This window comes from Polypterus senegalus, chromosome 9 (assembly GCF_016835505.1).
Source record: "Polypterus senegalus isolate Bchr_013 chromosome 9, ASM1683550v1, whole genome shotgun sequence".
Taxonomy (NCBI): Eukaryota; Metazoa; Chordata; class Cladistia; order Polypteriformes; family Polypteridae; genus Polypterus; species Polypterus senegalus.
The window spans coordinates 137,480,773-137,596,003 of record NC_053162.1 but is presented as its reverse complement, the minus strand read 5'-3'; the positions used below and the strand labels follow the sequence as shown (position 1 = coordinate 137,596,003).

At 36.6% G+C, this 115,231-nt stretch overlaps 1 protein-coding gene across 1 annotated transcript; it reads left to right on the top strand.

The window, feature by feature from the left end:
• The first annotated feature begins 14,100 nt into the window (after nt 1-14,100).
• Nucleotides 14,101-106,794, top strand: LOC120535857 (alpha-2-macroglobulin-like protein 1). The gene is made up of 36 exons (XM_039763975.1): nt 14,101-14,250; nt 14,592-14,775; nt 18,065-18,218; nt 23,846-23,898; nt 24,133-24,153; nt 26,874-27,042; nt 30,328-30,412; nt 30,657-30,774; nt 34,157-34,271; nt 35,409-35,518; nt 38,188-38,355; nt 40,141-40,368; nt 41,385-41,448; nt 42,285-42,424; nt 44,518-44,667; nt 45,878-46,039; nt 46,923-47,034; nt 47,546-47,639; nt 55,838-56,063; nt 57,298-57,424; nt 57,732-57,853; nt 62,252-62,303; nt 62,853-62,939; nt 66,649-66,825; nt 70,696-70,777; nt 75,048-75,204; nt 77,320-77,394; nt 77,845-78,007; nt 79,219-79,412; nt 88,106-88,321; nt 90,687-90,808; nt 92,952-93,042; nt 93,238-93,306; nt 104,502-104,607; nt 104,928-104,969; nt 105,979-106,794. The coding sequence occupies exons 1-36, from the start codon at nt 14,174-14,176 to the stop codon at nt 106,005-106,007; spliced, it is 4,341 nt and encodes a 1,446-aa protein (XP_039619909.1). The 5' UTR covers nt 14,101-14,173; the 3' UTR covers nt 106,008-106,794.
• The last annotated feature ends 8,437 nt before the right edge of the window (nt 106,795-115,231 follow it).

Below are 115,231 nucleotides of genomic sequence, written 5' to 3'. Positions count from 1 at the left end.
TGCTCAACACTGAATTTGCTAAAGTTCATCAAGTTCAGGAACCTGAGGAGGCTTCTGATATATTTGTCACTGAGGACAAATTATGTGGTGAGCTCACAAACTTAAAGTTATGTAGTAGGGCATTTGTCTGTAATGTTTCATGTATAACTTTTTGTCATCAAAACTGTTAACTGATTGAAGAGTTTCAGCGTTTTTGATTTATCTGAATGTGTGCCCAGTACAGGACTGGACTTTGCTTACCCTTACTGTTTGAAATATGGAAGTACTGTATGTTTAATTCTAACCTGAGCTTGTTCCTAAATGAGTTGAGTGCTCACTGAAAGAGTATGTGTATATCCGTTTTAGGTTGCTGCATTGAGGAAGTTGGTAAAGAAGTGTGATCTGTCTCTAAAAGGATCCAAAATGGACCTAATACTAAGATTAAGAAATCAAATGCAAAATCGAGCCACCTATGATAAAATTTTCCAGAAGGTTTGGGGAGCATCAGGTCAGTTATGTACTACATTCAATATCTGTTAAAACCTTGTTTTAATCAATTGTTCAATGACTTTTCATGATAAATGTTGCATATAATCTTTGCTATAAAACATAGAAGTTAAATGTATTGTTTTAAAATGCACACCAGCAGAAAAAGTAACCACATCAAAATGTAAAATTTTTCAATTTCTTTGAATTGATCATTTAAAGTAGTACCAACCAAATTCACATTTTTTTAAAGTTTGAATACTGATCTAAGTATTAAACAGTCTGTGTTGGTAGAAGATTGTCATTTTCAGTTATTTTAGTGAAGAAGACAACAGCGTAATTCCTTACGTTTTTTTGAGAATACACCTGAAGATTTGGACTACATGTGTTTTCCACCTACATGTTTAAAAATTGTAATGTCCAAACATACACATAATCACATTTAAGAATTGTACGAATTCTACTGATGAAGTTCAGTCTTTTCAATTCTTATCTAAAAGATGTGACATTTTCTGAATAAATACACCATGGTTTGTCAGACTGAAGCTGTCAGCACAATCACATGACCTTTCACTGACTTACTAGACAACACACAGCAGAGACCTCATTTAACAGTAGTTTGTCATTGGATCACTCTGATAATCATATGCTCTTGAATGACCATTATTATTTATACTGCTTTTAATTTGCATAAACAGGTGGCTGGGCTGTTGTGATGTGTCCCTGTGCTCTTGTATACTCAATCAAATTTAACATTCGCGCAGAGAGTCCAAGGAACTGTGCAGACAATTTACTGTCTTAGAAGCACTTTCCAAATATCTGCATTTATAATTTTGCAAGAGGATTAGCCACACATACCAATCTGAGGGAGCCACAGGTTCGGCCTTTCAGTCCAAATAAGGGAAGACTTGCCAAATCAACACCCGAAAATATTGTGCTTGCCAAAAAGGGAGAAATGAGGATTAACCTGCCATGGCTTTTAAAAAAGAGAGAGGATACTGATTCTGGTCCTGATGTGAATCTTGTCAGTGGCTCATCTGAGCATTATGCTCTTTATAAAATATTTCATGAGCATAATACTAAGGATACGAAAGTTATGTTACACAGAATTGAGCTTGTGCCTAAGTTGGCTGTTTGGCTTAACAGTCAATCTGCAGAACAACTTTTCACATCTTTGAAAAAAAAAAACAATTACTTCATGAACTTGCTTTCACCTTCTGCTCACAGTTTTTTGATGAGGTAATTATACACTTTAGGAATGAGTACAAAAACAAAAAAACAATTCAAGAATTTCTAAAAATCTTGGTCGTGACCCCAAAATCGAACTTGATTGTCATGGAAGAGTAAAATTAGGTAAGAACAGTGGTTATTTCATTTCTGTTTTCACTTCCTGCATCATATTGATGTGGTATTAAGTTTGCAAATTGTCCAAAATGTTTCCAGGGCAAGATCCAACCTGTGAACGCTGCAATCAAGCTCCAGACTCACAGGGTCACATGTTTTGAGCCTGCACCAAATTAACATTATTCTGGACAAACATGTTTAAGTACCTTTCAGACCGCCTTGGTGTCACAATCCCTCCTAACCCGTTAACAGCTGTGTTTGGTGTTCTTCCAGATGGGCTTAAAGTGGAGAAGGACAAACAAACTGTGATTGCCTTCACTACACTATTGGCACACAGACATATTTTGCTAAACTGGATAAATCCTAACTGTCCTCTTTTAAGTCAGTGGGTAACTGATGTTTTATATTATTTGTAACTGGAAAAAAACAAATTCTCACTTAGAGGATCTGTGCAGAACTTTTTCAAAACTTGGCAGGATCTAATCAATAATATTTTAGAATAAGCTCTTAAAGCACTGAGGATGTAGATTCTCTCCCAATTTCTTTTTCTTCTCCATTTATCATTATCTGCCTATTAAACTCATCAATTTATTAATTTTTACTATTTTTAAGTTTTAGTCCATTGGCCATACTCTCTCCAGGGTGGGGGTTGATTTGTTTTCAATCCTATTTTTTTATAAAAATGTATCTATTTGTATAAAATCAATGCAATTAAAAAAAAAAAAGTTTGCCAATTGTTTTTCTTAGGCTTGGATATGACAAGTACACAAAAGCTCTTGAAAAGAGGTCATCCTTTTGAAAGCAAGCATGAGTCTACAAGTAGAAAATGATACATATGTGCAATTTGCCACATTAATATATTATTATCCAATCCACTATATCCTAACTACAGGGTCACGGGGGTCTGCTGGAGCCAATCCCAGCCAACAAAGGGCACAAGTCAGGAAACAAACCCCAGGCAGGGCGCCAGCCCACCACAGGGCACACACACACACCAAGCACATACTAGGGACAATTTAGGATGCCAATGAACTTAACCTGCATGTCTTTGGACTGTGGGAGGAAACCGGAGTGATCGGAGGAAACCCATACAGACACGGGGAGAACATGCAAACTCCACGCAGGGAGGAACCAGGAAGCAAACCCGGGTCTCCTAACTGTGAGGCAGCGGCACTACCCACTGTGCCACCGTGTCACCCTATATTATTATTATTTAATCTGAGCTCTTTTAATCTGTTTTTCTTCCAAACAGCAGATTTTTTTAATCAGTTATGAAGAATCTAGTGAAATAAACAACAGTGAGTCAGAGGATATAATGGCAAAAGCATTGTTTTGCAATCAGGAGCCTAATCTTGAGCAAAAGCAATTGGTATATGCAACATTTACAAGTACATTATAGGGGCTCATGGCACACCCTCCTTTACTTACTAGAATCGTTGGCTGTGTATATCTTCAGCTTGTATACGTTCTTGGAATTCCTACTGAAGAAATAGCCAGAATTGATAACACTGTCTTAAAAAGAGCTGACTTCCTTTCCCTTGGCCTGTCTACAGAATTGGAAGCAACTATGAGTACAGCATAAAATGCACTAAGTATCTTGTGATGTGAATGTAAAATCAATTGCAGTTAATTCTGCTTGTAGATTATGGTTGTTAAAATCATCAGTGTCTTTAAGTGTCTAAGATGTATACTTGATATCATTTTCATGATGAAATGAATTAAAGCATGTATTAAACATGGGGACATGGTGGTGCAGCATGTGCGAAGAGCTGGCGCCCTGTCCAGGGATTATACCTGTCTCTCACAAGATGCTTGCTGGGATATGCACAAGCCTCGAAAGTAAAAAGTAGAGTAAGAAATTTATAGTCATAAATTATATAAATAAGGCACTTTAAAATAAGAAATTTAAAAGCGGGTAAATATTTAGGTTACAATTTCATGGCCCTAAAAACTATTTTTTATCATCAAGGCCCAAATAATTTTTTAAGATTAGAGCTGGTTAATATTAACTTTAAGATTAGGATTAGTGGTACAGCAGGAACACATAAAAAACATTAAGATTGCATGTGGTACACAGACCTAAAGAAGTCTTGGTTAATGTCTTGTTATATATGTGACTAAGAGAAGCATTAAAGGTAGTACCTAATCTAAAGTATTACCAAAAGAATAACTCATTTTTTGAAAGTACTTACTCTGTTACTTTTCTTTCTTTTACTTTTTACAGCTGCCATATGTCCTGATTCTCTTCATAAATTCTTTCCGGAGACATGGATTTGGAGTCTTGTTTCAGTTGGGCTGGTAAAGCTAAATGGGACCCTGAATATTGACTGTGCAAGGCATTGTAGTGCGGCCAGGACTGTAAGGGGTGATTGGTGCTGTGGCACTGGGTTTGTGCACTTTTGTAAATATAGACTTTGTAAATAAACACGTGTGTTGCGAAACAACATGTCTGCCTGTCTGTGTCCGGGCTGTACCCCACAGTCTACTTAACAACAGGAAACACATCAGCAATCTTTGCATCTTTCCAAAGAAAATGTAACCTGAAAATTTCTGGATGTGCTGATTTTTTAAAATTTTTTTACAAAATCAAGTTGGAGGTCAGGTTTACATCACAACTACACAAAATCAGGCAACAGCGCTTCCTATAAATTCTACTACTAGAATGACATTAATGTGAAATTTCCTACTCTGAATCTTCTGTTCCCCATGCCTCCTGTAACATGTGAACAGAGCTCTGATGCTAAAATATGTAATTGTATTTAGTGATATTGTAACCTATAAGTTTGGGTTCAGGTAGACTTTATTATCCCAGAGGGAAATTTGATTGCAACATGAAAGTGAGAAAACAGAAGACATTGTTACAGAGATCCAATAAATAAACAAAGACACAACATTTGACAACCAATTTTATTGCATAAATACACACTCAGAATCAATACAAAGAAGTTTATTTACTTTCTACACAAACAGTACAGAAAATATAATGCAGAATTTAACATTTAGCAGCATAGCTTTGGTAATTTGAGTTGTGCACAATCTGGACACTGAGGAGTAAACCAGACCCCCCACCAATACTTTGGAATTTATATAGACTTTGACCACCACTGCCTCCCAGGCCTTTACATAGAAGAGCACACCTCCAAAGCAGCAAAGTCAGAGGACCCTGCCCCTTGGGCTCAACAGACAAGGTATATCTTTAACAGAATTGATATAAGAAAACAAAGAAGAAACAAGAAAAAATAAAGAAAATACAAAATAAAAAAATAAAAGACTAAGAGTAGGACAGCTGTTATACAGGCTTTTAAATGTATGAAGCACCGCGTAAGATCGCGTGGCACAGTAGCAGCAGCAAGCCAGCAGCTGATCAAGCAAAGAGAAGGTAAAAAAAAAACTATTTGTTTCCCATTGTATCACCGTTTAAGAGGGAGTTTTGAAGGAGCGACCTCATCTCCTTTGGGTGCATTCAGCCCCCCTCTTCACAACACAAGCGACAGAGACGCGAAGTGGCTGGCGCATAGTACGGACTTTGGTGAGCGAAGCAAGCAGGGGGCAAACACCCTAGTGTTTCTGTATTGTTTTACAGGATTCTGTTTTAAATATCTGTCTTTCTTGCCTGAGATCATCACTAAACAAGGTGACTGACATTTACACAAAAACCCTTTTATCCAACATTTTTACTTTGGCAAAAGATAACAAAACTAGATATGCTATGCTTTCTTTCCCGGGCAAAGTGGCTGTAATAGCAGGCAGAGTACGAAGACATGAGATACATTAGCAATTTATTTTTATACAAAGGAGTAGTCATTGAAAGCATTGAGCAAAGAAACATAGTAATAAAAGGTTTTGGTATTCTGCAAAAATAGCCTGTTTGGTTAGCTAACAGCTATGTTGTACTAAAATCTCATCTAAAAGCCTTCTGGATCAAAATAAAAGTAGATTTAGACAAAAAAAAGTATAACGAGTTTTAAAACGTATTGGCTTTCTCGTATGCTTTCAAGAACTCTCGCTGAACTTGACTATCTTTTCTAAGAACATGACCAGTAAACACATACTGTACATGTTGTGTGTTTGTCTTCTACAAGACACAGTGGTGCAGGCTCTGGCTCTTTATGCTGCTCAGACTTACAAACCACATGGTTCCAGCACAGTGACCTTTAGATCTGCACAAGGATTTCAGACACATTTCCTCTGGAAAAAGCAAGTAACTGCTCTAACTTGAGAGGGCACTGCTGGAAATTCCTAGGGAATACAACATCCAAGCACAGGTGTGCATGTGTGCAGGTGTGTGTCTTTCATATCTTGCATCTTAACTTTTTTTCCTTTTTGTTATCTTTGCAAAGCTAGTTTTTATACTTTTTGAAAAGGAAACATTAAAACCCAAAAATTGGGCATTATATGAAAAAGTTAGCTAATACGGTATGTTATATTTGGTGAATATGTTTTGACGAAGCAGATCTGTTAGAAAATTGCTCTCTAAGATATACACAACACACCGCTGAGCATTTTCAGTCTTTTTGACAACATATTATTTTTTTCCAAATGAAAGAATTCCAAGGTTTTTAAAGCAATGACTAGCCAGGAAAGAAAAATAAAGAAAATCTCAAAAGATTCATGTTCTAATTAAACATGGTTCCAATGAGCCATGTCATGCCACTGCGCTTCCTTTATACTTCAAGCTGACCTTAAGTGACCATAAACTTTTTTTTTCTTTTGATGCATCTTTGTTTTGAATATTATTGACTCAATTTAAAAAAATTTAATGTAATTTCAAATTTTTTTTTTACAAAAATTTCTAAATTCTAGAACCAAACCATTTTATGTTCTTTACAATGATTTTGTTTCAGCCGGCACTTCAACTCAATGTTATAAACCCTCCTGAATTTTCCATTAACAGTATCTTAACTTGAGATGGAGGACGGCACAACAGTAGTAAGAAAAATATTCTGGATTTCAAAATGGTTGTCAGGAGAGTTAAATCTTTACCTACCCAGCCATATATGTTTTATGCTACTTAACCAATGAGATTATCCTTGATAACAAGCTAAGTAAGTTTAAGTAGATTACCAATAATTTGTTTACCAGTTATGAAGTATTCAGCCCTGCACACTCTAAGGTCTTTTTGCAGTATATTGTGTTTGTCCACCTCCACCTGCAAGAACACAAAAGGCGCCCTCACCATATCTCAGAATCATTCAAATGGTTATCCTGTTCACCATGACAGAATACCACAGATAAACGCATTGCCTGTCTCCCATCCTTTCAGTTTCTTTTTCCGGCTGCAGAAATATACAGTACAAGTTAGGCATGTAGACTAATAAGTAAATTGGCAGATCTTCACTGAAAATACTGTTGCTGCTTTGCCATCATGGTCTTGACAGACTGACTGTAACAATACTGCTATAATCCATTGATCATTTGACATTTTCTGGCACAATTTTAACATGTGCAAGCTTTACAAATAAAATTGATTCATTTTATTTTCAAATACATTGACTTCAGATACAGAAAGGTATAATGCACATTCTAAATGTATATTCTTCATTATGTTAAAGTTATGTGCAGAGACCTTTTGGTAGGCAGTGGCTAAAAAGTGAACAGTTCCAAAGTATCAGCCAAGTGGTCCACAAGCTGACAGTCATCAGACAAACTAACTTTTAAATTGCTCAAATGCATTTTTTCTGTTATATATCTTTCTAAGCATCTATTTGCAACAATCATAACAGCCGATGTTACTAAATCGGTGCTACACTTTAATACATAACAAACTTCCACCATGAACACACTGTATAACTTTCTTGCAGACGGTATTATTTGATTCAATTCGAGTGTCATGATACTGTACCTTCCTGCTCTGGTCCTGTTTTCTTGATGCAGTCGCCTCTCTTGCTTTGTACAAAACTGAAAGATGCCTGTGAGTGCCTCAAAGAGTGAAATAACATGTTTGAGTGGCAGTGAGGATTAATTAGGAGTTACACTCATGGTGTTAGTGCTTGCCTGTACTCATGAAGAGTATAACACTGAATGCTAAAAAGTGATACTAAGAAGCGTAAGTTAGACGTGTATTGTTCCCAATTAATATCAGTTTGGAAGTTTTGCTTGTCATCCACAAAAATTGGCAAGATATCCTTTGGCTAATTTACATCGAGCACTTCAATTCCTAGGGCCGACAAGATATTATCATGTGATTTGAAAGAGGTCTCATACACACTTCAGTAGAAAATAAATTAGCCAGAATGAAACTAGATTATTTTGGGTTAATTGATGAGTCGCATAATTCTTGTTTGCCTAGACATTTGGTGTCTCGGTTTAGCCTTGCACTTTAAGTAAATTATCATGCTTTGTGCTTTCAAAGAGGTCAATATCATGTATACAGTATATCCAGAAGAGGTGCAGCTGAAAAGACTGAGACCAGATAGGATGTCACACATCTTCCAGGATTGTTCTTCTCCATTCTAAAGGAATTAGGAACTGGTTTAGTGGCTGTGTTACACTCTAACTCTTCCTTTTACTTTTCCAACAGCTGTGAGACTTTCCAGATACTGGCATGTATGACTATACTATATTTTTATTTATTTTATATGGTGATATTTTTTAGCTCTTGTGAGACTCTCTCCAGTGGGGCTGCACGCCGAAACGAGATTGACGTGTCTGTTGAGGGCTGCTTGTCTGTTGCTGAGGCAATCGCAGGTTTGTTGCACCCCACACGTTTGCAGCACCATCGAGGCAACTGCTAAGGTCACAGTCTCCCCGTGTAACATGTCTGTTGCCCTATCGGTGATGCAGTGAACATAATAACCCAGCCACTGACCTGACCCCATTCCTGCTCGTTTGCTGTGTCTGTGCGTAGTAAAGTAGTAGCTCCTATTTGAATAAATACCCTTGCTATTCCTGCTTTGAATTGAATAAAGCTGGCTTTCCTGAAGCTCTTACATTCATCCTCGTCTTTCGGGTGCAAGACAGCGGCTCAAACGTCACAATATAAAAGAGTAAAATGTGGAGATTAACAAAATTCAATTCTTTGGCTGAAGATTACTTATGTCTCAATATTTTCAGTGTTGAAAGCTGTTCAAAACTGGTGTTGTGCTCATGAGCATATAGAACAGTGTCCATGCATTCAGTGGCATTCTAAATCCTAAAGACTGGAATAGATATAAGAAGAAAACTGGAACTTTTGTCACCAAAGAGGGAAAATGCTGAAAGCACTGCAGTCCTATTTCAGCTCCTGTAAATAGCAACAACCTTTACATATATAGTATATTAACATTCAAATACATGCAAAAGGACAGCTCAAACAAAATTTAGAAAGTGAACATACAGTAAATAAACATTTATATTTATGTAGCAGTGCAACATATTTCCCCACCCCCATTTTGTAATCACTGCTGCTTGATATTGGCCACATTTATGGCATGGCATCTAGTCATTTACTTTAAAAAACCCAAGATCCACTGAAGTATGCAGTATGTGTATGAAAAAACTTATGGATGCACTTCCCAGAAGATCTGCTCAGCAAACATGAATCTAGCTACCATATGCAAGTTAACTAAAGTTGATAGCCAGGCTGGTGAAAACTACACATAGCAATGCTCCACTACCAGCCTCAGTAGCTTTTGAAAGGCAGTTGCTGTTGCAGAACTTATTTTTAGCCCAAGAGGAGTATTCTGAAAGTTAACTACTTCTAAAAATGAACAAAAACCTACAACATTTAGATAATAATGGGAACAGTTGAGGAGCAAGGGTACAGAAAAGAAGTGGGGGAAGATACAATAAGGGGGACAGTTAAAAGAGGATGAAATAAGAGAGGAAATTTAGCTGAAAAGGAGAAAACACTGAAGGATGAGAGGAAAAGAAAAGCTGCTTTGTTTTTCCACATAAGAATACAGTGGTTAAGTGTTTTTCGATTTTAATAAAAGTTTTTTTTTGGCCCAAAGAAGGTAGCCTAAATTATTTTAAGATTGTAAGAACTTTTTGACTAAATTTAAAACAAGGAAAGATTATATATTTTTATACTTTTGATTCTTAAGTACACATAAGACCAGATACTTTAAAACTTCCACTTCCAATAATTTTGTCATTGGCAAACTTTACTTTTGCTTTATTCACGCTCCAAATAGACTTCCACTTTTACTCATGTGTGGCTGTTTTGTACTTTTATTTGACAAAGAAAAGCCAGCCTGGATTATTTTCAGTCTGAATTCACTTTTTTGACGGTTTTAATAAATATTTACTTTAAATAAAGACACTCTGGAGAAAGCACAAAGTGTTGGGGAATAGCCCTGTGTAATGTCTGTTCGATGTTTAAATTAAACATTAAATCAAGATCAAACTTAAAAGCATTTGACAAATTTATAACATATACCACCGGGTTTATATAGACAATCTGGAGAGAAGAACTGACATGGCAGAAGATGACAGCGTACAGGGTACGTAAGAGATATCATTGAGGGGTGGAGAATGACGACGGGTTCTGGGAGATAGTGATGTCATCAAGGAAAGCTGGAAATGATGATTCTAAAGGAATTCTTGGATGCCTGGTGGCTATTTTGGAAGACCGGAAGAATGTTTTATTTTTCCTCTTGTGGTCTGTAGAAATATAGAGAGAGGAGTTAGTGCTCATTATCAACCCCTTGTCTCGCAGTGTTCCATTCACCTTAGGGCTTGTTGGCTGTCTCCTAAGAGCGCGTGTGTGACACTATATATAAAAAGAAGGAGTACAGCACAGTGGCACAGTGATAACACTGCTTCCTTGCAATAACAAGACCGGGGTTCACACTCCATGTTCTTTCTGTGTGGAGTTTTCATCATTTCCTCATCTTTACGTGGAATTCAGTCCAAAACAAAAAAAGTCCAAAAAATGCAGGTTAAGTGGGTCGACAAAGCTAAATTGATGCCTGCTGTGTGTTTGTGTGTGTGTATGTTTACCCTGCAGGCTCCGGACTCCTCATGACCCTGCTCTGGATAAGTGAGTTTGAAAGATGGATGGATAAAAAAGATAGATCATTTATTAAATTGTACTTTTGATATTCAAGCACACATAATATCACTACTTCTATAATATTAAAACTTCTACTTGAGTAGTTTTGTCATGGGCAAATTTTACTTTTACTTGAGGCATTTTCCAAAATGTTATGTCTATTTTTATGTCTAAAACTTTACCAACATGCCTTCCAGCCTAGTGTCTTATGGTGACTGTTGGTGCACGCGGTCTTGTTAACAATGGGTGAATCCTGCGGTTTCACTTTATGAGCCTTGAGAACGGATTTATGGTGTCACGCATAAGAGGTGATCTCCAATACAGAGGCTTGAGTGACAAAACACAACCTCAGCAGACACAGAACTATGAACAGTCACAATATAAAGGACTAAAAAGGCACTGGAGGTGGCAGAGGCTAAAAAAGAATGGTTTAGTTTGAATGAAGGCAGTGGGACGAGCTGGCCTGGGCTATTTCCCTAAGTCCCAAGTTGAGAAGGTCCAGGACAAATGGAGGATGTGGCTGATACTGGAAGAGGTGCAATTGGGGATGAAAAAAAGAAGGAATGAACAGGATGGTGGGGCTGAGATAACAAGGAAGATGGATCAGTTGGAAATAAAAATTTGGAGCAAAATTATTTTTGGTGTAACATTTGTCAGGTGGACACTCACCTAGTCCAGTTCACTGTCAAGGTGTTTATAGTGTTCTTCCAAGCCCCACAACTCTCTATAGTTAGGGGAAGAGTGACACCCTATCACAGCTGTTTTGCTCAGGAGTAAAGCCCTGAGCAAATACCATTACCAGTGACGCAAATAAACAGGTTCTGAAAGCAATGGCTGAGAGCATTGCTGAAGCTATAAGTTCAAGTAGATGCCAGCATCTTCTAAAGAAGTCCATATCCTTTATCAAAGCTGAAGATGAGTTCCAGTGGAACCAACTGACAAAGGTAATATCTAATACTCTACCCATGAGCTTCTAACTGTCAGCTTAAAGTAGACCTGGGTACATAGCTAAGATTCCTAATCAGAGATGGACTAGAGAAACACAGATAAAAAAACAGTAAAATTGGCTTGTAATGACATAGCTGTTAATTTGGGGAACTTGGGGATTGAGCAATTATCTGTGCATGAGGGTATTAATTTCAGTTAAAGGTCACTCCTTGGGACGTGTAGCCCAAGGGACTAACCTTGTCAAAGGAAGCTAATATCTGAACTGTTGCATTATGAAATAACTAACTGAATATTTACTATAATAATGTGTTTAAGTAATATAAAACATGAAACATAAGAGAAAATAAAAATAAGGAAACATGCTTATGTAAAAAATATATTTTGATTAAGTGTTAAGGATATAAGAAGAAAAAAGGGAAGTATTACACAAATTAGAAGGGAAAATCCAGGGTGGGACAAATAAGAAATGGGAGGATCTGTACACTAAGACAGTATTTCTTATATAAACATAATGGGATTTGTAATAGGGCAGAAATATCTTGAAAATAGAGAGGAATGTTTGAATCGGTGTCACTGCCAAACTGTTGTAATGTTTTATAGCTTACATTTTACATTTAATCTTTATAACACTGTACTTTATTCTACTGACCTAAAAGTTACACTAAATACTTTAAATATTTATTTGGTCCAGATTCTTATATTTTTCTTGTCTCACAAGTTCAGGGGTGGAAGGGCTTGTCACCTTAGGGGTTTCATTGTAGTGTTAAGCAGGGGATGGAATGTTAGATACAGATCTGTTAAGACAGTGACCTACAAAAAGTAACCAAACTTGTTAAGGTCTCTACACCAAGTTCTGGGACCAGAGATCTGGAACTGCGGGGTGAATATTAAGTGTCCTAAGGCCAATATTGTTTGCACATCTCCCACCCATTAATCTGTGAATGAGAGGCAAATAAAATTGGTATCATTAAAGGGCCAAATCTAGACATCCTATGGGTCGACAAATTCTTATTTTCAGACTGCATCAAATAGAGTGATGTGAGCAGGCTGAAGTGGGCTGTTAGGGCTTTGTAGAATATTGGGCATCATGAGGTGTGTAACAAGGAAGGCCATAAGATCCATGACAGAAGTCATAGAGAGGCTCAATAGGGAACTTTGGAGTAAAAGGGCTGATTAATGGGTGGCTGGGGTCTGATCACCACTGACTAGGTCACCTGGACGAGGGGGTCTGATGTTGAAAGTCCTGAAACTCCCAATGACCCAATGAACATCATTGATGATGCATCCCAGTGCATCCTGTTGTACCTAAAATAAACTTTACATAATGTATTTATATTTTTTTATTACAGAATCTTACTCCCACTCACGAAATATATATACTGTATATATAGCCTATAGTAGTTAAACGGTTTCATATAAAAGTACCATTTTACACTTACATTGTTTGCTTCATTAGGCTGTGACCTTAGACATGCACTAGGGTGGTTTGCTGCTATGTATGTGCTAGTTAGTAAGAAAGAGCAAGAAAAAGAGCAGCAGATAAATGGCACATAACATTTCATGAGTTCTTTTGTAAATTGTGAGGGTTTAGGAAAATAATTAATTTTAGTTTGTATTATTTGTGTTCTGCAGTGGGTTGGCACCCTGCCCAGGATTGGTTCCTGCCCTGTGTTGGCTGGGATTGGCTCCAGCAGACCCCCGTGACCCTGTATTCGGATTCAGCGGGTTAGAAAATGGATGGATGGATGGATTATTTGTGTTCTATAATATCCTTTTTTAACTAATTTTGTAACTGTCAATGTTAAAGCATTTAGAGGGAACAGTCTAGGTTGGTGTTGACCTTTCACCTCTGGTGATTAAGAATAATTAAAATGTATTTCTTTAAATAATGGAATCACATAGTGAACGTTTGAGATAATTAATTTCTGGGTTTGCTATAATTTTATACTTCTTTTTACTCATTTTCTACAAATATGTTGAATTCTCTTTTTCAACATAATATAACAACTGAAGAAGGGTGCAGCAGACTTTAGATTGGTCAGAAAATGTGAGGTAGGAAGGTGAGAATTAAAATCAAAAATGATTTAAGTTTCCAAACTTGTAACAAAATGTTTGAAAAGATCAGATTTTATATCTCATAATCCAGTTGTTATTAGAAAACAGGCTGCCATCCAAGTTTTCTTACATTTACTTAGTAAACAGACAGTCCTCAAACAGAATTATGGCTTCAGCTTTTGCAATAGTCAAACAGACGTGAGATTACAAAATGTGTGTTTAGTGTCTTTAGATCAGTAGAGTGGGTGGATCAAAATGAGACTGTGGGCTAGAGAAACAGGGCAGGGGATATAAAGTGTACTCAGTGTGCTGGCTCAGAGTATAAATCTGATATGTACTTCTAGGTTTTCTCCTTCATTGTCAGAAATTTGAGGAGATCTCCACTTTATGGCCACCATGTGGAAGGTGGTTCTTTTGTTTTGCCTGCAACTATGCAAGTCCACCGCTGAGAGCACTGCAAGACCGTAAGAAAGTGTTTATGATGCTTTTACCAATTTTTATTTTAGAAAATAAATGGCAGGCATGGCAAAAAAAATAAATATGTAAAAATTTAAAAAAACTTAAAAAAGCAGTTGCTTTGCTTTAAATAAATCTGCCAATGAGATCAGCAAAATGTACTTTTTTAAATAAGCTAATAAACATCAAATGCAAAAGTAAATCTTAAAAAAATAGCAAGATTTAAAAACTTTTCACGTGCTTAGATTTTACTTTTTATAGTGAATGGCTTAAGATTTTTTTCTTCTGTAGTTGAACAGAGCAGAACAACTTCTATTTTGTTCCCTTTTGTTTCTTGTTCATATTTCAGGATCTATATGGTAACAATTCCTCAGATAATTCATGGAGGGACTATGGAGAAAATATGTGCCCACCTCCTTCAGCCTAATGAAACTATTTCATTCACCGTAAGCCTGTTAATGGAGAGAGAAAATCTGACTCTTTTGGAGGAAAAAATTAAAGAGAAGGATTTCTACAAATGCATTGAGTTCCGGGTGAGTTTATTTAAGCAATTGCAATGAAGCCTAGTGAATATGCTATTGGTCTTCAATCCAGAAGATTTTCAGTTTAGATCCTTTAACGGACAAATTGAGTTACCTTGGGAGTGTTGCATAACTTGTCAGAACTCCAGCATGTTAACAGCTGTAAATACAGATATGAGTTTCAGTTTGGCATGTGTAAAAGCAACTGTTCAAAAATAAAGAAAACCAACAAAAACAAGACAGTAAAATGACCTGGAAATTTTCATGCTGCAACTTATGATAAAAATTAAAGGAGAAAAAATCAAATGTGGCCAGCTGAAAAGTATTGAATTGTAATCTATCTATCTATCTATCTATCTATCTATCTATCTATCTATCTATCTATCTATCTATCTATCTATCTATCTATTCTTCCTTTAGTAGCACTTTAATATTATTGTCTTGCAAAATAACAATGTCTAAGCAGCAAGTTACATTAATCCTAAATTGTGGTCACACTCAGAAAATCTCATAATGGACGGCACTGACCGTGTTTCCATTTCACCACTGGTGTTGAATCTTTTAGCAACATCAATTTTACTATTAAGGTACTTCAATAATTACAGCAAGCCATTTGCATTTATGTACCGGGTTTCACAAATCTACAGTTCAATAAGCTATAAGTCCATTTGGCTAAGCTATGTTGCCACACAAAGAGAATGTAAAGTAGTGAAAAACCAGGCAACATACAAAAAATTGCCTAACTTAATGACAAATTGTATGAGTAAAGGCACTGAGCAAATATACAAACATAAAGACTGTCCGGTCAAATGTTACTCAAAAACAAAATTTTAAGCTGAGCTTTTATTTAAACAGGCCATTGACCCACTGTGGTGTTTTAGATTCAGTTTTCTTCTTAATTCAACATTCCCTCTACAACTAGAGCACTCAGTTAAACAGTAGTACCCTTTTCTTCAGACATATTTAATCCTATCACTGACTAAAAATACATTTTCTTCCTATGTGGAGAAGTAGCAAACAATCCTTCCTGAATGCTCCAGAGCAATGATTATTAAACTTTTTTTTTTCTCATTTACCTTGTGTGTGTCTTTGCAATCCACAATGTCAGCACAGCGTCATCCAGGTGATCCCCCTTGCAGAGCTACCGCAGCAGCTGAGCACACAAGAACCTACTTTGCATTGTAGCACATCTGCTCTGCATTCTGGGAGTATGCAAAAGGCATGAGGCACTGGGATCAGAGTGGGTACCCATGATCACCTGACATATATCATGTATAACATGATTACTGTAACGATGCATAGTATAGACCATATTAAAAATTGAGGGTTCAGTCAGTTATCTTACACACAAACCAGCCACCATGTACCAAGCTGTGGTTCAAAATAAAAGAAACATGGGTTAACCCAGGTCACAAAGCCATGATATTTGTCATTCTCACCTTGGCATCACAGATGACTTATGGGTTAATGAAGTGTAACTACTTACAGTAAACAAAGTCCACATCCTTCTTGCTAGATGCTCCTATTGAAAAATGGGTAAAATGCTCCAATTAGATTAGTTAAACTGGGCACTACTACAAATTACCTTTTTATATTGGTAAAAACAAGTTATTTTCATGTATGTACAGTATACCAACATCATATAAATCTGAATGTAGCATCTTATTGGTTAATGGCTTTCAGCATGATGAAGTAAAGCATGGCTGAGATATTCCTGATCTGTTGGCCAGTTCACTGAGAACTGACAACAGGTAGCCCTTATTAACAAAAAAGTTCTTCAGTGTCAATTTGCAGTTTTGGCCCTCCTGAAACGTAACCAAAATAGAGTTTATAGATCATATTCATCACTTTTAAGGTTAATATGTTTTTCACATCAATGTAGTTATAAAAACTGCTCAGTGACATAAATTGTTATACTACACAAGTCATCATTTAGCTGGTTTGGCTGCATTTCTGTACTTAATCAAGGATGTTGTCATTTCCCTGTTTCTCCAAAATTGTGTATATGGATGGGTAAGAGTGACCAGAAATATACAAACATCCTTTCATAAAGTTTTATACAGTAAATCCTGAAATTTGTGTGGAAAGTTGCATACACACATTTCAAGCCACTTTTTTTGAGTGTGCCCAGTGCCCTGGTTTTATTACTTCAATCACTCAAGAAGTACAGAGAAAGAATAGAAAATTAAAAGCAACATATTATCTATTAAGAACAGAATAGTGAAATAAATGATAAAAAATAATGAATAATAGTAATGTCTGGAGGTAAAGCCCTACATCCTTAAACCAAAGTCAAAAATCTTACTGAATAATACTTTCCTTACAGATCTGAATATTAAAGGCTAATATCAAAGGAAACATCTGTGTCAGAGCAGTATTCATCCTGGGTGGCTTTAAGATTCAGCAGTTGGGTTTATGCATGAATGGCAGGGGGACAGAGTTCTCTCTGATATCTCTGTTGTCTCTCAAATGAACCATTCTTTATACCAAAAGACCATGTGCAGCTTGTACCTAGTGGTGCTACAAATTAAAAATTGATTAACTACTTTGATGATCGACAGCAAGTCCCAGAGGCTTTTATCCTAAAAATATGTGCAAGCCATTTATTTCATCAAGAATGTTTTTTTTATTCTTCAGTTACTTTTAGAAAGGAACTACTCTCAGCTAGCATTTACGTTAAAAACTATCTGGTCATTCTAATCTAAGAGTATAATGTTGATAACAATGAAACAAACTGTACTTAGATTTATTGAACATAAAACAGGAAAATACACAACATACATAGAATTAAAACTTCTTCACAGGGTTTTCACAGCACTGTGTGTGTAACATCCCAGAGTTTATTTACAGGTCATCGCACTCCAGCTGAGCAAAACACATGTAATCCAGGCAGACTGAAGGTTGCTTTTAAAATAATACCTGCAGTTTAAGAATACCGATTGTCTAATTCACAACACCATAAAAGACTTTTCAAAAACAACCAGAGCTGCCAGTTTTTGTTCCCACTTGTGTTTAAACATGAACAAGAGTTGGAGTGAATTAGATGGATGAGCACATACACTATGGTGACATGTAACTTTGTTATAAATTAGGGGTTAGTGATGAATAAGTGTTATCTGACCACTGAAAAAGCACAACTGTGTGTTGAGATGCAAGTTAACTTAAAAAAAAGTGCTTATAAATTATTTTTTGACCATTTTCTTTGGAGCAAATTTCATTTAAATGATGGCATCTTTTGCTCCCCTGGAAATTGTCATAACTTACATAACTCTTTTCATGATTTATGCTTTTGATTTAAAAGGTCCCAATGAGCAATGAATTTGTTGGACATATTGAGGTGAGACTGAGTGGCAAGAGCTTTGAAGTTGAGAACAAGAAAAAAGTACTTATTACCCCAATACGGTCAATGACCTTCATACAGACAGACAAGCCCATCTATAAACCAGGACAAACAGGTACTTGTCTTGTTCATTTAAAGGATTTATTAATTTTCTTGGTATAATATTTGTTTATGACTATACTTACTGTATATTAAGAACTCTTAAATACTTATGCACTGTGAAAAAAGTATGTGGTCTGTTCAAATTTCTCAAAATTCAGTTTGCCTGAAAAAAACAACACAATAAAAGTTTAAACTATAATTTTCCATGTAAGTAGTTGAATAAGTAATAATATGTCTATTAATTCAAGGAATAGTTTTGGAGTGTCAATGAAATTTTATAAGTACAGCAATTGTTTAATAAGTTTAATAAGTACAACCACTGATTACATGTTGCCTGAAGAAGGGGCCCGAGTTACCTCGAAAGCTTGCATATTGTAATTTTTTTAGTTATCCAATAAAAGGTGTCATTTTGCTTGACTTTTCACTACATTCATAATGGCGAACACGGTACAACACCCTAATACTAAGAACAACCATAAAACTGAGAGGTACAGTTCAAACCATTCGATCACATATCCACGGTATTCATACCTTCATTCTTTTTCTGAACCTGCTTATTCCAGTAAAGTGGGAGAGTCAACTGCAAACAATATACCAGACTATCAATAATAACACTTTGTTTGTTTCGCACATACCAACAGTCCAAAAGTAAGAATTGCCTATTGCCCATACCTACATTTTTATATCATGTTGAAGAAGACCAGTGTATTATGGAAGATTCTATGCTGACACAAAATTCACTTGCATAATAATGAAGTTTGGGTCTGTGGAGCTGCAATCAAGTAGTAGTAACCATTGTGCCCTTTTTACTATTAAAGATAAATATAACTGCGCTCAGTATTCCAGTAATCAAGCCACCAAAAATACAACTAATGAAGCATTTAATATTTAACTAACTGGAGGAAATCAACTGCCCACCTAAGAATTATCCAGTTTTAGCATTTGTGCGGCTACTCTTTTTAAAACATATAAAATAAAAAACATTTCAGAATGTTCGGGAAATAATTAGGAAACTTATATAATGGAACTAGGTACCAGATTATTTTGTATTTGATATACAAAGCAAACAGGATGAAATACAAAACAGAAAAATATATTGACATATAATTATAGGAAGCAACAAAATCTGTAATTAAAGTTGATTAATTCACTCTTTAAACGAGTAGCAGATACATAGTTTGGCTTTACTTCTCTTCTACACTGGACGCCAATAAAGCATATATGCACAAAAATGCAAGTATAGATTTACCTTTTTTCCTGACAGAATGGTATGTATTGTGAAAGAAAAACAGAAAGAACTGAAAATGTACTTATATTAAAGAGCTCACACATAAAGCATCCTAGACTGGAAATAAAACCAGAAAAATGTCAATAGAACAGAACAGAAGCATAAAGCCTAACTCACTTAAACCAATTCACAACGTAAGAGAAAGCTCTAAGAAATGCATATCCATTTTCTCACAATAACTCACCTCACATATACTATATTCAAGAGTCATATATAGTCATGACTTAACTACAGTCAAAAAATAGATTGTTAGACAAATAAAGACTGGGGAACCATTTGGTAAAATATCTGTTTAATGTTGGGTGGAATAAACAAGTAAAAATAAAGTGCACTTGTAGGTGCAAAATACGTTGGCATCAAAGGGATGCCAAACAAAGGATGAACTTGGATGAGTCACTCTGAGCTACTCCAAGTTAAGTTCCTTACTGAATGCCATCTTCTGATGGGTGGTCCACTTATATTTTGGAACCCCTAAAGGGGTGTGGCCTTACAGTGGAAACGGAAATGTGGTCACTTGTCCTCTGGCTGGCAAGCTCCTGAACTATGGATGGGAAAGGAGAAGTAGAATATAGAACAGTGCTTCCTCTCTATTCGGGGTGCTACTGCCTACCTTCTCAGAGACCTTAAGATGTTATCAAGTGTTTTGTATCAGTAAAGTTCTATATTATTCTACTTTCCCCTTTTGTACTTTGTAGTACCATATATAGCTTCTCCCATCCTTCCTATCTACATTTGTAACCTCAGGCAATTATGTGTAGTAATAGACAAGCAGAAGTTAAGTTACATGATAATATTCAAAAATATGAACAATGTGCAAAGTACAAGTGAATATTTTCAACCATACAATCAGATAAATGCTGATATGTTGTTTCAGGTGCCACACAGACTTGTTTGTTACTTAAAATGTCTCTAGTTAAGGCATCATTTTTGGTCAGCTTTCTTCAGAACAGGCTGCATGCCATTCTTAATATGGCTGTTGAGCTGTGCTCTTCATTGTGTGGTCCTTTCATAGACACGTTCATGGACATTGACTGGAGACCACCTGTTACATATCTAATTGATTCAGAATTGTTTAGAAAGGCACATTCATGTGTAAAAATAAGTTTCCACAATTCACACTGCATATCAGGACAAAAATCATGAAGTCCAAGGAACTCCCTATAGACCTCCACAATAAAATTGTGCTGAGGCATAGATCAAGGGCATACAACCATTTCTAAAGCTTTGAGTGTTACCAGGAACACAGTGGCCTCAAAAATTGGAAATTGGAAGAAGTTTGGATCCACCAGGACTCTTCCTAGAGTTTTCCATATGGCCAATATGAGTAACCAGACAAGAAAGGTCTTGGAAATGGAGGTGACCAGGAACCAAACAGTGGCTATAACAGAAATTCAGAGCTCCGCTTCTGAGATAGGAGAATCTGTCAGAAGGACAGAAGTACGCCATCAATCAGGAGTTTATGGTAGAGTGTAGACTTCTGAAAAGAAAAAGCAAAGATAGCGATGAACAAAGCAGGAAAATTTTGATTTGCATGAAGTTTTATAATAGTAAAGCAAAGATTTATTTCTGTGGTGATTTCACAATTTGTGAAACTCATTAAAAGATTTTTGGGGAGTTTAAGGTTTTTTTGGGAGTAGAAAACAGGAAAAATTGCTCCATTAACATCTGTCACACTTTCATGTTTATTTTTATGCAGTGGCATAAAGCAAGTAATCACCTGCCATCAATAAAGTCAATTCATTTACACTTCTCATTCATATCACCACAGAGGTACAGTGGGATTTTTAAAAACATATGGGAAGCTGCAGCACTGTGGCGCAGTGGGTAGCGCTGCTGCCTCGCAGTTAGGAGACCCAGGTTTGCTTCCTGTGTCCTCCCTGCGTTGAGTTTGCATGTTCTCCCAGTGTCTGCGTGGGTTTCCTCCGGGTACTCTGGTTTCCTCCCACAGTCCAAAGACAGGCAGGTTAGATGCATTGGTGATGCTAAATTGTTCCTAGTGGGTGCTTGGTGTGTGTGTGCGCCCTGCAGTGGGCTGGCACCCCGCCCAGGGTTTGTTCTTGCCTTGCGCCCTGTTTTGGCTGGGACTGGCTGCAGCAGACCTCCGTGACCCTGTGGTTGGGGTATAGCGGGTTGGATAATGGATATGGAAAACCGCTTGCCCTCCTCCCGCCGTTACAAAGCATCTGCCCTTTCCTGTTTCATAATTGCCAAAGCAGGTATCATCTTACCAGTACAATCCCCATCACACATGTCTATTGACTGAAGAAAATGTCTGTTAAGTGACACTTCTATCCAGGAAATAAATACCTTTCTTGTGTCAGTGACACAAATTTCACATTGAAGCGAAACATCATTTGTTTTATGGTTAACCGTTTAGTTTAGGTACTGCAAAAATACACCTATTACTTGTTTATTCTTATGTAACAAGATCTTAACAAATATTTCATTTAGTCTTCATAATACTTATAAAACATCAGTTGATAGGACATTTATCTCTGTGCAGTTTCATATATTGACATGATGGTAAAAATGACTTAATATGAATGATTCAAAGGTCTTACTGCTAAATATGTAATGTCAAGAGAAATGTGTCTCAGTTAAGCCACCTCAGATCACTACAAAGTGAAGTTTAGTTACTAGGCCGTATTGCAGAGATGAATAAACCCTTTACTGGTGCTTTATAAGTGTTATGAAGACCCAAATGAGCCAGTGTTAAAGTCTTGTTACATAACAGTAAATGAGTAATAGTTGCATTTTGTAGTACCTAAAGAGTTACCCATCATTATCCAAAAAGGTTCACCATGACATTAAGACCAAACATGTCAATGAAAATATTTCACATTATAGATATGCAAAATTTAATTCCAGTATTCTGTGGAAATTCATGAATGACCATGAATTTAAGTGGAATCAGTCATAAATGAGTCATTTTTTAAAATGTTTTTTTTTTTTATCTATTGGAATGTCAGTTAAAATGAATGGATCGTTTATTTATTCTCTTAAAAATACTCATCGAGCATAGTGGACCTCATTTTAACGGGAATACTCTAATCGGTAAGCGAGTAAATATTTTATTCTCATTTCATGGGGTTTACTCCATTAAATAATAATTATTTTTTCTTTTACATATTTATAGAATTTTCTGATTTTGACTCCAATAAATAATCATTTTTCTTTTGTACATTTACAGATTTTACTAATATTCTGGCCCCCACTGGGGGGGTTGGGCACCGAAAGCTCCAGGGGGGCTTGCTCCCCTAGTACAATATAATATGCAATTAAAAGGTGACCTAGTGGTACAGTGGGTACTAAGCAGATTTTTCCAAGGCACTTCAGGATTTCTGCCATGTCCCACTGTCCCATTGTTAGGCTGGCTAAACCAGTATGAACGTGCCCTGTGATGGACTGGCATTCCATCCATTGTAGGCTTTTGCCTCATTACTGATGCTGAAGGAATAGACTGTGACACCACAATATGTGACAATACAGGAATAATTGTATAGGTAAAACAGAGAGATAAACATATTAACAGACCCTGTTATTCTTGAATATAACAAATAGATGCAGTTATTCTTTATTTGTTTTTATTTTTGTGTTTATAAGAATTACATATGAATTCTTTGAAATCTTCAGTTTTTTCTTTGCTTGGCACCTCCTGTCTCACCGGTATGAGAAAACTCCCATTTATGTTATGTCATTTGACTCGTCTTGATGTCTAGTTATGCATATTTTGTATACCCTGAAAAAGTAAACCAAAAGGTGTCTTCAGTAAAAATGATCAGAAGGATTTTGTTCATGCCACATCAACCGACAACTAGTGGTACACCCCCCAATGGTATACGAGGGATTAAATTTACTTTTTTTCATTAAACTTAAAAAATGGGAATTGGTAATCTAGGCATGTGGAGAGTTGTTTTATGTTACTACCAGGATGCAGATCACAAATATGATATTTTCAAATTTGGATTTTTTACATGGTGGTCCTAGCCCCTCTAGCAGCCACTGCCAGAAGGTTAAAATGATGAATTTCAAACACAAACATGCAGGCTATCGTTTTAGACTGTTTCAAGGTCAATTATTACAAATATGCTGTGATTTGTAATTTTTGACCTTTTACTAGGGTTTCTCTGTGGACCTCTATTAGAGGGTAACAAATGATAAAATTCAATTACTACTGAGAACATTTAGGCTTAAAACATTTAAACTAAAGTACACAATTTAATATTTTAAATATCTGACACAAGTATTCTTGTCTATTATGTGCTTCTACCTCATGATAAAAATCATTGCGTTTCTATTGAACATCACGAATTGGGGCAGTTTACACTAATTCTCACATTTTTTTGTTTCAGTTAAATTTCGTATTTTTGCAATGAATGAAGATTTTTTACCTGTTAATGAAAAGGTAAGAATTAAGCATATATATTTTTTAATTATTGGTAAGAAAGAATAAATAGTTAAATCTGAATAAAATACATTTGTTGTATAAGCAATTAACTTTTTATTTTTACTTTTGTCATCATACTTTAAGGCAATGTATTAAATGAATACTACAATATTTGAATGTCACTAGTTATTTAAAGTATGATGAGGTTGATTTAAAAATTATATATTAAATGATTCCATTTTTGTTTTGCAGTACACAACTGTGGAACTAGTGGTAAGTTAAAAAAAATGATTTTCCTTTTAACAATTTCTTATCAATGATCTCTTGAAATATTCTGAGTTATTATTAAACTGATGTTACGTGTATTAGGAAGGCAGTATGGTAATATGATAAAAAAAACAGCCTTAAACTTAGGGTTGCCAAGTAAATCCTCACATCTGACTCACTGTGTGGCCCTGAGCAAGTAAATTAACCTTCCCATGTTCTGACTGTATAGAAACATGCAAATGTGTGAACTTGTGAGTTACATTAATCACCAGAATATCAGAATGTATAAACAGATTTCACAAGAAAATGCTGTATTTCCCAACATATCTTATTAATCCCTGCCCCCATAATCTTGTAAAAGAAGATGCCCACTATAGAAAGTCACTATATTAAAAAAAAATATTTCTTTATTTTTTGTAATGTTCAAAGACATGTTTGTTCTGAAATTATTTAATGTTTATTTACTATGGCAAAATAGTAGGCTCAGTTTTGAGTTATTTTCAGTAATGACTTAATAAAATATCTGGATTCTTAGGTAAATGTTTTACCATCTATAATGTATAGTGTATAGATCAAACAATAAAAATATCTTATGTATTTAAAATTAGATTGACAGCTCCATGGCACCATCTTGTTGTTAATTTTATGTGGCCGATAATCATACTGTTTATGCTAAGAACATCTGTTGCTGTTCATGTGATTGGATGTCTCTATGACTTTTAACATCTTTGCATATTTCCTCTGCAGTGGGCTGGCGCCCTGCCTGGAGTTTGTTTCCTGCCTTGTGCCCTGTGTTGGCTGGGATTGACTCCAGCAGACCCCCATGACTCTGTAGTTAGGATATATTGGGTTAGATAATGGATGGATGGATATTATTTACCTTATTTTTCATCCATCTGGCACCCCTTCCACTGCTGTTTGCACTTGTAAATATTCTTTACCATTGTAAAATCTCCAGAGGTGGACCATTGTGTGATGGTATTTACCCATTCTATCACTCTGGAATGTCTCTGAGTGGAAAAGGCTTTGATGATACCTAACCCTTACCACCACCCACTTTCTGGTGTGTCATTTTGTCTATGTATGGTATTGGGCTATTTTTTGGGGCAAATGTAATATTTTTAAGATGTTCTTAGGTTATAATTTTTAATGACCTAACACCAATGAATTCATGGGCGATGTAACAATTGCTAACATTCACAATGAAAATATGAGGTACTGTTTGTGATAACTGTGGTGGGCTGGTGCCCTGCCCGGGGTTTGTTTCCTGCCTTGCACCCTGTGTTGGCTGGGGCTGGCTCCAGCAGACCCCCGTGACCCTGTAGTTAGGTTATAGCGGTTTCGATAATGGATGGACATTTCCTGTTTAACTTAACGGCACAGCCAGAATTTTATCCATGTATTAAAATCTTTCCAAAAACACATTGGATCATGTTTAGTGTTAATGCTACAAAAGGCTGAGGCTTCATTTACATTTTCTACATTTATTGTTACGAAAAAAGTTACAACTATAAGAATTCATATAAGGATTGCTTCTAAAATCAGAACAATTATATTTATTTCTTGATGTGATTATTCTTGTTACTTTTATGTGATTATTTCTAATAATTTTGGACATATGTATTTTGTTTGCCAACTTTTTATCATTATGCTGGTGACCACATTTTGTTTTATTGTGTTTTGGACGGTTCCCATGATTTTCTGACTGCATGATCCACAAAAAATGTGCTGAAGATAGCAGTTGGTTCTATAACAGGAATGCAGCTGGACAGAATAGGGTGCTGAATTCATGTAACATTCCCAAAAGATAGACGCTATATGTGGTTGGGCATTATCATGTTGGAAAAATGCACTGAGTAGGTCAACAATGAGAGGTCACACAATGTTTGCCGGAATGTTCTTGATGCACTGTCACATGTCTTACTGCTCCTAACGAATGGAAGGAAAACTCAACCTCTAAAACTTCAGGTGAATGCCTGCTGTGCTGGCCATGCAAGTATCTCATTTGAGGTTTTTGGTCTGATTGCACTACTATCTACTTTATTTCCAGGCATACCTGTTAGACATTAGCCTCAATGCTGAATGTGACATGATACCAGTCCACTATAGTTTAGCCTTCATGACACAGCACTGTTGCTAATGCAGTTAACATTCCCAAACAACCAGTTACAAATTTTGTAAAGAACACTGTTAGATCCATTTTATGTCTGATTAAATTATGAACTGACAATCCAATGAAAGAACAGAAGGTGGATAGTGTTATATAATCACAGTGACGGTTTGTTACATAGTATGCCAAACCATTTTCGGTTGCTTCTTGTCTTCTATGATTGTTTCTCTAATAAATTTGAGGATGTGAAAATAACTAACACTATTATATTTGCATTATGATTATTATACAATATTTTAATCACTTTCTGTTACTGTATTTTGGATCAGTGATGTCACTAGCAGTGGCTAGTATAGGATTGGCCACCATTATCAGGTACATGTAAAGAAGTACCAATGTGAGTCATCACATAAGCTATTTTCTTTAAAGGAAAGGAACCCAATTAAGAAAGACTCTTCACTTTGAGAGTGAAATTTAGTTCATTAAGTAAAGTTCATGTAGTTAACTACGACAGGAATTATGGGTAAAGGCATGGGCCTAAACTGACTAATTTAACTATTAGTTTTACTGTTTATCATGAATTTTATACTAAATGGTTCACTAACTCTTGTTCTAGGATCCCCGTTCTAATCGAATTGGTCAGTGGCTTAACATTTCTACCAACAGTGGAATTGTGGACTTATCCTACCCCACAACTTCAGAAGCCCCTCTGGGAATGTATACTGTGACCGCATGGCAGGAACAGGGGTTCAGTATTCATGAAAAGTTTAAAGTAAAAGAATATGGTGAGATATATATATATATATATATATATACAGATTTATATACACACACGTATGTACTGACTGAAATACTTGCTTTGGCATGGGTATATTTGTATAACGAGTTAAGCTAAAAAGGAAGATACAGTGATACCTTGGAATCCAAACTTAATCCATTCCAGAGCCCCACTCGAGTTCCAAATTATTCAAGTCAATTTTTTCAAATTGTTTAAGACAATTTTTCCCCTTTAAAATAATAGATATTGGATTAATGCGTTCCTGGGTCCCATGAACTCGAATTTTCAAAATGATTTTAACAGTAAATATACTGGATTTTAAGTATAACATTAACAAATAATAATAATATTTGAATAAAAATGTAAATTAATACAATTTAAAATATAAAAACCTGTATCTACCTTAAAAAGGAATGATGGTGGTGCATGTGGAAGGTGGAGGAGGAGGACGACGAGAGAGATTATTGCTTGAAAGGCGAGTCACCTTCAATTATAACTTCAGGTGTTTCTGGTGGGTCTGGTGTCTCCATTCTTTGCCTTTTCATGCCCTTTGCTAAGGTACCACTATTTCCTCACTACACTTTTTAGGATCCATGGCGAAAACACTAAGTTGTTATAATACAAAAAAAACACAAAACAGGCACAAAAGTATAAAATTAGCAGCATAGATCACACAAGATGTTTACACTACAGTTTCCGACAGCAAATTGAATGGCAAAATGTCTGGGGAAATGTACGCACAAGCACACACGCATCTGGTATCTGGTAGATAGTGTAGGATGAACAATCATTGAAATTCATCTTATAGTAGTCTTTGAAGTTATTTCAGGCAAATTTAGAATACTTGGTGATAAAATTACTTTTATTGTCTACATCACATACAGTATATAGCATATCAACTACTGGAAGAATCCTGATGCACATGCACAGCATAATGGGAAAACTATATTTTAAAATACCTAAAATAGTAAAAAAAATATATATATTTATTTATTTATTTTTATTTTGTTTAAATTAATTTATTTATTCACCTTACCTGCACCTGTGCAGAGCTTCTTTAGGATTTGGCAAGATTTCATTAATGTTACTCTAAAATAAGTCTGCTGTGCTAAATGACAGTCCCTCTGCAGAATTCCTATTGTTTTAAATAATATGAGGTTGCATTACACAGTAGGACTCTTTTATATCACTAATTAGCTCTCAATTGAGGCTGGGGGTTTGGTTGTTTGGGTGTTGTTTATGACTGCTAATGCTATTTGTGTGATATATGGGATTGATAGATATCTGATTGAACTTTTAAATTCTATAATTTTATTTCAGTTGTGAATAATTGCAAGGACACTTGTGACTCCTAGAAAGTGTTGGGGAACCAGCAGGGACACCCCTTTTAATCAAGGATATATAACAGCAAACAAAAAGAAGGCATGATGACATATAAATAGTCAGAAATTGCACCACACTTAAACAGAGGTATTAGTTTTCTCATAACAGAAGTCAAACGAGTTACCTTTGGAAATTCCGGGATGATCGTAACGTGGGTCCAATCTGTTCTTTTATAACTCCCTAATCATTAGGGACAGAGTCAATTGCTATCAGTAAGCGTCTTCTTGCTGCTAGGATTGTTTTAAGAGGCAAAGATGTTAGTGACTGCACCCTCTGCCACTGATAAACTCAGAAGGTGATCCTCTGGTGGGAATGTGCGACACAGTGAAACTAAGTACTTGTACAACTTAATTTGTAATGCATAGATTCTGAATAAATAAAATGTAGTAAAAAGGACATTGGTCAACTACTATTAACTAGGTTCAATAGAAATTGTACTAAAAAAATAATTTGTAAAGTAACTGAAATTGGACATTTTGAACATTTGTTCTGAAACGTCATTTCACCACTGGCTAATCTAGGAAACCAAAACTAATAATGTTTCAAGTAATGTGTATATGATTATCTAACATGTCACTCCAATGTTTTAAGTCATAAAATGTGAATTACACATGGAGTAAAGATGTGGTCACTTCTAAAAATGTGACAGTTTTGTAAAGCACCACTGTATTGCCTCATTTTTTGGGAAGGAGAAAATGTCAACTGTATGGGTGGCTTTATTAACAAGAAATTTTAACAAAACAGCCCAATAAAGCATAAACACGCAAAGTTAATTTAATAATAAATCGACTAGTTCATATATAATCAAACTCAATGCAATTGAAATTAAATAATCATCTTTAACCTTTGATCCATTATTCATGTTTATTGTGTCCATGCCTTCTGTAAAGAATGTAATATCACTTTTCACTGTGTGTTTTTCAAATGGAAAACCAAATATAGAGAACTTTTTAAAAGCAAAAACATCAAACAATTCATAGATAGTAGTGGACAATAGTGGATGATTTACCCCAGTTTTAAAGTAAGACAAGTTGGGATACACATATTTTGACTTTGAATAAATCATTTGAAACCTAAAGCTAAAGTCATGTGGTTTTTTGATTTTTTTGCTACATCTGTTTCTCTTATGCAGCTCAGAGTTGGAGGATTATTATTATTGTTATTATTGTTAACATTGTTGTTTTTTGAAAAAAGAAATAATACAAATACAGCTTACAAACAGTAAATTTACATGAATTACATTAATGTTGTTACCATTCAATTAACATGTATTGGATTTTTTTAATGCTTTGTTTAAATAAAAAAAATCATTGCATAACCCTAACCCTAACCCTTTACTGCTTAACAACAACAACATTTATTTATATAGCACATTTTCATACAAACAGTAGCTCAAAGTGCTTTACATAATAAAGAATAGAAAAATAAAAGACACAATAAGAAAACAAAGTAAATCAACATTAATTAACATCGAATAAAAGTAAGGTTCAATGGCCAGGGGGGGACAGAAAAAACAAAAAAACTCCAGACGGCTGGAGAAAAAATAAATAAATAAAATCTGTAGGGATTTTATTAATCCTTCAATGCCAATGATCAAGCTAATAAAACAAAAGGGTGTTACACACTTTATTTTTAAAAACTAATGATAAAAACATAGCAAAATAAATAAAATAACCATTTTACTTTCAGTTTTACAGCAATCCATAGCATTAAGAAAATATTTTAAATAGAAAATTATCTTATTAAAATGCTTAATTTACATGGATAGACAGATAGATCTGTCTGTCTAATTAAATGTGGGTGTTTGAAAAATTTTCAGAATATTTCACAGTTTACATACATGTATTTTTGTTTTGTTTTAATTTGTCTTTGTAAACAGCAGTACTGATCTTTGTGTTTTCATATGCAGTTCTCCCAAAGTATGAAGTTGTGATTAAACTACCAGAAACTGTGACCATTGAAGACACAGAACTCAAGGTTCAGGTCTGTGGAAAGTAAGTAAAACACAAGTGGGAATTAAACATTCCTTTTGTTTTTTTCAGTAAAAATTGGAGCAATTTTAGTTCACTAGATGTAGACAGCAATGAAGTCTTTCTAAAACTTTAGATGGGATATTAAAGGTTGGCAAAGCCAATTCATATTTGATGGCTTTAGTAAACTTGCAAGACATCTTTTGGTCTTGTTTGATAACTTTAATTATCCAAATGTTCTTCAGAAGCTTTACTTTTCCTTCTTCAGGTACACATATGGAAAACCAGTTGTAGGCAGTGTGAAACTGAGTTTTTGCCGAAAAACTTCATATTATCAGTTTACCAGAGGAGAAAAAAGAGATATTTGTCAAATGTTCATTATTATGGTGAGTAAAACATAAGATATTTGAATTTTGGTCTTTCTTGCACAGTAAAAATCATATCTGAGCCATACTGCGCTTAATTTTTTTATAATCATCATCTGCTTGTAAGATTACTCTGATACCACCATTTACTTTATTATATTCTCATTTTTACATATTCATCTTTTGCCTGTGAAATTAAATTTTCCAAATTTTCTTCTAAATGGACTAATCAATATATGTCTCTGTCTATCATCCTTTTCTATTTCTGCCTTGTGTTTAATATAATGAAATATTTCTTTGTAGTAAGAAATTATAATAAGGTGCTATGAAAAGTTTAGTAAATTGTCAGTGTTACATATATAGAAGATTATGCACTCTCGGTAACAAAATTTAAAGTCATCCTTCATTCCCAGCTTTCAGCTTTTGAGTAGCTGCTTACCGTATCCTACCCCTTTTTCATGATCTCACCCAGATATCTTCTGGCAAAAGTAAGTGGATGTGTTTGAGAAGATGTGCTGCATTTCTGTTCATTTTTTTTCTTCCATCACTTCTTATATTCTTCACTAGTTATGAGTGAGCTCTACAGTGTTCTCTTCTCCTTGAGTTTGGAGTAAACACGGAAGTGTTTGTGAATATTGCAGAACATAGCAAAAAGCATTGAAGTCAATGGGGACTGACTAACTGAACTAGATTTGACTGGATTATAATGGTGCAATTATCTTTAAAATGCCCCAAGGGCTAGGGAAACATCTGCCAACTATACTAGACTGATTATTATGGCCAAAAAGGTGACCTCAACAGGTGTGGCAGCATTGCCAACCTCTGCACCACTGTGCCTCTGTGAGATCTAATCAGAAAGAACAAAGTCAGAGATGTACAAGCATATATCTCATCAAAACAAAGTGGCAATGCCAAAATCGTAGTCAGCATATATGTTATATGAAGGTCGTTTTATGTTGATTTATTTGAGAAATTATTGTTTTTTGTGGTTTTTCAGAAAATTTAGTTTTTTTGAAAAATATTCAGCCCTCTCAGGTTCTTTTAAGGACTGTTTTCATTCAACATGTGGTTAATTATGCATGCATAGGGCATGCGCCTCCTTATCTTATATTGACATGGAACTCAAAGATTTACTTGCACATTTGGCGACAAGCACAGGTAACTTGTTATTTATGCTGTTTGTGTTTCATAAGAATAAAATTTGAGAAACTGCAACATTTAATTATCTATTAAGCTCCTTAAATTGAGATCACTTATTATAAACAGTATTAATGTACCTTTACAGTTTTACATTTTATAGCATTTGCTTTTATGGAAAATGTAATAAACAGGTATGAAAACTGATGCTATAGTAGTTCATCAGTTGCCTTAGCACCTTTGGTTTCCATGATATCTGCATGTTCTGTTTATATCTGTATGAGTTTTCTCTGCTTACCGTGAGTTCCTCCCAGTGTTCAAATCTGCAGTGTGTCAGCCAGTAGGCTAGCAATACTAACTATGAGCGCGATCATGTGCTCTTCATAGTGGCAACCACTGTGCGACCATTCCTCCATGAGATCAAAGAAGAAAGAACATAGTGAGAGATGTGCAAGCTTTATAAGCAGTCTGGAATACAAATGATCAGCATTATATACTTGGAGGGTGGTCCCATCCAATGGTGGTTGTTACATCTCCAGGAGATTTTGCACTTGCCTCGCAAAGCATTATGGGACACTGAAAAAAAAAACTGTTACCCTAAACCAACCGAATTATCAGTAAATAATTTGATGAACAAAATGCAAATGCAGCAAATTAGCTGTGAATAACGCATTGGCGAAATTCGCTGACCAACACTATTCCCCAACCTTATTAGTTGTGTTCTTTTGGCTTACAACTGAAACAAAAGCAGGCAGTCTTGTGTATTTCCTTGAAAATATTACATAGAATATTTTGTTGATGTGTAATATTTTAGAAAGTTTGGTATGATAAAGCAACTTATGGATTAGAAATATGTACACAAGAACAGGCCATTCTGTCCAACAAACCTCGCCAGTCCTATAGACTTATTTCCTGCAGAAATTCATCAGTTCTACTTTTGAAAGCCCCTAAAGTCCTACTGTCAACCACACTACTTAGTAACTTATTCCATGTCTGTATAGTTCTCTGTGTGGAGAAAAAATCCCAATGTTTGTGTGAAATTTATACTTAAAATGTTTCCAACTGTGTCTCTGTGTTCTTGATGAACTCATTTTAAAGTAACAGTCTAGATCCACTGCACTAATTTCCTTCAAAATTTTGAACACTTCAGTCATGTATCCTCTTAATCTTGTTTTGCTTAGACTGAAAATGCTCAACTCTTTTAAACTTTTCTCATAATTCATCCCCTGCACTCCTTTCTGTACATTTTCTAGCACTGCTATGTAATTTATATAGCCTGAAGACCAAAACTGGACACAGTCCTCCAGATGAGGCCTCGCTAGTATGTTACAAAGCTTGAGCATTACCTCCTTGGACTTGTACTCCACACAGCATGCTATATAACCAAACATTCTGTTAGCCTTCTTAATGGCTTCTGGAAGATGATAGTGATAAGTCTCCCATGACTCCTAAATCCTTCTCATAAGATATACTTTCAATTTTCAAATCTCCCATTGTATATTCAATACTAACATTTTTACTTTGTAGATGTAATACTTTACATTAATTTACATTAAAATCCATCTGTCCATGCCCCTCTGTAATGGTTTAATGGATTTTAAATTACCTGTCAATCCTCCTAGCTTGGTATCATCGTTATTATATTATTATAATTATGCAGTATATAATGTGGTCACCATATGCCTCCAGAGCACCAGTACATTTCCTGTCATGGTGTCTTCTGTGTGTATTTTTCATGGTTCATCTCCTTTTTCTCATGAGAGTTTGTCTACTGATGCAGTCCAATGTTATGTTATTAAAGTAATTGATTAACCTAAATTAGGTTGGTCAAGGAAGTGCTCCATACCAGGCTAGCAGTGAGGTATAGTGGATAAGGAACTTGATAGTAAGCCACAATTTGCATCTCAAAATCAATTTAACTGCGCTTCCACTGTATAAAGATAACTGTATACAGAAAAACTTTATATGTGTACTTATAAAGGGTATCAGGGTAGTGATGGATTATACAAAGGCGGTGTGAAATAAAAGTACTGTAGTTTGTAATTTATTTGTTTGCCATAAGATTGAATACTTTTAGAAGCGGATTCCATTCCTTTGTGTTATTTCTGATGAAACAGACTCCAGACCCACTTGACCTTGTAGTGCAAAAAACAAGCTTAGAAACTGGATAAATGATTAAGACAAAGTAAATATGTTGATTTATGGCATTGATGTATATTTTATAATTAAAAATGCTAAGGAACCTTACAATTCTTTTCCTGCTTAGACTGACAAGTCTGGTTGTACAACTCAAGTTGTGGAGCTTGAAGGATATGCATTGAATTCTACAGGATATGAACACTCCTTTAGAGCAGATGCTGAGTTGACTGAAGAAGGGACAGGTACTTATCTAAATTTTTAGTTTAATTTGTTTGGAAAAAAACAGCAGCACTAGTGTGCGTAACATTAAACATTCTTTTACAATCTGAGCCATACAGAACTTGAGTAATGTCTTGTCAAGGTCTTTTACACAGCATGGCATTTTCAGTGTTTCTTCCCAATATGTTGTTTAACTTGATCTGGAAAGTCTTAACAGATGTTGCAGAACAGTCTTGTTTTCTTTCAGTCCTGCTGACATTCAAATTTTCAAGTGAGATTTACTATATATTCTCCAAGATGCACCTGTGTTGTACTTCATATATTCCATTTCTTCAAGCAACTGATACTGATTAGATCTATCCATATAACAATTCAAATATGTGGGCATTTTACTTTAAGTGTAGCAGAAAGTTAAAGAGAAATACAGGCTAACATGAAATGATCTGTCTTTGGTTAATTTCTTAAAAAAAAACGTTAATCAGACTGCTTTTGCTTTTCATGTATTTTCACTGCTTTTGCTTTACATCAATCCCACTTTCTTTCTATGCAATCCAGTGCACTTTCACACATCCAATCAAAATAAATAAATAAATAAATAAGTTTAGGATCTTCAATGCTGCTGCCTTCAGTTCATTTTTTCTTTATTAATTTTATTATTGTAACATTTACCATAACAAATTAGCCAAGTTTAAAATAACAATCAAACACATCATTTATATATTCACTCCAACTGGTGTGTAAACGCATTGAACAAAATTCTGCAATATGTTGTTGCTACTTACCTGTTTGATAGAAGCGATAGTGATGACTGGGTGTACTAAACAGGCTTAAATCAGGATCTTGTATGATTTTTTTTTTCACCCAAAACAAAGACTAATTCAAGTGACCTGATAGGGTCCTTATGATAGGAAAACCATGTAGCCTTTTCTTACTGTATTTGTAAATGTTCTGTTGTTAACCTGTCCTTCAGACACTGTGTCCTATGTAACTAAGGCTTTGTTGTTATTTATTTACAGTATACAAGCCTGTATGTGTATTTATTTCTAAACATTTCAGTCTAATTGAATTTATGAGGTAAAATAAAGTTCAAAAGGAATAATTATGTTCTGTACCTTTTCTGCTTCCATTATGCCAACTCTGTTATTTTCTTCATTGAAAAGGTGTTATACTCCAAGCAAGTTCTACTGCAAAATTCACTCATGTTTTGGTTAATGTCAAATTTGAGGATACACCCAACTCATACAAACAAGGAATCCCTTTCAAAGGAAAAGTAAGTAATAGCGTGATCTTCAGTTGCTGTTCTCTGCACCTTTTCACAATAAAATGAAAACTGCATACATTTCCATAACATATTTTACACTGGCATCATATTCATAAAGTATGTTGAAAGTTGATTAAGTTTTTTTTGAGAACTGTGCTTCATATTGATTTTTGTTTGCAGCTAACAAAATATCAAATGTTTCATTGGTTATGCACCAGACAACCAGGCACAGCCCTGATATTCATGGTGATTTTACAGCAATAGAGTGTAAGGTAAAATCTATCTGTAGACAAAAGTCAATTGCAGAATAAATGGACTCTCACTCACACTGTGTCAATTTTCAATAACCACATCAAACAGTCTACACATCTTTCACATTTATTAGGAAACTAGAATACCTAAAGAAAAATGTGCATAGACATGAGAAGGAAATGAAAATTGCATCCACTGATTGACTAGGGTAGGAGATTAACATGGATCCTGGGAGTCGTAACACAAAAACAGCCAGCATTCCATTTGCTTGCACTACTACTACTACTACTACTACTACTAATAATAATAATAATAATAATAATAATAATAATAATAACAGTATTACACAGATTAACATCTGTTTAATTCATCATGTTGTTACTCTCCGGCTCCATGACTAACAATTTTGACATTTTATTAATTTTATATATTTTAGCATCTGCAGCACCTAATACACATTTCTACAAACTCACTAACTGTATGTCTTTTCTATTTTCATTCATACTATATGAGATTTTGTACTTTATTTCTTAGATAAAAGTCTTAAAATTTTACTTTTGTTTTGTGGCCAGAATTGTCTATATCTGTGTGTTGTTTGCAGATATGATTTTTATTTAGCAGACTGGCATGCGGTGAGTTTGTAATTTTACTGAGTACCAAAGTGACACTTTTAATTAATATGGTTATTATGAAGGTCAATAACAGTTTAAGATCATGATAAAAATAACTACATACAATATTACCAAACTTTACATATGTAAAAATAAATGCTGATAAATTAGAATATTACCTAAACTTTAGAGTGCTGCAATCATATATCAAGAGACCTGCCCTGACGTAAAGCTTTGTTTATAATATTAATGACAAGCCTTTCACGTTATATACCTTCACAATATCTTCCATTGTAAGATGTTGCGATTCACAGGGCATGTCAATATACAGTCGATCTGATTTCTTCAAGCTTCTGTTGTCCTGGAGCTACATGAAATGTACTGTATGTTTCAGCAATCAACTTTCAAATTATTCTTGATGAAATATATGTACAAAATCACACCATTCCTTTATATTAATGATCTAAAGATCCAGTGAGAGTTGGACTCCACCAGGGTTGCCCTTTGTCACCGATTCTGTTCATAACTTTTATGGACAGAATTTCTAGGCGCAGCCAGGGTGTTGAAGGGGTCCGGTTTGGTGGACTCAGGATTGGGTCACTGCTTTTTGCAGATGATGTTGGCCTGTTTGCTTCATCAGGCCATGATCTTCAGCTTTCTCTGGATCGGTTCGCAGCGGAGTGTGAAGCGGCTGGGATGAGAATCAGCACCTCCAAATCCGAGACCATGGTCCTCAGCCAGAAAAGGGTGGAGTGCCCTCTCAGGGTTGGGGGAGAGATCCTGCCCCAAGTGGTGGAGTTCAAATATCTTGGGTGCTTTTCACGAGTGAGGGAAGAATGGAGCGTGAGATCGATAGGCGGATCGGTGCGGCATCCGCAGTGATGCAGGCTCTGCATCGGTCTGTTGTGGTGAAAAAGGAGCTGAGCCGTAAGGCAAAGCTCTCAATTTACCCGTCGATCTACACTCCTACCCTCACCTATGGTCATGAGCTATGGGTAGTGACCGAAAGAATAAGATCGCGAATACAAGCGGCTGAAATGAGTTTTCTCCACAGGGTGTCTGGGCTTTCGCTTAAAGATAGGGTGAGAAGCTCAGTCATCCGGGAGGGGCTCAGAGTAGAGCCGTTGCTCCTCCGCATCGAGAGGAGTCAGATGAGGTGGCTCGGGCATCTGATCAGGATGCCTCCTGGACGCCTCCCTGTTGAGGTGTTCCGGGCACGTCCAACCGGGAGGAGGCCCCAGGGAAGACCCAGGACACGCTGGAGGGACTATGTCTCCTGGCTGGCCTGGGAATGCCTTGGAATTCTCCCGGAAGAGCTGGAAGAAGTGGCCGGGGAGAGGGAAGTCTGGGCCTCTCTGCTTAAGCTGCTGCCCCTGCGACCCGACCTCGGATAAGCGGAAGAGGATGGATGGATGGATGAAGATTTTTGTAGGAACTTTACACAAATTTTGTGAATGTTAAAAGAAACATTACTTTTTTATTCCAAGGGAGGAATGTGGATGTGTTTACATAAAGTCCCTGATTACTGAAGTCAGATACAAACTTTAATGATGATTACCTGAATGGAAATAACTGTCTTGAAATGATAAGTTTGATGTAGATCAAGTAAAAACAGAAGCCAGAGAACCAAAGAAATCAGATCCTCCACCAATACTGCATCTATTACCCTCTTGCCTTGCAAGTGTTTTTGTGGTACAGTACTTACAGTATTACATATGTTTTTAGCGCTTATGTTTCCTTTTAATATTATAGTCTTTTTGTCTGCCGATAAATTACATCAGGACTGGATGTATTTTTTTTTTCTCAACTTCTTAGATAAAAGTTAATCAAGCTGATTCTTCTCCATTTGCTAATAAACGAGTGTTCCTTGACATATCCCAATCTGGAATAGAAGAAATCCAAGTCTTGAACACAGATGGGAATGGTGTGGCCTTTTTCTCATTGAACACTTCATCCTGGGGTAACAGTACTGTTAATCTAAAGGTACATACCTTTTCTAAAGCAAGTTTCATGCAAGTAAACTACCTTATTATTTATAATACAGTATAACCTGTTTTTGTTAATACTGTAGGTTCTTACTTTCATCCACTGGGAGGTACTAATGAGCTTATGCATGTAACTCAAAATGGGATAAATGTTTTGTAATTGTATAATAGTACAATTAATAATGTAATAAAATGATTGTAATTTATGTTGGCAATAGTGTCCTTCACAATAACTCTGCAAAATGTAGTAAAAGCTAAATCCATACAGTTGATCACTAGCTCCTCACAATTTCTTTAGTTAATTTGATGTGTATTGTATTGTGTTTCATTGTAAATGAAAGTAGAAAGCTGTAAGGTTACACTTACAGGTTCAGAACGTCACCATCTGTTATGAAGTTTTTCAACTTAGTTACTTTGTCTGAGTTCTGGTTGTAAGAATTTGTATGTTAAACTGATGATTTAGAATGTCAGTCTCAAGTAAAGTACTAAAGTCAAAGCAGATTAGTTAATACTTGATCAAGGAAATGTGTGCATTTATCTATAGTTAAACACTGAGGTAGGAAATGTCACTGGGCGTGTATGAAAGGTTTTTAGAGTTAATTTATTGATTCCTTCTTCGACAATTGGTGGCGGTACACATGTGCACCAGTTGGATTAATTAATTGCTATTTAATGACACAGTGAATGAGGTTCAGCAGCAGAAGGTAAATTTTTAGGGGGTAAAAGAAAGTGAAGGAGACACGAGAAACTAGTTTCAAAATGTACTTTTTGAGGCTGGCTGAGACAACATCCAAACTACTAAGGCACCTGTAGTATTGCAGGGATGGTGCTTGTGAATGAGTCTGTGAGACCAGCATGGGTCAGGTCTGCTATGGATTTGAGGAAGTAGATGAGATGGAGAGGTGAGGCAGAAAGGGGGAGACTCAGGCAGGATGGTCTTGCCAGGGCTCACAAGGAGCATTTGCTGGAAGGATTTCCATTATTATGGAAAGGACAGGTTACATTGTGAACTTGATTTTTATTAGGATTTTTAAAGTTCATACTCTTTGTTTTTTTGTACTTTTATTCACAATTGTTTTAAATCATATTTTTTCTTTATTTATTCTGTAAAGGACTTTAAGCAAAGTTTGCACTTAAATTCATTGTTTGTTTGAAAAAAAAAATCAGTAATTTTTTTGAACAGTAGAGGCCTGTCTGCATCCTCACTTGCTTTTGTCCATGTTTATCAATGAGTTGTGCGATGTCCCATTATGGGGCCGTTGCCCATTGACTGTGGGCAGTACATTTATTTGGTTACACCCATAAACCAAAATCAAATTAGCTGGGAAACTTCTTATTCTCTGAACAAAATTTACATTATATGACCAAATTCCTCATTCTGAAAATGCACATAATGATATACCTTATAGACACATTATCTGATAATATTGTAATGCTACTATATTAAATTAGCTTGCAGTACTAGATAAACACATTTTAATATAGAACCTTTTCTATCTCATCTCAAGGTATTTTACAGCATGAAAAGTATAGTATAGAATTTTTCAAGATGCATATTTTTAATTGATAATAATTGAATATGAATAGATGTCGTTAAAATACTTGTTACTGAAAAAAAAAACCTGAGTTGGCAGTCAAAATATATATTTATTAAAAGAAAATCTTGAAAGGAGGTGGTATATTGAAGAACTAAATTATTTGCCCCGTTATTTTCAAACATTCTTTCTTAATTATCCTGTCATGTCACAAAAATAATATTTAATAGTCTTTATTTTATTTACAGGCATATTACAAAAAGGATACACCAAACACTTATGGTTTGGTCTCTCCCAGATATAATAGTGCATCTCTTTTTTTAAAACCCTTTTACTCAAAAAGCAAAAGTTTTGTAAAGATACAAGATTTGAATGAAGAGCTTGAGTGTGAAACAGAAGCAAAAATCATCACTGACTACATCATAAAAAGAGATGAGCTTGAGGAGGGGGCAACATTTGTTGAGTTCTTCTACCAAGTGAGTAGTCAAGAAAAACTATATGTTAAATGTCTACTGTTAGATGTCTACTGTTATGAATATTCCTTTTAACGTTTTGTTTTTCTGTCATGCACTTATAATTTACCTTTTCCTGTGTCCTCCAGGAGACTAGATTTAAATCATGGCCCAGTTGTTCTCTGTGTAGAGCTGCATTGTTTCATGTATCTCTGTACCACTTTTTCTCTTCAGATACTACAGTTTTTCCATAGACATGCATGTTAAATTGACTGACAATTCTAAAATGGCCCGAAGTAAGCAAATGTAGCTGCAAACAGCCCTTGTTTACTAGTACCTTGTCCACTGTGGGTTGCTTCTTTGTGCCCAGTGCTGTCGGATAGACATCAGCCCCCTGGCCCAGAGAAGAATAAACAGGTTAAAGAATGGATAATTAAATTCCAGGCTTTGCTTCTGAGAGATCCACAGTTAGAAACTGTGTTAGATAAAACTTAAAATGTTAAAGGGTAAATTCTGTATTTTTCCAAGTCAAAGTTATTTCTTCATAATTGTGACATTCATTATTTTGAATGTCATGAAACTGCACTCTAAATTTAATTTTTTAAATAATAAAAATAGCTATCCCACTTTTGCATTTAATAATAAAGCGAATGGGTACCAAGGACCCTTTGTAAAGAAAAGCCTTAAAATTTACAAATATGTCCACTTTCAAATAGCAAAAGTTTTGAACTAAGAAAATGTGCCTTTCAGGCTTCTGAGGCATGCTTGTAAAGTAAATCAAAGAACGATATGGATATGCTGTATTGGAATCATCTCAAAACACATATTGTTACTCGATAATATTATTGGCTTGAAAAGTGGACATATTCATTATGTTTCAAAGCTTTTCTTAATAATGAGATTCTTGTACCAATAAATTCCATTACAAAACATAATAACAAGTTATTTTAACATGAAATCTAATGACTCTGATGTATTTACTCAGCAGGCGCAATTGCATTACTCAGAAGTTTACTTGGCTTTGTTTTTCGTTTTATTAGGTAGTAGCAAAAGGAGGCATTGCAGTCCATGGAAGACTTCAGACTCAGTTGAAAGACGGAGAAGGTTAAATGATTCCTAATGAGCTTTGCAAAGATAACAGAAGAAATGTTTGCTTTGTAAACTTTTAACTACAGCCATCAACTAAATTATGTTTAATTTATGTTTAAAATGAAGCCAATACTAACAAGAGGCACATAATGCTGTTTAAGAAAGGAGTTCACTATGCAAATAGACATAGGATGAGCCATCCATTTTGCAGATATTAATCCTGTACTTCAGAATTGATTCTACTGTATAACTGTGCTGCACACATCTAGCAAAGGACATAGATCCACGTATAAATGCTGTGCTTGGTCAGTGCTTTTGTGGCGTTTGTACATTCTCATTGTGGTTTACTCTAGGTACAACAGTTTTCATTCCACATCCCAAAACCAGGCATGTTATATTAATTATAAGTCAAAACGTCAAAAAGGGGGATATACAAGTTTTTATCCTCAGAAAAACATTTGATCAAAGAAATTTCTCAAATGGATGTTCATTGAATTTTGCTGTAAAGTACCTGAATGATTTGCTTTCAGCAACACTATGAGGCTAATTAAAATCTAAAATCTGTATAATGACTAATAACCTCATACCATCTATCAATCAAAGCAGTAGCTTTATCATTAAATACGGATTCTTTTGATGTCTTTTGTACTAAATAAGCTGAAATCATTGCAGGTAGCATGTATCGGTTTATTTTACTGGGATCTAGCAAGTAACCAGAAACAAAGAAGCAATATTACTCAAAAAAGTGTAATTTAAATTACAACATTTGCTTAATTTATTTATAATTTTCTAATATTCTTTATTATTTATCTTTTGTATGTTTCGATGACTGGACTGATGTGCATCATTAGAAGGATCCTTTGATTTCACATTTCCTGTCACTTCCAATGTCTCACCATCTGCTCAAGTTCTCATTTATACCATTTTGCCAAGTGGAGAGATAATTGCAGATAGTAACGATTTTAAAGTTAAAAAGTGTTTTAAGAACAAGGTAAGTGCATGTTAAAGTACATTAATGTGTTTTTTATTGTGGGTAGTGACACTGCATGGCATATTGTTTATTATTTGATCAAACATCATTTTTGCCTTGTTATAAGTAGTAGTAGGGTGTTGTACCGTGTTACCCATTATGAAAGTAGTGAGATGTCAAGAAAAATTACACCTTTTATTGGCTAACTAAAAAGATTACAATGTGCAATCTTTCAAGGGAACTCAGGCCCCTTCTTCCTCAAAGCATTTTTTTGTCCAGACATTTATACATAGTAATGTCTCAACAGTGTTGGCAGTTGACAGTTGCTGCCACACAAAGGCAGGTCTTATAACAGAAACTGCTTAATATTTTGGGGTGTGCTTTGAGTCTCTGTTCTTGCTGACATTATTTCAGCATGGATAGTATTTTGGTTGGATAAATGGAGCTGGAACAACTATACCTGCCCTTCCAGTTGTTTTGAGAGCTTTCTGACATTGGACTGATCTATGAAATTTGACATCAACACTGCCCACTATGCCACTGCAAAATTAAAGTAAAAGAAGAATTCAGACCTGAGAGGGAAAAACACTAGTACATTGATTCTAAAATATTGTGAAATGTGAACTTAAAAACTGCCTGTAGTGTAGCTACTGATGTGATTAGCTTTTGATCCCTTCTACATCTACAGACAACTGGCTGTTAGTTTGTGCAGTTGATGTAATGGCTGGGGTCAGGTAGGGGTAATGCGTCTTTTTGCTTCTAACAGTTCCAGCCACACATTTCCTGTACACCCAGTGGAATCATCAAATTCGTGACAATATTTAAGGGTCTCAGCTTACAGTAGGACCTCTAGCAATTTTTTTGTACTTTAAAAAAGTGGATGACTTTATGTAAACAAAAATATCTCATGCAAAATTATGTAATATTTACTAAAACTTTTCCCCAATTTATAAAGATCAAGAGACACTCAAAGAAAGTAAAAAACACTCGTTTTAAGCTTATAATGCATGGCTATGAAATGAGTCTGCATTAAAAGCTACTATGAAGATATCGACAACTCTTAAAGAAATGCCTTATTTTAAATTTGATTTGAAAACTTTGAGTGCTTAAAAAAACGACAGCTCATCATAACTGACATCAGACCATATGTGCATCCTGTAATTTGCTTTCATTGTGGCTTCTGTGCACCACTGTTGAGCTCTGTCAGATATATTTTGATTTAATATGTTGTCACTTATGAATAGATTGAAATTCTGTAAGGATTTATATATTTGTGATAAATGTGCCTTGCACCCTGTTGACCCAATGGACAACATCTTTGAAACTTGCTCAGCAGTCTTGTGACGCAACACGCATTCAGTCATGGCATCATAGTTTGCTGTTTGAGCAAAATCACTCATTCAGCTGTGAATGATCAATATCAGGGATATTCATTGGGGTTAAAGAGGACTCAATCAAATATGTGTTTACACATTTGATTCATTTCAGGACTCTTATAATGCACAAGGTTCTTGAAAGCAGCCTATGCATGATCAGTATTTTAAAATCAGCAATAAAGTAGTACATTTTTATTACAGAGTAGCTGAGACAGTAAGATGAAGTCACCTTACTTCGGTAACTATTTAAAGATTTCATGTGTGAAAGGTTTACTGGATTTAAAGAAATTGCAAACTTTACACACTGTAATATTATCCAAACTTGTTATGTAATGACACTGTGAAACAATCACACTGTTGTAACTAAAATAATCAACTCTGTCTTATGCTAAATTTGACTTAATTCAAAACTAAACCAGATTTATTTTAAATACACACATAGTACTCATGAGATGAGCAAAATGCCATGACCTATTGCTAGAATTTGTACTGTGAATTTTTTTTAAGGTACTCTATATGCCACATGTGCTGTATCTGCTGCAATACTAGTTTAAAATAAAGCAGTGTTTTTTCAGCTTTAGGTTGATCCAAACAGGCAAATTAGCAAGAACTGCAAACTGTTTAGGACCATCACTTCCAAAAATATCTCAACTATATTTTTAAATATAATTCTTGCTTGCTAAATGCTACATTTCTTGTGTTATGCTGCTTATTGACTAAATTCTGCTTGATTTGCAGGTAGAACTGAGGTTTTCTTCGCCCCATGAGCTTCCTGGTGGTGACACTAATCTGCACCTGCAAGCTAAGCCAGGATCGTTGTGTTCTGTTCGCTCTGTCGATAAAAGTGTTTTGTTAATGGATTCCAGCCATGAGCTGACAGCAGATGTGGTATGTCGATTATTAATTACAGTTTATTTGAGTTTAATTATTGTGCGTTTTTTTTTTTACTTAATATACAGTACCTGTTTTTTAATCATTTTTGTTGTATATTTATTTCATATTTCAGTTATTATATCCTTGCATACTTATTGCTATTGTTTATCATCATTGCTGTCTCTTTTTGACGATGTACTGTGTAAAGTATTGTTCTGTCATTATGTGTCAGGTGGTTTCATGTCTACACCAGCAGTAAACACTTAATTGCAGTATATGGTTTAATAAAAGTAAACTTAACTTGTTTATTTATTCATTAAGCCTTTAACTAATTTTACAGCAATTCATTTTACTTAACAAACATGTCCTAATTCAGAGTCACATAGGGCTGAAATCCAATCTCAGCAGTGTTTGGAAAAAGAAACTGACAATCCATTGCAGGGAGACAAACGTACACTGGGATAATACCAGTCAACAGTTAATCTAAACTGAATAATCATTTCAGCAGTAGGCTCAGAAAACTACACTGTGGGAGGTCAGTGTTGAGGATCATTGTAAAGGAAGTCATTGTGTCTGTCATAACTCCACATACTTGCATGCAATCATCAGACATGCATCCTACTTGTAATGCATGGCATCTTAGCAAACCACTGTAAAATGGTACCATGTACTGGCAACTAGATAACAGTGAGAAAATAACTAAAAATAAGAAAATAAAAGGAAAATAACAAAACTTTGCAATTTCTTGTTATTTTGTGACAATGACACAATCACCAGTTTGGTAGAGTCCTAAAGCCTTTGAAATGACTTTATTACTCTTTCCACATCTAGCTCTCTGAGATTGACTCCAGTGAATAGCACCATACAACTATGTAAATTAATTGAGTTAACAAGCATTTTTCTTGCAGTACAGTATTGAGAAATTTCTTTTTGTTGTGGAAGGATGTGCTGCTAGAACATGTGTACTTTAAACCAAGATCAGGGCCGATAGATAATGAAAGAAGAAAAAATTCCGAAATATTCTTTTCTCTCACCCTGTGCTTATTATACTATTTTAAGTTAAAGTTTGAATATGTACTGAAATGTATTGTAAAAAAAAATGCAATAATGAACTTTTTCCTATCTGCTTTCTGCTTCTGTTTAAACCTATAATCTATTAGGTCTTTCTTATATCATTGTCACAGCCTATGTTGCTCACAAGGTTCCTGTTTGACTTGATTCCCAGATTTATAATCGGATCCCTTTTCAGAAAATGAATGGCTACAATTATAGAGTAGAAGACTATGAACATAATCTCTGTTTTAAACCTTTTCTACGCCCAATACAGAAGCGTTCAATGTATCATTTTTTACATCATTCAGAAAATGATATATTTACCATCTTTAAGGTAAGAATAAAATGATCTTTATTCCTTCTGTGTGATTGCGCCTCCTTCCCTTCTTTATTATTAAATTGTTGTATTTTGTTTGTGGTGTTTTTTATGTGTCTTTTGTTGTTTGAAATAAAGTGACATAGTGATCAGCACTGCTGCCTCACAGCACAGAGTTTGGGCAACGCTCCCCAGCATTTCTATTATTTTGCAAACTTAGGGAAAGCGAACTCCGTGGGGTTTGCTTATCACTATTGATTAAGAAATGGAGGTCTTTTTCCTGTGATGATTCAGCAACTCTGAACAATCTTATGAAATACACATTATTATTATTATAGCCAAATATGACACATTTTGTTACGTTACTGGCCCACAAGTCTAAGAAGAACAAAATAGCTAAATGCTGAATTCACATGTCCTTTTTTAAAGTTATTTTTAAAAATGGGTGTTGGTTGAAGTCTTACTAAAAACACAGAAGGCAGGAGAGTAATCACTGTTCTGACAAAGTAAGTTGAAAAGTCACAGTTTTTACAAAGTAAGGTAAAAAGAATCTGCATGTAACTTCCTCATAGGGGTATCACAATGATTTGATGTCAATTGAAACAGAACAGGGACAACATCCCATTGTTTGATTTTCTTGGGATGTGAACTGTGAGTCCACTTGTATCATGTCTCTCTAGTAATAAGCAAAAGATGGAAAGCTTTTATTAGTTAGGCAAGGTAATGTTAACGTTAGAGAAGTATGCACACATAAATTAAAATTCAGTTATGGCCACAACACAATTTTTATGCCAAAATTCCACTGCTGTTTTATAAGTAAGACCTCTAGACTGTGTTCAAATAAGAGTATTGTTTAACTGAACTAGTTTAACGTATATTTTTTCTTTTCCTTCTTTTGCAGAGTCTGGGGTTAAAATTACTGACCAATTCTGATGTAAAGAAGCCAGTTACCTGTCATGCATATGACACTGTGATGCGTTTATCATCAGTACCAGTGAACAGTCCTCCTCGTCGTATGTTATAACCTCTTTTAAAATTAATGTTTATAGTTTCACATTTGTGAATTTGATAAAGTGGAGTAGACAATGGAGAATTAATAGAAATACAAACACAGGATTGAACAGTTTGGAAACTACTAGTTTCAGATTCCAGGACTGTAGATAGTAACAGGGCCCCAATCTCAAAATTCAAATATTAACATTTAGAATACTTTAGTACTGACTCAAACAAATTAACCAACAATGTGTCTCTTTTTATAACTTTAAGTTACCTGGAAAAATGTTTAAAACCCATGTTAACAAATACTGAGATAGGAATTGAACCCAAGGCTCTGAAACCATGAAGGAGCAGTAGCTCTGACCCATGCACTAATCTTATTTTATGTATTGACCTTTTTAGTTTATCACTTGCAATTTTTATTCTTTTAAACACCTTGAAATGATGCAGGTTTCTAATGGAAGTAAATTTAATAAAGACAGATCTTTTTTTGTATTGTTTACCTCTGTTCATCTTTTTAAATTACAGTAGGAATGGCCGGAGGTCCCATGCCTAACTTAGTAAAGGAAACTGTCCGTAAATTCTTTCCAGAGACGTGGATCTGGAATCTGATTTCAGTCGGGTTAGTAAAGCTAAACGGGAACAAATTTTGAATTTAAATTTTATCTTATGATCATTAGGATAACACTGTTCTGCTTCTGATTTATTCAACTGCATTTTTAATTAGTAAGTCTAAATATAATAATTTAATTATTCTGTCTGAGCTTTTGAGACATTGAGTGTGTTATGATGTAGCCAAACTAAAAGTTCCAACCAATTCCAGTTTTTAGATGATAGTTTTTGATCCACTAGTTTTGAGACACTAGCTTTGGACTTTTGCACTTTCTAACGTCTGTTTTGCTATACTGTTTGCATTTAAGGACCCTGTGGCTGGTTACTTGACCCATGATTTACAAACAACAATATGTGCTTTGCAGTCTATTCTTCCTGTCTTTCAGTTTTATACCTTAGGCTTTGTTTTGTTTCATGAGTTTGATGTACATTGTAAAGGAATTTGACAGTTTTTCTCATTGCATGTAGGTTTTCTGACCTTGGCATCTTAACTGACTACATCTTTGCTAAATCCCAGTTTCTTTATTTTGAATATCACTTCCAGGTCTTTTTACATCCATAATTGTTGACTTGTTATCCTTATTAAAACTATAACCCAACCACACATTCCTTTACTAAATCTACTTAACATATTGTCTGACTAGAATAAAACAAAGCCTTACCCAACAGTAAAAGGCACTAGAAAGAAGTTGATCCCTAATAAGACACACCTTCACACCGTGCTACACTTGTGTTCACACACTCACTTAACACTGTGCAAATGAACCTACTTCTTTGTGCACATATAGTACACAAAAGTACAGCTTCACAAAAATTAAAAACCTCCTAAAGGAAGAATAGTAGAGGACGGAGCCAATAATAGCACAGTGACTTATTCTAAGAAAAACACACTCATTCTGAATAACAAGCCTAACATCTGTTATAGAGCAGCAATTCTATAAAACAAAATATAAATAAGACTTGAACGGTGCTCGTTGGAGATGACTGCCAAAGATCAAGTAATATCTTAGTGAAATTTTTAACTGCCTTTAAATATTTTGTGATCATCTGCAACAAACAGTATAATCTTGGTCTCAGATTACAAATGAGTTCCATAATAATGTGGACATTATTAGTCTAAATTTTGAATATACTTTAATGGAAAGCTTGCATCAAAAAGCATCATTTTAAGGTGAAATCTGCAATTATTCATAATGCTCATTTTACTTATTTTATAAAAAGATATTTTAAACTTATTAATAAAATGATAGGTACTATCACAGTAGTTCAAATCACAAACAATACACAATTTAAACTAATTTAAACTAAATTTGAACCATTACTATGCACAGTATGTCGACCTTACTCTTTAATATCCTTCAGTTCTTGAGTTCTTCTAGCTGACGATTGTGAGATGCTCTCTGTCTCTGCTGAAGAATCACCCAGAGTGCTGCTTTCCCCCCACAGTTAGCACTTTTTTGCAATGCTGGTGTCCATGAAATTATTGGTAGGCAGTATAATGTATGAAATGTTGCTATGCTTTGTAAGCAAGCATCTTTTTATGACAGTTGTTGAATTGTTTTGTTGCTAAGGTCAGAGTTATAAAAGTGTATGCTTGTGGTTACATGAGGTATGGAAATGTGAACATAAAAATAATTATATGTGCACAGGGGTAGTGTTTGATGTTATACTGTGGTGAAGTTTATTTTGTATATGATGTAGCTAAGGTAAGCTTTTACCTGATTTCTTAAGTTTGTATTGTACAATGCTAAAAACTATTTCAAAATATAGTGTATGATGGATGAAATGAGAGTCCTACTAACATGTAAAGGAAAATGCTATCACTTTTATAGAACAGCCAGGGTTTCATCCCTGGCTCAGATGTCTTCTTTTTTTCTTTATATTTTTTTGTCTTTTAAATATTACTTTGTTACTGAATGTATTTTTGTCTTCTCGCTTATAAAAATTTTTGTTTAATAACTGAAATAAATTATTATTGTTCCAAGTGCGTGTATGTTTCTCATGTTCCTTTTCTCGAATATACTCAATGTAAGGGCAGGAAGGTGTGCAGCTGGCTGTATTTAATGGACTAGAAGTCCATATGCTTGCCACTATGGTATTAGTGAATAATTCTGGTGGTGGACTGTGTCTCTTATCAATCTTTTTATGTGTTTTTTTTGATTGTTATGTTTTTTATCTCATGCTCTCGGTTCTAGTTCTTAGTTTTTGGATTATGGGCTGAATTTTTTTTTAGTTTTTCTTTGTTTCTGGTTTTGATTTTAAATGACTGTAAATAAATTCGTAAAATACATATTTGAACAAGGATATTTTGTGCTTTTGACTTTTTACTGTGTATGCCTTAAGCCTATTAAGAGTCTCAGAACAAGGCTTACTTTATGCTTCTAGGCCATATTTAAAGGCTTCAAGCCTCAAGACCTGTATTTTGAGTTAATAAGCTGAACAGAATAATAACTGTCGTAAAACAGAAAAGATGAAATTTCTTTTCTTTACACACAATCCTGCTCTATGCTGACAGCATCTGCTCCAGCAATCCCAATAACATTTTTCTGATAGGCTTCCTTCAACTGACTTTTAGTGATCAACATTAAAAAAATTCCAGCTAAGTGCATTTCTTAATTTTAGTTTTACAACGTGTAGTCCTTTTTTGGCAAAGGGTGGGGAAGAGACATTTTACTGCTTTTGGACTGAATACTGTACTTTAAGGGAACAGAAATTTGAGGGAGCTTGCACCCCCTTCTTGATACAGATGTGTATTATGATACAGGTAAAAAAAAAAGCTGCATGTTTTATTGCTTACATTTTAAGTATCTTATTGTGCAGCTACAAATGCAGTGGTTTATATTTAGTCACAAAAACAAAAAAGTGGCACTGTAATGTACTATACCTCAGTTTTTCAAAGAAAAATGTTGGAGTTTATGTTCTTTTTTAAATCTGTTGACACAGACTACTGTAAGCCAAGACCCACCTGTATTACAATGGAAATCTTCATTCATGGAATGCATCCATAACAATACTTTAAACTTTATTAAAAGGGAGTGCCTTCTATTAATATGTATAATTGCCTAAAATACACGAAAGTCTTAAACTTTAAAAACTGGAGATAGAAAAAAATAATGACCACTATTCAACAGAATTCACATCTATAAATAACTACTGAAAGATATTCTGGAGTGCAAATTGTATTCTTGCCTTAGTTGTCAATCAAGAGCATAGCACAAAAAACTAAATAATTTTAAGAATAGATTATAATTGAAGAACTACATATAATATTCTAGTCTTTCACCTGCCTGCAGAAAGGATTAGTAGTAGAAATCACAACCAAGCTGCCATTTCCCATACTTTAATATCTCATTTTCTCTTTTATGTTACATTTGTGTGAGTAGTCTTACTTTGTAAAATGGTACAAGGGTATTGTCACCAAACAATCACTACAAGCCCTCATGATAGATAACACATCCACTTATCTACTACTTTTTACACACATTTATTTCACTTACTTTTTATTAGCTAAGAACAACATATTTAAATCTCTTTGTGTTACAGTGGATATTGTCCTTCTCTTGCAGCTTCACTTCTTTTCTGTTTTTGCTATTTTTCTCTTTGATATAATGGTCTTCTTCTTGTTACCAATTATGATTTGTGTTTTTACGGATTTGATTTTTATTTGTATAATATAATCAAGTCAGATGACTAATTTATGTGAGAATTGCACAAAATCATATCATAAACTTTCTTTCGAATTTTGCTACTAGTATCTATCTATTTCCCATACCTCCTATAACACTTGAACACAGCCTTAACTTTGAAATGTGTAATTGAAGCTAGTTTTAGTATAACTTAGAGGTAAAAGGAGTTAAACTTGAAATTAAATCTCTCTTTGAAACATTGTCACTTGTTTTATGTGTCATTGTAATTATATGGTTTTATCTATACTAATAAAAGGCAAAGCCCTCACTCACTCACTCACTCATCACTAATTCTCCAACTTCCCGTGTGGGTGGAAGGCTGAAATTTGGCAGGTTCATTCCTTACAGCTTCCTTACAAAAGTTGGGCAGGTTTTATATCGAAATTCTACGCGTAATGGTCATAACTGGAAGCAGTTTTTCTCCATTTACTGTAATGGAGATGAGCTTCAACGCCGTGGCGGAGTTTCGTGTGACATCATCACGCCTCCCACGTAATCACGCAGTACATAGAAAACCAGGAAGACCTCAAAAAAGCGCTGAAGAAAACATGCATTATATAATTGAGAAGGCAGCGAAACAATAAGAAGCGAGCGAGTGACATATACAACCATATTCATGAGTTCTGCTACTGAAACAAAGCACGATGTAAACCTACACTTTAAATTAAGTTCATAGACAGGCTGCGCTGGCGCTTGTAATTTAGTGCCTGCCCATATAAGGCCGTCCGTCAGCGGCAATCCAATAGCAAACTCCCACTAAATATTCACGGGTGAAGGACTGTGCTTATGGAGAGGAAGATGAGATGGTCAGGGTGGTGTTTGACACAAACTCAGCGAAACTGCGAAAGAAAGTTTTAAGTGCCAGGACTAAGGTAACATTAAATACAGCCATGGACATAGCACGAGATGGCACCAGCACAGCTGGGAACCTTCGATGCATGTACACCGAGCGGCTCACGTGAACTGGCGAGTGCACAGATAAAAGCAACAGTTCCAAAGAGCTGAACAAAACCGAATTACACAATTGAAAAGGCAGCAAAAATATGAAGCGCCTAATACATATAAGCATATTCATAAATCCAACTCTGCGGAAACAAAGCACACGTTGGAAAAAGTCAATGTCCCGCTAAAGGAAGACAGTGTAAAAAAAACCCGTGCATGCAGTGTGTCAGGTCTCAGATAAAGAAGAAGACGAGCTGTTTATTGATGCAGTAAGAAACGAATCGATGAATGAAACCTGTCATCTTTACAACGATTGACAAACACGGAATGTAACTTGAACACAACACATCCTACAAATACGAACCTGATTGAAAGAAATAATGATAATCAAATCCTTGATGACAGCAACACTCAGTAACACTCACAAAACAAATACTGTATATTGACAGTCATGTTACGTTATTTTTAAAATGTTCCCTTTTCTTTTCTAGCTTTTTAACACACTACTTCTCGCTGCGATCGCGGGTATATATATATATGTATATATATATATCCCGATCTACATACTCGAATAATGGATACTTTATTCGCCATCAATGATTGTTTTGGTAAAGCCATACTCAGTGTATTCATTAGATGAACGGTAAAAAGTAAGAGCGAGGGAGGATGACTTATTGAGGCATGCAGGCTGTAGTGTGCGCCAACTCTATCTGAATTGCGCGATCACATTTGAAAAATATATCTTTTCAAGTTCTATTTAGTCCATATGTGTCAAACTCAAGGGCAGCGGGCCACATCCGCCCGGCGTAATTATATCCGCCCGAGATCATTTTATATACTGTATTATTGTTATTAAAGCCCGGTATATGAAGCGCTGGTAACACAATAAACTACAGATCCCATAATGCAGCGCTTCAGCTGCCTTGCCAACACTTACGCGTTAATCAAGTCTACCTTATGATGCTGCAAGTTATTGCGAAGCTAGCTCACACGATGCTGAAGAGAAAAGTTGATTCTGAAAATAGAGCCTTTAAAACCGATGGGAGGCTGAGTATATGTTTACTGAACCCGTGTGTCTCATTTGTGGAGCTAATGTGGCTGTAATTACAGAATTTAATCTAAGACGGCACTATGAGACAAAACATCAGGGTAACCTGAATGCAATTCAGAAGATACAGAAAACAGCATAATTAAATAAGAATCTGACACTTCAGCGGACGTTTTAACCGTGCACAATCACAAAGTGATTTCAAGTGAAGCTGCTTTTATGGGAGACACAAATGCACCAGTTCACCTTGCCCCACTTTCCCTGTTGCCAAGTAATGTTAAACCAAGTCGTCACTACGGTGTTCCCAAACACGAACTTTGCTGATAAACTGAGCGCACGCACTGAGTTTGCATGGCGCTTTGGTGACTTTGAAGAACAAAAAGTCCGTCTACATGCGGCTCGAACCTTGTGCATGTTTGGTAGCACATATCTGTGTGAGAAGCTCTTCTCAGTGATAAAGACTAACAAAACAGCACACAGGAGTCGCCTCACTGATGAGCACCTGCAATCCATCCTGAGAATCTCCACAACACAGAACCTCACAACAAACAGAAACGAACCTGTGGCCAAAAAGATGCCAGGCGTCCAGCTCTAAAATGACATATGAGCAAAGACAACTGAATGATTTGATTTGTTATTGCTGAAAGGAACACATTTTATTTATATTTCCAGGTTTTGTTATGCAGCATGTTCATATTTGAATTTGTATAATTTTGACAGGATATATTTTTATGGAGAGCAAAATCTTTTGGGATATTTAAAATCTAAGTTTATTTTTTATATAAAATTACATAAGAGTAAAGAAATTTGAATGTTTGTTCTTTTAACGTTTACTTTATTTCTAACTTGTATAATTTAGACAGGATATATTTTTATGGAGAGCAAAATATTATAAGTTGTTTAAGGTTTGAGTTGATTTATTCACGAATAATATTCCTGTCTGTTTTTACCATTCCTACCAAAGATATTTCTGTCGACTAAATAAAAATTCCTTCTATTTAAAATTTAAATAGAACTTGAACAAATACGATAGTTCATAATATCCACGCAGACTTGCACGTAAGAGCGGGAGTCATCCGTTTTAACAAGCAGCGTATTGCACTGATATGAAATAGCTGTGTGTGTATATATGTAGATATGTATGTATATGTATATATATGTTTATATATGTGTGTGTGTATGTATGTATATATATGTATTTGTGTGTATATATGTGTGTGTATGTATATATGTATGTGTGTATGTATTTATGTGTGTGTGTATATGTATGTGTATATATGTAGATATATATATGTATGTATATATGTATGACAACAACACTCATCACTCACAACAGTGACAAAACAATTACATTGACAATCATGTTACGTTATTTTCAAAATGTTTACTTTTCTTTTTCATTGCTTCTTTAACACACTACTTCTCCGCTGCGAAGCGCGGGTATTTTGCTAGTTTAATATAATAGGCTTTATGTACAATTAAGAGACATGGATTCATTAAGAATGTAATAATCTACATGTATTTTCCATAAGAGTGAAAATTAATGTTGTTAGCACTTGATTTTAGGTACTGCAAAAATTAATCTGTTACTCATTTCATCTTATATAATAGGACCTCAATAAAGGCTTCTTTTGGTCTTCTCAACTCTTATAAAACAGCAGTTGTTAAGTTATTCACCTCTGTGTAATGTGGCATATTGACATGATGGTAAACTTATTTCTTAATAAGAAGGTTTCACAGGTCTTATACTAAATATGTAATATTAAGAGAAATGTGTCCCAGTTAAGCCACCTCAGAGCACTCTAAAGTTAAGTTTTTGGTAGTAGACCACATTACAGAGATGAAGAAACACTTTACTGGTGCTTTGTAAGTGTTATAAAGACCCAAAGAAGTATGTGTTAACATCATGTTACATAATTGTAAATAACTAATAAAAGCTGTCACAATAATGAGACATATGAGCCATGAAAAAGGTTTGGGGCAGCCACCTGTATAATTGAGTTCCTGGCTGCAAAGTTGATCAAATGAATATAGAACTGCTGTTCACAAAACCAAGTCCAAAACAGAACTGAGGGACTAGGGAAAAGGTGTAGGTTTTTAAAGGAAAAGACAGGAAGTGAGATCATAGGGATCGGGCTAATGGTCTTCAGCCATTGGCTTGAGTCCGGACGTGACATCACAGGGGCCGGGGCCGGCAAGGTCTTCTACCATAGGCTCAGTCCCGGAAGTGACGTCAAGAGAGCCAGGTGGGATCTCCTGTGAATGGTCTACAGGAAAGGGAGAAAAAGAGTCAGTGCACTCTGCCACATCCCGCCATGCCTCGGAACTGCCCTTACTTAAGCCCTTTAGCTGCCTCCCATGCACACATGTGTGACAAAGCATTTATGCAAGACCTAAACTAAAGTGTAACCCTAATGTTTACATTAACATAATTTCAACATTCAAAAACTTGAAATGAGTCCTATAATATGCGCACATTTTAACTGTAGCTCTCTATCCTTTATTAATCAATGTTTTTTTTTTATAATACAGCGAGACAGGTGTAGTCGACCTTCCCCAGACTGTTCCTGATACCATCACCGAGTGGCAGGCCGATGCTTTTTGCACTTCTCCTGAAGGATTTGGTTTGGCACATCCCATTGGACTGACAGCTTTCCAGCCTTTCTTTGTAGAGCTGACTTTACCCTACTCAGTGGTCCGCGGTGAAGCATTCCAACTAAAAGCCTCTGTTTTTAATTATCTGTCCCAATGTATTGTGGTAAGTGTCTGTGCAATGTTCAGTGAATTTTAATCAGTATTAATAAAAAAGAATTGCAATATAATATTCTCTAGTTTAAATTATGTCATTTAAAAAATACATTTTATATTAAACAAATACAGGTATCAATGTACAGCTTATACAAATTGGATATAAAAGACAATCAGTAATGAATAAAACCATCATAAATGGTTAAAGTATTCAATGTGAAAGGTTTTGTTTATTCTGTGTATTTTGTTAAAAATACAATTTATACAGCTAGAGTAATAAAACAGTTTCTTTTAAGTGCCCTGTCCTGTGACTCACATCTAATGTAATGGTTGCTAAAGCTACAACTATTCCCACTCATATGGATTTTTTTCACATATTCCATAATGAAAAAATCAATTAGTGTTAGATCTGGATTTCAAGTATGCACTCCCGTATTGCTCACCTAAAGTAACAAATATAGGTATCCTGTTCACCAGCTTGCACACACACATATAGTAGGTAGCACTGATATCTACTATAGAAGAAATGTCCATGCTTTTCTCCACATTTCATGCAAAGCACATTGCTGTTTAGCATTTACTGAGCTACATCACTTTGAAATGGTTTCTTTTAATTATAAACCTCTGTTATTAATAGTTAAGGTTAGAAACCTCAAAGTCCATATAGTCCATCATAATCTCCTTTAACTGCATGTTACATGAAGCTCTATTTAAAACTATCAACGGGGGGCTTATAAGCCATTCCTTAATTGGCCATTTCTAAGCTCTTTTTAGAGATCAACATTATATGATTTTACTCTTTGAATTATTGTGCATTTGCGGTTATCATATTAGTAGTCTTTTTCTGTGCTTTAAGAATATTATTTAGTTTGACTTATCTAGACAGCTTTTTGAATCCTTCGACTCTAAGGCTGTCAGTTATAAATGCTGTTTGTCTGTCTTTATTGTTATATTATGAAAATTAACTGATATATTTGCTTTGCTGTTTTTCCATATTGATGCAGTATTATGACATTATAGTAAATATTAGAAGATATTATGCATAATTTGATAGAGGTAACATTCTAATATTGTGATGAGTGGAGGCATCTTTTAAATCAGCTACATGACAGTTTATTGCAGAGAATTGTGTTAACATCCAGTGAAAGGCAGGTTACTATATTGTTTTTTTTTACTCAAACAATTGGCATTTCTAATAAACAGTTCATAAAGTCAAAATGAATTTCTTAACTGTTGTACTGTAGGTTAAGGTGAGTCCAGCTGAGTCTTCACAGTACAACTTAGAGCCATGTGAGGGGTGTTTATACAAAAGCTGTGTGTGTGCTGATGAAAGCAAAGTATTCCGCTGGACCTTTACAGCTAAAGCACTGGGTAAGTAAATCACTCAAGGTTCTGACATTGAGAAAAAATAGTTTTATAACACATTTGATGTATTTAGCATTAGGGAGCCTGGCAAGCATAGCTAGACATCTAGAAACCTCACAAGTTGGTTAACTTTCTCCATTATCTAAATAGAAGGGATCGATAGTAACCCCCGCCAAAAAAAAAACAGGCACAAATCACACACATGAGGTTCAAGGTAGAGTCTTGCATTTTAGCTGAAGCAGTCTGTAAATATCAGGTTTAAACTTGCAACAATGATTTCTGATAGGCCTCACTGCATTTTTGTGTTTTTCAGGTGAAGTGAATGTAACTGTCCGCGCTGAGGCTCTAAACACAGAGGAGTTATGTGGAAATGAAGTAGTGGCTTTTCCTGACCATGGACATGCTGACACTGTCATCCGGAAACTTCTTGTAGAGGTGAGAAGAGAAGCTATGAAATACAGTCTTTACTTCATAAAATTTTTTTTTACTGCCATATACCATAAAAAAGAAAGATATCAAGGCAGTTCTGTGCTCCATTTTAGCTATCCATCGTTTTCAATTTTCTTAACTAATTAAGGATAATGGAGAATCTATCACAGTGTCAGTTACTGAAGAAACAGACTGGTATATACACCACAAAAAATTCCAAACAGTCAGAAAATCTACACTGAGTAATTTAAAGAGATCAAATTATTTGAAAGCACAATTTCACATTAAACAAGTAGGACACCTGTGAAAATGGCACAGTAGGGGGTATCTTTTCATCCAACCATCCCTCCATTCATCCATTACATAAACTTAATTTTTAGATTGCACCGTGACAGAGATATGGCAGCTCTCCTGGCACTAATTAATAGTACAACATACGCAATCACCCATTCTGGGCCAGTTAACACCTGTCAATTAACCCAGTGGTCCCCAACCTTTTTGACACCAAGGACCGCTTTTATAGATGCAATTTTTTGTGGGTTTCGTAGGGCAGTTTTATACTCAATATACACTATGTTTCTATTATTATTAAGTTATAATATCGTAATAGAAATTATACAACTTACCATAATGCAGAATCAGTGGGGGTCCTGAGCTTGTTTTCCTGCAACGAGACAATCCCATCTGGGGACGATGTTGACACGTGAAGTGTGTTGCTTATGTTCATTCGTTTTGGCAGCTGTCACTGCAGAAAACGCTGCCTCACAAAGATAGGATGTTGGAAATGTAAGCAGACGTTTCAGTGCTTTTGTGGCAACCTCAGGATATTCCGCCTTGGCTTTAATCCAAAATGTATGGAGATTTGAAGTTGTCTCAAGCATACTTTTAAGGCCACCATCATTTGCAACCTCAAGCAATTGATCCTCTTCAAGCACAGACAAAGTTGATTCACCTGGCTTATTCACAAATGGGTCACAGATCCATTCCTTCCCATTTGGGAGTCTTTTGTGGTTGGGAAATAATGCTTAAACTCTATTGAAAGCTGAGATAGGTGATCGTACACCAGCTGAGAGAAGGAAGGCCTTGGCTTGGTATCTTTAACAACTTCTGCTAACGTTTGAAACATATCAAAAATCCCAGTGTTCACTTGTCGGCCCCATAAATCAAGTTTGGCTTTGAATGCAGCCACTTTATCTGCCAACTTGAACAACGGGTATCTTCTGCCTCTGCCCCACGTGCTGCTGCTCTACCGCCGCCTCAGATTTTCCTCCTCAGGCTCCTCCAGCACTCCTCCAGCCTGGCTGGGTACTGAGTCTGCAGAGTGAGAAAAGGTGGGGTGCCCAATAGTGCCTGTATGCCTGTAGTGCAAATACAGGTAAAATTCTGTTACAACGAACTGTCAGGGACCTAAAAAATATTTCGTTATAATGAAAATTTCATTGTAATGAGATTCTATATTTGTTGCTATTGTGCTTTCTTTCAGTTGTGTCCAGGCATTTGCAATCATTTCAATAGCTACTTTCCCATTAATTATAATCTTCTCCTGTCTACAAGTTATGCTGACGAGAATGTTTCTCAGCATTTCCTTGTGATAATACACTTTCAGGGTATGAGTGATACCCAAACCCAATGGCTGAAGCACTGCTGTGCAATTGGGTGGGAGGAATTCAACGCAAACATTATCTAAATATGGAAAAATGTTGTGGGCAGTGCAGTTATCAATCAGAAGCCAAATCAACCTTTTCTTCTTCATATTGTGAGTTTTCTGAACTATTTTGGGAATCACCCCCATCCAACGGGAACATCACACTGAAATGAGTCCTGAAGCACGATTGCCACGTTTATGTAAGATTGTTTGTCTGTTGCTGGGGCCGTGCAACAGCAGGCTCACAGCACTGCAGTGAAGCACCACAGAAAAGAATCTTAAAAGATCATGGTCACGCTATAAGTCCTAGTCTTACACCTCAAAACACGAGGCTGAGTCTCAGTACTTTAGCAAAACCAGCTTTATTCAGCCCTAAAACAGGAACAGCACGGTTATTTATTGTGGCGTGATCTGCCACTCTCCGATACACAGACACAGCAGTCAGACAGTGTTGTGACCAGGTTAGTGGCCAAGTAATCCTGTTATCTGCATTTATAATGTTCCTTGCATCACCCATCGAGATCTTTTCTGTTTGCTTCGGTGAAGAGCCGCAGCAGAGCTGTGAGCCTGCTGTTGCCCTGGCAATGGATAAACAGTCTTCCACAGCGATCACACTTTGGCATGCTCTTTGGCATGTTGTCCAGTTGGGGGAGGTCCCAAGAGAGTTTAGAAACCTCACATTTTCTTGAATGAGTGCCGCATTAATAGGAATGTTTCTTGAACAAGACTCACTGAACCATATAAAAACTGCTTTTTCAGCGTCTTTAAATGCAGCAGTTCACATACGTTTGCATCCTGAGATTTTTCTTCTTTTTTTGATCGGTCTTTCAAAAGATTGACAGTGTCGGTGGCAAAATTTCAAATTCACTGTTTTTTCTTTTTGCCGCAATCAAGACCTGCAAAAATTTAAAGTGTTTTTTTTCTAATGTGAACTGTTATTTTTTCGTGTCTGCCTTTTCTATAGGAGGGTGACAATGAGTTAAATTCCAATGGATTTTTTTCAAATGTTGACAAGCAATAAGCAAAAGGTATCACTGAAAACCACCGAAAAAAACAGCAAAAAAAAAAAAAAGAAAAACAGTAGGAGGAAAGTTTGAAGGAAAACATTTTTTTTTACAATATTTCTGTTTGGGGATTGTTGTGCAAATGTGCGTAACTGAGCTGCGACCACAGAACTAACTGTTGTAACAGAATTTTACCTGTAGTATGTAGTATGTATCTCTCCTCAGCTCAGTCTCTCTCCTTTCTCTGCGCTGCTGCAAAGCCCTGCCCGCCTAGCATTCTGAAAAGTGTCCTCAATGAAGTGGGCAGCCATTTTGCTGTAGCCCTTCACTGAGTGAGTCTCCGTCGCTGGCAGTTCTCTCGTGGCATGGCTGTCAGATGGCCACAGCCCGCTAGTGGGCCGCGAACCAGGAGTTGGGGACCCCTGAATTAACCCAATGTGCCAGGATGTATAAGAAAGCCAGTGTAACCTGGAAAAAGCAAAATTAATGTGGGGACATTCTGCACTCACCACAAAGATTGTGATGGTTCCTGAATTTATAAAGCTAGCTATTAAAAACTGGGCAATTCTGACACCCGGTGATGGAGTGGCACCCTGTCTAGGGTTTGCTCCTCCCTTACACCCTATTCTAGCTGGGATAGGCTTCAGCTCCAAATCTGTGAATCTGATTTGGATTAAGCGAATTAGAATACAATATGACATGACCTAACAATTCTTATACTTTAGTTTGAAACATAATGTGTCATCTTAGAGCAGTGGATCCCAAACTCTGTCCTGGGGACCCACTGTGTCTGCAGGTTCCCACCAAGTTCTGTTTTTAATTGGACACATAGCCTAATTAATTGAGCTGTTATTTCCCATCTTGTTTGTTTTGCAGTTAATTTAGAGACTACAAAACAATGTTTGTTCATATTTTATTAAAATGTATTAGCCAGTTATTTAGGGATAATGTTTTTTTTTTACTTTTAACAAAATTTCATCATGTTTTTCATTCTGCTTTTCCAAGTTTTCTGGTTATTTGTTCCATTATTTACTAATTATTGAGCCTAACGTTAAAATAGTTGCAGCCTTTCATCAATCAGTGTTGTTTGCCCGTGTGTCTGTTTTATTTGTTTTTAATTGTCATTATTAGGATGAAGGATGAAAACTTCAATGAAGGGAACAAACTACAAAGAAAAAGGGGAAAATAATACAAAAGCAACAAAAGAGAGTTTACACAGTAAAAGCTATAGCAAAAACAGAAATAAGTCTTATAAATTTTACATTTTTTACTGATACTCTTTTCTAAATGCAGAATAAGAGAAGAGAAACAAGACCAGGTAATTAAATGAAATCAGTTATCGATTTATTATCACTGATTGTGAACATGGTTGGAACAAAATGCTGCAGCCACAATGGGTCCCCATGACTGACTTTGCAGACCACTGATGCAAAAAACAGATAAGAATTTCACCTGTCACCAATTGTGGTGGGGCAGCATGGTGGCACATTTGTAGCACTCCTGCCTCCCTGTAAGGAGACCAGGGTTCGTGTCCTGGGTCTTCCTGGTGTGGAATCTGCATGTTCTGTATGTGTGGGTTTCCTCCAGGCTCTCCAGTTTCCTCATAACTGTCCAACAACATACAGGTCAGTTGAATGGCCGATGCTAGCTGGGATAGGCTTCCACAGCCCTGGTCTGGACTGAGCAGGTTAAAGAATGACAAGTCCTGTTGTGGTGTGTCTTATCTTTATTATTTGTTTGCTTTATTTCATTTAGGCTGAAGGAGTTCAGAAAACAACTGCAATCAATGCTCTGTTGTGTCCTAAAGGTAAGGTTCTTAGTTATATAATTTGTTGATTATTATTCAATTGTGCAAATGCAAGTTCTGGACAGGAATCTAACATGGAAGCATCAAAAAGCTTTATAAATGATGAATGATATAGTGTACATTCTAAAAAATTTTGCCAAAAAACATTTTGAATGTGTTGCTGTATATGCCACTTAGTCCAAACAGAAAGGGTGAAGACTTGAAAAGGCTTTTACGTTATATTTTATAATTAGATTAGATTAGATATTCTTCATTTATCGCAAAAGTAAATTTATTAATTTATTTCTTTATTATTTCATATCATTTTAAATTAATCTTAACCTTCCTTAATTCATAAGCCTTGTTATAATATACTACAAGCCACTAATTTTGTATGACACATAAAAATCTATCTAATCTATCTATCTGTGTGGGCAGAAATCTCTTTAAACAGAACACTTTTTCTTTTACTATAAATTGTTAGTTCCATGACATCCACTAGATGATTTAACAGGAATGTGAGTTGTGGAGTGAGGATATTGTTCATAAAATCTTTTTGTTATTTTCCAGATGAGCACACTGAGTCTAAAACTTTTTCTTTGGAGCTCCCAGAAGTGTTTGTAGAAGGATCAGCCAAAGCATCTGTGTCAGTCCTAGGTAAAAACACCAAAAAGTTATGCTATGTGAGCAAAATTTTGTAAAAACATGAAAAATAAAACAGGTTAATTGTTAGGTAATGCTGGGTTCTGAACCTGATGCTTCACTGATTTTCAAGAAATAGTTTATCAAAGGTTTACGTCAGGGGCCTCATGTATAAACGGTGCGTACGCACAGAAATGTTGCGTAAGAACTTTTCCACGTTCAAATCGTGATGTATAAAACCTACACTTGGCGTAAAGCCACGCACTTTTCCACGGTACCTCATGCCTTGTCGTACGCAAGTTCTCCGCTCGGTTTTGCAGACTGGCGGCACCCAGCGTCAAAGCAATGGTACTGTTCCTGTGTGGTTACTCATTATTTTACAGACACGGTTTTATAAATACACTGAAACTAACCGCATATTGTTTATTAGTGTAATGCATCTGATTGTAATTCCAAATACCATAACTGCTTTAGCGTTGTTACTCTCACTTCTCCTTCTTCTTCTTCTTCTTCTTTCAGCTCCTCCCGTTAGGAGTTGCCACAGCGGATCATCTTTTTCCATATTACTCTCACTGCACGACTCGGAGTATTTATATCACTGTATCTGAGTGTGAATCACAGTAGCAGCTGATCGGAAAGAGAATTATCGGTATACAGCTTCAAGGACACGCTGTCTCAGCCACTGCAAAACGTTTTAAAGCCTTTCCTGTACAGACCTCGCGGTTCAGAAACAGTTTCATCCCAAGAACTTTAAATACACTCAATCAATTTCTCCTTGTAGAACTGTTTGTACTTATAAGTACAATCACCCCACTGTAAACTTGCACTACAGTTATAATATCGCACAACCTGAGCCACTTTGTAAAGCGCGTATTTACATATGATGACGATATCATTTTTAAGGTGAAATGCAGCAAAATATGTTTATTAAATTATACAGAACTTTAACTTAATTTAAAATAATCTATGTTCTTCACTGGGAGTGTCGTTAAGGATAGAATAATTAAGCATGTACTACTAAGATATTTCAATGTTCCTTAAACGTTTTGAAGAATTGGCGCTAACCTTACAGATGGCTTAACTTCTATTACACAGCTGATTGTGTGGCGATCGGTTACTTGGGGAAAGAAAAGCACTGATGCCAATATATATTGAATATAACACAGAAAGAGAAAATAACAACACAGCTAAAAACGCAGCAACAAATTTCGGCAAAAGTTAAATGCTTGTGTCATGAGCATGAGGCGGCTATGCAGTGTCTGCAATGGACGTGGCCATCCACCGTGCATAAGCTACTTTACTGACATTGGCGGGCGAAGGAGCCACCGATTCTTCCTCTGCCCAATGCCACCACAAGCCTAGAGCTGTCCCTGAGTACTGCTGCAATAAATTATTTCATCGAAGTGAAACACATGTTTAATAACGTGCTTTAACTCCAATCATCATGAAAATGATATCACGTATACATCTCAGTGTTTGAGTTATTCAGAGAGCTGTAATATCACAAATGTAATGGACTCTGTGTCCAGTTGGAGGAAGAGAGCCGGTTTAAGAAGCAAGTAGTGATTCACACTCATAGAGCACATAGAAGATCAAATACAAAACAAAGCATTTAACGTGCTACTTTAATTACGATGTGATTTGAGAAACTGGTTAATTAAAAGATTTTAAGATGAAGTTTATGATGTTCTACTTTAATGACAAAATAAACTACGTGATTAAAGTGGAAATTTCAAGATTAAAGTTGACATTACGTGCTTTTTTCCCCACTGTGTGTCTATTTTTTTTTGTTTCTACCCTAATAAGCTTTCATATGACACTCAGACAGTGGGCTACAACTCTGCTTTTCACGGCGACTTTGATATGTAACTTTTTTTTTATTTCCGGCACTGTGCGATTTTGTGAACGTGAGCTTTCAAGTTTCTCCAACACGCTATGTCACTCGATCGACTTCCTTTTGTTGATTATACCACGGTTTAATTAAACAAATAGTATGTTTTTCCTTTGCCTCCACTTGGTATTCGCTGAAATTCTTATATTTTCCCCCGTGCTTTTCCCATTGTCTTTTCACAGAAGGCTAAGTTTAAGGGCGATTTATATTCATTTGCATATTCAAAGAGGCGTAATTCTGGGAGGAGTTGGGGCGTTACATAAAGAAATTCAGCTTTTTACAAAAGCTCCTTAAAAAAGTAAATATATAAATAGATGAATGAATAAATATAATAAATAAGTTCAGAAACAAAAAGAAAAAATGAGAAATATGGATGTATACCAAGAACTTTACAGTTTCTAATTTATTATTTCATTGTAGTACCTTTCCATTTGAAATCCTGATATGTTTATCGTGGCATTCTCTTGCTCTTTTATTGTTCTCAAAGTAAAATTGCTTAAAATATGCTTGAACTTGTATTATCCTTCTTCAGTCAAGACAGTATCTGTGAATAAGCATAATATCATACCTAAGAAACAATTTCGTACTTTATTAGCAGTTCACAGTGTAATTACACAGTGCTCTTAAAAATGAGAATTTAACATTTGGTGATTTTCTTAACATGCACTTCCAGATGTGCCAATATTGAATTTGAACCTTCAACTGAGTACCACAGTAGTGTAGTGCATAACCTATCCTAGCTTCAAATCCAGCACAGTTGCTGTCTGTAAAAAGTTTGCATGTTCTCCTTGTTGTTAACTACGTTTTTCTGCCCAGTTTTTCCATTTTGGCCTGTATCCCAAAGTTTTTTCTATAATTTGCTTGGACATTCCAGTTGATTTTGCGACCTCTCTCATTGCACTAAGTATCATAGTTTGCTTGTGGTACCGATTTATTTGCAGAAATCCGAGACAGAGGCAGTGGGCTGAGGGGAGGGAGAAGTGTGTCGTCAAGATTAGGGAGCCGGGCATGTCTGTTTCTAAAGCTTTTCAGAATGACATCATGAAGTATAAAATAGAGAAACAAATGAGCAAAATAGAGAATAAAATTAAACTGTTTGGATCTCATCTTGAGGATGTGAAGCTTAAGCTCATTAGTTGCAGAAATTAAGATCTTTCAAACTGTTGAATTAGATACAAACTGGGATTAGACCGGGGTAAAGTAATACCCTATTCTTGGGGACATGTTATATGTTCCTTCATGCATGTGATTACTGACATGTGACATATGACACTGACATGTGGTCACATGGACTGATGGCCATTTAACTTAAGTGCAAGCCATATACTCTGTAATCGCTGTAATCATCTATGCTTTTCAAAGTAGAAAATTGTAATTAGCTTCCAAAACCTAACTTCTCTAGCAATTTTTCAAAATAATTTGGTTGCTAATTTCTACGGTTTTTGTATATCAACCACAGTTCTTTCCTGACTGTTCTTTCTTTTTATACTGTTTATTCTCAGGTAATAAATCTAAAAATTGACCCACATTTCACTAAATGATCAAAGCAGACAAAACACTACTGTCCTTACATCTGTAGAAAGGTTTGTATCTTACACATTAAAATTATTTTAGGTGAGGAATCAAGGAGACCATGATAGTAAGGTGGACATACTGTATAACTTCACACGATATTGCCAGGGTTCTGTTTTTATTTTCCATCTATATAAATTCCAAACTGGCTTGTATTTCTTAATATTTAGATTTCATGTGCAAGTGTTAAATGAAAAATAATGAGAAAATAAAATGAAAGCACAAATAATCAATTTTCTTCACTTCTGTCCCTTTGTGTAGGAGATGTGATGGGACGAGCGATGCAGAACCTGGACAAACTCCTGGCTATGCCTTTTGGGTGCGGAGAACAGAATATGGTGCTTTTTGCTCCTAACATTTACATCCTGCGCTATCTGGAAGCAACAGGACAGATGACAGAACAAATCAAAGCCAAAGCGATCCAATTCATGGAGAGTGGTGAGAGACTGGGGAGTAGGAAACAAAAAAAATCATATTAAGTGTTCAAAGCTGAGCAGGGCACCACTGGTTTATGTATGCATAATTTTACATATAGCATAATGTACTTACATGAGTTACCAGGATATTCACTTAGCATTCAGTTTCATTAAGAATGTTAAGACTTTCACACGAGTCTTAAAAGCGCACTATGCAGTGTTAAAAGGAATGAATGAATTCTGAACATTTTCACCATTGTCTAAATTTTTAGAGGTCAAGTCATATCCAAGTGGCACAAAAACGTCTTTATAAGTTGGGGACAGAAAAACCATACTATAATATCTATAGAAATGCTAAATGTCAAGAGATGAATGCCAGTTTATTTATGATTCTGCACTGTACCAATGGTTTTTAGATGTTTACAGCAAAACCAACAGAAATAATAATTTATATTGTAACAAAGCAAATCAATGCCTTTTGTGGTTTATAGCATATCCAAAAATCAACATAAATGCTATATTTCAAGCAGTAATCTTAATGCTAACAGTGAAGTTATGACAATCCAGTTTGTTTATGCTAATGTTAGGATGACATAAACAATGCCACATTTTTGACACGTTTATTTATTTTTATAATTATTTTGATGATGTCAGTTTATATCCATGTTGTATGTTTATTTGTCTGTAGGCACTGCCATTTTGTTGTGTTTTCTTACATTTCAGAGCTTTGGGTCGCAATGATGTCATGTTCATGATGCACAAGACATCATGGAGGCTATTTTATAAAAGATGACCATACTCTTTTAAATAGAGAATTAAACCGTTGTGAAGCTGTGTGGCAGTAGCACAAATAGTTTACCATTTTTTATTTATTATACAATGTTTTTCTATTTGTGAAGAAGTATTCAGTGCATATACAGACGGGTCTCTGGTTGCGGATGAATTCCGTTCCTAAGGATGGCTGTAGTATCATTTTGTATTTCTATGGTGCTTTAAAATGTCCATTTATAGAAAATTGTCAAAAATGCATAATGCTTAATTACGTATTTTTGCAAAAATGTTTCATTCAAATGACAGTGACACAAGATTGCTGTACTTTAAATAAGAAATAATTTAAATAAAGATTTTGAACAATAGGTATGTTGACTTTAAGCTTAAATGTCGTACAGTTTTGGACACTGTTGTGGCACCTCATGAACCTGGAAAAGACACAGTAAAGGCAGGAAACCCCACCACTAACTGATGATTGTGAATTGCTTAGCATGTCGCAGTACCCCGATTACTTATACATCCTTAAACAGAACAGCTAGAATGCATACTTTAGATGCCAGAAAGCAGCAGGTCCTACTACTCCGCTAAATATTGAGAGAACTTATTGAAGTGCTACTGCTCAGAGTCTGTTATGTTCACAAGTTACATTCTGTGACGGGTGCAAGCAAAGCATACAAAATGATTGAAAATCGTGACACTGTACTATGTCTCCACTTTAGTGATGGCTGCTGTGCATTCATCTGCATCCTAAGTATTTGACTTTGTAAGAATCAGTACTTGAAAATCAATTGAAACTGAGTTGACTAGAAATTTTCCAGTTTTCTGCTCATTTGTATGTGCAAAATGTGTTTTAAGTTGAGACCACCGTAAACCAAAACCTGCCTATATACCTCAGTCTGCATTTATGGCTGACTATTTAATGACAGCATGATGCTGATGTTTTCTCAATTTTAATTATAGCATGATCTTCCAAATATGGGTGATCTGCATAGAATAACTTAAGTAAAACTATACTATACAGTAGATTCAGAAAGTATTCCATCAATTTTGACCAGGTCCCCTGTCTCTGCTGTTGAGCAGCACCCCCATAGCATGATACTGCCACTGCTTTAATGTTAATAGGCTGGTGATGAGCAGTACTGAGCTTTGCCAGACTTAGTGCTTAGAGTTCCGTCCAAATAGTTCAGTTTTAGGCTAATTGGAAGTTTTCCCCTCATGCCTAATTGATGGACTTTTGTTGAGATGGCCATCCTTCAGACAGGTACTCCAAACTCAGCAGAGGACTTCTGAAGTGCTGCAGCAGTGACCATTGGGTTCTTGGTGACCACCCTGACCAAGACCTTTTTTGCCCATTTATTCAGTTTGGCTGAATGGCCAACTGTAGAAAGTATCCTGGTGCTTTCAAACTACTTCCAGTTCACAATTATTGATTGCACTATAATCCTGGGAACACTCAAAGCTTTAGAAATGGTTTAATACCCTTGCCGTGACCCTTATTCTATACATTTTTTTTCTCCGTTCTACATGAAAATAGAGATTAATTTTTTTCCTTGGGCCATCCAATGGCGTACCTACATTTTGGGTCACTGAAACTAATATGTGGGTCCCTTCACAACAAACAACAAGGTTTGGGTAACTATTATTATCTTCATTAACAAGGTTATCACATGACAGACCACAACCTTTACATCTCAGATTTTGATTAAAATTGCAGTACTGAATTACACTCTAGTGTTAATGTTATTTTTTTAAAAATTCCTTATCATACAAGTAGACACCCAAACTCTCAAGCAAAGTAGACTAAAGTCTCCTCAGTTGCACCTCTCCGATTAGGGGCCCTGAAGCTTAAGCTTCATTAGATTCATAGTAGATCTGTCTCTGAGGCTATCACTGCAATTTACAGAAAGTAAGCAATGTATGAACAAAATATAATTTATTGCTGTTTAGAATGTACCTTTAACTGCTGTCATAAATACGAGACAGAGTCATGTAAAGGTTTGGGGCAGCCACCCATATAATCTAGTATCCTGGCTGCAAAATTAATGATCAGCAAATACAGCACTGGTGTGCACAAAACCGAGTCCAAAACAGAACTGAGGGACTAGGAAAAATGTGTAGGTTTTGAAAGGGAAAGACAGAAAGTGAGGTCATATGGATCGGGCTCATGGTTTTCAGCCATTTATTTGAGTCTGGACGTGACATCACAGGGGCTGGGGCCGGCAAGGTCTTCTGTCATAGGCTTGGTCCCGGGAGTGATGTCAAAAGAGCCAGGTGGGATCTCCCGTGAATGGTCTACAGCAGGGGTCCTCAACCATAGTCCTGGAGGGAAGCAGTGGCTGCTGGTTTTTGTTCTAACTCACTTGCTTAATTAGAAAGCAATTCTTGCCAATAATTTAATTTCATGGCCCATTAGAGCTTTAACTCTGCTATGTCAGGTCATTCTCATATCCAAAATTTTCTTCCCTTTTCTAAGGATATCATCCAAAGGATATGAAGCCTAAAATGGATGAGCAATTCTCATTCCTTCACTTTTTTCTCTTCACTTTCCTTCCAAGTATTTATTTAAACCCAATAGTGCATCATAAATACACACGGGTGTAAATGGTAACAAGCTAAATGGAGAAATGCTGGTCTCTTGTCATTTGCATGTTATTGCTAATTAGGAGCTATTGAAAACCAAGAATACAGCTGTTTAAGACTAAAATAAACAATAAGGGTTCAAAATCTTAATGAGCAAGACAACTAAAGTGAAGCAGAAGTGTGACTTGAGCAATAAGTGCTTCTTATTAAGCAACTGGGTTGGAACAAAAACCTGCAGCCAGTTCGGCCCTCCAGGACTGTGATTGAGGACCCCTGGGCTACAGGAAAGGGAGAAAAAGAGTCAGTGCACTCCGCCACATCCCGGCATGCTTTGGGACTGCCCTTACTCAAGCCCTTTAGCTGCCTCCCATGCTCACGTGTGTGACACTGCTGTATTTGACTTGTGTTCTTACTGACTGGCACTTAAAATATATTTTTTTTTAATTTGTAATAATTTTTAACTGACTTCCATATATTGTATAATATATTTTTTAGCTTTTTATAAAGATTCATAGTGTAAGCTCGTTCTCCTACATTCTAGGTTACCAGAGGGAGCTAAACTATAAACATACGGATGGATCTTACAGTGCATTTGGCAATTCAGATGAGTCGGGCAATACCTGGTGAGTCTGTCCTAGCATACTGAGCACAGTTAAAATTAATATGCAATGTTTTATACTATGAATTTAATTATATTAACAAGGCCCTTTTGAAAAGGGACTGACAGTAGCACAGAGGTTTGTACTGCTGCGCCATAGACTCAGAGCTATGGATTAAAATTTCAACCCTGGCACTGTTTGGGGTTGTATATTATCCTCATGTATGCAGTTTTTTTCTTCATACTCCTGTTTTCTTGGACATTTCAAAGATGTGTGCTTTAGGTTAATTGGTGCTTCTGAATCGGCCAAGTCTAAGTGAATGTGCCCTATAATTGTTACTTCATGTTCCTAATGGGCCAAGATAGAAAAATAAAACCCTGCCAGTCCTGAACTGATTTAAGGAGATTTGATAAAGAAAGGATGCATGGATTTAAAAGGGTTAATGCAATGTGTTAATTTAAAATTCACAAAGGATTTAATTAAAATTACATAACTGACATGCATTGGCGATCCTAAATTGTCCCTAGTGCGTGCTTGGTGTGTGTGTGTGTTTGTGTGTGTGCCCTGCGGTGGGCTGGCGCCCTGCCCAGGATTTGTTCCTGCCTTGCATCCTGTGTTGGCCGGGATTGGCTCTAGCAGACCCCCGTGACCCTGTGTTAGGATTTAGTGGGTTGGATATGGGATGGATGGATGGATGGATGGATGGATATAGCTACCCTTTTTACCACTTATGTGATTTAATAGATAAGTATGGCATTTTTCACCATCATGGTATATGTAAATTTGCCACATAAAATTGTGTTCTAAAGTGAAGCATTCCTTATAAATTTAAAAAATACCTTTGTCTCTTCTTGCAGCTTACAATGGGGCTAGAGGATGCACAAGTCCATAGGTGAATGAAAAAGCCTTAAAATGTACCAAATACGTCCACTTTGAAGAAACAAAGGTTTCAATTTACGAAAACATGCCTTTCGCATATTGAAACTAGGCATATTTATTTTACCACAGATTACAAAGTAGTGTAACATATTACAGTTTAAATTGTTGCGATCACATTACAGTTAATGACTAGAATTTTGCTATACATTTGCCATTGTCTTACACATATGGGACTAATCACATAATATGTAAATGTCATAAATGACTTGAAGGGCAGGCATTCTATTTCATATAACATCCAAGAAGGCAAATATGCCTAGATGATTCCCACTGCAAATACTCACTGTATTCACAATGTGTAAAATACACTTGAATTATACAACGTTATATAATTTTTACTTCAGGATTGCTGTTACTGTGGTGGGCTGGCGTGCTGCCTGGGGTTTGTTTCCCGACTTGTGACCTGTGTTGGCTGGGATTGGCTCCAGCAGACCCCCGTGACCCTGTAGTTAGGATATAGTGGGTGTGATAATGGATGGATGGATGGATTGCTATTAGGGTTGTCTTTATTCTGAAATTAAGACTTTAAGTTTTAATTTGAAAGATAACAACATTTCACTTTTACAGCATATTGAAAAATATGCTGAAGAGATCAGAGAGAATTGAATTCTCATATAAAACCAACGGAGCTAAGAGACCGCAATGTTTATCTAGGAACATTTAGTATTAATTGTTAGTTGTGTTAATATTTTCATTCATTGTGATTCACAGTTTTTTGATCAAAGAGCTCATAAGCAATTAGATTTATAGAGACAAAAAGTCTTCTGTATTCAACCAAATTAAATTGCTATCAGCATCATGTGTAGTTCTTTATTTCTGCTGCAAAAACAGAGAAGTCTGTTTCCAGGTAAAATAACTAAATCTTCACCTTAATTATTAGTTAGTTAAGACAACTAATTACAAAATGTAAGTGCTTTCTTTTTGATCACTAAGTGTCTTTTTGATAATGTAAAAATCACTGAGAAGGCACACAGTCAAAGATTAATTGTTCTTGCCTATTAGCCACTGCACCGGCAATAACTTTGCTATTTTCCAGCTTCATGTTTCTAAGCTATTCAAGTTGTTACTGGTCTCAGGTTATGGTAGTTTTGGCTATTCCACAGAAACAAACAAGCACATAAAACCCATTTTTTTTGTATTGCATTTCAATTAATTGAATTCTACTGACCTTGAATTTTTACCTAAGAACAAATCAAACTAGTTTTAACTTTAAATAGTAGTCCTGCACAGTAGAGACATTGTCACATTTTATGATTTCACGTGAATGCCTCATTGAAAGTAACTGGAAGAATGTATGTGCCCTGGACATAGAGTCTGAGGGAGTTGGTGGGATGGGGAGATGACACTGAGCGATGTGGCAAGTGTTATTGAATATAACTGGTAATTAACAATAACCTCAGTCACAGGTAAGCCTGCTTGATCTGCCCTGGCCATTTATGTGAGCAGTAGAAGCCACTGTTTGCAATTCACATTGTTCTAAGTATGCCTTAAAGCCGTGTCACCTCATAGTGTACAGCTTCTGAAAAGGGAAGGTGAGTGATCCCTCAGGATTTGTGAAAGTGATGCAGGCCTCAAAATATCACTAGCTAGACCATGACTTCACTGTGTCTGACCCTCATAAAGTGGCCTCACCCCAGGCAGCCTGGCACAAAACTCAGAAGTAAGGCTGCACTCCTAAATAGCCCCAAAATGAAGCTCAGGCTTTTGAAGTTCAAAAATCTAAATTAATCAGAAATGCCTCTCAAGGAAGAGGTTTATAAACCTATGGCTTGAAAGTACAAAAACAAAACAGTTTGTTATATTTAAACAATTTATTAACAAATCAAAAATGAAGTACAAAATATCAAGTCAGTGGGAAAAATGCTTATGCCTGAAAAGTCATCCCAGGTAAATCAGTCCAACAGAAGTTGCAAATGTCAGTAAAAAACAGAAAATCTGAACATTACAAATGATGATCCACACTCCATAACTTAAAATTACACTCTGTTGTTATTTTTCCACAAACCTTCAATAAAAATGTGTTTATTCCTAAAACTATAAGAAATATTTCAAATATAATGAAATGCAAAGACTTAACTAGAAACTGGTAAACAAAACTAAATAATTTTAAAATGGTAGTGACGATGTCCTCTGTTCGATGATGAGGAATTTTGATATTTTCAACAGCCGTTCTATTTTCCTTTATTTTATCACTTTATTACTTCTGTTTTGTTTTGTGGTGCTGTGCTCCAGATAACCATGGCATGCAGGTCCCTGCTGAAAATTTATTTATAAATGGATTGCAGTGGGCCTGAATTGACTGTCTGTAGCAATTCTAGCCTAGGGCAAAGCAGTTTTCTCTCACAATGCGTGGCACACAGCAACAATCCCCATTTGTGAACACATTCTGATTAGTGGTTGCCTGTATTGTATGCCACTGCTAGAAGACCTGTTGGATATTTACGCTTAGACATACCAACAAACTTTCTGAACACTGTATACTTTGGTATGGCCGCACCCTTTTTCCCAATCATTCACATGTTTCGTGCAACCCATTTTTCACAGAGCTAATGAAGCACAAGTGGCACACTACTATTTCTCATCACTTTCCAAACTCCATAGCACACGACACAGTTATTTGTAGCACAGTATTCATACTCTGGGTGCCCTCTGTGGGTGTCTGAAGTATGTCTCACCGATTACACACTTATATTTATATGAAAGGCATATATTTACAGTATACAATTATCTGGCAATCTAAGAAGTAAGACAAAGTTGTTTATAGAAGCTTCCAGAACAAACTTTATTCACCACAAAAGGTTTGCATTGTTATTAACTAAGGTAACTAGAAATTTAGGAAAACATAAGATGAAGAATTTGCTAATGCTTGAGATTTTTCATCAGCATAATTTCTGTCTATCAAAATTTAGTGTGCTTTTTAAGATTCTTTATTATCTTCACTAATTTTTCTTCAGATATTTATAGGTCTCTACCACTAAAGACTCAAATTAGCTTGAGTTAATTGTCTAACAATAAGTTTACTTAGATTCTTTGGTTATAATTAATAATCTGTATTAATAGTAATATTTACAATTTTAGTAACTTGCCACATATTCAATTTAGAATAGAACAGTAATAGATGAAGTAATCAAAAACTACTCATTTGTCTTTGAGTATATGTAAATGTCTACTTATATTCAAATGTCTATGCATTTACTGTAAATCAAATTTGTATTGAACTTTTGGTCTACAAGAGCCTTCCTTGCACATAAAACTAAAAGTATACAAAGGCCATAAACATTGATTGTTTATTAAATGTTCTCCCATTTTATTTTTCTTTGTAACATCTATCAATTTTTGTGTTGGTGTGTCCCAGGCTGACAGCATTTGTGATGAAGTCATTTGGCAGCGCACGCCGTTTCATATTCATCGATCCTGCACACATCAGTGATGCCAAGAAATGGTTAGGCAGACACCAGCTGGAAAATGGATGCTTCCAGAATGTTGGGAAACTTTTTCATAGTGGAATGAAGGTATGACAACAAACAAAATTCCGAACACTGAGATTTTTTTGTTAAAAAATTGCACCCATCCACTGATCTCATCCATCCACTTACATAGACTCAGAGCTATGGATTAAAATTTCAACCCTGGCACTGTTTGGGGTTGTATATTCTCCTCATGTATGTTTTTTTCTTCATACTCCTGTTTTCTTATAATCAGCGTGGTACTTGGAAGAGCACATAAAGCAGGATTGAACACTGAATAATGTTCCAGTGCACCGTATGGCTCACTCACACACACACACATATCCACACTCAGGAAAACCAAGTTAGAGTTTCCGATCCATCTAACAATCTACTGTTTATTATACATGGAGGAAACTTGCAGAAGCAAAATTCAAATAAAGGAGTCCATTGAAACTTCACACAGTCAGTCTCCTTACTGAGTAACCACTGCACTACTCAAAAAATCATTGAAGCTGATTTTTTTTTTTTAATTACAGTTTCTTCAACACTAGTTTTAACGACTCATTATTAAACATTATTCGGATTATTTATACCGCACCTTACAGTAGATTTGTTCAAAACCTATGAGTATCATACCACTATACTTTCGAAATTTCAGCTGAATGCACTCTCAGAATACCTAAAAAACAAAATATTCACATTCTGAAAGTGATGAGGCAAGAATACTGCTATGTTGTTTAGTAAAGTTACATAAATCTAAGTAATAGTAATGATTTCTTCAGAATACCCTTCAGAAGGCTTCTCTGCCAGTTTTGCGACAAACTATGTCAATGAAAAGCACCAACTTCTGTGAAAGTATGTACTGACACATAGGATGAATATTTTCAGGAATATACAGTCCTCCATAAAACAAACATAAGAAAATTGCACATAAAGTGATCAGCCACTTGTGAAAGGTCTTTTTTTTATTGAAGTGATGATTGAAGTGTTCAAAATTATAAAGAGAATTAGTACAGTGGATTGAGACAGTTCAACAACAACAACAACATTTATTTATATAGCACATTTTCATACAAACAGTAGCTCAAAGTGCTTTACATATTAAAGAATAGAAAAATGAAAGATACAATTATAAAACAAAATAAATCAACATTAACATCGAATAAGAGTAAGGTTCAATGGCCAGGGGGGACAGAAAAAACAAAAAACCTCCAGACGGCTGGAGAAAAAAATAAAATCTGTAGGGATTCCAGACCATGAGACCGCCCAGTCCCCTCTGTAGGAGGAGTTACTGTAGTTTCAACAGCACAAAGACACAGTTGGACACACAATAAGGGTAAATTTTACACACACATTAAGAAGGTTTTCTTGACTGATGGAATTACATACACATATAATAAGTAGTGTGGTGGACAATAGGAATTTAGGGAAGAAAGTTATGGATACAACTGATGAGCTTTGTTGGGCTGAATGGCCTGTTCAAGTTTGGATTTTTCTAATGTTCTAATAAATACAATTCTTAATTTCCTTAAAACAATGACAGTCAAGATTTAAGCAGCCATGAAAGGATAAGCCAGATATGCTTTATGATGCATTGGATCTCGTAAATGAGATGATTAGGAGGCAATACAGAGGGTTGCATCCAGGTAATGGACAGTAAGAAATAGCAGGAGCAAGGTCAAATAACTGGTAGGGGTCAGAAATCAGAAAAGCGAAAAGGAATCCAATCAAATTGAAACCAGATATGTTAACCAGAGGTCAACATCAAAAATATTAAAGTCTTCCAGGATGAGCCTTTCTAGATGAATTGTGAGTTTTAGGAATTATATCTAATAGACAAATGTCAGAAGCTAGGCGGATCAGAATGACACAATATATCACGTGACCTTTGTGTCACATGAATTGCAATAGGCATAAAGACCATAAAGAAACCACAAACGACATGGGGAGCCATACAACGAATGTAACAAAGTGGTGAGGACCACAACACAGAACCAAATAGAATTGTGAAAAAAAGGGCAAAAACAAATTCTATTTACACAAAAGTCATCAAAATTGATACAAAGAAAGATTACATGTTGTTTCTATTACAGATAGTTCACAGTCACAAAGAATGATTTGGATAGGTGTTAATGATAACAGTTAATAAAGCTCATTTCGTCATTTTTGTGCTTTTAGGGTGGAATTAATGATGAAATTTCCCTAACTGCATATATTACTACAGCTTTATTGGAGCTTGAAACCCCACTCAGCGTGAGTAATTAATTAATTTTGTATTTATATAGGATGGAGCGCAAAAGTCTTTAGACTGTCATGATTTCAAGATACTTTATATTATTTTGGAGAGTTTGGGATTTTTTTCCTCGTGGGTTTTTAAATTAATTTAATAAATTGTGTGTATTCTTTTTCTTTTCTTGTTGATTACATCCTTCTGTGTTCATTTAACTTGTCTATATAGTCATTCTAATTACAGAGCTGAGGGAGGCCATGTTTCTTATTTTATGGCAATGATTTCAGTGTTTTTTGGTCAAATCTCTGTGTTACATAAAAGTGGCTGTTGGTCCAATTGGTTCATGGAAATACATTGTTACTGGTTTTCTGGAAATTTCCAGGTGGACTTTTGTATCCACAGTTACAGAGATAAAAGCTGAGAATATGCAGATAATGCTTAGGACTACTAAGTATTTCTTTATCATTTTACAGGATTCTATTTTAAACAACAGTCTATCTTGCCTGAGATCATCATTAAGTAATGTGACTGATGTTTACACAAAAATCCTATTATCCTACATGTTTACTTTGGCAAGAGATGAAGAAGCCAGAAACTCTTTGCTTTCTTTTCTGGAAAAAGTGGCTGTTAAAGAAGGTAGGATATGAAGAGATAAGTGAAGATCCTTGATAGTTTTGTTGTGTTCATTCTAATATTCTATGAAAAGAAGAAAAATGCACAATTCATTCTTTAACAATAGAATTGTTATTGGAAGACTTGAGGGGGGGAATACGATAAAAAAATGTTAAAGCATTTCTGAAATGAGAACTGATTTGTTTAGTTAACAGCTATGTTGATTGTGGAAGATGGCCCAGACACAGACAGGCGGACAGCGATGGTTCACCCAACATACGTTTATTCATAACTATTTACAAGTAAATTGCCACACAATCCCAAACTCCCCTAAAATCCAGCCCTCTCACACAATACCTCTTCTTTCCTTTCCTCTCCACCCGAGCTCCATCCTTCTCCGCTCCCGACTCAAGCCACTGAATGGGTGGAGGCGGCCCCTTTTATAATCACCCGGATGTGCTCCAGGTGCCTCTCGATTAACCTCCGCCGGCACTCCCCAGTGTGGCGGAAGTATTGGCCGCGCACCCGGAAGCACTCCGGGTGTCCCTGGTCGTCTTCCCCAGGGCTCTCCAGGCATCAGGGCGCCCCCTGGTGGTGACAACGGGCCCCTATAGGGTTGAGCTTCCAAGCTCAGTTCCCATGGTTGCCACCCCCAGCCACTTGCCACAAGATCTAAAACCACATGGATTCTGTAAAAGCTTTCTGGATCTCTCCTTTACTTTACTCTGTCTGAAGAGGTGCTTCACTGTTTCTCTGTTCACTTCCATCCACTCAGCCATCCATTTTCTAAAGTAATAATCCTAATGTAATTTCTACTACATTTTCTGAATATGATTCATTAGTTAACTGAACAAATTATGTTGTGTTTTATAAGGTCTCCTTAAGATGTGAAGAATAAAGATATTTAAATCATTTTGTTTCTGTCTGTGCTACTAAATTATAAAAAATTCTTAATTCATTTTGTCTGTTAGGGTGGAACATGTTCTTCAGTCTGGGAATATTGTTTTTTGTTGGGTTGGGTTGTAACAAGAAGGACTTGGTTGCAGTCCCCCTGGTGCATTATTGAATATGAACGCAAAGCCCATTGATTTATATTTAATGACTATATATTAATATTTTAGTTATTTACATTGTTTGGTAGATAGTTTAGCAATACTTATTTTTAATTTATAATTTAGGTACTTTTTTCCACAAAACACCCATTATTACCTCTTCATTTGTCAAATACTTTGCAGATGGATTTCTACACTGGGAACGATCTGGATCTGGTGAAAAAATCAACTCTGTTCAGGTGGAGATGACATCTTATGTGTTGCTGTCACTGTTATCTGGACCACCTCTCCCAGAATTTGACCTCACTTACACATCTAGCATTGTGCAATGGCTTGTTCGTCAGCAGAATTCATATGGAGGCTTCTCATCCACACAGGTATGTTCGATAAAAGATGGTCTATATTAGATTACATTATTATTATTGTTATTATTATTGAACACAGTACAGTACAATTGACAATGAAATACAGGTTTTCAAATAACCAGAAGTGCAAATAGAAGTTAATTGCACATGGATAAATATAAATAAATCCAGCAGCTAGAAATTGTACAAGTAAGAGTAAATCAAAAGTATATACAAAATGATTAGTGAGAGATAAAATACAATAAAGGCAGTGTAAGTACAGTATGGATAAAATACAATATGTACCGTAAAATATGAAAGCAGTTTAAATAATTCAAACAGTACCTTGCAGATGGTTGTACAGTATATCTACAAGTACAGCACAACCTTGATAGTTCTGAGGTACTAAAGGTTCAAGAATAGAATGCAAACATAATAGACCGATAGTACATACAGAGCCCTATGGTGTACATGTATGGTTTTAAGATGAGGCGGTAAAGGTGGATTTTGAGTTCAGCAGGGTGACAGTTGCAGAGTAGCTCCTGTACCTCCTGGAGTGAAGGGGGTCCCCTATGTCCCTACATGACCTCCAAAAGGCAGTCAATGGCAGGAACTAAGGTACCAATGATGTGCTGGGAAGTTTTCTCCACCCGTTGAGGAGGCTTCTGGCCTGAGACCATGCAGTTACAAATTTGAACACCTAAGGAGCTGGAGGCATGCTCATCCTCAATCCCGTCATTGAGCACCTTTATGTTATTCAAGCCTGGATATTGTTGGAACCTCTTTTCTATACTGACTTATCATTGTTGCTAATGGGGCCTACTATTGTAGAGAATCCCTGGAACCAGAACTAAGAGGGACATGCACCCCAGGTGGCCGCATACTCCGTGAGGAGTTGGCTATAAAGCAGCACCATGGGCAGCATGGGTTGGAACGCAGACACAGCACTTAGAGAGCACTTCAATACTGTAGTAATTTCCTTGATATTAAAGCCAATTTGCCCTCACCAGCCACGCATCTGGGTCAATGGACTTTAGCAGCTGGGAGGAGTGATTATTTTCAGATCACCTATGACAACTTAGTTCTTTTTTTATGCTTATGTACTGTAATTACAATTTTTTTCAAAAAGACAAAATGCAAGCAATAATAAAATCTTAAAGAAAAAAAATCAGAAATGACATCACTATCTTTGAAAGAGCTAAACAAATAACTAATCACTTGAACATGCACACTGGAGCTGATGATATTATTAAACAAGGCATATTTCACTGAGAAAACATCCATTCATCCACCCATTATTCAATCCGCTATATCCTAACTACAGGGACACGGGGGTCTGCTGGAGCCAATCCCAGCCAACCCCTGAGTGGGGTGCCAGTCCACTGCAGGGCACACACACACACACACACACCAAGCACACACTAGGGACAATTTAGGATTGCCAATGCACCTAACCTGCATGTCTTTCAACTGTGGGAGGAAACTGGAAACCCACGCAGACATGGGGAGAACATGCAAACTCCACGCAGGATGGACCTGGGAAGCAGGTCTCCTAACTGTAAGGCAGCAGCACTGTCCACTGTGCCACCGTGCCCACTGAGAAAACATTCAGACTTTAATTTAATTATTAGTTATGTTTACTTTCAGAGAAACAAGGCATTAAGTTCTAGGTGTCAAAAGTAGAAGAAAAGGAACAATTTAAAAGATTCAAATCAGTGTCCATACTGCCAGCATCACCTCTGTATAACGAGGGGAGAGGTGTGTGTTTTCTCTGCTTTTTTGTGGTGCAGGCTTTGTCTGCTTCTTCCTTGTTAGGGAACATTGTAGGTGGTGTTATGCTTTAATTTTCATACAGCATGATGGATCTGTGCTTCCTTCAGAACTACCTACACCCTGTAGGAAATGAGGAGAGATTTAATTTGGTTAATTAATTAGTTTTTTGCTTTTGGTAATGAAATAACAAGATGCAGACAGACTAGATAGATAAACATATACCATAGAGAGGTTGGCTGTTTGCTGCTTATTTAGAGTTCAATGTATCTTGGCACAGATAAATAGTTCTACAGTATCAAGTCATTAATGATGATATTCAATTTTGTGTGTAGCTCTTGCTGCTCCAGGTTCAAGTAGAAGATTCTTCTTGCATTGGAGTGCAAGCTTCCCTCAGTTAGGCCCTTTTCTGTGTCAACTTCAGAGATAAAAGCATTACCGATTCTGGCACAAGTTTAGATGTTGATGTTCCATTCTTGAAGTAATGCCTGCTTCCCTGACTTTGTAGACTGCTGCCACACAGCTTTAGCGCCTCAGCTTTCAGGTCCAGAAGTGAAGAGATTGTTGGCTTTCAGCTCCCCAGAAAGGGAGAGGCTCATCAGCATATTAGTTTCATAGAGCTGGTTTCAGAGGATAATGTAAGAGCAGAGTGCTCACCTGTTAGTTTCCTCAGAGTGCCATCAGAATTACCCAGAGAATCCATAGAGAGAGTCTCTGAGACAATATTCTAATGGAATGAGTGCAACTGGTTTATAAGGGAAGGTGGAACCTCTCATTATTGGGTTAAACTAATTTCCAGTTTCAAAATCAGGGCTTACCCATAGGCAAGTTATTTTGTCTATCATAGATGTCATGTCATGAATTACAGTAATCCCTCGCTATATCGCTCGACTTTCGTGGCTTCACTCTATCACGGATTTTAAATGTAAGCATATCTAAATATATATCACGGATTTTTCACTGGTTCGCGGCTTTCTGTGGACAATGGGTCTTTTAAAGTACATGCTTCCTCAGTTTGTTTGCCCAGTTGATTTCATACAAGGGACGCTATTGGCTGATGGCTTAGAAGCTACCCAATCAGAGCATGTATTACATATTAACTAAAACTCCTCAATGATATACGATGTGCTTCCCGAGCGGATTGTTTGCTTTTCTCGGTCTTTTTCTGACATTCTCTGCGCCTGATGGAGGGGCTGTTTGCACAGAGGCTGTTTGCCTAGAGGATATGGACGCTCCTCTAAGAAATGAAAGCACGTATTGATTTTTTGATTGTTTGCTTTAATCTCGCGCGCTCTCTCTCTCTGACGTTCTCTGCGCCTGACGGAGGGGCTGTTTGCACAGAGGCTGTTTGTTTAGAAGATACGGAGGCTACTCTAAAAAATGCTGAAAGACTTACCTTCACATTGCTCCCTTCTTTGCGGTTGCTTTATCGCGGTGCGCATACTTAAAATCCTAACAGCACGTATTGATTTTTTGATTGTTTGTTTTTCTGTCACGCTCACTCTTTCTATCTCTCTGACATTCTCTGCTCCTGACGGCACTCGTTTGAAGAGAAGATATGTTTGCATTCTTTTAATTGTGAGAAAGAACTGTCATGTCTGTCTTGTCATGGAGCACAGTTTAAACTTTTGACTAAAGGGTGTTATTTCATGTCTAGAGGGCTCTAATAATGTTAACAGTGTGGGTGAGTTTATAAGGGCTTAAAATATACAAAAATAACCATACAAACATATGGTTTCTACTTCGCGGATTTTCATCTATCGCGGGGGGTTCTGGAACGCAACCCCCACCATCGAGGAGGGATTACTGTATATGTTTTTCTTCTTGCTTGAGGTTTTTTTTTCTTTTGATCAGCCACAGCATAAAGTTATGGGAAAGAGTAGTGGAAGCTAGGTTAAGAAGGTAAATGTTGATTAGTGAACAGTAGTATGGTTTCATCTCAAGAAAGAGCACCACAGGTGCAATGTTTGCTCAGAGGGTGTTGATGGAGAAATATAGTGAAGGCTAGAGGGAGTTGCATTGTTTCTTTGTGTACCTGGAGAAAGGTTCACCGACAAAAGCGCGATAGACATATGCGCCTGACAAATGAGCGCCGACAAACCCGCTAACTGGTTTTCAACAAATGCGCGCCGACAAAATCGCTGCGACAAAATCGCGAGAGAGGCCAAGAGAGTGTGACACCCTTGCTGAAATTCTTCCTACATATGCAGGGCGTGATCTTAAGGACTATCTGTGTGCCGTGCTGATGGCATGCTGCCTCTCATAATATTGACTTCTAAAATAAACATTATTATATATGCTTTAAACTATTAATTCACATTTAATGAAACTTTCGCGATTTTGTCGGCGCGTTTTAATTGGTGCTATTTTGTCGGCGCGCATATGTCTATCGTGCAAGTGATGGGTCACACTGGAGAAAGCATATGACAGGGTGCCTCGAGAGGAGTTCTGGTATTGTGTGAGGAAGTCGGGAGTGGCAGAGAAGTATGTAAGAGTTGTACAGGATATGTACGAGGGAAGTGTGACAGTGGTGAGGTCTGCAGTAGGCGTGATGGATGCATTCAATGTAGAGGTGGGATTACATCAGGGATTGGCACTGAGCTCTTTCTTATTTGCAATAGTGATGGACAGGTTGACAGATGACATTAGACAGAAGTCCCCTCGGACTATGATGTTTGCTAATGACATTGTGATCTGTAGCGAGAGTAGGGGGCAGGTTGAGGAGACCTGGAGATGTGGGGATATGCTCTAAAGAAGAGAGGAATGAAGGTCAGTAGAAACAAGACACAATACATGTGTAAGAATGAGAGGAAGGTCAGTGGAATGGTGAGGATGCAGAGAGTAGAGTTGGTGAAGGTGGATGATTAAATACTTGAGATCGACAATACAGAGTAACAGGGATTGTGGAAGAGAGGTGAAAAGGAGAGTGTAGGCAGGTTGGAAAAGATGGAGAAGAGTGTCAGGAGTAATTTGTGACAGACGGTTATCAGCAAGAGTGAAAGGGAAGGTCTACAGGACAGTAGTGAGACCAGCTTTGTTATATGGGTTGGAGACGGTGGCACTGACTAGAAAGCAGGAGACAGAGCTGAAGGTGTCAGAGGTAAAGATGCTAGGATTTGCATTGGGTATGATGAGGATGGACAGGATTAGAAATGAGTGCATTTGAGGTTCGGCTCAGGCTGGACAGTTGGGAGACAAAGTCAGAGAGATAAGATTGCATTGGTTTGGACATGTGCAGAAGAGAGATGCTGGGTATATTGGGAAAAGGATGCTAAGGATAGAGAAGCCAGGCAAGTGGAGAAGAGGAAGGCCTAAGAGAAGTTTTATGGATGTGGTGAGAGAAGACATGCAGGTGATGGATATGACAGAGCAAGATGTAGAGGACAGGAAGACATGGAACAAGATGATCCGCAGTGACAACCCCTAATGGGAGAAGCCGAAAGGGGAAGAAGAAGTTCTTGCTTGAGTCTATTTCTGGCTCAATAAGTCTGCAAAGGGGCCTCTGTAAAGATGTCGGTTTAATTCTTTTTAATACCTTTGTTATCAGGTGAAGTAGAGGCAGATCCTGGAACAAGCTTGTGACATTACTAAAAATCAAATAATTAAGATTGTATTCTTGGTAATCTTGTTCTTCTGTCAATCTGAAATTATTTTTAGCTAATTATGAGGTATAAGTTAAATAATCTTCTTGTGAACATGTACAAATTGGTTAGTTTACCTGAGCTTAAACATACTTCTTCTTAACCTTTGGTTTCCATTTGCACATTCCCCACAATTCTCTACATTAACAAGTTTATTTGTATCCTAGAATTAAATACTGTGCAAAAATACATTTCTTATCCCAGACAATTTTTCTTTGCCTATGGTTCAAAACAGGAACACATCTAACGGACCCCTTTATACAAGCGATCTCATACTTGGCCTCTTTTACCTTCCTCATTAGCTCTGCAAGCACTCCCTTTGCATCTGACTCCCACCCCTTACCTGGCTTCCCCAGCAGTATATTGTTTTTGCTTGTCTGTCAGCTAAATGTTATTTGCTTGGTTAAGTAATTTTCCATAGTCTTGGTCACATAGTTTACTCAATTAAAAGCTACATCTTATCTAAGCAAAACACTCAATTAAATACTACATGTCCCATTTAATAAACTGAGAAAGCATTAAGTTTTAACCCCCATTACTCTGACCTTAAAAGGATTGCTTGCGTTTGATGCAGTAGTTGAAATTCTATGTGCATGTTGTAATGGCAGGTGTGCCATTTTTATTGGTTCCCCGCAAGTAGGCACTAAAGCTGCTCATTTGTGTGATAGAATGCCAACTCATTGCTGATGACACTTGTCAGCACCATTACATATCCCTCCTTTTGAAGTTTCTGTCACCAACAATCACTTCAGACTCCTTGCTATGGTGCACAAACTCTTAAACATGGTGAGGTTGTCTTTGTTTCTGCAGCAGCTGTGCAGACGGTGACAAAGACACATCAGTGCTGGTGTTGAGCACTTTGTTGTTAGGTGGCACAGCAGGGATTTTGAATGGTGTATTGTCTGATTCCAAATAAGGTATGTTGAGATCTGGGCTGTCATGCCATGCAGCTGAGGTGTTTAGTGCTGCATTTCTATGTAGTGATATGTGATCAGGTGAAACTCCTTGTCATTGACCTACAGATGACTCCGATTTATCCTTGTCATGGAGCTGCAGATGTCATTCTTTAATGAAGCAGCATTCGAGGTGTTTATCTCCGCTTTGAGAATCGCCATCAAAGGCTGCTCTGTAGCGACTCCACTATCTGACCCTGAAGCTCCACCCAGGCCAATAGAACTTGGCACATGGACAGTTGGTGGTGCAGCTACAGAGGCAGCAGTCTCTCCACTGTCTTTCTTCCTGTACTGCTGCTACAAATGGCATTCCAGATCTCAGTCTTAAACTCCCCAGTAACTCCTCAGGAAAGAGCAGCAAGTTCATTTTGGGTCTCTGCAGTCCTTAGCACTTTGTTCAGTCAGATTGTAGCTTTTCTCCTCGTACCACTTCTTACACCAATGTAGTGCTCAGCCAGGCACAGTGCTCACCAACATCTAGTGCCAGTGAATTCTTGTTCTTTTATTTAGCTCCCTGTCATTACAAGGAATGCTTACTTTTCCTGTTCAATTTGGAATTCAATGTGCAACTTCAGCAGGCTTGCTACTTATTTGTATTATGGAATGCCAGCTCATGCTGTGACTTATTCAAAGGTTAATAAGGCTTGTCAGCACCATTGCTTTTCAGTTTTGTTCACTTTACTCTTAGAGTTTTAGGAAAAAGCATTCAAGTCTTTGAGTAGCAAGTAAAAGGGGAAAGTGCAACAAACAAATCCAATAGAACACAACCTGTTTTTGTCCAGAAATTAATAAAGTTCAGACTGCTTCTGAAAGCTGCTTTCCTGGAGAGGGAAGGGTCCGCTAATATTGAGATGGATCTGAAAACCAGAAGCAACCCAGCTGGGGAAAGTCTAATTGCATTTGCAAGACTGACACTTTTAAAGACTTCAATTACCATGAAAAACTTCAATTACTGAAAGCACAATGTTTCTAAGCTTGGATGTCACTATGTATATCTATATACCTGTATATCTACTACTACCTGCCCCCCGCGGCTCCACTTGCGTAGCAATGAAACAGGACAATCTTTAAAAATCAATAAACAAACAGCTATTTCTAGCTAAGCGAAAGCAAGTTACGCTCCAGAATGTGGTGACAGGTAGACCGATTCGAACGTAGGCTGGCACATAAGTGAGGAGGGCCCCACCTAGCTTCCCACTCCTGACATCACACTTCAAACTCTTCCTCGGATTAGCGCGAATAAATCACTACTGCAAGTGAACTACAATATTTAGTGAGATGGCAGAAGTCACAAAATCATCCAGACTGTTCATGCAAATTATATATATAAAGACTAGCTATATTGCACAAAATTTTCATATGACATTTTCATGCAATGCTCATTTTTATTCAAAATCGTACATAATACAATATACATCCATCCATCCATTATCCAACCCGCTATATCCCAACTACAGGGTCACAGGGTCTACATCTATATATAATTTTTTTCGTCTTCTTTAGGAGAATACAACAGTGATGCTCTCATGTCAATACAACCAATTTAACGAACCTTATATACATCTGCTCCGCTAAGAACAGTAGTAGTTCAGTTGTGTGTTAGCAGTCAACAAATAAAGCAGATGTAAAGTCATACGCTTGCAAATTGTAAAACTGCATTAACATTCAATTGCCAACAAAATCATTAATAGCATTCACACAGGAGAAGTCATATTCCTTCTGTGTATTAAGTTAAATACTGGTGATACTTCAGCAAGTACATTACTATTCATCTTGCATTGATGACTATTTACAATAGTTTTAGCATTTCCTGTAACTATAAATGAATATCAGGGCCAGAGTTTTGATCAAAAATGAATAGTCTTTACTTTTTGCACATTGTATTTACAAAATGTATTTTAATTTCAGCATTTGATTTTCCATAAATACGCATGCTTTTCTGAAAATATGTTTTATCATTATTGGTTATTGAGTGTAGACTGATGAGAAAAAAATGTGAAATTTGTACATTCAATAAAGTGTGCAGAATTTCAGGGGTTCTGCATATTTTCTGAATCCACTGTATGTATGCCTTCCACTTTGTCAACTACACAGAAGAGGTCAATATATGCTGTAAACAAACAATGCTCACTTTTAACGCCAAGCTGTTCTCAGATAAAATCAACAGATTCCTTAATATTCAGAACTGCTTTTTTAAGAGAAACAGATGAGTTGGGTCACTATATTAAGTTAAAAATATTTTTGGCTGTATAAATGGATCATGTTTTAAAATTATATGTTTTTAAGAGCTCTTATTGAGCTTGACCATCCATTCCAAGAATAAGGCCAATATCCACATTCTTATTGATTTTTTCTTCTACAGGACACAGTTGTAGCGCTGCAGGCTCTGGCTCTTTATGCTGCTCAAACGTATAAACCTGATGGTTCCAGCACAGTGACCATTAGCTCTGCACAAGGATTTCAGGCACAGTTCCATCTGGACCAAACCAATCGCCTGCTCTATCAAGAGAGGTCTCTGCTGGAAATTCCTGGGATATACAGTGTTCAGGCAGAGGGTGATGTATGTTCTTTTGTGCAGGTCAGTGTCTTCAATCTCTTACACATCAAGTGGCTTTTCTTTTGTTATTTTTGCAAAGTGAACTTTTGCACTTTCTGAAAGAGAAACCCAAATTAAAACCTAAAATGCAAGTATAGTGTATAAACTATTGTTTTATTTTTTTAAACAATAATTTTCAAAGCTATCAATGTTTTATCATTATTCATTTAACACATTTATTTATTTAAAAATGTAATGTATTTTGCTTTCTGAAAACCTTGTGCAAACATTGCACTGAAATGCAATGTATAATATTGATGTATAAATTTTGACTAAGCTCATTTGTTAGAATATTGCCCTTAATAAAATGTTAAGAGAGCCCATTCACACCTTAGTATTTTTCCAACATTTTAGCATTTGACCTAAACCACTCAAAAAAAAAAAGTTACTTGCCATTGTTTTCAATGACACTATTCACACCTAGCAGTGAGTAGATGAGGAAACCCTTGCATACAGCAGTTTTTAAGCACTTTCAGCCATACGCTTACTTGATTCAAATCAATAGCAACACTCTTAAAATGCTGCAAAAAAGAGTATTTTGGAAGCATTTTATAGGACATCAATGCCACATCCTGGATGAAGCAGCTCATTAGAAAAAAAAAAATGCTGGTGTCATTGTGCAGTCATGGTCTTCTAGTGACAGCTATTGAGGGACAGGTTAAGGTACATAACCTGCAAACATGTAACAAGAATTCAACAAAAGTAATAAGTATACTGTGGTCGGGTGGCACAATAAGTCTCGAAAACAATGCATTTTTGGCACACCAACCAATGCACCCCCTTTATTCATTGGCAGATGAATTGAAATGAACAAAAAAAGGAAAGAAAAATGTGTGGTTTAGCGCCAATCCCCGATCCGGGGTTTCTCATGAAATAAAGTTTTTTTTTTTAATGGAAATGATGCTCCATCCCTCATCTTGCTTTAGCCTGTCTTGGGGCTCTCTTTTCTTGGGAGGCCCAACTTTTATGATGGTTAGACTGGAATGGGCGGGGATAGATGCCCTCATTGGGCTGCTTCTTGGCACTGTGAGGAAAGAAGACAGAGCGGACAAAGTTAGTGGCAGCACCCCCATCTCAGCAGGTTACCACATACCTTAACTAAGCCTGTGAAGGAGTCCTTCAACGCCCATACGTGACAATACACTTTTACTTTTTATCAGCTTACAGTTTAGCACAGATGTTTTAAAAAATGGGCAAAGTCGTAGTGCAGAGATCGTCCATTTCTGGCCTGATCAGTATATACTGTAGAACATGTTGAATTAAGTATTATTATCTGTTTTAACAATGGATACTTAAATTGTTGTCAGTGAGACTTCTTAATTAAGAAAATGTTAGTCCTTCATGAAGTAAATAACAACCATCCCCTTTCTCTAATCTGAGCCCCCAGGTAAACACTGGCTCCTGTACAACCAGATCACACTATTTCAATATATCTTCAGCAAATACTTGGATTCAAACTAAGCTGACAGTTAATTAATATGTTTCTGATGCCTGATTGCACACAGCACGCTCTTTTCTGCTTAGCTGTGTGGTTGAGCCTTGAAATGATTGCCTCACCATGCACCATGTGTGTATTTGTTCAGTTTTTCTGAGTTGATTACTGCTGTGCACAACAACCCTGCATCTTCACTAGCTGTCACTTTATGACCGGATCCTGTGCTTGCATGATGTTGCACCAATTGCAGGAGACATTTGTTAACCCCAGAAATGACACCATTTTTTTAACATATCACTATTTACATGCTTATCCACATTTGTGTGTAATCCTGAAAATTTACAAGATGCTGCCTGCTTCATTGAGAATTGTCCTCTTGACTCCCTTTGCTGCAGAATAGGGTCACCCTAATATGTTTACTCATAATTCAGATGACACCTGCTCTTCAGTAATGTGATAACCAGAATTAAAAGCACTAAAGTCAAAGAAGACATTCTTGAGAAACAATAATCAACTCACAACATGGCAACACCTCACAGCCTACAAAATGGAAATGATGTCAATCATATTTTCCCTGGAAAACATGGCACATTTGAGCAATTTCAATCTTCTTGAAAGTTTATTTTTTTCCAAATGAAGGGATACCAGAATGTTCTATAGTAATAACTGTCCAACTAGACAGAATACGTAAAATACTAACACAAGGTGTTTTTGTTCAGAATTAGATGTCGTTCTCATTAGCCATGCCATTGCACTGTGCTTCTCCTTAAGCAATCATAAAGGGTTTTGGTTCTGCACCTGTGTTTTCAATATCGTACACACACTTTCTTTGCAATCCAACCATTTTATAAACAATTGTTTAATTCTATGACAAAACAATTTTTTTCTGTACAATTGTTTATTTTTTTTCAGCTAGCACTTGAGTACAATGTTCCACCACCTCCAGACTTTTCAATTTTCAACATCACAGCTGAAGCTGAAGGAAAATGCAACAGTAGTGAGAAAAATATGTTACACCTCAAAATTGTTGTTGGGTAAGTTAGATCTTTATTGATCCAGTTATGTTTTTGTGTATCAATTAATCAAACAGGAGTTGTCTTGGAATGACACTGAGCAAGGTTAAGCAGAGGTTACCAAGTATGTTCACATGGACTGTGGACCTTCAGCATGACCCTTGAATTTTCTTATGGTAAACATGCTGGATGATCTCCACTAGCATGCCTACCATATTCCCAAACCTCATATCTGGTTATTTTCTGCAACATTTCATGGACATTAACCCCTGAAAAGAAACATTATTTTTACTTCTTGTATTTATAATCTTACCTTTTTAGTCAGTACTCTCAGCTAGAAAACATATGTGGAGTCAGAGTCACAGATAGAGCAGTTTATCAAGAGACTTTGATGAAAAACTCTGCTGCTGCTCTGCCTTCATGGTCATGACACAGTGAATGTAACAATAAACCTACTGCTACAGTTCACTGATCAGTTTACACTCCACTGTGGACTCACTAAACTAACACGATCCTGCCATTGTCAAAATGTTGCCTTAGGGGCATCTATTCCTTTCTCAAATGGAAAGAGCAGAAAACTGTTTAGTGGGGAGAAGTCTGGCATTGCATTTGAAAGAGTTCACCACAGTATTAAGATAAGACTAAAAAGACAACATTATACACAGACAGTTTATATTATACCCTCAGCTTTTCAGCCACCGTAAAAGACCTCACGCTGTTCCAGTGGTGTGCTGAAATGTCACCCCCTGCACTCGGGTCCCAGTCCAGGTGGTTCATCATGTGTTGGGTGCAGAAACGCTCTATCAACGCATGCTCCCAACCTTTTCAGACTGTATACTATTCATAGTTCTGCTGCACCTGCAAATGCTGTATAATAAAATCACAAAGTGTATCATGGCATACTATTTTATGTTATTAAGCACATTTAATGAGCTCTATTTTACATCAAGGAGATATTTACATTTTTAACTTTGCAGGCACAGGGACCAATTAAAGGTCCTGTGGTATAGTTGGTCCAAGACACTGTTAGAGTTGGCTAATTTTAAATAATTGTACCTCAAGAAGGTACAGGCGTCAATTGGGTGGGGGTGTGCATAAGTATATTTCATGTGGAGGTGGGCAGATCAGTCAGCCGCGTCAGTGACGCCATGGAGGAAATGGCTTCTCACACCTGCACTCAAGTTAAGCAGCCTGAATAAGAGAAGCCTGCATGGATGGGGCAGGGAATGGCAAGATGAAAAATGAACAGGAAAGAAATTAAAAGAATCTTGGAGTTTAATGGATATATAGTGAAGAGCTTGAGCGAAAGTTAGCCGGTGCAAAATTGGAGGAAGCAGGAGGATGCTTCTCCCATCGCCAATCCCCGATCCGGGGGAAGGAGTGTGCCTTTGACTATCCTCAGCCATTGTGAGACCATGATTGACAACATGGTCCTTACTTCACCTGCGTACTAGGTCTTATCTTCCCCTATTTTGTCCTTACTCTTCCACCATGCACCCTAACTCGCCTCTTTTCAGATTGTTGCACCTATTCATTAGCTTGTGGTTGGTCAATTACCATGTTGGAAAAATTTAATAATCTGTGTTATGCTTGGTATAATATGCTACAGTAAATTGAAGGTTCATTTAATTCACCTGTGAACAATTGTAGAGAATTGGTTGATCGTTGGTTCAGCTAATGCCTCATGATTATAGGTTAAGAGTCACCTGAGAGCAATTACTCACTACTGTTATAAATTTCAGATATACCAAATAAATAAGTAAATATGCTAGAAAGATTATGACAACTAGTTCATCATTTATGCACAGAATGACTAAAGCAATGAAATAATGAGTAGATGTTTTGACTGGAAGGATTAATTGACAGAGAACTAGCTTAACACATTTTGAGTGAGATGACAAAAGCAAATGAGAATGTAAAAACACAGCAGACAATTGTACACAATCAGTTACATGGCTGTACAAAGCATTTGCTATATGTTCAGAACAACAGGAATTTGCTGTTGTGATGTGCACAACTAATAAGCAGATATGGAGTTTCAACAAGTAGTTTTGAAAGTTTCAATTCTGATCTGAGAAATGCATCAAAGCTACTGACTAAAACTATAATATCAATGGTTAAGTACTTTAAAGACTGTGTCTTACTTTCTTCTCGTTTTGTTCAGATATAATGGAAATCGAGACAGGACTAACATGGTCATTGTAAATGTCAAACTGCTTTCAGGGTATCATGTGGATATGGTGTCCATTTCAATGGTAAGTGTGGTACAGCTTACTGCAGGAACCAAGGCAGCTGCTTTGCGACTTGTTTGTAACTTTACTACATGCTTTAATGGGCTATGTTAGTTCATGTTGAGTTGTGTTTCTAGAAATAACACCTATTGTATCATTTACAATAGTAACATTTTTTAATAACTTTCATTCTTTTTCATTTCCTGTTTTTAACTGCAGCTTAGACATAATCCACTTGTGAAACGTATTGACAAGGATAAAGGATACATTGACATCTATCTCGAGGAGGTATGTATGGCCTGTTACGTAAATAAATCTCAGACTAAAAGTCTTGATTAGAAGGTGACTTTAAAGAAGTAGTGGCATTTTAGCCTATGACTTTATATATGCAATTTGTAGCGATTGTGAGGATGCTAAGTTTCACACTGCCTGAAGACGGTGATTTGTTTAAGTTATTGCGGGGACACCAGGAAAACTCCAGCCTTGACCTGGAAGGCACACACACAGTAACACTTATAAAGAGGCACAATGAATAAATAATAAAGTATATATTAAATAAATAAAGAAGGCAAAAAACCACTATTATTTAAAAAAACAATGTGTACACAAACACCTTCCCCAGTTCCCTGGTGGTTATGAAACCAACCACATGCTAGGCAATAGATGATAAACAATCAACATTTATGACACAGTCCAAAATACATATTCAGTAGAGCAGGTGCAAATGATGGTGATAATAAATTGAGATGCCAAGTGTACAGACAAAATCACACGAACAAGCAGGCACAGGACCAGCACATGAATCTAGAATGAAACTGTAATCTAAGAGTGCTTGTATTCCATAGGTGGAGTGAGAGGTGTAGAAACGGATAAATAAAAATGAAGGTGATTCCCCCGGAGGTTTTTTGACTCTTTTTTAAAGATAATGCTTAATTATCCTTTTTTCCAGCAACCCTTGCCACTCTTACACTATTCAATGGTGTAATACTACAGGGGCTGCTGGGAGTAGTAGACAATTTAAGTAATGCTGCTGCCACTCCAAACTACTGAAGTACCTATTGTGCAGAAATTAGTAACAATTTCAGACACAGAACTGACACACACTGTCTTTAAAAATATAGTGGAATCGTTTTATTTTTAAAGAAATTAATATCAATATTTTCTACGAAATATTGTATTTCAATAAATGAGAACCTATTTTGCCACCATCGATATTTATAAAGTTGTAAGTGAACACATATTTAACAAAGCAGAACCAACTTGATTTTAGTAAAAAATCTCAAAAAAGATTTTGTCTCTAAATGAATGAATGAACAAATTAATTCATGGAGGCTAACATTGTAAACATAAGTTAAACATTCATCCATCCATCCATTATCCAACCCCCTATATCCTAAATACAGGGTCACGGGGGTCTGCTGGAGCCAATCCCAGCCAATACAGGGTGCAAGGCAGGAAACAAACCCTGGGCAGGGCGCCAACCCACCGCAGTTAAACATTTATTTGTACTTATTTTTAAAAGGAAATATTTAAAAATGATTTTATATACATTAGGATCTTTTATTAGTTTACAACCATCTGGGACTTTTTGTCTATTTATTTAAAATGAAGAATGGTACCCATTACGTAGTACTGTTGCCTCACAGCTCCACTGTTCAATCCTGGCCCAGGAATGTTTTTACATTCTCCTCTGGGTTTTCTAGAAGTTCTCCAATTTTTAACACACATTCAATAACTTTGGATATTTGTTTACCCTAAATAGGTCTATTCTGACTCCTATGGGCATAGGTCTATATGTATACGTGAGCATGTTCTGTATTGGTCTGGGATTCTTGCAGTCCACAAGTGTGACAAGATTTGTCTCCAAAGGCAATACAAAGACAAAAATTCCTTACTAAATTGGTATCACCCATATGATGCAACCTTCACCAGAGTTATTTGCAATTAACAAGAAAGTAACAATACGTAGAGTATTAATTAAATGAAAAGAAATATAAGTAAGTAAAATGAAAAAACAATAAAGTCATGCAGTTTGCCTGAAACACAACTGGTGGGTATGGAAACTACAAAACATAAATAACTTCAACTATGAAGAGAAGAAGTTGGCAGCCATCTATATCTAAGATAGAAACATCTAACATGTCATTGATGGTTCCCATATACATTAATGTAAAATATTATTGACAAAAAATATCAATGTTTTCCATTAGCATTTTTGGCATAAAATGAGAATGGGTGGGTGGGCCACATAGACATGGGAGAGGGATGCTGTCAGAAAGAGCAGAACTATCCTGAGATTCTGTGTAGTGAGTGAGTGAGAAAGATGATAAAGCACTAAAAAGAGCAGCACTTAGTAAAGCCACCAGGCTGCTTAACTTCAATGGCCTGGGCAGGTGGGCACCATTTATCTTGGTAAAGATCCTGGGTTCGATCCACAAACAGAATTGGGGGAAAATCACTGTGCATGGTGTTTCGTTTGACCCCACATGATCATGTGAGGCAAAACTGGAAGTGTCAGGGTTTATGCAGTGACTCTGCAAATATCATCATAGCTGCGTGGAATGTGCGGTGTTAATATGAAGAGTAAATAACTTAATGTGAACATCTAACTTGATTTGAATAGTGTAATGCAAAAAAAGTTACTTTCATCTTTTCAGAATTTGGTGGCAACTGGGAAAATTACACTTACTTACTTTGGTGCCAAACAAAAAGGTCAGAAATGGTAAAAAAAACACAAGCTGAAAGAGTAATTTGCATTGCTTTTTCATGCAATTTTATCCAAGTAAAAGACAAATGGTTGGAAATTTTGCTCTGTCTGATAGAACTGGCAGGCTAAAATGAGTTACAATTGGACTTGTAGATGGGAGAGACGATAATAAAAAATCAAAAGGAAGGCAAAGGTCAAAAGTACCTAATAACTGCGTGGAAAATCAAGCAAAATGTCAAAGTCAAATTTTGCACAAAAACTGGAGCATAACAAATGTCTCTTAACCACTTCCAACACCAAGCTAGTCTGTTGTTTACATCCTCAACTTGGACAACCGAGAAGCACACAATGCTGGCCTTTATACTGCTTTGATTGTTCTGTTTTATGTCACAAAGTGGCAACAATTAACAAAATTCTGTTCAAAAATAGCAGTACCTTCTTGAAAACAACCAACCAACAATATATGAAGTACTTAAAAATGACATTTAATCATAAAACTAATTCAATAGAATATTTCCACAAGAAAAACAAAAAATAGCAAAATACAGCACAAGGACACTTGCTACAGAGCCAAAGAAAAAAAAAGAATAAAAAACATGATGCAAATAACCTAACCTGCTTCTACTTCTTTAAGGACTCGTTCATTTGAAAAAGTAATAAGAATTCAATTTGTTTCAAGAATTTAACATAGCAATGAAAAGAACAGAAACCTAAATGCATGAATATTGTTTTCTGTAATGTGATGCAATAATTCTCACTAATGTGATGTCACAATAATTAATTCAAGTATAAAATGTTGGGCATATAGGGGTGTGTCTGTCTCGTATTGAGTCTTACATGATCTGCCTTATGTGTTCTTTCTGAGGTTTTCTTCAGTGGAAAACTTACAAACCTATAAAACAAAATAATTAATACTACAACGAAAATGAAACAAAACATACACCTCTACATCAATAGATTTTGCTTTTCATTTGCTTTTTCAATATTCTATATGTGGCATGTTTATTTCCCTTCTATTTAGCAAGCCTCCAACTGGCACAATCAGTACCAAATACTTTCACTTGTTGCATTTTGAGGTTCCATCTCTGGCCGTATTCTGGATTTTTGACGTTAGGAGAACTCGACTGTAGGCTTGTTGATACTGAAGAGATTTTTGCAGTGATAAACTCTCTGTGTTCACAATAGTATCAGTAATCATTTGATAAAAAGAAGTATATGCCAAGAGCTATCAATAATCCAAGATGCTAATCTGAAAATTAAACTAAAAGCCAAAACCAAATTAAAAAGCTAAAGAACAGCTCTAGAGAGAGACTGCTGGCACCATGGGAAACATGTTGTGCCCCAAGAAGAACCGTAGGTTTGAGCACCCCTTTAACCAGACCCATGATGCCGGCCATATTTGGCAGCATACCTGAGGAATCAACAGTAATTATAGACCCCACAATTTAAGATCTTATAAGGAACCAATTAACAAGTAAAAGTCACTTAAGCAAAAGAGATACACTCATTTTTTAAAGATGGATACATTTTTAAAAAGATTGGAACCTTCCACGCTTGGCAGTGGCAAGAATAAAAAGAAAAATAGATTGTACAGTGAAAAATATCTTATATATGATTTTACTGGTATTTCCAATAAATCCCAGTGTGTAGTCTTTCGAGAAATAATGTCAAAAGTAAGTATGAAGCTGTCAAAGCTACTTTGACATTCAAATACCAAATATTCAGACAAAAAAGACAAGCAAAATCTAAACTTTCTCCACCAGAAGCAACTACTACTAATAAAAAAAAGTCTTATTAGCAAGTTATCGAGTTGCCACATACATTTGCAGAAAATCAGATTTTACCGAAAGCTGTTGATATGGAGCAAATAATGGTTGGTGAAAAAGAGGCTCGCAAGCTCAAAACAATACATCTCTCCAACAATATGATCCAAAGAAGAATAAGCAACATGACAGGAGATATTAATAATAATAATATTTTGTTTACATAGCACTTTTCCCATGCTCAAGGTGCTTCACAGAGCCTCAGAAAGAACAGCAGGATATATAGAACACTGAACACAAATATTTTCTGCATAGAATACTAAAACAGATAAAGCATATTAATACAGAATATACAAAACATTAAATAGATTAAATATATTCGAACACAAGTTCTTGAAAATATTAAGAAGTGCAAGTACTTCTCAGTACAGATGTACGAAAGCACAGATATTTGCAACTGTGCCCAACTAGTATTTGTAAGCTATGATACCGTGAATAGTGTTACACAAGGTATTTTATTTTGTAACCCACTAGAGGCCAGTACTACCAATTAATGTTTATTCGACACTTTTATGCAAAGCACTAGTAAGTACAATAATGACTGGATAAAAATGGGTTGCTGTATTCACTGATGGTGCAAAGAATATGACAAGACATCAAATTGGACTCATTGACAGTTTACAAGAAGTGATGCCAAATGCTGCAATGCTACACAGTTTTTTTGGGAAGCTCTTGCATCCAAATCTTTCATTCTGAAATAAATTGTGTTTTAAAATGTCATTAAAGTGGTTAATTCCATCAATGGAAAAGTAATGCAGACTCAATTTGTGAAGACATACGTTCATTATATGAAAATGTTCTTCATCACAAGGAAGTAAAATAGCCGTTGAGGGGTAACATCTTGAAAAGAGTTTTCCAGTTAAGAGGAGAACTTTTGCTGTACCTGCAAGGTGTGAAATCGGAATATACAAATCTATTTTCCAATTCTCTTTGGCATCTTAGGCAGGCTTTCCTGGATGATATTTTCATACACTTAAACACTTTGAATAGTAGTTTTCAAGGTTGCAATGTTAACATAATAACAACCAGGGATAAAATCAACAGATTTTACAAAGAAACTTGATTTCTGTTCAACATCAATTGACAAAATGACATTTGATTCATTCCAGTGCATTTAAGAACTCGTGGAAAATTTAGCTATGTTTAATATTGTAAATTCCAAGCTCACATTGTGCTGCTATCTCAAGTGACTGTGTTAGCATGAGCCTTGAACCCTCTTCTAGCAACTTCCTGTGCATATATTCTGAAGTGTACTTTCTTAGTAATGTGTCACTGATTTGATTGTCTCTAACACCATCAACCATAGAATTTAGCTTCTTCTCCAAGCCATGTAACAAACTGTTGAATAGTCTCACCTTCCTTTTGTGTCAGCTGGTAGAAAGCTTGCCTTGTTAAGGCCATAATCACTTGGGGCATGAAGTAAGCATTTAACACAGCTGCTGCACTGCTGTAATTCGCTGGCCCACTGGTATTTTCTAAAGTAGAAATTACATCCTTCACATCTGGACCCACATGGTGCAAAAGTAATGCCCTTCTTCATTGTTTTACTGTTTCTAACACATTATCTGTTAAAATTAGTTCTTTGCCATCCGCAAACAAGTCAAAAACTGCTAGCCATCTTCTCCAGCATGATAACAGCATGGTGGGTTAAACATAGCAATCAAATTTTGGTACATATGTTTTCATCTCGAACAATAATTAAATTTGCTTTTGAGTGTGACATACGATCATAAGATCCTTGTCCCCAATGTTCAGTCCTTCGCCTTGCCCCAGCTTAAGACTGCTGAATTAAATCAATAGACAGGACACTGGTTCCTACTTAGACCCAATGCTTCTTTTATTTTCCCTGCACACTCAAATGTGCACGCACAATGCCAACACATGCGTATTAACAGTACATTTCAATACGTAGCAATGTTTAACAGGGTAAATTCTAAGCTCCTCATTTTTGCAGACATACAAGTTTGCACAATTTTAAACAGCTTTTTAAATATTTTCCAGAAGAAACTCAAAACAGTTATGTCAATCATAAATGGATAGTGAATCCATTTTTAGAGAGTTCTGGCTGAAATTCTGACAAATATGAAAAAAAAAATTGAAATATCTACTAATGGAATGTTGAAACAAGACTTTTCTTCCCGGAGCTTAGACTAGTTTGGGACCAAAAGAATGCAAAAAAACCCCAAGATTGCAAACAAAGCTTTAAAAATCTTGATATCATTTACAACATTGTATTTATATAAATTAAGTTCCTTATCTATGACTGCCGCCAAAACAAAAGCTAGAAATCACCTCAAGCTTCAAATTGATATCATTGTGTGTATTCATGTATCAAACACAGAGTCCAGATTTGAGAAGCTAGCTTCTGAAAACAGCCACATTTATCACAGTAACCTTTTTTTTACTTTATAAGTATTGTAACATTTGTTGTTTATGTTTAAAGTTGTTTATAGTTATGTTCCTACATGCAAAATACATACTTGTTAATAAAGCGTTTTTTGTTTTGTTTTAGAAACATTCCCCCAGTTTTTTATTGCAGCTCCCCCATGGGGTCACAACCCACACTTTGGGAACCACTGCTCTAGAGGAAAAAGAAACCCATGGTAGTGACAGTGTGCCATCGTCTCTTTCCTCCACCAATGTTTTCCCAAAATCAGTACCCATGAGATATTCCCTAGGATATATATATATATATATATATATATATATATATATATATATATACATTGTGATGTGACAAAACCATTAGGTGGCATGCCAGCCAACACAGACCAGACACGGGAGGCACACTTATAAAAACAAATAATGGTTTTGTTTTTCTTTTCTTCGCCTGTGGGCACCGTCTGCCTTGTTCCCATAGGCACAACACAGTCCCAATACAAGCACAATCCACACAATACTTTACTTTTTCTTCTTCTCTTTTCTTTTCTCCTCCACTCCTCTCCAGCAAGCTTTGTGTTCCTCCCCCCAACTCTGGCTGCTGGCTCCTTTTATAGTCCACCCAGAAGTGTTCCAGGTGTTTGATGATCCATTTCCGACTGCGGAAGAACCCCCCACATGGGCTCAGGAACCACTGCAGCGCCCCCTGGTGGCACCCACAGATCCCAATGGGGTTGTGGAGGACTTCATCTCCCATGGAGCCCTGCGAGAATCTGAGGCACCACTGCCACCTAGGGGGGGCTGCTGTCTAGCATTCTGGGGGGGGTACTGTTGAGTCCATGCCTGCTCCCCCAGACCATAGAAACAAGAGGCGTCCCGGGTGGGCAAGGGTCCCGGCCATCCTCCACACTGCACCTTCCTCAGCTGAGCTATGTGGGGCAAAGCGGCCCATCCCGCGATGGCTGTTTCTTTCCAGGACAGGGAGCTAATGCTGTTGGGTCCCTGGGTCCTTCCTGAAAAACAATAAGAAGAGAAGGACGGGGTGGTGCTGCCCCTATGCCATCCCCTGGCGTCCAATGCCATTTTAAATGGCAGCACCTCCTCAGGTGACCCCTATTTTAGCATTTATAAAGCGCCGCCCCACTTTCTGCTCCCGTGCCCTTCAGCCATGAAAGCAGGATGGGAAGTAGCGCTTCATCTCACGCCCAGCCAAGGTCGGCAAGCCCTCCATTGCGTGCTCACTATTGGAAGACCCACACTCCCTTTTCTGGGTCTTCCTGTTGCTCTGGTGCATAACGATGGTCTGGGTCCCTTTATGGGAGGTAAAGAGACCCCATGCCGTCTGTGCCCTGTGGACGTCTGTGAGATTTCCGCCAACATTTGGGGTGGAGCACTTTGGCAGCTGACACCTAGCAGCCAGCTCCACACACACACCTGTGCGGGTCCCGTCCCAAATGCACGATCAGTCAACACAGCCACATCCCATGTAGGAGTAGCGGGTACTTGGCAACTGGAACTAACTAATACCGGTACCATTTTGCACTGCACTCCCATTTCTTTATTTACGGTACAGGCTTCACTTACCTTTACCGCCACATTGTTCAGGCCAGAGAATCCAGTGTCATGCTACCTCATCCATCCTTGTTTGGTCCTTAAAGGCGCACTGACCTTCTTCTCCAGCCTCTTCAGTGTATCCTGCAGCATTTCCAAAACCTAGAACAAGGTCTGTACGGGTTAGATCACGTCGCTCAACTCCCGCACAGCCGAATGCAGGTTAGTTTCCTTGGTCAGTGGTGGACTTGGGCTCACCTCGTCCAACCCCACCAACTGCAAGCCATCGAGGCCCTGTGACTTCCTCGCAGGCCCCCTTAGGGGATCTTCGGGATCGAGGTAAAGGTTCGTTGTCCCCGCCTGTAGTCTTTTATCGGTGGGATGCTGACATACATCCTTCACCCCCTTACCTGACACGGGGAGGTCTTCCTGGCTCTCCACAGCCCCCTCCTCCATCAACATGACGTCATCGGGGTAAGACTCCAGGTGCTTGTCCTCCAGCTTTTGTCTCTCAGCAAGCAGTGGGCCCAGGTCGAAATCGCTCTCACTAGCCCCGCCATTGTCCCATGGATCGTCGTGCTTAGGCCAACAAAGCTGATCCGACACTTCTAGGAGGTAGGAATATGACAACACAGAATAACCCTAGGGCCAATCACCCCTGGGTCCAACACCTATGTCCTTACAGATCCCGTCTCCAGGTGTTTCTGTCTTTCAGGTGGCCTCACTCTGTAGCATGCCGATCTGGGCTTCTTTTGCGATGGCGTATGAGTTGGCGCCTGCTGCTTTAGGAGCCCTCCTGGATATCTTCTTCCCCCAGGCCCTTTTCTATAAAGCAGCTTTGGTATCATGGGTGCAAGCTTGCCTGTGTTGTAGTGGGAGTGCGTTCCTCGTGCTTGTTTAAGTGCGTGCGCCTCACGCTACTGTGCTGGGTCATCACACATTTTAACTGCAGGTCCCTGCCTTTCACTATGGCCAGGAATTCCTGCCGACTGAGCCAGTGTGACAAAACTACTAAGGGGCGTGCCAGCCACCCAACCCGACACAGACAGACACGGGAGGCACACTTATAAAAACAAATAAATGTTTTATTTTTGTTTTCTTTGCTTGTGGGCAATGCCCTGCCCATTCCCACAGGCACAACACAGTCCCAATACAAGCACAATCCACACAATACTTTACTTTTTCTTCTTCTGTTTTATCCTTTCTCCTCCACTCCTCTCTGGCAAGCTTTGTCTTCCTACTGCCAACTCTGGCTCCCGGAGTGGTGGCTGCTGGCTCCTTTTATAGCCCATCTGGAAGTGTTCCAGGTATTTGGTGATCCATTTCTGGCTACACTTCCGGGTGTGACGGAAGAACCGCCCACATGGGCTCAAGAACCACTGCAGCACCCCTGGATCCCAACAGGGTCGTGGAGAACTCCATCTCCCATGGAGCCTTACGGGAATTTGAGGCACCACTTCTACCCAGGGGGCTGCCATCTAGTGTCCCGGGGGAGGTACTGTTCAGTCCTACCCCAGACCATATAAAGAAGAGGTGTCCCAAGAGGTGTCTGCCACAATAATATATACAAGCGACTGGGAGCCCAATCAAATCGGGCTACAAATTCTACGTTTGTGAAATCCATATTTTCTCTGCAAAGAATTATTTGTTTTTTTAAGTCCTTGAAATTATTTTGTTATCATGGCACTGATTGGTGCTTAAAATAGACCTTTTTGGCCAATGTAATGAAGAGCTTCCTGTTTAAACAGGGCTGTGAGATGTGAACTCAGCTCTTCGGTGCACCTCATTTGATTTTTTTTCCCACAAACAAATTTTCAAAATAAACCGTATTTTACAGCTCTAATCAGAGTCGGAGTAATAATTATGTTGGCGTGGTTCGGCTAAAATTTAAACAATGACCGTTGTTAATACCCAGCCGTCATTACTCAGTTTGCCAATTGATGTCAGAAGGGCGGATGCAGAGGCAGAGTCCCAATGCATGGTTCTAACTTGTATTGAGTTGAGGTATTGATGCGAACATCATACATACGGATAATATCAAATTATATATAAGGATATATATATATATATATATATATATATATATATATATATATATATATATATATATATATATATATATATATATATATATATATATCATAAACAAATGAACACAAATAGTAAACATGGGAGTTTGGATTACAATGGTGAAATCCCAGTTATTTGTGTTTTTTTGTATAAAGGTCTTTCAAAGGTATAATATTTGTATATATTTTGTACTTTCTAATAGAGCCTGGAGCAGTGAATTATGTTGCTCAATTTCTGTTTGTCAGATATTAACTTCAGCTGTTGCATCTTTGATTTCATCCTAACTGATATTTGTTTCTGGGTGCCCTCTTCTTCCACTCTAAAGAGGAAAATGAAGACTTCATGAAAACAAAACCCACATTCCTGTTACACCCTAAATATAGTCCATGTAAAAAGACCCACCATACCATTATCCTTACGTGTGCAATTGTATATATTTATATTGTGTAAGTGGAATGTGGCTATTCTCTCTGTCTCTGTCTATTATATAAATTTACTTATCAGATATTCCACAACTCTTCCAGGACAAGTTGGAGAGCAAAATGTTTGTTCAAACCTAGTCAGACCCTGATGAGAAGTACAGGAAAAAGAAAAAAGTATACTCTTTCTCTTCATCTTTTCTCACTTCTATGTAGGGTCGATGTTCTTGATCCATCTTCTCCAAACAGCTTGGTACTGCACCTTCTCACCAGTCAAGCCCTTTTCCTTCAGATCTTTTTACTTTAAACATCCACCTCCGATTTCACCTCCCTTGCTTCCTCTTCACATTTCTCTTCATTGTCTCTCTGTAATATCTGCCCGCATGAGTTTCATAAATGGGTATCCTGTATGTATTTTCTTTTCTTATTCTAAACCATTTCTCAAAATCTCTCAATATGGTTCCATTTTTGTTTCAGCAGGTTTTGATATTTTGTTGTGTTAGAACATGTACCTTTCTATTGTGTTTTTTTCAGCTTGTACAAAGAAAACCTCTGACTTTGCACTTCACCATTCAAGAGGAGATTGCAGTGAAGAATTTGAAACCAGCCACTGTCAGGATTTATGATTACTACCAAACAAGTAGGCCACTAATGATAAGCACAATGTTCATTCCATCTTATTTGGTTTCATTTTAAATTTACATGCTGTACTTTTCGTTTACATGATGGTTATGTTTCAGAATATTGTTGTATAATTTAAAAACGTAAATTAAAATGTCCATAATGCATAAAGAATAAATAGAGTAATTTCTACTGAACAGTTATTTGTCTTTGTTTTGCCCTTTTTTAGTCATGACTTCAACCACTGTGGATTACACACAGCAGCACTTCCAGTAGTCTTTGCAGTTGACTAGTAAAAAAAACTTTCTACTAAGGGATTTGTCTTCTTTATTTTTGCAGATGATCATGCTGAAGCTGAATACAGATCCCCTTGCACTACAGGTATATTTCTTTAATATTAGTGTTTGTCTTATCAAGATGTTTAGTAACAACAGCACCAACTTTACTTTTTAGACATGAAAATCCATTATATTGTGTCTGTCTGTCCACATAAAACACCTCGTTTCCCAGGGAACTGATTGCATTGAAATTTGGAACATTATCCTTCAACTTTGTATTCCCAGTCATGGGGAGTCCACTGTGGCCGCACGTTTTAAATTTTTTTTCCAAACAATTTCTTGATCACTGATCACCTTTTATCTCTAACTGAACTTAACATTTAAATGGCTGTCATTTAACTTATTCTGCATTTAGGAAAGAGCAGTAGTGTCATTTTTACATTTTTAAAAAATATTGAGCTATATTCACCTTTTCTGTAGATTTAAGGTCTTAACTCATTGTAATTTTCCAATTAATTCACCATTATGTGTGGAGTTTCCTCCTTTACTTGTGTCCTATTAATGACAAGTAACTATGATTGAAGCACACATCAGAGCAATGACCCGCCCTCCCCATTCTGATCCAGAGACTCATAAGTTCTGGTTAAATTATGAGGTAAATCTCTTTACAGCCCTCACATGACATTGCAAACATTTGTTGTTTAAACTCATTTAAGATCAGAGTTGTCACACTTGTACCCCTATCTATGTTCATTGTCTTTCGGACAAATGTTCACCATATTAGGATCTTTAGAAGTGGTTTATTCAGAGCTGCAGTGGCAATGTGGAAGAATGGTAATAATTGTGTGAAAGTAAAAACAAAACTTCGTAGGCTGTCCAATATTTTGATGTAGAAGCAAAAAAGTCAATACAAGAATTGTACACTTGAGCATTTAGTAATTACAAGTATTACCTTGGAAGTAACTCCTAAGTAGGTTTTAAAGGTGTTCCCTGTGAATTGGCAATTCAATTTAGAGTTATGGAATACAAAATGGCAAACTATATTGGGCTGAATGTTCTATTCTCATGATCTGTTATGCACAAAATATCTCAAAAGACACCTTACTTTTCAGATGTTGAAGAGAAAAGTAATGAATTCTGAAAGGAGAGATGTATATCATGACAATGTGGACCTTCTTTCACCCAAAGTTCTGTTGCTGGAAACAAAAAACGTCTTTTTGGAATTCATCAAGCAGTGGTTGGAAACCAGCCTTCCACATGTTACTTTTTTATCCAGAGCTGACTGACATTTCTTTTGAATTGTCGATAAAGAGATGATTACTTTTTATAAATAAGTACTAGGATTGTGAATGTTCTGTACTGCTTCATGTAAGTCACATTCATTCTGGTATATATACAGTATTAGCCAAAAGGTATGTTAGTAAAATCGGGAAACAAAGCCATTATATTTCCAGGAGACGTTTTTAACTCAACAATATTCATTCACAGAGTATTTATCTAAATAATTGCCAAAAACATAGATATTTGGAATGCAGATCAACCGACATTCAGGTTTCTCAGTAAAATAACCCTTTAAAATACACCTTTAATAATAAACATTTAAGCTGTATTCCGGTAATTGAGCATCTCCTAACCCAATCAACAGATGCTTATTGAACCTGAAGAAAATTCATCATTTTCAAATGTGAAGTATTGTTTGTCATTTCTGTTATTTGTCCATAGGAAGTGTGAGATAACTCATAAAGTTATAATTTGAGTAGTTTATACTTTACAGGGTCACTAATGTAATGTGTACACAGTATGTTTCATTATTGATATCTTTTAGGAAAATAAATCCATTGATTGCAGTTTTTTCTTTCCTCCTTTTTTGGCTGTAGCCCTAATGGATTGTGTGCACCAATAAAAATAATTTGCTTTCTTGAATAACATCTTCTGTCTTTGCTTTGTGTGTGCAGTTTTTGAAGTATCTGAAGTTCTCAACTACCTCCTCCCCAACCCAAGAGGTCTCTCCTATTCCAAACGACAGTCAATGAAAGGCGAAAGAGCAAACTGTCACAATTACAACATCAAAAAAAAAAAAATATATATATTGCTGTACACAAAAAGAGGGTTGCAAGATTGCATCTTGCCCTGTGCTTAATGCTATCAGGATAAGATCTGGACCCCCATGATCTAAATTAAATTAAACAGATTTGAAAATGTTATTTTATGTTATTTCCAAAAAATAAAAACATTTTACATCAAAATATTACGGAAGCTCTGAACCACACATATCCCATATCTCGTATCTCGTACATACGGGATACTTTCGCATACGTACAAGACGTTTTCACGTTTGTTTGTTTTTTTTGGATTTTATTGATTTTACTAAATTCAAATAACATTCCATACAAACGAGTCAAGTTTTACAAAACTAGTTTTGAAACAAATCAACCCCCTTTATTTAAAAATAAATAGAGTTAAAAAAGAGGGTAAAGAATCTGCTTCCTCAATTTAAATGATTATTCTAAAATGTTATTGATTAGGTTCTGCAAGGTTTTTAAAAAGTTTTGCACAGATCCTCTAAGTGAGAACTTGATTTTTTCCAATTTCAAATAGTATATAATATCAGTTACCCACTGACTAAAAACAGGAGAGTTAGGATTCTTCCAGTTGAGTAAGAAAAGTCTATGTGCCAATAGTGTAGTAAAGGCAATTACAGTTTGTTTGTTCTTCTCCACTTTAACCCATCTGGAAATACACCAAACACAGCTGTTAGTGGATTAGGAGGAATTGTGACTCCAACACTGTCTGAAAGGCATTTAAAGATTTTTGTCCAGAATTATGTTAATTTGGCGTGCACCCAAAACATGTGGCCCAGTGAGGCTGGGACTTGACTGCAACATTTGCATGTTGGATCTTGCCCTGGAAACATTTTGGATGATTTTAAACGAGGCACATGTGCTTCATATATAATTTTAAGTTGAATAATTGTATGCTTTGCGCATATGGAGCTTGAGTGAATTCTCAAATTCTTTGAAAGAGAGGGACTGTAAAATGGTTTTATATATTACAGAGATGCTGTCTGAGTCCCCAAGACTCATCAATACTTTTTCCATCATACAGGGTAGGTGGGAGGTGAGGAAAATTGGACAGGTTTTGTTTAACAAAGTGTCTAATTTGAAGGTAGTGAAAGAAATATGTTGCTGGAAAGTTACATTTGGAGTGTGATTGTTTGTAGGATGCAAAGATGTGATTTAATGTTTTCCAGACATTAAAAACTGCATATGTTTGAGAGGGTGGAAAATGGTGGTTCTCGTGCAGAGGTGCTACAGATAAAAGCTTCTCCATCTTAAAATACTTTCTACATTGGTTCCATATTCTAAGTGAGTGAAGCACAATCGGGTTGTTAGTATATTGCCGATGACCTGTACTTATTGGAGTACAAAGCAAGAAATATACAGTGATCCCTTGCTATATAGCGCTTCGACTTTCGTGGCTTCACTCCATCGCGGATTTTAAATGTAAGCATATCTAAATATATATCACAGATTTTTCGCTGGTTCGCGGATTTCTGCGGACAATGGGTCTTTTAATTTATGGTGCATGCTTCCTCAGTTTGTTTGCCCAGTTGATTTCATACAAGGGACGCTATTGGCGGATAGCTGAGAAGCTACCCAATCAGAGCATGTATTATGTATTAAATAAAACTCCTCAATGATATACAATATGCTTCCCTTACGGTGCTTCGCACACTTAAATGCTCTAACAGCACGTATTGATTTTTGATTGTTTGCTTTTCTCTGCCTCTCTCACTCTCTCTGACATTCTCTGCTCCTGACGGAGGGGGTGTGAGCAGAGGGGCTGTTTGCACAGAGGCTGTTTGCTTAGAAGATAAGGACGCTCCTGTAAAAAATGCTGAAAGACTATCTTCACATTGATCCCTTCCTTGCGGCCGCTTTATCATGGTGCTTCCGCTTAAAAGCCCAACAGCCCTATTGATTTTTGATTGTTTACTTTTTCTCTTTCTCTGACATTCTCTGCTCCTGAAGCGCACTTCTTTGAAGAGGAAGATATGTTTGCATTATTTTAATTGTGAGAAAGAACTGCCATCTCTGTGTTGTCATGGAGCACAGTTTAAACTTTTCACTAAAGGGTGTTATTTCATGTCTAGAGGGCTCTAATAATGTTAAAAAACATATTTAGAAGGTCTTAAACAGGTTTTCTATGCTCTAACTGCTAAAATATTAGATTTATATATAAAGAATCCTACTTCACGGAAATTCATTTATCGCGATAGAGTCTGGAATGGATTAACCACGATAAATGAGGTTTTACTGTAAAGAAGTACTGCAGGATTTTATTTGTATTGTGAACCAAGCCTATGTATGTTAGTCAATTTGTGTCCATTTCCAGGTTTTTATAGCTTGTATATTTGCTTCCTAGTAATAAAGTTAGGTAGAGCCATGCCACCTTCCTCCTTAGGTCTTTGTAGGGTCGTCTTTTGAATATGTGGATGTTTTGAATTCCAAATAAATGAGGTTATAATTGTGTAACGGTTGTCACATATTTTTATTGTTGTGTATGCTTTTAACTGTTTCTGCCATGTGCTTCCTTTAGAGATTATGTGCAGAGGAATTATTATTGACTGTGGAATATTTCTTTAAGGGGAGTAGGGGTCCAAAGAGCGCCTGTGGGTCCTGGCCAAAATAACGTTGGTGTGACGTAAATCTTCCTTAAAAGGCAAGGAGGCGCCTAGTTTAAAGGAAAAGAAGAAAAAGGGAAGAAGCGAGAAGGGCGGAGGAAGAAGAAAGTTTGTTTAAAGAAGTAGCTGGGAAGGAGAACGGAATTGGGTAAAAGAAGCGATTGATAAAGCACGGAAGGCTCCGAAATTACGGTTGGACGCAACGAAAAGGAGTGTGGGCTAATTGGAAAGGATTTTCGGAGTGCATGGATTTAAGTTGTATTTGTGTTGAGGGCAGCGGCCATGGAAGGACGCTAATGCTCAGACTCCCGGGTGAGACGGATTTCAGCTTGTAACGAAGAATCATCGCCAAGCCAGTGAGATCACTCCTTTTACCTATAAATACAATTTACTAGGCAGCGGAACGTGGTTGACTGGATTACTGGATTATTCACGGACTTCCCAGGCCGTGTGGCTAGACTCTTTAAATCAAAGTAATATTAACGGGGATGGGGAACATGTGGGGATTGTGTGTCTAATTTATATGTGTATATATGTGATTTCTACAGATATTTATTGTGAATATATGGGGGTGTTGTTAGGTTATATCTCTGTTGCTTTTCCTGGCTTTCTTTCTTGCTTTTTTTCTGTGTAGTATATAAGGGTAAAAGGGGATGGCCTATTACTTAGTGTTTATTTTTTGGATAAGGAGTGATTTAAATGAAGTTTTATTATTGGTGTGATTTATAGTATATATTCTTTTTGTTAAACAATTGTTAGGTGATTATTTCTTTTTCTGGGTATAAACAACTCCATCTGGGGACATCAAAGTTGGGTCTAAGGTTCAGTCGGTTTTCGGACATTATAATAGTATTTTCCTATGAGTAGGAGTTTTTCGTGTGTTCCGGGCTACTCATCCAACAATTAGGGGAGTTCACTACAATTGAATCTCATTTCTTACAAAGGATATTCATCTTAATGTTATTTCTTAGTGAGATGAAGGGTAGAACATCTATGCAAGTCTTCGTTAATTTTTACCATACATATGGCAACATTTTTTTGATAAAGAATGTTATGTTTACTTGTGATGTTTACCCCTAGGAATTTAAACTGATCTGCGATAATAAAAGGGAAGGTGTCCAATCTAATATTGTGCCCTTGAGAATTCACTGGAAAGAGCACACATTTATTCAAATTATTTCTGAAACCAGAAATCTTTTGAAATTCTGTTAGTGTTGTTAGGACTGCAGGTACAGTATTTTGCAGATCTGATATATATAGTACCATATCATCTGCATATAGAGACATTTTCTGTTTCAGTCCTTCTCTGATAATCCCCTTTATCTCATAACCATTTTGACAGTGAACTGCCAGTGGCTGAACTGCGATTGCGAAAAGCAGAGGTGACAAGAGATATCTTTGTATAGTACCACGTTCTAGTTTAAAGTAGTCTGAATTAATGTTGTCAATACAAACTGAAGCTTCTGGACTGGTATACAGTGGTTTGATCCATGCAAAAATGTTCGGGCCAAACCCAAATAGCTCCAAGGTAGTGAAAAGGTAGTTCCATTCAACCATATCAAATGCTTTTACTGCATCCAACAATAATAATATCTCTAAGGTGTTAGACTTTGTGGGTGAATATATTACATTAAACAGGCGTCAAAGACTGGAAGCTAAGTGTCTGCCTTTAATAAATCCAGTTTGGTCTTCTGATATTACCAAAGGAATCACTTTCAATCCTTCAAGGTAGGACTTTTTTATAAAACTCGACAAAGTAGCCATCAGGGCCTGCTGCTTTCCCACTCTGAAGCGAGTTTATAGCATCTAGTAATTCTGATAATGCCAGAGGTTTTAGATTGTGTCTTGTCTTCTTTAACTCATTAGAATATAAGGACTTATAGTAGTCTCTAAATTTGTGCAGTATATTTTTTGGTCAGTGATTTTATCTCTGTCTACGTTGGTGATTGCTGGGATTGAATTGCAAACTTCCTGCTTGTGGATTTATTGAACTAAGATCTTATTAGGTTTTTCTCCATGTTCATAGTAATGATGCCTTGATTTAAAAATGAGTTGTTCATTTTATTTAATTGTTAAGAGGTTGAGTTCTGAATGCAGAGCCTGTCTTTTCCTATGAAGTGCCTCACATGGATAACTGCCATGTTCTTTATCTATTCTAGTAATTTCACTGATTAGCTCTGATAACTTCTTGGTTTCCAATTTATTCCTGAGGGAAAGATATGAGGTAATCTGGCCTCTTAAGAAAGCCTTCAGGGTTTCCCAGAAAGTTTTCCTGCAGAAACCTCTGAGGATGCAGTTGTCTCTAAAAAAATTGATTTGTTTGAATGTAAATTCTATACAGTTTTCGTCTGCTAGTAAAAGTGGGTTAAGATGCCATCTACGAGATAAGTATGTGGGGCGTAATGATTTTAGTTCCAAGATCAAAGGGGCATGGTTAGAGATATAGTAACAATAGCATCGTATTTACAAGATTTAATTGTAGGCAAGAAAATGTTATCTACAAAGAAATAATCATTTATTGAGTAGCAATGATGCACTGGTGAGTAGAAGGAATATGCTGTTGAGTTTGAGTTTAGAAATCTCCAGGCGTCTGATAAGTTGAGATCTGTAACAAATTGTGTAATTGTCTTTGCAGGTTAGATCTATCTAGGTCTGGATTTAAAACACAATTAAAATCCCCAGCTATTATAGTTCACATTGGGAATGGATGCAAATACATTTTGGATAAAGTCCCTATCATCCACATTGGGTGCATAGGTGTTTATCAAAATCACTTTACAGTTAAATAAATTACCCATGACAATCACATATCTCCCTTCATGATCAGATGTTACATCTGATACTGCAAATGAGACTGTTCTATGTATTAGAATTCCCACACCTCTACTTTTCTTTATAAAGCTGGAACGGAATATTTGGCCAGTCGAGTCTCTGTGCAGCTGACACTGATCCTTGCTTAATAAGTGGGTCTTCTATAAAAATACTATTTTAGCATTTAGACCTATTAGGTGAGAGAATCTTTCTTTCTCTTTAATTTGTGATTCAGACTAACATTCCAGCTCATAAAGTTAACTGTTGGTTAACTTGGTTAGTTAACTTGGCAGTTAACAAGGAGGCATTGCTTCTGAACTTCTTAACAGAAAATAAGAGAGCTTTGACCTTAATTTGCAATTTTCCCAGGAGTTATTGCCACGAAATCTATTGTACATTGGCACTTATAATTATAAGGATTAAAAGGATAGATTAGAGATAGCTCAACCCCCCCAATTTTGCCTCCCCACGTGAGGCTGGACCACACTTCACAAAGCCCTTGTCGCAAAACATGCTTAGAGACAGAGCACTTTCAAAACAAAACAAGCCCCCCAGCAGCGGCTTATGAGGGTTAGGATTAAAATCGAGATATCTATTGATAATACAGTCCAAATACTATAAGCATAAAAAGTATTCTTAAACAATCTTGAGAAAGTAAACCTAGGGAATGATGTTAAAAAGTAGCCCTGGATAAGCATAGTAAGCCCTAATACAATAAACCAAGGGTATGATGTTAAACAGTCTCCTTAAAAAATTAGAAAAAAAAAATTTTTACACATACATACATATACACATGTGATTGTAATTAAAGCATAAACAAAAAGTGGCTGAGAAGGGAAAAGGATTTATAATTACAGTACCAATATCATTGCAAGCGGATCAAACAGCCGGTAAGATCTTCTTTGCCATGCTATGACAGGATGCGACTCATCAAAAAAGTGTCAGGAGCAGTTTTCTTAGCTCTTTTTCTGCTTCCTCTGTAGAGGTAAAAATGTTTAGCTTGCTTTGAATGTCCACTTTCAGTTTGGCAAGATACAAGAGGCTGTATCTGATCTTGTGTTCGTAAGCGCTGTTTAATGTTATAAAAAGCGGCATGTTTAGCAGCTGTTGAGGGTGAGAAATCAGGGAAAATACTAATGTGGTTATTTTCAAATATAATTTCGTTTCTTTTTGAGAAGAAACATGTTATTTAATTTAGATTGTAATTTTTTTAACTGCACGATAAGAGTCTTAGGTTTAGAGGTATTTGATTCCCGTATGCGGTAAGCTGCTTCTATCTTGGTGTCTGATTTGAAGTCCTCTCCAATTATTTTTGAGAATAGTTCAGCTACAAATTTCACTAGGTTTGGACTTTCACAATTCTCAGGGAGACCTTTGATTCTAATATTATTCCTTCTGCATCCATCTTCCAGTGCAGCAAGTCTGTCTCCGAGTATTTTGCACTCAGAATTTGCAGCCGTTGCTTTTTTAGATGCCAGTTTTTCGGCTATTTCAATTCGAGTTGTGAAGGTTTGCTTAACATTTTCCAACTGAGTGCCAAGTGCTCTCAGTTTATTCTCAAACTTAAATGCATTTTCCTGAATCTGTTCCTCAATTTTATCTAGCATGCCTTTAAAAGTGTCTCAAAGCAATTATTTACACCTTTCTCCTGGTCTTTAATATCCTGCAGCAGCTTCTTTTTGTCTTGTCTAGGTCCTTTATTGCTTTCCTTATATCATTTATAACACTTTTCCTTATATCATTTATTTCCTTCCTTATATCATTTATTTCTTTCTTTATATCAGGGCTACTCAAATATAAATTTGAAAGGTCCACTTACTAAATTTCCATTCAGTCTGAGGTCCGGAAAAGTGACGATCAAATTCCAAATAGAGAACTCCAAATAAAGGCAATCCCCAAACTTTAGAACTATACACAAAAAAATGACATGGTAGGCCTTTTAGTGTGAAAGGTGACACCTTCTTTGTGCCACCAGTTGTTTGAACTTGTGCGTAAAAGGTGTGAGGGCAAGGCGGAGGCACTGATGTAAATGTTCATTGGTGAAGGTGTTGCGGTATGTGTTTTTCACCATGTTCATAGTGGAAAAGGCAGATTCACAGCAGTACATTGAGGGAAACATTGTAAGAATTTGAAGGGCCATCTTCTGCAGGAGAGGAACACCTGCCACAGTAACCATCTTTGTCCAGAAGGTGACAAGGTCACAGTGAGATTCCTGCAGTGCTAGGTTTTCTTGTAGCTCAATTAACTCTGCTTGCAGAGAAGCAGCACTGGCCCATTGGAAGACTTTTGTGGCTTCATTTGAGAATTCTGCAATATTTTTGACAAGAAATGGATTTTCAATGCACAGTTAGACTTGTTTTCCTAAAGGGAAATCTTCAAAGCGAGTTTGGAAATTTTTAATCAGCTTGTCCAGGAATTCAGCATAATTGTGATGGTGATGTTTTCCTGCAGTCTGATCCAAAAGTCTTGGGAAGTGAAGCAGGTCCTGCTGTAAGTCACATTTGAACACCTCCAGCTTCCTCTGGAAAGCACGGACAGCTAACATGAGGTCACACACTGTGCTGTTTTTGCCTTGGAGCTTCATTTTAAGGTCATTAAGATTGGAAATAATGTCCGTTAGAAAAGCAACAATTTCCATTTTCTCGTCATTCTTCATGAAATCCACAAACGGTTTGGCTTTTGCACTCTTCTGATCCAACAGAAATGTCTTCAGCTCTTTCCGCAGTGCCCAAAAACGCTCCAGTACCTTGCCTTTACTAAGCCACCGGACATTGTTGTGAAGGAGCAAATCAAATGTTGCATTCACCTCTATTAGAAATCAGCGCAATAAACGCTGTTGCAAAGCAGAGGATGCTCTCAGATAATTGACT

What these genes read in the sequence shown, in the direction of transcription:
- LOC120535857 (XM_039763975.1), top strand. Translation starts at nt 14,174, where the DNA reads ATGGCCACCATGTGGAAGGTGGTTCTTTTGTTTTGCCTGCAACTATGC. An exon ending in ACACAACTGTGGAACTAGTG is followed by an intron (nt 24,154 to 26,873) that starts GTAAGTTAAAAA and finishes CTCTTGTTCTAG; the next exon opens with GATCCCCGTTCTAATCGAAT. An exon ending in CACCTCAAAATTGTTGTTGG is followed by an intron (nt 90,809 to 92,951) that starts GTAAGTTAGATC and finishes CGTTTTGTTCAG; the next exon opens with ATATAATGGAAATCGAGACA.